We start from the raw sequence: 141,020 nt of genomic DNA on the forward strand, positions 1-141,020 counted from the left end.
CAACTGGGTTCCATCCCGGATGGCTCATGAGCCCCAAGCACACTGAGCATCTGCAGTTTTGCATTCTCGTCAAGAAGTCTAGTGGGCACAGAGGAGCCATCGCCGGCACGTTGGATTCAGAGATGGCGCTCTTCGAGCACCTTCTGTGGATGCTGGAGTATGCCAATTCTCGGCTCATTGGACAAGTTGGTTGAGTCCATCTTTTAGTGCTGACACATGAGGAGGATCAATGTGGAACTATCAGACATAAATGCAACATAGCCATGTTATCCTTCTTAACGTGGTCCAAAAATTAATACATCATGATGATTAACCTGTTCTAATTATCTTGAAGAGCGTGGTTGTGTGTGTCCATGTTTAATAATGTTGTATTACAATTCTGTATACTTCTACAATTCTGTATACAATTCTCGTACCTTTTACTGTGACATGGGAATGACATGCATGCAGAAATTTAGTATCATCCAGGATTATGTTTGTAATCTGCAAACCATCTAACCATAAACACTGCATGGGACTACATGCAAGATTTCACAGATGATGGCGTCTGATACTAGCAAGTGCTTGCCATTTCCTTTTTACCGTAGGACTATAACTGTTAAGAACAATGGGATGGTGGCTATTTCCACAGGTCAATTCACGGATGTGTCATGTTGACATCAGATTTGTGTACGATTGTCAAACTGAATTAGATTTCTAGTTTGTTTTCTTGATTACATGCAACTTAGAGCTCCATTGTAGCTGCTCGATTACATTTAAGAAAGCCCCCAATTCTTGCATCTTGCTATTTAGTTTTACAGGTCCTAAAAAAGGTTCTTATTCCTTGAGATGAATTGATTAATAGGCATCCATAGAACAAATGGGTGTTGGAACTATGAGAAAAGTGGGTGTTAATCCATAGAAATTTGTGGAATCTTGTGATCAAGTAGGCCATGGAAGTTCTTTGAAGTACACCGAGATGGGGCTGCTGAACCTCGCACCTACCAAAAGAAATCGAAAGCTATGACATTTCAACCTCCTCATGTGGAGCTTTTCTTATTTTCTCTTTGGAAGCATCGAACGACAACTCGGGCGGTAGTTCATCACGAAGACGAAAGACGAACAGACCTGCAAGGTGCCATTATGAAGGCCTTACAGGAAAGGGACTCCACTACGTACCAGTCAATGGAGCATTGCGACGGGCAGTCATTGATTTATAGACGGGACCTTTGTGTTGGTCCCCGTCGCTATAATCTAAGCAGAGCGGTGGAGTTCTGTCTCACGGTTCGTACGATCTCCATTGATTTATTTATGTGGGTACATATATACATTAAATTATACAAATGAACCTCAAACCTGATAGTTTCGGACTCCATCGTTTGCAATGTTAAATTTTATTATATATATATATATATATATATATCACTATAAAAATAAAAATATTAAATTTCTTATTAAAGCCCCGAGTTTTTTTTATTCTTTCTAGACCACATTATTTTCTAAAAGATGATATTATCTCAGTTTTCATCTCATCGATCACTTAGTCACTTTTATCTAAGTTGTGTGATATCCTTACGTATCCATTCGTAAAATGATCAACCTTTCCGAATCCTTTTACGGTCCCAAAGGATCTACAAAAGAAAAGACGGGTTAAAGAAAGTATTTAGCTCAAGATCCAATAAACATCTATTTTAGTAAACGATTGATAGAAAATATAAATTATAAATATAGACTTCGTAAGCTTTGAACGTTCATGTCACAAATAGTCCAAGGTGATCCGCTGTGATCAAAAGTCTCCATAAGTGCCCACATATTACTACTACGAAACAAGACAATGAACCAACCCTAAACATTACCCTAAATGTCCATCCAATCATATGCCACTCAGGTAGCTCCTATGTGTTATGTTGACTGACACTCCACACTACTTTATGGAGCTTGAAAACTCTTAATTGGTTGTCTGATGGCATATTTTTGGACAGTTTTACCTCTATGTGATGAGTGCATATAACTTGCATTTACAAGTCTAAAACAACCACAAAAGCTAATCAAAATAGGTTATCAAGCTTACTACAAGTTTTCTATATATTGTGCAAATCATGAATAAAATCAAAAGATGCATATATATAGAAGTATTACATAGAACACCATATTTACCGTGATATTTTCTCACACTTACTTCTTCAACATCCTTGTCATCTTTACAAACACTACATCTCCTCATCTTTGTTGAATCTTTAATTTTCTGTTCTAGTTGCAATGTGTCTCTTGGTTCCCAACTGCTCTTCATTGTTGTTATTGATTAATCGAATTTTGATCCGTCACTCTAATTCAACTCGCTAATGACTCTAACTTTAGTGTGGGGTCAATCGAGTTGTATTGATCTTTGTTGGTTCATATAGATCATTCAAATAAAGAAAAATATTTTTTTATTGTGTATCAGTCTCTCAAATATCTTACACCGTTTGAATTGGGTGGATGTCTGTTGGAGTTTTAACAAGTATCATCTCATAGACTTGGAAGTTTTTGGCGTCTTTCCTCGATAAAATTTGTCTATCGATTCCTCTTCTATTTAGTTGTCACCTCTAAGTAGATTCACATCACTTCTACTTTTGTTTAACATTTTATTGGGAATTAAAGAGAATAATCTACTCTCGGTGGAATAAATAATCATTGGTGAATAGTTGATAACTGTTGCCTTTCACTTTCTTCAAAGGGTCTTTAAATTATGTATAGAGCTTCTCTACTAGATAAATAAGATAACTAGGATACTCGACTTTGCTCATTCACTTAATAGTTGAGAAGGAAAATATTATTCAACTTCGCCTGCCTCCTTAAGAGTTATACTCAACGCATTGAGCTAGTTTCTAGCCTTTGTTTGCTCTTTGCTCATACTTCTAAAGCACCCAAAATATTTGCACTTCTTACATTGAGTTAGCTACTATGAATTGCCTTCTCATTGCTATTTTGAAATGTAAGAAGTTTTGCTCAAAAAGAGCAAACTTTTATCCAGACTTGGAGAAAGTCTCTAATAATTTTGGTTGTATATAAGATTATACTATCTTCTCCATCATTTATGTTGCATACTCCTCTGAGTATAAAAGGTCCAACACCATGTATTGTCCACTTCATTCCTTGGTCGAGGACTCCTACATCAATCTGAAGTCCCCTATTTTTGATTATTTTGATAAGAAGCTTGCTAAAATCGATCTTACAAAGTTCCTTGACTTTTGTCCTTTAGCCTTATCTCGATACTTGGTGTTTGCCTTTGCATTCTCCACCTCCTCGATCGCTTTTATAACTAAGTACTCTCCTTCCATAAGAGCAAGGGATTAATGATTTCGTAAAAGTCCTGCCTCTATGGTATTATAGCACTATCATGCCATGGCCCTATTATTTGTTGCTTTGCATCTGTGTCCCTTTATTTATGATCGATAGGTTCACCTCTATGGTACTATGACATTCCTCCGAGTCTACCTCTATTCTGACTAATGCTTGATTTTGGGTAGCAAAGACACTTTGGACATGTCGTCACTTTCTCACCCCTTTTGACCACCTATTTCAACACGTCTGTGTTATCTAAGTAGTTCCCCTTGGTCAATGAAAAAATAAACTATAACTCCCATGCATGGCCTCCACCATTATGTTGTACGACTCAAACTGATTCTACTTTCCTTTGCATCATTAGTAGTAAAGTTCGCTTACTCGACCTTGTCCTTTGACTTATCGAACTCCCTTAAGTGAATATAAGCTATAAAGAAGTCCAACTCTCTAATCGCTCTGATTATACCTCTATATGATCAAGTTCCCTCTATAGAACTCATTGGTACTTATATTCATAATTCTCCTTTGGTGGTACATAACCTTCATATGCTAATGACTAAAGCTTTTCTCTGTTGTAAAATTTGATATATGTACGAAAGTCTTGCCTTTGTGGCACTATGACATTCACTCATTGAATTTATAGCCCTTCTTGCTATCATATTGTTTATTAAAGTAGAGCTCTCATTAGCTCTCGATCATACATTTGTATGATCGAGTCCCTTATAGGACTTCTCCCATGTGTGTCATATTATCTCAAATTATTCCACCATAATCCGCTACACTATATCATCTTCTGATGATATCTTCGTTACTTTCTAATATTTTTATAGGATGAACATGAGCTATAATCTCTCTATATATGGTCTTTGCTAGCGCATTGCAAGGCCTCCACAATCTATGATTGTGTTCCCTCCTTTGGTAATTAGCTTTCGTCCATCTACTCTCAAGTCACACTCAAACAAAGTGCAACTCTAAGATAGTCTGTCGTATAACAGTTTTTGAAGTCCACCAACTTTGCTAAAATTGATATGTTATTGTCTAGATTCTAGGCCCTTGCCATAAGCATAATCTTCGCTATACATCGCGCTTCCTTCAGAGTAACTCGAACAATAACATAGTGACATATTCTTTAAGTGTATCTACCTCTATATTCTCTTGGCCTGTGCCAAGGCCTTCTGACCCTAACTTCACCTTTGCAAGTTGAGTCGTCTTAGTTTCTTCATCAAATGCTTTATTGAGATAAGGTGCATGTGCCTTGAAACCCTTGATGACTTTGGCACAATGTAAAACGAGTCTACTCCATCAGAAGAGGGACCCATGGAATGACATAATCTTACCTTTGCTTTTGTAAGAGTTTATGTCATTGACCTTTATCTAAGGAAAGCTTCATACCTTTGCTCTATATTCCATTCCATCTTCTATGTTGGCTCTCTTTATATGGCTTGGGTACTTCACTAAGTTCTACCAAAGTTGCTCCGTTCCCTAGTTTGCATTGAGTTGATGGTGGCCCTCAGTGCACCATTCCATACGTCAATCCTCCATTGAGTCCAATCTTCACATTGACTCTAAGTGTGCCTTCGTTTAGTGTTATCTTAGGTCACTCATTTACTTGATCTTGCAATGTGTGCATCAACGCATTATCTCATGCAAATTTTTATAATAACTCTTCATAGCTAGTTGGATCCGTTGAGCTTTATATAGTTGTTATCTTGAGGTATCCCTCTTTGTATGATATGTTGCGTATGATTCTTCCTCTAGAGAGGTGAGACTTATCCCTCTTGGATATCTATTCTATTGGAGTAACTTTTCTCTTCATATCATTCTCTCTGAAAGTTTTGAAGATCACCATTCTCTTGAACTACTTCGCCTTGCTAAACAAACTGTGTATTGTTTTACCCTCGTGATTGCATTTGCTAGATTATGACTATTCACTAATATACCCCCGATGCATCCCTTAAGGCCTAGTAATATGCTAAACTTGTTACATACTCTAAACTCCTATTGACGTATCCTTCTTATGTTGAAGAGAAAGTTTTGATCACTTTGGGATGGCTACAAATAATCCATCGTCCATATATAAGCCCTTGCTTGAGTATCGAATTCTTTGAGTTAATAATTCCCCTAACCTCTATGTGATTTGTACAACTCTTTTGGTCGCCAAGTAACCCATCCCCCATTGTACGGTCTCATCTTTTGTTAAGCACTCTGCTCGTCTTTAGCACCATTAAGTTTGATTGTCAATGTCTAAAATGGAAAGAGTGAAAACTTAAAATGTATTTTTTTATAAAAAAATTTGGCCATTAAATTCGTCATTTTTATTCTTTATATAACGCTCGAGTTCTATAACGGTGAAGATGCGAATCCAGGAAATCGAGCTCAACATACGTCACCTTCGAAAGTGAAGGCCACCATCGCGGGTCTCACCACCGTCGGGTTGACCTTATCCATTTGGCCTGTCGGCAATGTGGTGCAGCACGTGGGCCCGGTTCGGTCCTCCCGCCACGTCCGATGTGGCAGGCCCGCACGAGACGCCCTCTTCTCCGTTACAGGCCACTTGATCTCCTCAACCTCCGCTTCCCACCCCCCACCCCCCTTTCTCTCTCCTCAACCTCCTTCTCCCCCCCCCCCCCCCCTCTCTCTCTCTCTCTCTCTCTCTCTCTCTCTCTCTCCCCTCAACCTCCCCCTGTTGACTTCCAACAAATCGAAAAGCAGTCCTCCGTCTCGATCCTTCTACATATCGTTTGGCATTGTGGAGAATCCAACGAGTACGATCATGGAAGGCAGCGCCCTGGATGATCTGATCGAGGGGCTGCTGGAAGGCAAGAAGCACAAGGCCGGCGGCAAGAAGATTCAGCTCAGTGAGCTGGAGATCCGCAACCTCTGCGTCGCCGCGAAGGAGATCTTCCTCCGCCAGCCCGTCCTTCTCGAACTGGAGGCGCCGATCAACATCTGCGGTGAGAGACATGCTCATGTCTTTCCGTCCGCCCTATGATTCCATGCCGATAGATGAGACATGATATGATCGTTTACAGGCTCAATACATTCGTTGTTCCTTTAATGTCTCCCGATCAATATAGAAATGTCTGCAAAATTTGTCTTCCTAGGGAACAGATTGCAGGAAAAAGGAGAGTTTTGGGATAGATATGGGTACTGAATTAGGATCGATTGATTGATCTTTCAGATCATACCGCCAAATTCTGGCACAATGGGTTCAATTGGGTTCGGATAGCAAGAATTTTCTCTCTTGTTGTATATAGATTCACGTAGAACAATCTCTGCAATCTTATGGCTTTAAAAGATGATTTCTTTTCTCCGTGTTATCATGTCGATCAGGTGACGTGCATGGCCAGTTCTCTGACCTCCTCCGGTTATTCGAGTATGGCGGCTTCCCGCCGAGCTCCAACTACCTCTTCCTCGGCGACTACGTCGACCGAGGGAAGCAGAGCATCGAGACCATCTGCCTCTTGCTGGCATACAAGATCAAGTACGCCGACAACTTCTTCCTCCTCCGAGGCAATCACGAATGTGCCTCCATCAACCGCATCTACGGCTTCTACGACGAGTGCAAGCGCCGGTTCAGCGTCCGGCTGTGGAAGCTCTTCACCGACTGCTTCAACTGCCTGCCGGTGGCCGCCATCATCGACGACAAGATCTTCTGCATGCACGGCGGCCTCTCGCCCGAGCTGCAGAGCATGGATCAGATAAGGGAGATCGAGCGGCCGGTCGACGTGCCGGATCAGGGACTGTTGTGCGACCTCCTGTGGTCTGATCCCGACCGGGAGATCAGGGGCTGGGGGGAGAACGACCGAGGCGTTTCCTATACTTTCGGTGCGGATAGGGTGGCAGAGTTCTTGAGGAAGCATGACCTCGATCTCATCTGCCGAGCTCATCAAGTAAGTGCCTGTTACTCTTAGTACTATTATCCCTTGTAAAGAACTTGCCACAATTGAGGTGAAAGACATAGATCAAGAATGAAGATGACCAAATCTGAGATCCAGATCTATACCGGTATTGATAGTCAGGTTTATACCATCTCGTAGGTATACAGTACATTTGTATGTATCATAGTACCGAAAAAGTAGAGGTGGAGGAGGAGGAGGAGTCAGAGGATTGGGTAAGTGGATGGCACGAGAATTAGGCCGACACGGTTTAACCCTAGAAAAGTGCCTGAATCTCGGATCAGACCATTTGAAATGAACTGGTCCGATTGTTGGTTCATAATCAGATCAATAAATATCATTCGGTATATAGATCGATTCTCGGATCAAACCATTTGAAATGAACTGATCCGATTGTCGGTTCATAATCAGACCAATAAATATCATTTGGTATATAGATCGATTCGGATAGTGTTTAGAACCCTAATGATGACTAGTTTACTGGACTTCCAGTAAGAATCATGGCATAAAATATGGACTGATGGTGCAGGTTGTGGAGGATGGCTATGAATTCTTTGCAGACAGGCAGCTGGTGACCATCTTCTCAGCTCCAAACTACTGTGGGGAGTTCAACAACGCTGGTGCACTGATGAATGTGGATGCAAGCTTGCTCTGCTCATTCCAAATCCTCAAGCCTTACAGAGGAAAGGTAGGGGGAGAGTGAACGGCTGCCCAACAAAGAGCTTGAGTTTTGTGCAAGAGAAACAACAATGCGTTTCCTTACAGTTTGTATCTGAAAAGATTATTTTGCCTTCCCTTGTAGCAAATTATTGATGAGTTCAAATATATACTCAGTCTGTGTACATAAAAATTCCAAAGTAGATTCAATTTTTCTGTCATCTTCCCTGGCAACATCTTTTACATGTAATTCCAGTATCCATCTGGCTTTGTTAGATGTCACAGCTTATATAAACAGCTGATGCAAGCATCAAGATTGTTGGCACAGAAATTATACTTGAGATCAAGCAGGACTTGGATATTTGATCTTTATGATACTTCTTTCATCTCCAACACAAACCATGGGCTATAAATGAAAGATAATGGCCAAAATTATGCACCTCAGGTATGCCTACACCTTTTTTTTAAGGATGTATGCTTACACATATACTTGAAGGTGTCTTACTTTTTATTGAAGTGAAAATGTATGTAGTCCCATAAATTTATAAGTCATTCTGCTGATTAATTCACAGTTTACAGAATATCCTGAGGTAAAAAAGAATAAATAAAAATATAGTATCTTGGTAACGTAACATTCATTATGATTCATTAGATGCTTCTTTTTTTCACATTTTATATACTTCCAACTCTGCTATGGCATCAACAGCCAAAATAAAAAAGTGGTATATATACTTGTTGTGGGATCGTACTGTTGATCGTGGGTCGACCTAGTTCAATCAGGACCTAAAGTCACAAGGGCATTCGAAAAACCTGCATGGTAGTTCTATGAGGTGATTGATCGAGCCCTGAGACATGTGAGGTGGTACTAAGGTGATCTTTTGGATAGAGCCCAAGCGTCCAAGGTGGGCACAAAACTGGGTCGAGGTGGATCCCAGTTGAGTCCCTGCACAAAGGTCAATGTCATGAGTTGTTTCTCGACCTGACGCCGTTGACACTCAAGTTAGCTTTAGACAATTTATGGTGTAAAAAGGATTAGTTTTCGAGAGATCGTCCCATGAACTTGTACTAGGGGTCAGATTTTTTACTTGTCTGGTCAAGGGAATCACTTATAATGACCATAAGGCCTTCCCTCTAGCATTCGGGGGCGACAGACTTGTAATGGTTGTAATGCCTCTCTTCTAGCGTTTCATCCACGAGGACGATAGGCTTGTAGCGATCATAACGCGTTCCCCTTGATGTTTTATCTACTCAGGCCGATTGAGGGGGTTGACTCGAGCGATCACCCATAGACTACTGTTCGCGAAGGTCGACTAGGCTAGCCTGACGGTCAACTGATGAGATGAGATTGGTTGCCAGAATATTCTCTATCAACACTCATCTATTTTTATAATTTTATTATGGTGAGTATATCAAAATCCAACCTGTTAAAGAAAAAAAACTAAGAATTGACGAACAACTGCTTTGTGGAAAGAATCATATCAAACCAAACCGACCTATTAGTAGCAAGCTAAAAGAATAATATGATCCAAAAGCAGCTTTTTGTTTTTCTTTTCATTCTAAATCGACAATTCTTGGTGAAGGTATTGTTATTTTAGAATGTTGACACAAAAGAAAGGCCTTAATGTCTTTTTCTCTTAAAATCATAGTTTCTATGGAATTTAATTTTTTTATATTTGATATTTTCTATATTTTTATATAATGTTTAGAAAATAATCGATCCATTGGTAATCCAAGACTTTTTGAACTTATATTGAAATGATTCAATCGATTACTCATATTTTTTTCCTGCATATTTGTTGCTTTGTGAACTTTTTGGAAGTTCATATAGCATAGCATTTTGTTCATGAGCTTTGTCAAATCTGAACTGCTTGGTGCCAAACAGGCTCTTAACAGTGTGCTAACTCAGGCATTACCATCACTTGGAATGCATTAGACTTCTTTCAAAATCTTTCAAAGATGTTTCTAATTGATGTGCAATCCAAAGATTTATGTTCAAAACATGAATTAGACCACCCTTTTGTCTCTTCACCATTTATCTATCTACATGCATTTGCAAATCCAGGGAAGAAAATTACCTAATGCAAAGCTGCAGTGCTCACATGAACATTCATGAATCTAAATGAATACATCATGGCACCTTGTATGCAAGAGTGAACAAGAAAACCATTATTACAATCACAAACTTAAATATCACCATAACCATATAACACCATCTGCTTCAATAAAGTTCTTGTATTTAGTGATACATACCACTAGAGAGAGAAATGGAACAAAATTGCAGAATATTCTGAACCTAGATAGATGACCATTTTTATCTATTCTCTCTCTCTCTCCTGTGCTGTCCATGCAGCTGAAAATTACTAGGAAACATGTTCTTGTCCTTCCCTCTCCCAACTCATCTTTCTGTACAAGAATCAGTATTATTTTGAAGAATTGAAGATATCTTATGTATGTTGACCAGCTGCATGTATAAACTCCAGCGTGCTATCTTTGTAATGCACCAAAACTTTTTTGAAGCAAAACCTTCATCTTTCTAATTGTGGTCCAACAAGGACCACCTTGATGAAAGACAAGAGTAGTGGTGTTTCCCAAATAATGGCGACGCAGAGAGATTCATACAATGATAACAAACTCACAAAGCCCATGGCTCATCAGGCTGTTGGAGGCACTCTTGGGGATTGGTGTAGAAATAATCCTCTTCTTTTGGTCTGTCGGGTATGACCAGTCTCCTGGTGGGCCTTCCCATATGATCAGCATGAGCTGCCTTAACCAAGGAAGAGAAGTCATCCCATCCTAATGTTCCATTACTATACTGATCAATCAGATCAACCAGGAGCTTTCGATCTAATGTGATGGTCTTCTTGAAACCCATGTATCTGCAAGTTATACAGGGAACAGATGTATCCTCTGAGTCAAAGCTTCAGTTTAACCAAGAGAGAACAATAGCAAAAGGAGAAAGAAAGGGAAAGAACTTTTCCTAGCCTTGTGCTAAGACCTTTCGTAAATGGCAAAGGTTGGATCAAATCCACTATTTCACCATTTTGAAGAAAGAAAAGCAAAATAACATGCTTTGGATCTCAGCATATCCAACTAGTTGAGATCAGATATACAAGATCTTTACCACAACATTCTCCACAAAGAATCAAATCATACGGTAACAATTAATGGTAGCACTGATTTTTATTTCTTCTGATCTAGCTTTTCATTTTTGACATTAACTTCCATAAAACCCAGCATAATAATCTCAATTATTTTCCTTTTTTTGGCAACAAGTGCCTTAGCATGTTGACATTTGCAAATGACTTTTGTTGCCAGCATGATGAGGAATTTGTGGTGCATCAATACAATAGAAGTTCCATGGTCCTAAGAAAACGGTTTATCATGTGCATATCAACTAAATAAACTGGACGAATTAAAATTGGTCAACTAATTAGTCAACCTAAAAGTGAAACAGCAACATAAAAATCATGATTGACTAATTGATGTCAGTGAAGAGATGCAAAGAGTGGTACCTGCGATGGCCCTCAACAACCCTAGCCATGTTACCATCATATGTAGGCACAAAGATATCACTCTCCAGAGAAACAATGTAATCTAGTGCTGCCATTTGAGATGAGTGATTCTGGAAATATCTAAGATGGGAGGGTCCCAGTAATTTTTCCTTCCTTACCTGTTCAATGTTTAGAACATAAATTAGGCAAAATAAGTAAGGAAAGATAAAACAACTACTAATAAACTGCTGTAGCCACTCACCACATTTGGATAAGCATCAGAAAGGACTGCCATTCTCCTTTTTCCACCATATATTTCTCCTGCAGCAATATACACCTGAATACTGCCATCAATATCCAGTGCCCTTAATATCAAAGCAGTCTCTTCTGGTGTTAGGGGGCAGAGGCCATCTTTCCTTTTCAGGTCAGAATTGATAACCTTCTCTTTCCACCATGGATATGCATACCTGTGTCCAAACGGATTAGCTACTCAGAAGTCACAAATAGAACTAAACAAAACCCACCACTATGACTTTATACCTCATTCTTGTCAGCTCTTCTGCTTCTTCATTGGTGCAGCCATGAGTACATCCGGAGAAAGCCAACATATCCATTTCGTATCTTAGATGGAGAACCAGAAAAGGGCCAGTCTGTCGCAGTATTCTGACTGCCAGCCTACCCAACTCTTCGATCTGAGAAGTGAATCTCAAAGCAGAATAATTTACTCGGCAGCGCAGCTTCTGGATCTCCAAAGGCAGACCATTATTGGCAAGCCGTGCATCTGTCCTGTTGAAATGCACAATCTTGTGCTTCTTTATTAAGGGAAGAATCTGGTTACCAGACAAACATATTTATCAGCACAAGTGTAATATTATTGCCATTGTATACCTCTGCTAGTATAATGCTTCCAAAGGCTTACCAACCTGATTCTGGTAATAAGACAGATCTGACCAGCTAACAGGTGGCATAGAGTAGACCATGCCCAGCTCAACCCTCCTTTTCAGTCTAGGTGGTAACACTTTCAGTATTCGCACCTCAGCTCTCAATGAAGTGATAAAATGATCGACATCAAATATGTCTTGGAACTCACTGTTATATTAAGGAACACGGCTTTAGTTCTAGAAAGTACTATGGAAATTTATAAAAAAAATCAAGTCTGTAGCTCATCAAGTTACGAAAGACCAGCCGTGTGAGACATGAATTAGAAGTGCAGACACACCTAGGATCAGCCCAAAATGATGTTTTATCCAACTCCGGTACTATGAGTGTCACATTCAAATATCTTGCAATAGCAACCATGTCACAAATCTGAAGAAAAAAAAATTGTGCCATGAGTAATGTTGCAAAGATAAAGCAATAGCAGACTACAAGTGATAAAAGAGCCCAACAAATTTGAACTCAACCCCTAACAGTAAGATTGAATCCTTACCGCTGCTCGCATTTGGTTAAGTCCACCATTGCATGAAACCATGATATACCCATTATTTCTATAGATTCCTAGAGATAAATTCATCAAAAACTCCATATGAGAAACATAGATCCATAAACAAGCTTCATCATGTATTAGCCACTGAAAAAAGGTAAGGAAGCTACATAGCTGTATTGGATCTATAGTGCACATATTAAATTAACCTAGATGCAATAGCAAGAACAGTCAGTTTATTTTAGCAACATAAAATGAGAACAACTGACACAACATTGACATGGAAAATTCTGCAACTGGTAGAAATGACAAAAATTGTCATCAAGAATATGGTTCCAAAGGAAGAGTACCACCAAAAATGACTTGAATACATATAGCAGTCAATTGAAAGAACCAAGATTCACCGTACCAAGGTGTACCACTCGGTCCGGGTGGTATGTACCAGTCCAATAAGGGATTGGTATGGACAGTACCTACCAATCTTTTAATACATCTCACCATACCACGTGTTAGTACATCGACATATACTGTACCGACGATTAGTCATTAAGCATTAGGTACAATTAAAGACAATTAGCAAGAACAGACTAATTGTTCAAAGAAAATAACATCAATTAGCTGAACAACAAATTAGATTAACAACGAAGAACAAATTCAAAGAAAATAGATTTCACTAACTAGTCCATGACACCAAGCAATGGAAGCATAAATTGTTCAAAAGAAAAAAGAAAATATAAGACAATATGTAAACATAAATTTCTCGGTAATATGTAAACACAAATCGATCAAGAGAAATTAAAAGATTTTGTAAGCACTTATGGGATTTCATTTATATAGCAAGCAAAAACATAATATTAAACAGTAACAAATGTAGAAATTTTCTTTGTATATTGGATGATGAACACAAAGAACTCACTTTTTGGGGGAAGAACGATCTTCTTGACTACGGGAGCGGTTTCATTGGCCAGGAACGATGAATCTGAAGGGATCAAGCAAGACGGCCAACCTTTCAAGACACGCGGCCCCCATGTCTCCCCCAGCGCCGTGAGCTGGAGGACGCACGTCCAGAGAAGCACTGTGCTCGTCGTCCGAATCATCCATAGCTTCAACTTTGATCTATTCTTTAGCTTCTCCGCCTTCGCCTCACCACCGATCTTGTGCTTGCGATGCCTCTCTCCACCGAACTCAGATCCCATCGTCCTCTCGAGCCGGCACATCCTCTGAATCCAAAATGCACCGCCCCCCATAAACAATAACTCTAGAACAACTCCTCTCCCATTCTAATTATCGACAAACAGAATACACTTTTTTTTCCTTTCTTCACAACCAAAATCAAGAGAAAACCAAGACGAGTCTGCCTTTCCACTCAATGCAGCTCGACGCAGCAATTCAGGACCCCCGACGCACTTCATATACCGTCGAAGAAAACCATGCTTGCCATCTAAAACTCAAAATTTTGGACCCAACTGTCTTTCCAATCCCGAAACCACCCAGAAAAAAGAATCCAAAATTCCGATCTTTCGCCGCTTTAAGCCACCAAAATTCACCGTCAGCTCAGGTAGCGAGTATCAATCAAAACCGAAAACACGGTCACCTTCCACAAAAGGCCACGCGCCCCGTGGGAAGTTGCCAAAGAAAGGCCAAGAGGATTGTTTTTGACCCACACGCTGGATCTGGAGGGGCTCAGATGGCGATTTCGACTGCTGAACCGGCGCTAGGAGTCCGAAGATCGCAAGAGGGGGGGGGGGGGGGGAGAGCGCTAGCTCAGGCGTCTCCGATCCCCCTGCATTGCGATCCGAGACAGGGAATGTTGTCGCCTTCGGAAGGGGGCGTCGGTGGCGAACCGTTCTTATGCTACGGTCGGCGTGTTGTGTCCGAACTCGCCGCTCCGTATCACCTTTCACCGCGGTTAGATCACGATTAATAATACCCTTCTCGACTAACTGCGACGTTACCCACCACACATTACAACTGGGTCCCACAAACACTTCGCGCCAACGAACTACAGAAGTCAGAAGGGTAAACTGAGGGTAGATCCGATGGGTAATCTAGGTTTGGATTTTTAACCCTCGGTCTGCTGTCGCTGTAAATCGACGTCAAAAAAAAGTGCCACGTGGAAGCATCACACCGTACGTGGACAAGACGGCTAGCATTCATTTCATTTCTTTGGGAGATTTATGTCTCAAATCTTATCAACCTTTAAGATTCAAATATTTTACTAAAATGTAAATGATATTTTTCAATTCTACTGTCGCTTTAAAGTTGATTTGCTTCATAACAATAAGAGTATATAAGAAATTTAGGGAAAAAAAGGAGTATTGTGTGTCAAAAATTAACATCCTTTTTCATTGTTTTTGATAATAATTAGTTCCTTTTGTTGTTATTCTAATTTAATTTTTCAGTTGAGATTTGATACACTACAAATAATGTCTTTCATGACAGATTAGTGGCAATAAAAAAAATTCCATGTATTCAGACCATGGTGGATGCATTGAACAAAACTTAATGTGATTAGAAACGGATTTTCATAATAATATATTATGGGGATTTTTCTTATTTCTCAGAATAAAGAACAGCAAATAGCAAATTAAAATTCATATAAATTGAATTAGAAAAGAATTAGTGTTGTTTTCACCCCCAAATCTCAAGTGGTGAGGGCTTCATAGGTAGGGCTCTTATAAGGGGAAAAATAAAATAAAATAAAACAACCGTAAAGGTGATGAAATTAAACATTCACTGAGTAATTGAGACAGATATAGTGATTAATTAAAAGCTAAAATATTTAATCATGTTAAAACATAATTAAATAAATATCAAATGTGTGTTTAGAATTAACTTGGAACAATGATTAAATAAAATATTATTTTTCAGAGGTACTGATTTTGAGACAAAATTCTCAGGAGATGAACTATGGATTTTCCTATCAAAGTGCAAGAAATTCCCAATAAATAACAATTTATATTTTTTTTGTGAAATAAAAAATTTAAAAATAAATAAATTAAAAGCTTGCCATGTAAAGCCATGCCACACTTACTTAGGAGTAGAATGTGATCCATACGGAGGACCCAATACAGGCCCCATCCATATTCTTGTAGGTATGTGCCGACGCATTGCGGTTCGTCCCTCCACACCTACCCACGTCCCGAATCGAGAAGCGAGATGGGCCCTGTTGGGCCCCATCTAGCCCCGCTGGATCCCACCCCGGCGGGTAATGCGGGCGCCGTTGCCTCCGCTGGCCCCAGGTCGACACTCTGCTCCGTTTGAACCGCGACGCCACTGGCCTCGCCCGACACGTTGCGGCTCCGCCGGCGACCTCGGCCCTCTTCCTCCCCCCGGGTTGCGGACCCATCCCTCTTCCTTCCCTATAAAGCAAGGCCTCCTTCCCCGTTTCTTCCACCACACTGCCCCATTCACCTATCTCCGATCCTACAGCTTCGATTTCGCTGGAAAATGTATCGCGCCACCGCTCTCGTCGTCCTCTTCGTGGCCGCGGCCGGCTTCGCAGCCGCTGCCGACGCCCCGGCACCCGGACCCAACGCCAAGACTGAGCAAACGGCGCCGATCCATTCTCCAGCGAAATCCCCCACCACGGCTCCCACCCCCGCCAGCTCCCCGGCTACCTCCGCGGTCTCCGGCCCCGCCAACGCTCCCGCTCCCGCAACCGCGGCGCCCGCGAATGCTCCGGGTCCCGCTGCTGCGGCACCAACGACCACCACCTCGCCATCATCCTCACCCGCCGCGGCGCCGGGCCCCAATACCTTGGATGACGAAGATGACATCCCGACTGATGGCCCCATCCCCGGAAGCCCCCCAGAGCCGTCCGTCGCCGCTTCCCCTGAGGATGATCTGAGCCCGACGGCGACGACTAGCAGCGCGGGAGCTTCTTTGGCAGCCGGCACCGCCTTCGGCGCACTCTCCGCCGTTCTGGTGGCCGTCTTGGCTTTCTAAAGTTTCAATTGGATTTGTCCAAATTAATTTGGGAGCAATTCTCCGTCTTTTAATAAATGAATGGGGCATTTTTTTACATATATGTATCGCATTTTAATAAATAAATTTTAAATTATCACAAATCATATATATATATATATATATATATAGTAAACAAATGTTATCAATTTTTAAGCATTGACTAATATAAACTAAAAATACAATATATTTATGTAACAAATATAAATTAATTTTAATATATAATTACTCACTAAAACTAGTGATGATAATCACAACATCCACATGGCGCGTTCTTATCGGTTTAGCATCGATTGATGCTCCCAAGCATAAAAAGGAGCGTATAGGGGATGTCATCGGATCATTCATGTTTATCGCATCTATAGCAATGCCACGTATAAATTAGATGCCCATTTCGGATCTGATATAAAAGATTGGGCAGAGATCCTCATTTTGGATCCGATCCAAACCTCGTTTCATGACATCACCACAGTGCATGCATACATCGGATTTAACCGCGATTATTTTTATTTCCTTTTAGAATAAATACAACTTATTAGATACCAAATTAGCTTGGGATAAACTCGATTGGAATTCTCCTCCGTATCGCTCGGCCAATGGGTTAGCAAAAATATTTTGGAGATATTTTTGTTAACCCATTGGACTAAGTCATCAATGCAATAGATAATCATGGTTTAACAATTATAAATTCTCATCCGTTGTCAAACTACAAGTGATAGTTGACTTAGTCCAAGTGTAACTCATAATCAATAGTATAGTATACATGAAATTTAGTCTGATGGTTGGTTTCATAATGTCTAAAATCCTATCTATGAGTAGTAACAATTTTTAACTTTGATCCCTTTCGATGTTGAAATTGATCTTTTAATTTAGACAAAATTAACATCATTATGGTTGAGCCATCCAATCCAATCCCATGTGATTAAATGGGTTAATTATATATTATTCTTATTGTAGACTTAAAAAAATTATATTGAAATATCTAAAATTATAAAAGTGAAATATATAGTTTAATTTATCATAACGCTATCAATTTTATTGATGAAAGCACGAAAATAATGGGTAAAATTTTCTTTTCAATATTTCAGTTGATGGTGATAGACGACAACGTCATTGGGTATTGCGGATGACTATTGTTGATGAAGAAAAATGGTGACGAGATATGAGGACCACTCTGCATATACATCGATGCCGACGTCGTTGTCGAGCGACGAAATGGCCGCTCGACATCTACATGATCTTCTTCGAAATTGGCATAACGAGGTCGAGGAAGTAAGCATCACAGTCTCAAGCACATCGTCAACCTTGCGCCCTCCATGCCCTTCATCCTCCTCGGGTGGCGATCCGTCTGTTGCTCCTTAATTACCTTATATCCTCTTATGCCACGATCAAGAAAAGAAATGGAAGACGATGCACCCAAGGTTGAGAGTCTTGCTATGGTGGCTATGATGATGTTGTAGGAAACTGAGGCGGGGACGAGGATGCAGAATGTGAACCCATTGGAGAAGACGATTCACAATGATGATGAGAATGAATATAGTAGCTCCTCTTGCTTTGACGAGCCACGCTTATGATGAAAGGTGATGGCGGTCCAGAGGATAACTTGAGGTGGAGGAGTGAGCAGCAAAGAGAAGGATGCCCGTAAGATTTCACCTCTCTCTCTCTCACTCTCTCTCTCTATTGGAGGAGATCACGATGGATTTTGAAATGATCATAAGAAAGAGATCATTTTGTAGCTGCTCTTCTTATTCACAATAACTACTCGTGATCACCAACTAGAATGATGAAGTTATTTTTTTATCAATTATTTTTATGCTTCTATTAGTAAAACTAACGATAGTAGATAAATAGAACTAGAAATTTCACTTTGATGATTATAAGGATTTTAAATTTTTTAAATCTAAAAAATGAGATGTTAAAAACGATCTAACTATGAGAGATAATATATAATTGGCTCAGATTAATCTGAGGTGCTACGGAAAGTAAACACAACATCATTTTCAACAAATAAAAATTATCTAAATTTTGTTGAATTTTCTTTTTTCTTTTATTTTTTAAGACGTACATCGACAACTTCTTACGGTATTTTTATTTTTATGTTATTCTTATTTGTCAACGGTACGTTGCTGCGCATAAGTTTCACCTGCGGTACACTTTAATCATAAGCTTCGCCTCCTTCTCCGGTTTCAAAAACTTCAAATCCCTCCCCGACACCCCGAACCGTGTTGTCGTTCGCCCACTCGGGAAAATTAGGGTTCCGAAGCGCGCCCTTTTCGACCCAGATCGGGCCGACCCAGGGCGGCGATGACGACGATGGAGCACCTTTTCATGCAGATCTTCGACCGGAAGGCCTGGATCGAGGGCCAAATGCGGCAGCAGGCCGGGTCGTACGGCCAATCCCTCGCTTACAACCTTCTCGCCGACGGCGGAAGGCCTCCACCCTGGCTCTGGAACGCGGGGTTGGACGCGCCTGGCTGCGCTGCCCCGGGAGGTACCCTCTTTCCCTTCATCTCCGCACGGTTCTCCAATGTTTCGATTAGATTCAGTTTCTTTAATCTTTTGAGCTGTAGAATGCAACCAGGATTCTTATTTTTCGTATTGAATGCCGTCGAAGTGAGAAATTGGAGTTTCGGGTAGCGTTTTGAGGCCCTTACATTTTTTTTTCCTCGCATCATTGCTCTGCTGCTCTTCCTGTTTCCTTTTTCTTCTTGGCTTCGACGAAACGAAAGATTTTCTGTCAAAATCTTTGAATTATTTGGTTCTGTTTGTTGCTTGGAGTTTCCATGTTTTGTTATTAAGACGAACTGTCTGCCTCCTTTTTATTGGCTAAGTTGTCGATGCATTGCACTCAAGTCATCAAATCCTACAGTCACAAGTAACTTCCTGTATTCTGTTTTAATTGTCTTTTTAGATTGTTTTTGGCTTCGGTGGTTATCTGGATGCAATAGATTCATTATTGTGGAGCTGCCGTGGAAAAATCTAAGACATTGCATGCAAGATGAAATTGCCACTTTTCTTTTTCTTCTGTATGTTTATGGATCTTAGATTGATATATGATGTTTAGTTTCCTGAAGAGACACTCGTGCAAGATATTCTCAGAAACACTTCACCAAGACTGAACCTGGAAAGTCTGCACATTGCTGCATGCTAAGTTAATGCTGTTATATCATGCATTTTAACGAAGATGGAGAAAACAGTCATTTGGAAATCTCATGGTTACCTTCTGCTTAACAATATAATGGAGGCAGAAGCAAACTTTATGGATTTTACACGGGCAATTAAGAAGACATTATGATTTATTTTCCAAGAATCCTAAGAAAGTACGATTTTCTTAATTGTTGTGAATCTGCTGGTTGTGGAGATCGGTGTCTTTCAAAAGTTCACTTATAAATAAGAGCCACTCCAGATTTTATTTACCTCCATGGAAATTATGGAACTGCTTCATGTCTAACTGGCTATTGGTTTTGCAACATTTAGTTTGCTGCTTGCAGTTTTGTTTTTTAATTAGTATGTTTCTATGCAGAGTTGAGCAAGGAGCAGCTTATTGAAGAGATTTTATTCCCTGTTCCATGGGCTACAACTCCTTCGACAAATCACAACACTCTCTATACCCTTCCTGCTTTCAAGAGTACCAACATGTCCCAGTACAGTAGCTATATAAGTGACATTTGCATTCCTAGTGAACAAATTTATCCTGAGCACACTTGTGGAACAATAACTAATGGTCACCGCAAAGATGACAAAGGAGATTATGACATGATAAGCTCCAAAGTTGTCGAGGATTCAAGTGTTTTTGACCTGCTTGCAAATGCTCAATGCTACAGGTCAAGACAAAGGAACCTTGAGAATCATCCTAATGAAAAGTCAAATGCAGAAAACTTTAGGGATGGGAGTATTGCAGAACAATCATTGGCTTGTAATAAAGTTGGTGATGGAGCTGTTCCATCTAGAATGACTACTAAAAAAGTTGATTGCCTTGGCAACATATCAGAACCATCAAGTCATTCAGAGTTGATAAATAATAAAGCAACTGCAAATCGAGCAATTCTAAGGCTAACCATGTCACAGAAAGCAGACAATCTTGTTGTCAGCACTGCTCATGATGCTTCTGTCCTGGGATGTTATACTGGGGCTGTAGGAAAGGAGTGTGCTCCAGACGGTTCCAATTTCATTGATCCTGGATTAAGGACAACACCCTCTGCATCATCAAGGCTTTCTCACGACCAGTCTTTGGTTGTTATGAAGAAAATTAGTTTTGATGGTATTGAAGTTTGCAGTCCTGATGGAAATCCTTATGATTCATTTTCTCAAATAGAAAATCTTTGTTGTTCTTCAGAGGATGCCTTTAAGAAGTTTCAGTCAGTAAGATTGTCAATAGAGGATTCTCTTTGCAAAGATCCTGTGCCTAGCTCTGGCACAGTTCAACCCGAGGAAGACACCTTGCATGCTAAAGTTATAAAAAGTGCAGAGGCAGGTGTTAGTGATTCAACTGCAAAGGAAAGAATAGAATTTGAATGTTATCTGCCCTCTGCTTCATACAATATGCTTCATAAAAAACTTCGGAATGGGGAAACTAATAGTTCGAGCTTGAGCAGTGCACCAAGTCATACATCTTGTACCTCAATGTTAAGATCTTGTTTGTACTCTTCAGGTATTCAAGGAAGTCTATCAGGAAACCTGATAGAACAGTCAGAGAAGCAGCAAAGTGGTGAAACTAAGACAAGCAGACAGGCAAGCATTGCATCCACCAAGCGACCTCGGACAATTTCTTATGTCAAACCCATGCCTGATTTATCTGAGAACATTAAGCCTTGTGATATTACTAAGGATAGTATCACTTCAGAAAGAGAGACTACGGGCCATCATGCTGAGGTTTCTTTTTCAGAATCTCTTCAGTATACTAAAGATGAAGAATCACACAGAAATTCTAAAAGCATGCTTATTTCATCAGGGAAAAAGCAGCTTCAACTGGACAACATCGTGCCTGCTGCGGAAGTTATGAGAGAGGAATATACAAAGGATAGTGGTAAAAGTCATGTGGAGGGAAGATATGAGTTACTTAACATGGTGGAAACAGTGAAGTCTAAACTATGTGGAGAGATATCTTCACATGTTTCTGCCATGGAACCATTGGAGATGGAATTCACAACTGATTCTTGTAAGGAACAGCCATATGGAAGCTTAGCGGTGCACAAAATGAAAGGGATTTTTAAGGGGAAACTCATAGAAAGATCAGTTTGCAACCTAGATCAACTGACACATGATGTTCAAATTGGTATTTCTGTGTCACGGACAGGTAATATTTGCCTAGAAACTGAAGAAGCTGAATTTGTTACGGTTTCTGGGTCCACATTGAATGTAGACACTACTGAAAGTGATTCTGCAGGATTAGGGAGTCAACTTTTAAGAAGTTCAGCTGGAATTTTTGATGATTCTGGATCTGATGGTATGGAACCACTTTGTTCAGAAGATCATCACATGGCTTTGTCGGCTAAAGAAAGTGTTTTCTATACCACAAATAGAGATGTCTCTGAGGAGATCCTCATTGAGAAATCACCAGATGTTGCTGAAATGGAGAATAAGCTAACAAAGTCTATAAGGAGCTCTATTAGGACTATACAGGATGTCAATCTTTATGAGGAGAATGCTTATATTTCACCTTCTCTAGGGAAAACTCTGGTATCAGAAACCAAGAAGGATGAGAACTGTGAAAGTGTAATGGACACTAAAGAAAAAACCATCGATCAGCTACCATACAATGACAGTAATCAGAATCATTCATCGGGACCTCAATACCTAACAAGAAACTTGAAGAGGCATGGAAAGACTTTTTGTTATTCAGAACTAAATAGGACAAGTAATGAAACTAGTTCAAAACAATTAAGAAGATTAATGACTAATGCATGTGAAATATCATGGCCTAAAAGAAGAAAGTTGAATTGCTTCTCGGATAGAATCCTTACTACTCCAAGAATAAGGTTTCATCAGCTTCAATATACTCAGGAAGACACTTGCTGTAGTAGCAAGCGAAGTTCACAAATTACTCCATTCGAGGAAATGCAGATCTCACCATCTCCCTCTGGAACCTTGTTGAACAGTGATACAGCAGATGCTGACTGGAGGAGCCATTCAGAAGTTTATCATCAAAGCAAAAAACAATGTGTGAGAGAGGTACTAAAAGGGGTCCTTTTATCATGCATATACTACAGGAATTCACTTAGGACTAATATTCTTATAGTCTAGGTTGCTATCTGCAAATGTGCATGCGTGGACAGATACAGCTTGCTATTCTGATAGTCTAATGAATAAAGATATAGATACAGCTCCATGATTATGAGTTGATTCAGCATGCAATTCTATACCTCAAATCAAATCAGAGATATTGATAGTCACTTGGACAAGTGTGATCTTCTATGATTCAATTCCAACGGAATTGCTTTTTTAACTTATAAAATAATTGCATGCTTGAAACTCGCTCGCTCTCTCTCTCTCTCTCTCTCTCTCTCTCTCTCTCTCTCCACTTCCTCACTTCATTGTCCCATAATGAATTTCCTGAATCTTATGTGGGTGGATTGTGTCTAGTAGTCTGTAGAAGCATCATATGAGCATATAAGATCAATTTATCATGACTTTATTTCCATAATCTATAAGCCTATGCAATAGTTTTCTGTTTGCTCTTTTGGGTTCTATATATCTTGTTCTCGTGATGGTCCTTTAGAAGCAATTGAATTGAAGCAATTAATTATGGCTGTCTTTCTGTGGTGTACAAGCCTATCTGAAGGTTTTCTGTTTCACTTTTGCTTTTCATTTATCTTATTCTTTGACATAATTTGTAATTACTTGGCAGGATATCTTATGCTTGAAAAATAAAGACCAAATCATGGATGTTTCCTTGCCAATTCAACACACAAAAGGTGTGCATTCTTCCAATTTGGCAGATAGGAACTCTACGACCTGTGTATTGAATGAAATTGGTGGCTTTGAATTTACTCTTTCTCAATTAAAAGAACCTGGCACTTTTGGAGATGATTCTGATAAGAGATTGAATCATGTGGTATCTAAAGGTTATTGTTATGATATACAGTCTATAGAGGAGAAGGAAGTTTTTGATGCAGAGAAAAGTTTGAGCACATATGGTGCATCTTTATTGCCAAATTATCAGGATGATGTTGTGGATTGTGATGACTCCATGCCGGAGTTTGAGGGTTTTAGCGTTGGCGTATCTCCTATTAAGAGAAATGATATCTGCTATGATTCTAATTACCTATATTTTAGGGAGGAACATGTTTCTTTGGATTCAAAGCAAGGCTGTTCCACAGACTTGGTTACGCCCAAGACTCGTCCTTTCGAAAACTATAAAATCAACAAAATTGCTGATGTTTTTCAGTCATTACCTAATGGCCTCTTGGAGCAGATGAACTTAAATTATTCCCTCTCTGGTGATTATTCAGGACAATATAGGACAAGTGAACATGATAAAATGTCTGGTCTTTGCTGTAGCTTGGGATCTGTTTTTGACTGTTCGTTTGATGAAAGGTCTTATTCTCATAGCACACCTTCTGGTGCTAGATTTGGGTGGGCAGCTCATAAAGCTCCTTTGACTCCTCCAATAGAAAAGTCCAGCTTGAGAAAGATTTCAGGAAAAAGTGGTGCCAGTTCACAGACAGTGGGAACTAACCCTGAACTTGTGTGCTTCCGAATTGATGAAAATTCTAGCACCATGGAAGACATTCTTGATAAATCAGGCACCTCCAAAGAGGGTACTCGCTCAAGAGGTTTTAAAGTTCTGGATAATAGGGAACCACTTAAAGATGTCACTTCAAAATATGAAAATGCACCAACTTTGGTCCCTCCTACCAAGATGCTTCTTGATAGACGTGATCTAGAATTGGGATGTGCTTATACTGTCGATACAGATCAGATAGGAGATAAGGAGAACCAATGTCCTTCAATAAATGGAAACAAAGAAGGGAAAGCGGTTAAATTTTTATGTAGCAGGTCTAGTAAGCCAGAAATAAATGTGAAAACAGTTGATGGAAATAGAAGCCAAGCAAGCACCCGAAAAGGATGTAAGCCTAACAATATCATCTCCAACATATCTTCTTTCATCCCAATGGTCCGGAAAAAGCAGCAAGCAACAGCCACTAAAGGTGATCTTTTTCTTCTCCTTTCTTTATTTTGCTTTCTCTAGAATTTTGGGTTTTTCTAACCCTTTTATATTTTGCTTGCTATAGAATTTTTGCATTATTAACAGTAGGATGAACTTTACTTGTGTGCATGGTTAATAGTAGGTTGTGATTTGTTGAGTTCCTATTTAAATGTCTTCTATACTATATTTTGATGGGAGAAAATATGTGACACCCATCCAGAAGTCTCTTTAGACATCCTTTCTGGCCAAAATTTTCTTTTTACTATGAATTAACAAAACCAAATAGTTTAACAAAAATAATAAGAGAACATCCTCAAAATGTTGAGCTCCTCTCAAACTCTTGATCATTTTCTTCATTTGCCCATGCCTCAATTGTGCAAATCTGAATTCTGTCCCTTATGAAATAGTTTTAAATGTGGTTTATGTAGGTCCGTATTTAAAGGTGCATCTACTTCATTTAAATTAGGCAACTAAAACAGGATCGGCCTGTTACAAATTTCGCTTAAAAAAGGAGCAACACAAGTTAATATGTAAACCAATGAATTAGTGTAATTACACCATAGATTCAAACGGATAAAACCATTAGTAGAGTAACTAGAGTTATACTAGATATTGGTGGATGCTGATGAACATGTACTTTACTACCATGCTGCACTAGCCAGTGTGCTGGTATAATATCAGGAAACCTATGATGCCCGGTGCCTGCCAAGACCTACTTGGCAAAGAGTCCATTCTGGTTGGTGTGGAAACTAATGCTGATTGGCATTTATTCTGCTGGAATTATATATGTTCATCCCTGTGCAGTTAATAGCTTCTGCCCCGTACATACTAGAAGTGTGCCATAGTTAGATGTTATTATCTGATTTTTGTATAATCAGTCTTGAACTTTTATCCCATGGAGCAATCCAGATAGTCTAAAATGATTTGGATGATGTAGGAGTTAAAACTAATCTTATTAAATTTACCCATTAACTATATTCTTTAAATGTATAAGTGTGAGTTGTGATTGTGGAAGCTTATGATAGCCAATTTATTGATTATTCTCTTATACTTTTCTAAAGTTAATGAAACTGAACCTCAGAGAGATTTTACAATTTACACTATGCATATGGAGATCTCATCCTGCTAATGACACTTTTATACTACTTAACCATGTTTCATTGATCTAGTACTTGCTTTCTTGGTGCATATAAATCATGATTGCATTTGTATACTCTTTAGTCACTGCTTTTGGGGTTCTGGGCCATGCAGTCAATCTTACAAAGTTAGCTAAGTATTATGTCTTATTTTTCGATTTTACCTCAAAATTTCTATGTAGCTTCCTAATAACTATTATATTAATTTGAAAAATTGCTTTTGGTTTTTGGAGTATATGAAAGTAGCAATAGGTGAGCGCCCGAGTGCCTAGGCGAGTGCCCAAGCGCCTATTGTAATCACTGACTTGTATCTATGGTGGATTATGCAATATCATTCTGCAAAGCAAACATATTTGCACATGTATGTTCCATGTTTATTTAGATGTGCAGATATTAGTGGTCTTGTCCAGTTGTAGCTGTTATCTCACAAATTGTTGGTGACAATGGCTCACTGCTTGTTATAGCTTCAGTCCTTTACCACGATGATGCTGTTACCTGTAGGTAAGAAAGACATCAAAGTAAAAGCACTAGAGGCAGCTGAGGCTGCAAAACGTCTTGAAGAAAAGAAACAAAATGCACGTGAGATGCGGAAAGCAGCATCAAAGCTTGAGCGTGAAAGATTAGAGCAGGAGAAACAACTCAAGCAAAAACAGTTGGAGGAGGAAAAAAGAAGGAAGGCAGCAGATATTGCTGCTAGGAAGAGACAGAGAGAAGAAGAAGAAAGGAAAGAGAAAGAAAGAAAACGAAGATGCATTGAAGAAGCTCGGAAATTGCACAGAGAACAAGAGGAAAGGTTGCAAGCAAAAAAAGAGGATAAAGGGCTTCTATCCAAAGATGTTGTAAGTTCCTATTTGCAATATACATCAGTTATCCAGGTCTCTGGACATGTTCTTTTGTTGACATAAAATGATAATGGACATAGGATGATGATGGAAGGAAAAAAGGTCTTGTGCAAGAGGCAAAGCAGCAACTGAAACTAGAAAAAGGAGGGGTAGTTGCTGGGTCTAGAAAAGCAGAGGAAGTGGAACCAGGTGCCACCAAGGTAATGATGGGTGGAGACTTGCTGCCATTATCATGATTTATTAAATGACTTGTATGCCAAGATTAACGTGTTGCTAACCATTAATTCTTTTGAAGCTTTGCTAGCTACTACACTGTCTAGATAATGTTTACCTATTCTAGTGATTTTTGTGTAGTTTGCAACACTTTTGGATTACTTGCTTCTTCTTTTGAGAGGTCAAAGGTTTTTTAACATGATGGATCTGTTCTCAAGGTTTTATCAAAGTAAATGAGTACTAGTTGTTAGAACTATTTGCATATAATTTGGGTCAATAAGGCTGTGAAAATTGCTGTTTCACATCAACAATCACAGTGTTTCAGTGTTTTTTAGTATTTTGTGGCTTAGAAAAATTTGGCTACTTCGGCTACTTTGATTCATGGAAGTTTCTAGCACCTGATTGTATAATCTCTGGTTTCTTGAATTCTGGCATTAGACTTTGTACCATTAACGTTTCTAATATTTCTATTTCTTTTATTTAAATGGTGTTACTCTAGGTGGTAATCAGCTCAGATGGTATGAAAGGAATAGTTCAAGATAGGATGCCTACCACTAAAGACAATCAAGATTTTCAATCATATGAGATATCTCCATACAAAGACTCTGATGATGAGGATGGGGAGGATGAAAACATGCGCAGAAGAAAGTACATTCCTTCCTGGACTAGGTGAGTACCTTTTTTTATTGATATTCCTAGCAGAAGATAACTAAGTGTTTGGAAAATGGTCCACGCAGGCAGTTCCAAATCTCATTATCAATTTTCAGAAATTTCATGTATAATATATACATATATTTTTGTTTGATTGGCTTTGCTGATGTTATGACAAACTGAGTCACAGAAGAGAGTGCTTGGACCAACTTCTGCTATCACAGCAACATCAAGATCCATCAGAGATTTTTTGCCGTAAGAGTTCATTCAACCTAAGTGACGGTAATGATACAGACCTTGTGCAACAAGAGCATTCTTTCTGAACCAATGCTTGGTATATGTCAACCGTATCTAACTGGTGCCATCTTATTCTTTTCTTTTTGCAGTTCTATACCTTTCTGTTCTACGGCGGCAGCCATTGTGACATTGTATGATCTCGCTTGATTCAGACAGTGTTGGATATGAAGCAGTTCCTCGATGGTTTGCTTGTTCTACCATTATGTACTCATTCATGTAAGCTTCACAAAGAAGTATTGGATTCTTTCCCCCTCCACATTGTAGTAGGATGTTGTTCCTAAATTTCAAGTATAAGAAGGGAACATTATACAAAATCAAAGAACATGTTTTTTGTGGTATATAATCCAAATTGGAGTTGCACTGTTGTTTCATGATCTGGGAATTTAAAGTAGAGAAGGCTAAAGATTATATGGAGTTGCCCAATTTATCATGTCAATCTAATTTTTTGGATCATGGCTAAGCATAGAGATCTTGTCATGCAACAAACTAATCTAATTTTTAGATCATGATTTCGACACCAGCAGCAGAAGAGAAGAAATAGAAGGGAGTCGGCCAACGGTGTTTTCTGAACAACTTGTAGATTCGTGCATGACTTGATCTGAAAGGATTCTTCCACGTGTTATAGCAGCCTCCATCTTTGACTGTTATCTTAAATGCGCTTCCCGACCGTTGGAAACCCTACCGGCTTTCTATTATTATTACTTAAACTGTCCCCCGCGCCCATTCCCAATCTCCATAACGTTACATCTCCATCTCTATCTCTCTGTGTACTTTGTACTATTCATGTCGGCTTCTTTGTCTCGAACACTTCATCTGCAATATCTCTCCGCTCCTCCCTTTCTTCCATTCGTTGGTACATCTCTCTCTTCTTGAGATCGTTGGCAGTCTTCGACACCATTCCTCGCTCGGTTTCGATGGCCATTGCGTTTGTTGCCCTCCTCGCGCCTCTGCTGTTGCTGCTACCACCATCAGCCTCTTGCGTGGATGTGAGATTCGACTTCGCCTCCTTCTCCTTCCTCAATCTCACCCTCCTCGGCGACTCCTACCTCAGGAACGGCACCATTGGCCTCACCAGGGAGACCGATGTGCCCTCCTCTAGCGCCGGTGCCGCTATCTGCACTCTCCCCATCCGGTTCCTCGACCCGGGGACCGACGCCGCCGCCGCCTCCTTCGCCACCAAGTTCTCCTTCTCCGTCACGAATCCTAATCCCGACTCCTACGGGGATGGGCTCACGTTCTTCGTCTCCCCCGGCAACGCCACCATCGGGAGCACCGGAGGCTACTTGGGCTTGTTCAACCCGTCCGGGAACGGCAGCGGCGGCGGCAACGGGTCGATCATCGCGATCGAATTCGATGCTCGATTGGATGTGGGGTTGGGTGATCCAAGCGGCAATCATGTTGGTCTTGATGTCGACAGCCCCATTTCCAAGGCCTCGGTCGATCTGACTCCGTATGGCATCGATCTCAAGAGTGGGAAGCTAATCACCGCTTGGGTCGACTACCACCAAAACGTGACTATGCTCAAGGTTTGGCTGGGATACACCGACGTGAAGCCCAAAGATCCAGTTTTGATCACCACAATCGATCTCTCCAAGCATTTCGCGGAGTACATGTACGTTGGTTTCTCGGCGTCCACCGAGGGTAGCACGGAGGTGCACACAATCGAGGGTTGGATCTTCCAGGCCTTCAGTTCCCCCGCCGTCGCAAACACCACCCCCAGTGTTCCTCGCAATGCTTCTGGTGGTTCGTGGAGCGCGATTCCGGCAATACCCATCGCCGATGCTCGCGACAGTCCTCACAGGATGCTCGGCCTAGGACTAGCAATCATTGGCCCCGCGACATTTGCTGTGGCCTTTGCTGTGCTTGTTTGGGTCTCAGCCAAGAAGTGGCTAGAGAAGAAGGCAAGCAAGGAGGTATTCAAGTCCGAGTTCTTGAAAGGCCCAAGGAAGTTCTCTTACAAGGAGCTGAGCTCAGCTACCCGAGGATTCCACAGCAGCAGAATCGTCGGGAACGGAGCCTTCGGGACAGTCTACAAAGCAACCCTTCCTGGATCAGGTTTAACGTATGCGGTGAAGCGGTCCAAGCAAGCCCACCAGAGCAAGAAGGAATTCATGGGCGAGCTATCCATCATAGCTCGCCTGAGACACAAGAATCTAGTTCAGCTTGAAGGTTGGTGTACAGAGAAGAATGAGTTGCTGCTGGTATACGAGTTCATGACCAACGGCAGCCTCGACAAGATCCTTTACCGAGGACAAGAATCAGGGACCAGCTCGATGTTCAAATGGTCCCAGAGGTACAATGCGGCGATCGGGATTGCCTCGGTTCTGACATACTTGCATCAAGAATGTGAACAGCAAGTGATTCATAGAGACATAAAAACCAGCAACATAATGCTGGATGCTAACTTCAATCCGAGACTGGGAGATTTTGGCCTGGCAAGGTTGATGGATCACAATGAGAGCCCTGTGTCGACTCTAACCGCTGGAACGATGGGCTACCTTGCACCTGAATACCTCCAGTATGGAAAAGCTACTGAGAAGACTGATGTGTTTAGTTATGGAGTTGTGATACTAGAGATCTGTTGTGGCAGGAGGCCAATTGATTCTAAAGACAACAAAGAACACAAGTTGGTCAATTTGGTGGATTGGGTTTGGAGATTGTACTCTGAGGATAGGCTTATTGAAGCTGCAGACAGTAAATTGAATGGGGAGTTCGACGAGGGAGAAATGCTGGGACTTCTGCTCGTGGGTTTGAGCTGTGCAAACCCAAACTGTGCCGAAAGGCCTACCATGAGGAGGGTACTTCAGATTCTCAACCGTGAGGCAGAGCCCATGGCTGTGCCTAAGAAGAAACCACTCCTCATGTTTACTTCAGCTGCCTCTTTCAGCATGAAAGAGATTGTCTCTGACATTGAAGGAAGCACAGTGATCACAATCTCGACCCAAATTTAGTTGAGGTTATTTGTTTATTCTTATTGAGTCGGTTGTTTTTATCATGCCTATATGTTGTATAATCATTCTATTTCCATTGGTTAGATAGAGTTCTCCATTCTGTATTTGGTGAATCATGGTCAACTTTCAGAATTGGTAGGAACACTTTTGATAATAAACATAGCAGCGGTATAGGTACTAAGCCTTTTAATCAAACTAGATCATCAGATGTAAACATAGGATTTGTGTTTACTCTAGCAATCTATTTTCGAGTTGTAAATTATGGCCTAGAAGACCGTTATTTTTGTCCTTCAGTGATATTGCATTCTGCTTTACTTTGTTGTGAAGATGAGATATGTAGACTTAATCATCAGTAATTGCACTAGCTTCTAGTCTTACAAGATGATCTGATTCACACATATATATGTTCTGCTTGTTCAAAGAACGTAAAACTCATCCACTTGAAGGGCCGTTATTGGATGTGACATGAGGCATAATTCAACAATGTCATCTTTCATTTTACTGTCAAAGTTGATATTGACTTGATTAATTGTCTCTCTCATTCCTGTTATTTGTCTAGCTATGTTTGTTCAACTCATTGCTTGCTTGTTTCATCAGTTCATTAACCTGCAAAAAATTGCAGAGCCTGCTTGCCTATGCACAGGAACTAATCTTTTTTCATCTTGTGAAAAATGTTATTATGTTACTATTATGGAAATGAATAATTCTGCTAACATGTGCCGTGATGTAGTTTCTGAATAATATATGTGCCACTAATGTCTTCTAGTTATGTTTTTTTTTACTTCTGACACTCTCATTTGAGAATCACTTGCTGTCACTTTAGGGCAGTTACTATTACATTAGAATTATCAACTATCATTTCTTCCTGCCTAATGCTTTTTTGCTATATTCCATGGATCTTAATAGTTTATATCACTGTTAAAGGTGCCGAAATAGTTTTTATCTGCCTGTCCTTTATATTTCTATACATGCAAAGTTTTCTCTAAGTTTCAATTGAACAAGTCTAAAGATATTGAGCTTATCATTTGCACAAAAATTGGTTACATGATGGTGGTGTTAACTTGCCTGGGTAGACAGTATCACACTGTTACACTGTCTACTTGTAAGAGTGAGTCCCTGCACTTCATCTATTCTGCCAAACTGCTATTGTCAAAGAGGAAGCACAATATTCAGCAATTAGTAGGATATATATGCATATATGTATATGTATATACCTCAGAGGTTCCAGATGTAACCACAAAACTGAAAGTGACAATTGCAATTATATTTTTATGAGGTTGCTTAGTTGCAATGACAGATTAAGTCTTGTTTTTCATGGAGGATTGACAAAATGCTTCGTTTATGACATGCATGTTGTATCTGACAATGGAGATCATTCTCTCTTGTTTGACAAGTGAACTTGCTATTAAGTATGAATCACAATTGACACAAGTGTTTGTTTTAGATCTTTTTTCAGAATTGAGTGATTGGTTGTAGCCAAAGGTTTGCCATACTATTATGAAGCACAATTGTTCTAAATATACATTCTGCTAAGGTTGCAAATCCTTAATCATGTCATCTACAATTGTTCTAAATATACAGTAATTGATCTAAATCTTATTTTTCAGTCAGGAATGTCCAAATCCTTAATCATGTCATCTGCTAGCTATATATTGGAGAATTAATATGCCAAAATTGTGTTGCAGTGTGTCATATTTTGTTAAAGAGCCTGTTGGTGATGAAGTTTCATTCCATAAGCAATGAGCAATGATGTAGAGGTAATTATAGAGGTACAAAAAGATGAGGTAATTATGGTGAGAAATGAGATAAACAAATCTTTTTGTAAAGAAATTGAAGTATTGAAACATGAAAATAACTTTGAAGCATTTATATTGACCAACAAAATATTCTATATCTGTTTTAGAATTTATGAACTCTGAAAGGAATAATAATAATAATAATAACTATTCATGATAATAATATTTTCTAATTCTCTTCCACTTAAATAGATCTTTCCGTGCTACTAAAGTATAAAAGGTCTCTAAGCTTTACAACACTAATCTCTCTCACACAAACACAAATTGCACTCCATATAGATCGATCATGCCGACTTAAGCTTTACAACACTTGGTTGGATGTGACATGAAAACGAGCCTCTCCTCCATAATATTGAATTAACAATAATAATTATTAATCTTAATTTTAAAAATATTTTAAAATTAACTAAAAAATATTAATATTGTTATCACTAATTATATTTAATATTTCCTTTTTCTCTTGACCTTCAAGAGCCGCTTGCATTTTTCATGTGCCCTAAATCTTTCTACTCTGCAGAAAAATTTCCGCTTTTATCTCGCCATGAGTTCGAGGATTCGATTCGTCGAAATCGCGGACGCTAACCCTAACCCTAGCGGTAGCAGAGATAAGCAAGTGATCGATCTCGGCGACGGCAGCGAGGTCGTCTACATACCTCGATTTATTTCCCGCGATCAGGCGTGGGAATGGTGCGAGTATCTCGACAAAGAGATCCCGTGGACGAGACCCTCGATCCACGTCTTTGGGAGGTCTTGCCTCCAGGTATACCCGCTCCATATTTTTTTTTTCTCTTTCAATCTCTAGAAAAATTCGATTCTTTTACCGATTGGGTTACTTAATCTCTGATCTTTTGTTATCTGACGTGTTCTTGTTTATAAAGTTTTGATTTTTTAGCACTTCAACTTCTTCAGTGTTGCCGGTTGGCTCTCTTGTCGTTGATTTGTTTATCCTTAAATTAGGTGTTATAATTGAGAATGAGCGAGTGTGTGGTGACAACATTTAAGAATCGTTGTAATTTCTTGTCTTAGACAATTTAAACTGGAATATTCTGTGGAGGGACCCTTGAGTACAACATTATTTATAGGTGTAATCCCAAAGCTTTTCGTGTTGGTAAAATTTATTGTGGCCTAGGCATCCGTGTTGGTTGTTCTAAGTCGCTCTGTTTGTTGCTTTAATCTATATATTATGTAATTGGAAGCATGGATCTGAATTCTAGTTGAAGAAACCTCTATTTATGATCCTCCAAAACCAAGAAGTCACATTTCAAAAATTGTCTTAGTGTTCTTGTTTCAATATGATTGATCAAGTTAGTTATCTGTTGAATATACAGATGATCTGTGTCATCTTCTCATGGTTCTTTGCCTATTTAAGATCCACAAAATGACTAACTCAACCTTTTCTCTAAGCCTGAAAGGATTAAATAAATCTACTTTGCTTCTGCAACCTTGTATCCAACGTGTTTTGACCTACACAGCCTAGGTTTAACCTTTCTAAAATTTAAGCTCGTATTACCTTATTACAATGATGTTATTTTCCATAATGATGTTAAATGTGTTTTTGAAATATACCTGAAAAATCTACATTGGGTTTGTATGAAATTATATCATAGTATGGGATTATGTTTATTGGCTCGTTGGCTTGTTGGTGTCTTTGATATTCTAAAAATCTTGTCGTATCACTTTTTTATATTTGAAACATGTTCAGGTCAAGCTTGAAGGATTAACTCCCTGATCACAAGAGCTAAACTCTAATAGGGTTTATTTATCTATTGCCTGAATTTTCCTCGAGGACTCTGGAACCACCTTTTGTTGGTTAGTGTCAAACTACCACAAAACTCCATTGAAGTTCTCGTTTTTCAATTGGTTCTTTGTTGCTGATATGTCAACTGCTACTTCCGGAGCAACATAGATGTAACTAGCTAGGATCTTATGCTGAAAGGCACTGTCTATCAAATGGTTAACAGTGAGTGTGGCATTTTTCTTTTTAAGTAATGGAGTGGGGTCAAAAGAATGAGTTGATTTGAACATGTGATTGCTTCCTTTCTTTTTAAGCATAAATCACCTAGGATGAGAACTTGGCAAGTCAGAAATATTTGAGGATCCCGCCTGAGGCCTTAATTCTTCCATAGTTACTACCTCTTGAAAAGGATCTTCCAACTAATTCTAGGTCATCCACGGATAAAATCTTTGTTCACCAGATGGACCTTTGTATTCTGATTTCGGACCTAAATTCCTCTGTGAATTAGAGAGTAATTTTTAGAAGTACCATGGTTCATGTCTAGGGTCACTTATTTATTAGATATATAAGCACCTTTGCAAAAGGCCATGGGGTTGTGGTTAGTTGTAGCCTCAGAAGCATATCCCTGGGCTTTTACCATACCCTTGGTGACTCTATGATCGTGAGATTCTGACATTCTTAATGCGATGTGGTAGTAGCGAGCACTGTTTCACTTGATTTGTAAAAGCTAGATGACAAGTGCTGTTGGTGTGTCCATTTTTCATTAATGTAATGTACTAGTATTCCAAATATTCATCATTTTGTAATATTTCAATGTTTTTCATAAAACTGGATAGGAGAACATGGTTGATACATTTCAAGATATATGGGGATTGGGGTTGCTTCCTATTGTACAGTTAATACCTACTAACTCTTTTAAGGTTTCAAATGAGGAAGTGATGTATGATGATCTGCTTTAGCAATGCAACTAGGCAAGAAAGTTGAAGTAGAATCACCCCTTCATCTAAGCTATTGAACAAGTAAATAATTTTTAGAATTTATACATGCACAATATGTTGCTACCTCAAAGGTTTACTTATGGATAAAGCTAATAGAAGAATGTGATATCTTAATTTTAATATTACTCTTTTCTGCAGCCAAGGGAGACATGCTATATTGCAGATGAAGGGCTAGCAGCTATGCGGTACAGTGGGTATCAGCCAAATGCATATTCTTGGGATGATTACCCTATCCTCAAAGACATCTTGAAGGCAGTAAGAACCATACACATGCAGGTTTACATGTATATTCTTGGGATGATTACCTTATCATCAAAGACATCTTGAAGGCAGTAAGAACCATACACATGCAGGTTTACATGTACTGAAAACGTCCTCCGTATAAAGGATTTTTTGCATTTATACCCTTGCAATGTTGCTTTTTTACCTTTTATCCAGTGTATATGTGATAAAGTTATATATCAAAAGTATGGCATGGTAGTTCCTACTTCCAATGTGGTATGATAGTCAGCCCATGCTAAAATAAAATGGGTTTCATTATCATCATATTAAGGATATGCATCTTCTAATTTTCTTGTGTTGCATAATGCTGATTTATCATTCCACATGGTTAAATGTTGATTTATATTTGCTTTAGGTTTATGAAGCACTTCCTGGGAGTAAATTTAATACTGTGCTGTTGAATAGATATAAAAGCGGCTCAGACTATGTGGCATGGCACTCGGATGAGGATAAGTTGTATGGCTCAACTCCAGAGATAGCTTCTGTATCATTTGGATGTGAACGGGAATTCTTGCTGCGAAAGAAACCTTCAAAAAAACCAGGTATTCAGCAGCTGAGAATCAAAGAAACAATTTAGCTGTTTCCAGAATTCATTTTTTTTAAAAATTATATCCTGATTGACTGCAGCTACCATTTCACTTTGTTGTAATGCATGTGCCAGCCTCCAGAGGTGCACATCAATCAAATGGGAAACAACACAAGGGCAATACAGAACAGCATGCTTTTGTTCTAAAGCATGGATCTTTGTTACTGATGAAAGGCTACACCCAACGAGATTGGGTTCATTCGGTGCCCAAGCGCATGAAAGCAGATTCTGTTAGAATCAATCTTACTTTCAGGTGCATTCTCACTTGAGAACACACAAGGTGATTTTGACGAAGAGTTGAAGTGGAGATCGAGGAGTTCCCCACCGGCCTCTTTTTGTTGTTTCGAACTTGTGCCAGGCAATTCAAAGCCGGCATTTTGAGCCAGACAGCATAATTGACATTGCCCAGCATTAAGCTGAACATTCAATCAATATTTGGGAATGACTTTTATGTAACTATACATATTTCCTAGAGAGAATCTGATGAAATACCTGCTTTGGATCTCATGTAAATCCTTTTCTCAGTGCTTGTTGGTGACTACACATTTAAAGATGTGGTTAATTACATATTATTTCTAGAACATGTTTGTGTTGACTTGTGGAATATACCATATTTTAGTATGTTATTATATAATTTATTTACATCGAGTTATGTTTTTTTTTTCAGAACAAAAATATATCAATAATTTATACAAAATATGCCAAATGAATTGTTTTCTCTAACACATCTAAAAACTAAGAGACAAACTAAAGAAAGTGGAGGGAAATGATAGATTGAAAAAAGGGGAATGAACGAATAATATATCTTTCTCTTTGGTGATATTTTAGAAAAGAGGCTTTAAATCGGAAGAGACATATTTTCTGCAAAATAATTATAAATAAATAAATAAGAGACTTTTCCATCAAAATCGTTCTATTTGGCATATAAATTTTTGTCAAACCTAAAAATGCACATATGCCATTGTTAATATGTAACTTGGACTTTATTAGATCATTAAAGCAAACTTAGGAATTTTGAGACTTTTCTTTGTATTTTTTGATCCAATTCTCAATTTAAACTATATTTAATAGTAATTATGTCACATCTCTCTTATTTTTTTGTTTACAACGCAACACAATGCAAATATAAGAATTAACATATTTTATTTAATCATTAAAACTTCATATTTCTTTTATTTATTAATTAAAACTCCAAATCAGAATGAAACCGCCTAACGTGACTAAGTAGCAATAAAGAAATGTTTTTTCCATGCAAGAATAGATTTAACGCTGCAAGAAAAATGACAAACGTATCAACAAAACATACTGAGTAGAAATCTCAAATCCGATTGAACATAAGTATGTATCAGTCGAATCATACTATATATGACTATCATGGTTATCTTAACCCTTGGCATAGGTCAAATCGATGGTGTACTAACCCAATGACAAATTGGAGAAATATTATTTATTTATTTAAAAAATAAATAAAGAGAACTTAATATCAGATCAAAATACATTATTCCTAATAACTAATACAAAAACTGGCTAATCATCGTATTCGATAGTTCGTTAACCTTCGAATAAAATCACCTTATCGATATTTGTCTACTCATCGCTGATAGGAAAACAAAATCATCGTACATTATCTTATCATCATGCTATTTATTTTAGTCATATAAACTATCGAAACTTAAAATTTTATTAATTTCATACAAAAGTCACTCCAAATGTGTCATGTAAGTCTTTTAAATTCATAAAATCTTAAAATCATGTGGTGTAAATATCACTATCACTCATAATTGACTCGGAGTTGAGTTAGTTTATTTAACCTTAATCAATTAGACATTCAACTACAACCCACTTGAAACAAATTCAAATTGTCTTAGTTTTTAATACTAGAAATCATACAAATTTAATCCTAGAAATTTAATATTCAAAATCATGCATGAATAACATAGTTTTTAATACTAGAAATCATACACCAATTATAAATAATTATGAGACCGCGAGACTATAAAACTATTATTCAAAAAATAATAAATAAAATAACAAGGAAAAAAAAGGGAGAACCAATCACCTTCCAAGAGGGGTCTGCTCAGCATGAAACAGGAAAGCAGAGAGAGAGAGAGAGAGAGAGAGAGAGGTTTCCTTCAAAGGAAGGAAATAATTTTAATTTGTATTTATTTTATTCCTAGCTTACCTACACATACCAGGTAATATATTTTGGTTACTAGTTAATTCTCCTGATTAGGTTGCACATGCAATGGTATCAGTTCAATCTATGATGGTCAAATTCTAACTATAGAAATTTAATTTCAGGAAATAGATAAAATTAAATTAAATACTTGGGAATTACAAGTTAACCTGAGTTATTTCTTCTTTTTCTTTTTTCTTGAAATATTTTGTGGGTGTCAAAAGAAGTAGAATTATGGAGGATGAGGCACAAATGAGGAAATGGATCTTGACATGAGGGGTACTATAGATTCTTATTATGTGAAGAGAGAAGACAATTTAGCAAGTGAAGCTATTAAATGAAATTGTAGAACAAATACACTGGAATCTGATGCTGTAATTTAGCTGCTCTTTCCCACAATAACATACAATCCTATAGCAATCCATTCATTCATGTGATTGATTTCAAGCTTGTTTGTTTTATAATCATAAAATCTACCTGTGTAAAAATAATTTTGTTGCCATATGTAAAACAGGCTATTACTTTTTTTTTTTTTATGCTTTTGATTAGTATACATTTATTGAAGTAATATATACTTTTTATAGGGTATATTTCTCAAAAAAAAATCTTTGTTTTTATTTTTATCACATACCGTCCTTTTCTATTTTATTCTCCTAAAATATCTCTAATTTTTTTCAAAGCACCTTGATGAAAAAAGAAAGAAAGATGAAGATAAAAATAACGATGAACTCGAATATGGCATCATTTACTTGAACTCGAATATCAAATTTAGAACATAAGGTGTGTGTTCTACGAGAATAAATAAGAAAGGCAGCATTTTACTATAAATAATAAAAAATAATTTGGAAAAATCATATATATATATATATATATTTGTATATTTGTAAAAGAACAAATATTTGGCAAAGACATAAACGTAATTTTCGAATGTTATAATGATAAATATGTAAAAGTATAAGAAGAGCAGTGCGTAAAACTCCAACGCTTCTACGTCTCTATCGACCTCCGCTTTCTTCGTGCGCGCGCGCGCTCTTCCTCCCTCCCAATCCCATCGCAAAGATTCTACTCTGATTCGGGTCCAGATTCCTCCACTGGTTTCCTTATCTCTAGGGTTCTGCTCCCCCTCTCCGCCTTAGTAAGTGAATCTTCTCCGCTTCGCCGCCACCGGCTTCCAAGACGAGAGCGGCAGTGGGAGAGCCGGGGGGACGTGTTGGATCCCACGACGACTGGTGGGAGTAGAACATCATCTGCCGCTTCCAGCTACATACGCAAGTCGAGTCAGATATGGAAAAAGCTGGAGACTTGGAAGGAGTTCGTGTTTGGTAGAAGCCTCCGAGCGCGCTGATCGAGATTAATCCGTCTCCTATTTAGTCATCGGCCTTAAATAAATACCCATCCCAGAGCAGATTACGCCGCGAACACAGATTCCTCTGCCTCTTTGTCGCCCCTCTCCCGTGTCTTTAGGTCCTAGCGAGGATGTCGTACGACTACCTCTTCAAGTACATCATCATCGGTGACACATGTAAGTCTCCACCGTCTTTGGATCTGCTTCCCGTCTCCCTAGGGCTTGATTGCTAGCAAAACGTTCCGAGCGTCGATGATCTGTTCGATGTTTTGTTTGTGGCATTCAAGTTAAAAGTTTGCTCCTCGTTCGAGCATACTGCACCCGTGAAGCTTTGCAAGCTATTTCTGGAGTAATTTTAATGCCACATGCTGTCGACTACATCGAACCTGGATAGATTTCTGAACGCTATTTTCGCTCGATATTACTTGAACATTGATGCTTGGAGAGTCTTATATTTCCTTTGGTAGTATGATCTCCTCTGAGTACTTTCGGTAACTTGATGAACACCAAAGCATTAGTTCTTGCCATTGTTTGTTTTGATGATGAAGATGTATGTATGCATCACTAAATTTGGTTTGTTCTATTGATGCTGGTGATGGATGGCGCCACCAAAAATGATGCTTTGATCCTGAGAAGGTGTGGGGAAGTCATGCATTCTTTTGCAGTTCACTGACAAGCGTTTCCAAGCTATCCATGACCTGACTATTGGTGTGGATTATGGAGCTAAAATGATAAGCATCGAGGACAAGCCTATCAAGCTGTGCATATGGGACACTGTGAGTCTTCTTTGTGTTTTCTCTCACCAATATTGTGGTTTTCCACATGAAATGTGTACAACTAATGCATAAATCTTGTTTTGCATGTCATGTCTAGTAACTGATGCAATCCTACTAGCCAAATGAAAGGTCATAGAGCTCAATGGTTAAGCTCCCTTTGGCACTAGTGACAGCAGGCATCTCTTTGGGAACTAGGTCAACCTGCATTTAGCATTGTCTGTAGAATGGGTGCTGAGGTTGACATCCTGGGCAGACATGAGTGTGCACAAGATGAATGTGTAGTTTCAACAATCCAATTAATTCTTGGATTGGTGCCATCATCCTTGTAAATAAATGGAACAGGATAGATTTATAGTATGGACAGAAATCCAAGAAGGGTTCTGTTTAAGTTGCCCCCTTTTCATGTTCGAGTGCAATGCCACTCACGATGACAATGCATCTGATGCAAAGCTTTTTGGAACATCTCAGGCTGGCCAAGAAACTTTCAGGTCGATTACGAGATCCTACTACAGAGGTGCTGTTGCTGCCCTGCTTGTTTATGACATCACAAGGTACTGATTCGAACTTTTGATGTCCTAATCTATGATAGGGATTTTAGGTGCTTAGATCATTTGTGGGTTCATCAGGAGGAGGACATTTGACCATCTCGCGGACTGGCTGGAAGATGCAAGGCGACATGCCAATGCTGATATGACAATTGTGCTGATTGGCAACAAAAGTGACCTGGCTCGAAAAAGAGCAGTCAGCACTGAGGAAGGAGAACAGTTTGCCAAAGATCATGGCTTGATGTTCATGGAAGCCTCTGCAAGGAGTGGAGAGAATGTTGAGGAGGTGAGTGAGTGCGGCGTTGTTGTTCTTCTGCTAATTGTTTTGAGTTCTATGTTCTGCTTATACTATTTTCTATTTATGTCAGGCATTTCTTAGCACTGCAGAAATAATATACAAGAGAATCCGGGATGGACAATATGATGTTTCAAATGAGGTATTTGCTGTTGATTTGAATCTAAGCTCCATGGAAGAAGATAGATATATATATATACATGAAAACTAATCTGAAAAGAGAAGAAAGCATACTTCCATCAACAGATACTCTCGGATTTCTTGCTGTCACAAGATATGATGTCTTATATCTCTTATATTTTACCAACTATTTGGGGTCAACTAACTTCATGAATAGTCATTAAGCTCTTTCTAGGACAACATTCCCAGTCAAATTTAGCGCTTGTCCCTCATAAATTCCAATTGATGAAACCGCTCCTCATTAAGTTTCTTTACCAGGAAAGAGTGGTTTCTGACATTGTCTGGTTCCTTTCATGGTTCTTGCAGTCTTGTGGAATCAAAATTGGCGAGGGAGGAACACAACATCCATGTGGGGAAAGGAGTCTCTCTTCTTCTAGATATGATTCTTGCTGTAGCTGAGCTACAACCACAGAAGAGCCTTCTGCTACTGTTCCCTAATTCTCATTCCCAGTGTTAATCTCATCATGTCATCTAACATCCAGTTCCTAGGTGTAGAATTACGGCATGCACAAAAGTAGATACAATGTATAGTCTTTTAAATACATTTGTACATACTTTTGTACATCCTCCGGGGTAGCACTTAAATTCTGCTCATTTATTCTCATTGAGATATTTGAACTGTTGCCTTGATTTCATTGCTCCACTCTTTCATCAGTTTGGTGACTATCATTTTGATTAGTTTTGGTGGTATTTATATCAATCTATTATTACTTGTGCACCCATTCTAAGACACAAATATGCTTTAGCATTCATTGGTGGCTTGTAGTTGGATTTCTATCAACGAAAAGCATATAATTGACCCATTATTCTCTGTTCGATGTTCATTGTATCCATTATATGCTGTTTAAAGAGGTGACTGGTTTGATTCCTTCTAACTTTTTCTGTGTTAAGATGCTCTTCGACCAATGGGAGGAGGCTAAAATGCTCCCACAAGAACCCAACATTAGTTATTTATAAACCACCAAAAGCAGCTTAATAACAACGCTGGATTAGTTAATTTTCCTAAAGAATTTCCTCATTTCATTCAGATGTTACATAACAAACAGAATTCCTAACATTTAATGTGGATATAATGTACCTCAAGTTCCAAAATGCCTTCTGGAATGCAAAAGACACCACACCACACAACCTAAAACTTCAGAGGAGAGGAACCTCTCGATTCTTGTATGCAAGGTGGGCATCACTAAGGAGGGGAGGGTTCCAAGCGCAAGGTGTCCTTGAGCTTGTGGAAGCCATGGGTGAAGATGCCAAAACCGAAGATGAACCCGACGGCAATCACCGCCGCGAGCAGCAGGAGGCACAGGCAGCACAACCGCGTAGGGCAGCACATCACCTGCGGCTGCCTGCAGATAGATGGATGAGAAGTCTTTGGATCTTGTAGTCAAGTAACAGAGGGGGAAGGAAGAAGAAAGTAAGAAACATAATGCAGAGGGGAAGAATGGAAGCATGTATGGTTTATAGAATTGGGCTGGATGTTGGTCTCATAAGGGAAGCACGTGACACGCAGATGCACATCCTGGGCATGTTTTATGTGAATTATACTGAGTTGGCTTTTGTTTTGTTCCTTCTCATCTTCTTCAATCTTGAAGGAGAAGTTTGGAGAGAAAGGAATAAGATATGGTCTTTTGGTTAGCATTGCAAGGATTGGTTGGCGTCCTACTCCAATGACACTTCTCGTTAGTAATGCAGGGCGAGGGATTAAAGGCAGCATAAGTGCCCCGTACCCATTAGTTTGGACCCTCCGATATAACACATGAAGGATGGCTATCCCTGTGCGCCAAACACCTGCACACCAATTATTGCCACTCTTCCAAGCATAAAGTCATTGAAGGACAGTTTTATTGACAACAAAAGGACATGATCGTGTAACAAAGAACCAAAGACGAGGCATAAACTTGAGATTGTGCATGTATTCATTAATACAACGTTCTTATTGGCAAACAAAAATGACATTTTGCTGTTTAGATGAATGCACAACACGAAAACATCAAGATTATTATTAAAAAATGTTGCTACGGGATCTATTAGGGACAGAAGAACGAGGTTCTAGTTCTAAAGGTGTGCATACTTCGTCATCATGGCTCTCTGTTTTCATTTTAGGCATGTGATTTTGTCTAAATTACAAACACTATTGTCTAGAATGACTTCTAGAATTTTAGAAGATGGACAAAATTTGAGTGAAGAAAAATTGAAGCAAAAAGAGAAATCTCAGTTTATCAACAACCTAGATGAACTAAAGAAGCAGGAATAGAAGTAATTCTAATGCAGGCCCCCCACTAGACAACACTCAGACAACAACAAGAAATGATAACATAAGCCAGTATTTCTTTTAGTTGCTTCTAAAGCTTCATCGCAGATGATAACACTTATGCTATTTAAGCTAAAAACAGATAGTCCTGCTTGCTGTTTTGAGAAGACAAGCTTTCAAACGAAACTACTCAAGAGTAAGAGCAGGCTATTTGTACAGAAACAGATGATGCAAAAATTACCATGAGCATGACATTGTCAACGGCCCCGACCTCGTCCACGACCACGGCCGCGTCCACGACCACGTCCCACTGGTCTCCCTGTTTGAGATCAACAAAGCACATTAAAATAAAAGTTTGACCATGGATTTGATGACAGATTGATTATGCAGGTAACAGGTAAAGATTATACCATACCTGCAGTAGGCTTTTTGGGCTTTACCCGAGGTGTTTCCTCGACCAATAATGTCTCAAGGTTCAAGCTGTCTGGCAAGATGTAATACCGTATATTGTTACCTCTCACGCTTAGGTGATCAAGGGTAACTGGATTTTTCCCTTTCACGGTAAGTTTCACGGTCTTCAAGTGTGTGTTCATGCTAATATCCACACCTATTAAGAACCACCAAGGCATTAGGTAGGCTGGATCGCAAAAATAAAATCAACAATCAAGACAGCAAAGCAACCAGATTAGGAATTTGCATCTATCAGTCATACGATTAACCATCTGCTATACCTAAAATATCTTAATTCAAGTAATAAATAGCTTTCTAGAAGTAAAGGATACGATCATGCTACAGTAATCATATCAACCACATAGTTCAAGGCATTGTCTGTGACAAAAATGTAACATCTCGTGAAGTCAACTTTGTGCCTCAGGATAGGAATTAATCCTTGCATGTACAGTCATAAGATTCGAAAAATATACAAAACTTAAACAATACCTCTCAGAAAATTATTCTCACAGAAAATGGAAAAACGTGGCATACAAGTATCAAACATCTACATAAAAGAATCAACAGAAGCAATACTTGGACCACTGGTGCCAATGTATTAGAACATAAAATTCACTTTTGAATACTATATTTGAACCGAAAACAATTAACTTTGATTTTGTTGCCAACAATTAAATGCTTTACCATTTTTTTTATGTTCCCTACCAACCTTTCGTAAAGGAGTCTTCGAGTCAACCAAACAACCTAAAATGTACATTTCCTCCTCAGGTTTATTTGTCTTTGGTGTTTATTCTTTAACTTTGGGACAACAAGGTAGTAAACTAATAACAAGAATGACAAACATAAAAAAACATATGCACCAGATACACTACCCAGTAGTCTATTTAAGCATTCATTAAATCTATCAAGCGCAATACAAATTCTTGCTCCAATTAGATGTCCCCGTTAAAGAGCAACAAGGCACATAGCCGAAGTCAAAGTGGGGGACCATGACACTTTCAGATGAGTATAGTTAAGAGACCGTAGAGAGTTAAGAGGAAAGACTGAATACATGAAATTAGAAGTGACAAGGCTATTAACATTAGACAAGCTTTAAAAGGACAGCAAACTCCCACAAAAGTGTAATAACATGCAAAATACTCACCCATATGTAGCCCCGATAACAAAAATGAACAAGTTTGGAAGTGGTAATAAGTTTTATATTTCTATATTTTAGACTTGTGAAGTGGTCTTAAGCACTTCAGCAGCTTTAAGAATATGCAGAATGGTTACAAAACAACAACTGCACAGATGCCAAAAAGATAAGGCAGCAAAAAATGGATAGGATTGGGCAGCATTTTATGTACTCCAGCAGTTAATTCACTTACTATTTCAACAATAATGACAAATTGCCTCCAAATTCCAGTGTATCCAATTTTCTTACTTCATATACCCCCAACAACCATTAAATTGGTACACTTCCAATCTTCAATGAAATTGTGATTTCTCGACTGTCTTTCCATAAATCACAATGCAAATTCAAAGGGAAGAATAGCAGATGTTATCAATCTAAGGAAAAAAAGATCATAAGTCAACTGGGAAAGAATCTTCTTGTCAAGAACCAACTCAACATGGTAGTCATGAGACCAACATATTACAGGCTTCCCGTGCCAGGTGGTCACATAACTCACAAGGTTGACTAACCACTAATGATACAATTATTCTCCAAAAATACATAACTAGGATAGGAACTGCTAAGTGAATGTAAACTAAAAAGTCAAACTCGACCTCCTAAGGTTCATAATCCAATCTAAGAAACTACCTCTTGTAGCCTCCAGAATTGTTCCCAGAAAACCTTATAGGTTGACTTGCCGTATGCCAACTCCAATTTTAGTTCCTAAATTTATCTTTAAGAAAAGGGACAGAAGCAGCAAAATCCAAGTTGAAATTAACTGAATCTTGAATAATAACAATATACTTGTAATTGATGCCTACTCATAAACCGGGAAAATCCACAATTGTGGCACCTGAATCAAGATTCTTTCCATGGGCTACCACCCAATGCATTCATATGACAAGAATTAAAAAAAAACGACTAGATTCTTCGCCCTCTGGGGAGAAGAGGAAGATCAGTTTCTGATGACAATCAGAAGAATGTCCAAGTCAAAACATAACTGCTTACACTTCAGTATCACCCGTTTTCAGAAGGAAAAGCCACAAGCATCATGAGCATAGATCAGTGATCATTTATCCCATGTGAATTCCAAATCAGCCATCCACAATGTGTATATATGAATTCCTCCGTAATCATGCAGATAACAACAAGATTTGGACCCATTGAACCACCACAGCAAAAACTGAACACGCCAGTCTTAAGCATCCCAGATCCAAAGTCACAAGAGAAACTCGTATGACTCATAAATCCCCCTCTCCCTACCGGAGGAGAAAACTACAAGATCACATGATATAAAAACCCTAAACCGAAGGCAGAACATCCACGCACAGCTTGGATTTCACCAAAACCCTGGTTCAAACCAGAACGGGAGAGGCATACCTGTGATGGTTCCATGGACGACGGTGCCGTTCTTGAGCTCGATCGAGACGGTCTCGTTGTTAAGCTTCATCAAGAACCTAGAAGAAGAGTTTTCACAAGCAGATGCGTCAGCATCAGATAAGCAACAGCGACGAGAAAGAGGAAGCGGAATGGAGGGGGATAGATCGATCACCTGACGAGCTTCATCCTGGATCGAGGAGATGGCGATGTCACAGAGCGGAAGAGAACAGCGAGTTAGGGCTCCAAAAGAAGCGAATGGCCAAGCTCGTGGAAGCGGGTGTTCAAACCCTCGAGCGTGGGTACAAGCAAGCAACGCTTCAGTTCCTCCTCTCCTCCACCGTCCGATTTTGGCGGATTGGATGATAGGTGAAGAAATCAGAGAATCCGAACCGTTGATTAATTTGTGTGGAATTCTTCTGAGCTGTTTTAATATATTTATCCGTTATTTTTTTTACCCTTATATATATATATATATATATATATATATATATATATATATATATATATATATATATGACTTCAAATATTAATAATTTTCACATATATTTCCTATTTTTAACATCCATAAAAATATAAAAAAATCAGATTTAACATGTCTAGCTATATTGAATGATTAATTTGAATTAAAATTAGTTAAATACCTAAAATAGTTTCTAATGTTTTTAAAATCATAATGGTTTTTTACGTTATATTAATGTTATTTAGGGTCTCAATTAAAAGTCAAATTGTATGGTGTATATATCCAGGATTTTAGATTTTGCAAGGATATGTGTGGTACATAAAAATTTAGAGGAATATATGCAAAAATCACTTGTTTCAGGAGATGTATTTGTAATTTTCCCTTTTTTTATTTGGTTAATCTCCACAATGTGATATTATATATTCTTTACCCAAAATTTTATTTTATGATTTACCATGGTTTTTAATTTTCTAAATATGTCTTTGTATCTAATATATATATATATATATATATATATATATGGTTGATTATGGGCTTTGATTGCTCTGAACTGTGCTGAGGTTGAATAATTTCAATTTAATTGCATTCTTCAAAAATCATAAACTGAATGTAGCAGGCATAAAATATTAATCTAAACTAAAAACATGCATAGCATAATTCATGTAATGATGTTATGCATCTGTGGAACCTTCCATTTGTTGAACAATGGTGTTCATGATTAAATGGTCAAAACAATATGGACCCCAATGGGCATCAGATTCCTGCAAACATACACTACATGTTTATGACAATGATCTCTAACACTTGGGCAAATAATCAAATGAAACAAACTTTTTTTGTTTTTTAGAGAGAGATTCTTAATGTGGACTTGCTCTATCTATCGATGATAGATCAAGCCAACATAGTATTGAATATTATATATTCAAACTAAGGCAAGTTTTCCACCAAAATAATATATAATGTCATCACCAGAGTCCTAAATAGAATAAAATCCAAGCATACAGAATACTACAAGAGTATCTTTCTGAAACACCCCTTAATTATTGAAGAACAGCAGAAAAACACATGCTCATACCCTAGTTCTCCAGCTTGTTAAGAGACATGATCTCGCATTAGGAATTTGCATAACATCACCATATCCACTGATTCAAGAAAAGTACACCGACAAAGTGAAATGGGACTGTTGTTGGTGCCAGCACTCCCATTGTGATGCATTGGCTGCTGGCAAGCAATTCCAATGTATATGTAGCTGCCACAGGCAGATCAAGTGTCGGCTTTGATGGCGGGCCTATTAAACCGGCAAACACTTCACTCCCTTGTCTTGGCTCTCTTCATACTGAGACTATTATGGAAGGGGGAGACAGAACCGGACATATGTGCCCCATCCTCACGGAGTGTGCCATTGATCATGGCAAGCTCTCGAAGCTGCTGCTTCTTAAAGAAATCTTGTGATTCCTCCTGAATGAACGAAAGGATGAGAGACATGAACTTAGAATGTCAAAAAACTTGGGATTTGAAAGGGGAACAAGATACCACAGGTTTGAGCATATCTTCAAGGATCTCACGAACTTGCATCAGACGAGCATCAACAATTTCAACTGGCAGTTCAGCCTCTACCAGTATATGAAGTGGTTCATTCAAGTGTTCGTACCCTGGTTTCCCTCTCATCATCTCCTCCTGCAAAAGGTACACAGAAAGCTGCACAGTCAAGTTTTGCAAATTCCAGATTCAAGGAGACATTCAACTATCCTTATGCTGTTTTCCTGCTCTTCACCTTCTCTTACAGAAAATCATCACCAGAAGAGTAGAAAAAAAAAAAAAACTTGACAGTCGTGTCAAAATTCAAGTTGCTTCAAATTTGCAAGGACATGACCTTGACCATACAGGAGATACTGAGTCCAAGGTAATTGGTATAGCCAGAATAAAAGAGTATACAGACAAACTTGAAATTGATATTAGAGCAGATTAAGAGGATGCAGAATGTGGTGTAGCAATTCAATCTCTGTGACAAACAGCGGCAAAAGATAATGAATAAAAGGTCACCAGATAAAGCTGCAAATGTGCAATTAACCTCTGGAAGTTAAATCATATGGAATCTAATTTTAGTATTCACCGCATATGATGAGTGAATCAGCCAGAGCTCTGAAATAACCAATACTACATAAACTTGTTTGGAGACAATAATTACACGAATAATCTGAAAGAATAATTAAACATGATCTCCAAGTCAAAACTGACTAGGGAAATCTTTTTCATACATGGATTTTCCCTTTTCATATGGTTGGACTTTGATAAGTTGATGAGGTATACCCATAAATTTTTGTACACATGGATTATTGCAAGATCAGCAAAGCATGAAGTTTACCTTGGCTGAATCTTTGATGCTTCCCCTCCCTCTTATTAGTATGTGGCAGTCGGTATTTGCCTCCACTCGCTTTAGGGAGTTTCCTCGAGGACCAAGAAGCCGGCCAACAAAATTATACTGTATCAACAGAAGAATTAAATAAAACTACCTTGTGAGTCTGAGTAGTAATAAAGCTCAGACTTAAACAAAGAGCAAGAACTTACATTAGGGAATTTGTCTATAGGAATATCAACCCTGATAGTTTTTTTAACAATGAGACCTGAAGAGCTACTTTGAGAGCCAAGCCAACCATGCGTAGATGAAGGCTGCATTGATCCCAACCTCTGCATATAACAGCTAATTGTTTTAGTGAAAGAAATTATAATAAACATGAAATAACAGATTTGGAGATGCATTGTGTATTTAGAAATTTTATTTTACATTGAAAGATTTTGAGATGGACAGGCATGAAGATCAAAGTTACAGATAAAAAGATGTTCAAATTCAAATGGAAACTTCTACTTTTATAAGGTCTAGCATAAAACAAACAAATGCAGATTAGAGTTCCTCCCTGTTGAAAATTTTTTCTACTAAATGCAGTTTAGGAAGTATGAAACTAACATAAATGTAAAATTATGAACCATGCAATTGCCATTGACGTAAAATAAAAAAGCCTTAAGCATACTATGGAGATTATCGATCAGGAGCATCCATTATGCATTATGAAAACTCAGGATGCTTAAGAGTATAGGCTATTGATCAATTCTAGCATCATTAAGTAAATGACAATCCAAAGCAACATTAGGCAAACAAATTCAACTTGCTTCCGAATTAGCAATCCTAAAGTGAGAAAGCATCAAGACACATAATGTGGTGGGGTCATGGTAGTCACACAAGTTTGCAACAGTCAAACACAAAAAATGTAAATATGGCTCTGGAAGAGACAAAGAACCAAAAACAGGCATTAAATTTTAGCATAAATTGCTAGAACAGATCAGAATGTAAAAGTCAAACTAGAAGTCAGGATTTAAAAGTCAAACTATAAGTTCAAGTTAGCATGAAACATTAAAAATGCTTCTTTGAACAGTAAATTTAGTCAAAAGGAGGAATTATGTTAATGGTTAGTATCCATACTTCAGATTGAGACGCCAATGCCCAACCATTCATGTCAATTGCTCCTCCATTCGGAAATATTCCTCCAGTAGTCATCGGGCTACCATGTTCACTTTGATCTAAAAGAGATGCATTTCCCAAGAGCATTGTAACACGTATTATCTCTGTTTCAAATTTCAATTTCAAACATAAAAAGTACAGGTTAGCATTCATTAAGAAATTAGCAATCAGTAAAACACAGATATGGGTCAAACCAACAATCAGTTTCAATCAGTATGTCATTGGAACAATAAAATCAGTTTCATGTAACAAATTCTTAGTATTAGACAAGTACAAGTTACTACACGTAAGTTACCATAAGTTTTTGTTAAAAGGCTCCATAAGACAAGCCAACATGTAGTGTCAATTACAGAAACATTAAGAAGAATTACAAAATACAATTAGTAAAGGAATCCAATAGTTGGAACAAAGGATTGATGGTTAAGCTAGTCTTTTATTTTTCCTCCTTTTATTTTTGTCAACAAACTGAGATGATTAAAGCCATCTCATTTATTTGAATAAAGGGTCGATACTTAAGCTGGTCTTCTTTTATGCTTCCACCTTTTATTTTTGTCAAATGACATGAGTTATGCATGCAGAGTTAGAGTAAAGCAAAGCAGGTTTTGAATGTCAAGAAATTTTTTTTTCTTTTATTGTTGTATCACAACTACTATTCCTAATTTTTTCTCAAAAGTGAAGGTTTTGGATGTCGAGAATTTCACCATTCTTGATTTTTATCTCAAAAGTGAATGCCTGACCTTCGGATCTTTGCATGCCCGGAAATACTTAGGCTGAAACTTGTCTGCTGGCCGCTTAAAGTTGCATGTTTATTTGCTAAGATAAAGATCAATGCAAAATATGTCTCGTTTAATACCACAAACTCAAATGACATAATGAACCAAACCCAGAAAAGGAGAAATCTCTAGGAAGTATATTTGCCACAGAGCTTTCACCAAACAGTAGATGTACGTGTTTCAAGGGTTTTACCATGGCTTGTAAAGAACAACAATGATCAATATGACAATAGAAAATAGAGGGCAAGAAAAGCTCATGCTCTCCTTGAATCAGGGCAAGAAAATAGAGAGACCTAAGCATTTGTGCATAGGAGAGACATCATCCTCAATAAGAATATTAGGTTAGAATCCTTTTAGTAACACAAAGCAAGGCACTATTGAAATAAGTATGGAAGGTCTCTCAATGGACAAATCCAACATGATAATGCATCAGAATTAACTCAATTACAAGTACATCCGAATCTCACCCTGGTTCAGTAGACGATAACAATGTGGAAGGACGGGCATAAAAGGACTCAGCTTGTGACGCTCAGCCAGTAACTCCGAGAGATACCTGCAAAACAATTATCCTTTATGACAATCTTGGAGTTCCAATACTCCAAGTTTCGCAGACAGAACAACCCACGTACTGATGGTCACAACAATAACTCTAGGAAAATAGAACAGGTCACATATCAGATTTGACACTAATCCCAAATCCATCCAACAAGCAGAGGACGAAAAGATCCGAAAAATCTAAACTTTACATCGAAGAAACCTGGAAAACAGTCGACATATAGGAGTAACACACAAACCGAACCAGCATCCAATCGTCCAGAAGAATAAGTACAGTCAAAAAGAGCGCAAGTTCGAGACTTTAGATCGATATTCAAATGAAACAAAGAGAAGTAAGACGGTCGGAGATCCAAGAACGCCAGAATCAACCATTTCCTACAAAAGTCGGGTTTTGATAGGAAAGCGAGGCGTCTTAGATCGATATTCAAACGAAACAAAGAGAAGCAAGACGGTCGGAGATCGAAGAACGCCAGAATCAATCATTTCCAACAAAAGTCGGGTTTTTGAGAGGGAAACGAGGCGTCTTACTTCTCCTGCTCAGCGAGGGCGCCGAGGGCGGAGCGGATGCCAGGGATGTGAGGGGAGTGCGGGGCGGTGGAGGGGGAAGGGGAGTAGGCCATGTATCTGCCGGAAGCCATGGTTCCGGCGCGATCGGCAGCGGATTCCGGCCAGGTTCGGGTCTTCGGCGACAGGGATCCCGGCGCGATCTCGATGCCCTGCGGCGGTCCAGGATCGGCTGGTAGAGTGGGCGAGGAGGGGAGAGAGAGCACAGTGACAACAACACAAGGCGAAGTATTTATAGGAAGCCGTAATAAAAGAGAGTCCAAGACACAGAAATCACAGTTCACTCTGCCAGGCTACCTTTAATGGCTCTTCTGCAGTGTCCTCTGTAGAGGTGAACGGTGAAGCTTCTTGTTGTGGCTCAACCACATTGCTTTGGGTTGAGATTCATGTGATTGCACATTAAATTGCTTAGGCTTCATCTTTTTTGGAGTCTAATTATGATCCAGAAATAAGATCTATCATTTTCTCATATTGTGTCCAGATGAAAACTCCTATCTTGATGAATTCAAGGAATTCGCCTTAGAAATAAGATGGATTCTTGTCTCTATAGACACAGATAGCTAAGACATTAAATTTCAACTATCACCAAACTCAAATGCCAAACTTGTTGTACATTTTTATTTTTCTTATTGATATTACATTAAATGACAACGGAGAGGAGCATGATTTGATCTGGTCCGGTTCGATTGCAGACCGGATTGGTTTCATTTTCCTACCAATTATACTCGGTTGTATCGCAACCATGTAGTATGCACGACGGGCGAAGCTAAGCCACGGTAGTCGACGAGTTCACTCGATTCGCCGCACAAGTTTGGAGGGAACATCGACTCGTAGGTTAAAATTGCTTCGTTTTCCGTCTAATTGCGAACGATTTTGCTTTTGTTCCATAGGACTCTGATTTGCGTACCCGATCGTGCTTGCCTCGGGCCTTCCTGGAGAATTTGGCCCTTCTTAGGGCAAGAAGACGGTAAATTATCCAAGTTTTGACCTTTGTTTCTTCTTCGTGGGTAGGGAAAGTGTCACGCAATCTTGAGTTTGATTATTAGCGTGTTGTAGGAATCATTTGTTGAAGTCGATTAGGATTCTTTTGTACTGTTGTTTCTCTATCGAAAGGAAACCTATTTTTGGTTTATTGGAGAGGACGACATGCTTTATTCGACCTTTTCTCCTATGAAAGAAGATGCTAAACTTCCCTTTGGAAGCATTATAATTATTTCTATTTTCTTTAGGTTATCGTGATCTTCATAGAATGTTCAAAGGTGCTAATTTGATTGTGTTGTTGTGGTTTATGCTCTTCCGTGCTTCGGTCACTATACTTGTTTTACAAGGACTCTGTCCTTCTGAAGAAACTTGTCTATTGCAAGCACTAGTTTTTTGTTCATTGCCTTAATGACTTTGTTTTTCCTTTTCAGAAATATGTTCTTCTTCTCAAAAGTTAGCTCTTTAGAAATATGACTTTGTCTTTCTTTGCCGTGTCTGATATCAGAATTACTATGTGTTTTTGTTGTCAGCTAGAGCTCTTTCTTTGTTTCTGGATAAAGATTAGCTTTGTTAGAATTCACAAGATGGAGAAATGAACAAACGGCTACTACAGGCCTGAAAAGACTGCCTCAGGTTCATCACATTCAGAATGTGCTTACCACAAAAGAAGACAGATCTGGCAAGCATTTTAACATGTCATTGAATTATAAAAGCCACTTTGTCTTCATATAAGATGACACTATGTAAGAAGACAACATAAGACAACAAGCTCTAGCTGTGTTATTAAATGCTCATCGATACTTGGAGAATGATTAGTGAGATGAGCTAAATAAGAGAAGGTTATGGCTAAAACCTTGACCTTGTGGTTTTTATTTAGAGTAAATCTTTTCATATTACGAGGAACATATAAATCCATTGTTGTGTCAGGATTTATTATAAAGGAATTGAGTGATAAATAGATAGTTCTGAACATATATAGACTTAGTTTGACTCATTTGCAATTGGACTTTGAGCTAGCTGCTATATTTTCTAACCCGAATAGTCCTTTATCCGTTGCTTTTGACATAATAAATGAAGATTAGATTTGCGCTAAGTTTGGCATGTCTACCAAGTATTGTCATGTTGTGGCATGAGGGTGTGCCAATTAGTTTCTGGCACTATATGATCTCATGTCAAACTACTAGTTGGCAGAGACAAAAAAATTGTCCTAACCATATGTTGAGGTTGCCAGCATGAGTCCACATATTACCTTATGCTATGCTACCTTTTGATTCGTGTTGGCAGAGTGTATGATAATTCTTGATGTCTACTTTATATATTAATCAATCAAGTTCTGCCAAATTTACGTTTTGTCTTTTTGCTGATGATGCTTTGCGAACAATCATTTTCTTGTCATTTCGGTTCAGTTAGCACTGGGGGCTTTACATGCTTAAAATTCAGCGATGTTCGTGGGAGTCTCAGGACAGACATTTTAAAGGTTTCATCAAGGTTATCAGGCCTGTTGTTTGGTCAAGCTGATGTGTTTGGTTCTTTCTTTCTTGTACTCTTTTTATGCCTTTTTTTTGCTAGTATTAAGGAAATTCTATATTTAAGCAACCCCTTTGAATTTTTTCTTGGCACACTTCAAGTACAAATAAGTGTGCAAGATTTTGAACTTGTTTTATGTTCCTGTGTGGGATACTGAGGTGACAACCAAGCATTGAAAAATCTTTAGAGAAAATTACATTTGTAATCTTCCACTGTTGTTATCATGAAATGCTCCTTCCTTTTCCGAGACTATACATTTTGATCTATCTTTTACTAGATTATGTAAAGGCTGACTGTTGTATCTGTAGACCATTCTAGTCGAAAGCAGATCCCGAGTAAACAAAATAAGAATTGTTATTATGGGTCATTTTTGTGTTACCCCTCTTGTTTTCCTGAGTTGAGAGTAGAATAGTTCATGAACAACAGTAGGGAGGAATAAGGGCAGGAAAAATGATGACATTGTAAACAAAACAAAAGATAAAAAGAAAATTATTCATAGGCAATAAATAGGATGGTGGAATTGAAGCACCGAAACAAGAAGCCAGATTGGATTAATGATCGAGATGGAATTAAGTCTTTCATTGAGCTGACCATGTTTTGTTTTGCTTTGGTATCTAATTTAATCTCTGTACTTTTTCCCTTCTCTCATGTGGATGAAACAAGGATAGAAGGAGCCTTCATTTCTGTGGTAAACTACTTTCCTCATACCTTAAGCCCTCTCAACTGTGCAGTTGGAACTGGCACTCACTCCATGATCAATTTGACCATCTGGAGTCTCTAAATTGGATGCCAACTATTTTGTTAAACAGTCATATTCATCTAGAAGAGAAATCAATCAATATATATATATATATATATATATATTTCAACATTTAGCTTTGCATGTCAAACAAAACTAAAAATGTTTTTCCATTTTGCTTATTCTTCTCATGATGACACTGTCACTGTTATGCATCTTCTCTCCAAATTCTTGCAAGAAAATAGAGCTGGGCCATAAGAAACTTCCCACAGGTACATCCTGCTTGTTAAACAGTCATATTCATCTAGAAGAGACCTTAGTCAATATATATATATTTCAACATTTAGCTTTGCATGTCAAACAAAACTAAAAATGTTTTTCCATTTTGCTTATTCTTCTCATGATGACACTTTGTCACTGTTATGCATCTTCTCCCCAAATTCTTGCAAGAAAATAGAGCTGGCCATAAGAAACTGCCCACAGGTACATCCTGCTTGTTAAACAGTCATATTCATCTAGAAGAGAACTTAGTCAATATATATATTTTTCAACATTTAGCTTTGCATGTCAAACAAAACTAAAAATGTTTTTCCATTTTGCTTATTCTTCTCATGATGACACTGTCACTGTTATGCATCTTCTCTCCAAATTCTTGCAAGAAAATAGAGCTGGCCATAAGAAACTGCCAATAGGTACATCCTGCAACTCATAGTTGGGTAAGCAACACTACTTTTCTACACCAAGATATTTTCCATTAACATGTATTTAGATTTCTTGTCCATAAAATCACCAGAACGAACTTAATGTATACTAATTGTAATTAGTTTTTTACATTTTTACGATATAAATAGGTCAACAAAGTTTTGGAGGGAAAATATTTTAAGTTTAAATTGACTGACACTGATCCTGAGATGATAGTCACTCTATCTGCTATGGTTCTCTAGAACATTTAGTTTAGCATCAACTATATGTACATTTTAGATTAAAATATACTGTCATTAATCATTTGAGTGGAGAATATAAATGCATAATGGACATGTTTCATCTCAGACCTACCTAATCTCTGCAGGTGTGTCAATACTGGATGTCACTTAAGCTCTGAACACAATGAGGTGGTTGTCCAAAGGTACACACTATGATCCCAACCATCATGATAATGTTGCCTTTGCCTTCTCTGCAATATCCATCAGTCAAAGATACAAGTCATATTCATAATAATTACATGTCATTCCGACACCACATTCCTGGTAATCAGCAAGTTATAATTCCCCCAACCCTATAGAAGAACAAACCCACTGTTTTCCTTTGTCCCATGAATTTTATTTTTATTCTCTCTCTCTCTCTCTCTCTCTCCACCTGTTTATACAGGTAGGGGCCTTTCTATAACTTGTCACATCAAGTGGGTAAATTGTGCAAGCACAAGCCTGCTACTCACACTTCCCAAGAGTCCTTGTTACCAAATGTTGGCACTGGCACCCATGTGCCACAAAGTACTACAAAATTTCTCCAATCCCAACAAATCTTTAGAGGAGCTTTGACCCTTTCAAGAAGCAGATATACTATTCTACCCGAGACAAGCATTTAAAGTTTTCTGTCTCATGCGGGACATTACTTCTTAAAGGAGAAGGGATGAAACACATGATGGAGGCAATCTACATCCTCTTCATGCTCTCACAGTGTTGTAGTTACTGTTGTTCTGTCCCCACCTCTCAGGGGTTCACAGGAAAAGTTTGAGTTAGGCAAGAAGCTTGAGTTGGCCAACATACAATTAATGAAGCTTGACAAGAGGCCATTGGGCTCTCTCCACTTTGAACTGAAAGCATTACACACAATAAATAAAAGAGTGACAAGGTGCCATTGTGCTCTCCCCATGTGGAATTAAAAAGCACTGCATACAACAAATGAAGTGTGGCACTCTCTCTCTCTCTCTCTATCTATCTATCTATGTGGAATTGCAAGCACCTCAACAATCTGACCTTCCTAAATGGTGGTTGTAGGTGCAGGGGGGGCATACATGTGAGCCCTCATGTTCCTAGGGGCCAAATGTGAGACAAATAGTATCTCACATACTTTATTGATTCATGTGGTGCCAAAGAGCCAAGGGAAGTTTATATTTTGTTCAACAGATGTGAGTCATTTGTTTATAGGACCGTATGGTAAGTGTCAATTTCCATCTTTCCATGTACCCTACACTGTTTACATACTAGCTCATGCCACCTGCTTTTTACTGCACCCCAATGTACCCTCTGTTGCAACCTCTGTGCCCCTTCTCAATGGCCATTTCCCATCTCTTTCCCACTTCCCAACACCTTTAAAAGCCAGGCTAAAGGTAAAAAAAAGGTAACCTACTGACCATTTGGGTCTGTGACATGAATCACCTTTTGATGGAGCAGGAGGCCTCTCTCCCTTCATATTGTCTTCTCTGGCTTTTCATCATGGATAGAAGAATTAATAATGTATGGAATATGGACATTGGACATGACAGCTAGTATTTGTTGAGCAATGTGCTCTGAACATGGTTTTGTACCCAAAAGTAAGTCATGTCTGAGTGACAAATTTCACATTCTACTATCTGATTTCTCTATGAATTTAAGAATTCATAATGTACAGACAGTATGGGCAGTGGAAATGACATAATAGCATTTGTTCCATCAACCATCTGTCTCCGGGATCCCTCTGGTGGAGCAATGAGCTGTTGACATGGTTTTGTGCCCTAAAGTAACCCCCTGCTGAGTGACAAGCTCTCATCCATCCCCTTTGATGATTGTCCACTTGAGGAATGTTGGGGACTCTGCACCAAGAATATCAGAGCTGGCCTGTATGGTTTGTACCTGTAAGTGCCTGAACGGAACTGATGAGTAAGTACACTGACCATTTATTATGATAAGGATGGACTGCTCACCGCATGATTAACTTTGTTTTGTAAGCTTGCTGAAGGTGTCTCCCTCACCCCTTTTCTTGGCTCCACCTCTCAATTATGTAGTGAGATGCAGATGAAATCTCTTTATCAGTATGCTCTCTTTGATCATTCCCACTGTTTTCAGGCACCAAACTTCATCTGAATCAAGAAAATTTAAACTACGCTCGTCTTATTTATTTTTCTTGGAAATCTAAATCTTCTCATTGCCAGAATGAAAAGGAAGAAAACTCTTCTTATAGCTCTAACTCTTTCATCCTCTCCACATATTTGTTCTATTCTTATCATTCTCTTTCACTATGAATATAACCATTATTCTTACAATGTTATTTATATGCTTTTTTGAACTTTATTAAAGTCTTGCAAGGACTTCTTGGCAGTCGCTAAGGCTAGAGAGCGGACGATCCGTACTTACCCCTACATCTTCCAGGTAATCACAATTTTACCACGGGCACCTTCCTATTATCGCAAACCTTTTGGAAATTACGTGGTTGCCCTTCTACATCTTAATAACCCATATGTAGTCGAAAAAGCTGTTGCTGTCGCCACGTCATCAGAGCTCTGAGTCATAACGCAGACGGAAGCTGAAGTGGACTCCAAATCCTCTACGGCACGAATCTTGGCGGCCGCGATCAAGGATCTACGTGCATCCCAAAGCATTCGGCCCCGCGAAGGAATCGGTGAAGCCCTAAGATGTTACGATGGCTCCGAGGTCGACACGTAGCGGGTAGTATGTGGGTTTGCGAGGGCGGCGCCAAATAGGCGGCGCGACTATTAACGCGCTCGGTGAGGGCAACTAACTTGCGCCCCCGCCCGCAGCCGTAGGATCGATAGACCGCCTCGTGAGCACCGTCCAATCTGTGCGGCCCCCGTTCTCAAATCACGTGACGTCCGCCCGTCTTTGAAAAAGAGAACGTATTAATGTTTTGTGAACACTTGTATTTTTAGAGACCTTGAAACAGTAAATATTATTATTTCTATATCTACACATAAAATACTCACAAATCAAGTAAAATTAAATGCATATCCCTCCAAATTGTGTAAGTATTTATTCATCTAAATTTAAATTGTTCGACCAACCTGACTTTTATTTGACCGTTACTTGCAGCTTTAATTAACATTAATTTTATTATAACCATTTATGAAGGTAGGATTATTAATAATATTTTAGGCATTTTAAAATTCTATATTCTTTTAAAACTCAACTAATTTATCTTAATTTCTAAAATTATATGTATATTCCTTTAAAATTATGATTTTTGCAGTTGTTATATATGCATAACTTACAAATATGACAATGGTCATTAATTTTTTAATTAATTTAATACACTAATTATAGTGCATATATATACCCCTAAAATAATAATTCTTAGGCTTAGGAAATAAAAAATCTAATAATGAATTAAATTAATATGAGACATTTTAGGTATTTAAAATTCATTGGTAGCTACACTTATTAGTGATGAATTTTATCAGATGGATGCTTACAGCATTATAATTTATGAAGGGTTTAAATATAATAATTCAAAGATATATATATGTTATATTAAAATATAGAACCTTCAAAGAATATATAACTCCTTTTTAAGGGATATATATATATATATATAGTATATATATATAAATCCTTTAAAAAGGTGTGTGTATATATATATATATATATACATATGTATATAGCCACCCAAAATATTAAGAGAGGGAAAAAAAGAATACGTAGAGGAGGAGAAGTAGCAGTGCAGTGAAGAAAGCGTGAAAGAGAGAGGCGAGCGTCGCAGCGCTCGACTTCTCTACCTTCCTCGAATCCTCTGATTTCCATCTTCCCTATCTTCGAAGCAAAAAGAAGGACACCACAGAAGACGAAACCCATTATAAACAGCAAAACGAAGAACGGAAGAGAAGGAGACGCCGAAGAATCGATCCGAAATATTCGTCATTCGTCGCTGTTGACGGTAACACGCAGGGTTCCTCACGCTTTCTCCCGGCGTTGGCTCCCGGATCGCGGCTTGTTGAGGGGTTGGACGAGGTAGATGCTGGATTTCGCCGTGTTGCCCTCGTTGGTTTGGTGATTTGAGCTGCGGTCTCGGTTTCGCGGAGTTGGTTCCCTTCTGTTTCCTGGTGTTCCGGTTTTGATTGCTTCGTTCGGGTTTGGGCTTTGCAGGATTGGATTTTGAAGTCCTCGCTTTTATTGGATGGGTCTCTCGAAAAGAATGTTGTTTATTTTTTTTGGGAAGATTTGTTCTCGAAAATAGAGGGGTGACCAATAATCGATCTTTGATGACGGATTTCGTTTGGAGTGGGGAATTTTATCGATGGGATTCGATAAATGTTGAACCATCTGTTGGTTCGAGGCATAACCTCTTTTCATCAAAAGGAAACCAACTGAACCAATGCAGGTCCTGGAAGTCCTATCTTAGCAAATATTACGTTTTTTTCGTGTGTATTGCGATCTTAGATTCTATGTTTTTTTTTCCCTTTTTCTTGGATATATTATATTTAAAAGTTAGCCGCGATGGTTTTGGGGTTAGACTGTTGAGCTGAAAAGAGGACGACTCAGAAAAGACAACTTGTTTTTAGCTGTAAAGAAGATGATTCAAAGAGAAAAACTTGATGTTTAAAAATTCCTCTTTGGCCTTCATCAGTTTGCTGGAATCTCCTTCGGTTGTTGAGTTCTGTGGATCTTTGCTGCTGCATTCCGGGATCGCTCGTTCAGGTGAGTTTAGTCTCTCTTGTGTCTTTCTTCTGGATATCGAGAATGTAGATGGGTAGATGAATTTATCTGGTTTCTTATTGCTGGTGCCGGTCGCAGCTTGTCGCTTTTGACACCCGAGGTCCTGGCAAAAGTTCTTCTTGTGCCTTGGAAGAAAAATGTCAGGTAGTTGTATACTAATATGCTTGATTCTCACAAGACCAACAAAACGAAAATGTGGCATTGATTGTTTTTTCTTTCTAACTTCCGTAATGATGCAACGCGTCATAGCAGTGTTCCATGGAGAAGGTCTTGAAGGGTCATTCAATTATGAGGAGAGAAAGGAAAGGAGATCTGAAGTGGAGAACTCTGAGGACGAGCGAAGAAGAACAAGAATCGGATCTCTCAAGAAAAAAGCGTTGAATGCTTCCACTAGATTTACCCACTCTTTAAGGAAACGAGGAAGTAGGGTAGATTTCAGGGTTCCTCCTCTTTCAATAGAGGATGTCAGGGATGCTGACGAGGAGCGAGCAGTCTATTCATTTCGGCAACAGCTCATTGCAAAGAAATTGTTGCCTAACAAACATGATGACTATCACACGTTGCTCAGGTTAGAATGAAATGGAAATTTGCTCTTATTTTGATCCAATAGCTTCGGCATTCCTGTACGAGCATTGACTTCACATTCTTATCATTGGGCTAGATGGGATTTGCTAAACTTTGTTTACTTCAATCAGATTCCTCAAGGCTAGAAAGTTCGACTTCGAGAGAGCAACCCAGATGTGGGCTGAGATGCTTCAGTGGAGAAAAGAATTTGGGACAGATACAATTATGGAGGTAAGTTCATTGTTAAATTTCATGCTGCAATCCGACACATGGAAAAGCAATACCTAGGATCAGGTCACCTGGTGTACCTTGAATAACCAGAGAAATAGATGGAGACTTTAGTTAGTTTTTGTCCTGAAGCCTTTATGGAAGACAAACATGGTACTTTAACTAGTTGTATCGGTCAATATGTGGCCAATTTTGGTTTTAACACCCTGCAGTTTGAGAAGTCAAACTTTTATAAAGATTAATCAAAACCTCAATGCTCAATATTTACTGCACTTTGAGTCTAATTGCGCTAGTTCCCTTTTGATATTGTTTCACTTACACTTCAAGCTTCCTACATTATATTATCTTTGCATTTATTATTCATCTCATAAATTTTTTTTTTTACTATTTTCCATTCACAAGTAACACTCAAACATTAGCTTTATGTTGTCTATATAATCCTAGTCATCATCCAAGTAATCAGTAGAAAGCAATTACTTTAATACCTAACTGAAATGCCGCATACCCTATCTGCCCACAAAGTAAATCAGTGTTCTAAATTTGCAGTGGATATGAAAGATATAATGTCAGACCATCTATCAAATGCCTTTTCCTATCATTGAAAATGCAATCTACCATTCAACTTGACTTAATTGCTATATTTCAATTCTTTCAATCAATTTGTTTTTCAGTAAGAATGATTATGTCAAAATCTTTGAATTATTGAATCATATGTAGCATGTCATGGATTTCAATGGTGTTCCATGTAGAATTCCATGATCTGTGTACTTCTCCATGTAATCTACGGAGACAGACTGATTAGTTGTGAATGTCTATTGTCAGCTGTTGTCATGGTCGGATATCAAAGAATTGTTATTTTCTTTAATTCAAATACATTTTTAATGGATGGTATATGACATACCATGACGATATAATCCATTGACTGTAGGACTTTGAATTCGATGAACTGGAGGATGTTGTGCACTATTATCCCCAAGGTTACCATGGAGTTGACAAGGAGGGAAGGCCAGTCTACATCGAGAGGCTTGGGAAAGCTGAGCCAAATAAGCTTATGAACATAACTACGATAGAGCGCTATTTGAAGTACCATGTACAAGAATTTGAGAGAGCCCTGAATGAGAAATTTCCTGCATGCTCCATTGCTTCCAAAAGACATATTGGTTCATCCACTACAATATTGGACGTACAAGGCGTGGTATTTTGCTTGCTTCTGTCACATTGACACATTATGATGCACATAGAAGCACAATTTATAATTTCTTATTAACCCTGCTATATTCTGGGTTTGATATTTTTTCGCAAATTGTCAGTAGCATGCATTGAAGGTTGACATCATCATCTCAAATGCAGGGCTTGAAGAATTTCGGCAAGACAGCAAGGGACCTGTTGCTCAATATGCAGAAAATAGATGGTGATTATTACCCCGAGGTACAATTGTCTAAGATATTTCTCGTGTGGCTCTTGGTGCTCAGATTTTTTTTGAACTTTTTTTTGTTTGGACAGACACTACATCAATTGTTTATAGTTAATGCTGGCCATGGTTTTAAGCTTCTCTGGAACACTGTAAAAGGATTTCTGGATCCCAAAACTACTTCAAAGATACATGTAAGTAAGATAGCCATACAAGAAATACCATTATTTTTTGTTTCTTGATTCCCAACTATGGACGATGTCATGAAGTTTTGTGCAGGTTCTTGGAACAAAATATCAGAGTAGACTTCTGGAGGCAATAGACTCAAGGTTTGTGTGTATTCCTTTATCCGGCATACAATGTCTTATATTTTCTTCCTCTACTTTATATGGGTTCATTCCTCATCTTAGTAATATGCATTTGTCCACATCCACAGCCAACTACCAGATTTCCTTGGTGGTTCATGTGCATGCTATCATGAGGGAGGTTGTCTTAGATCTAATAAAGGACCTTGGAATGACCCAGTCATCATGAAGGTATACATCTCATGTCTAATTGGGCAAGATCTATTAAAACTTACTCAAGCTATGGTCAACTAATGGCAATGTCTTTATCAATTGAGGAAGATATAGTGATTAATGATGTCATTTTGACCTACAGCTAGTACAAGGTGTTGATGCAGCATTCCTAGGGGAGAGTGGGTATGTAATAGATGGAGAAAAAAGAGGTCACTCTTGTGCTAGACTGTACTTGTCGAAGGCAAGATTCTTAACACTCAAACCTTTTGACCTAGTTGATTACAAATGTTCTCTCCCTAATTTTCATTTTACTTTGCGTCTTTCGATGGCAGGGAAGAAGTTGTGACACATCTGCAGCTGAATCAGTATCAGATGCTGATGACCTTTATTCTCCCGAGCCGTCTATTGCTGAGTATGCTCCTCTGTCTCCAATACATAAAGAAGTAAGTTCCTAATACCTGAATACAGTTGATAAAACCCTAGGGTTTTATCTAAGAAAGTAGATAGGGATTTGATCGTTTTGAGGGGATCAACTTCTTTTTGTTTGTTCCGAGGAGATCAACCTCCAAGTTGGCCAAAGGCTTTGAATTGTATTTGATTGTTTGAGAAAAGTAACCAAAGGCATTACATATATATTGAGTTAATAATTATTAGCCAACTAATACTAGGATTTCTAACAAAAATAAAAATATTAATTCCTAATTTGCTATATCAAAGGACCCCTAAAACTCAAAAACTCCTACCATAACTAGGAAAAACTAAATAGGAAAATAAAGATTAATATCAAATCCCTAAAATTAAGGAATCCTAACATTTCTCGCCTCTGTAAAATAGCCTTGTCCTCAAAGCTGAGCAACAATGAATTCTGGAAACTTCTCCTTCAATGTTTTGCAAGAATCCCAGGTGGCATCTTTAATTAGTAAGTTGGCCCGTTGAACAAGCACCTTAGTGATAGGATATCTATGATGCATCACAACACGTCGATCAAGTATGGCTTGAGGTAGGATTTGAACCTCAACACTAAAAGAAATATCTAGCTGGTGTTACACCACATCATCCTCACCTAATTTCTTTGTAAGGCAAGAAACATGAAAAATTGGATGTATCTTAGAGCTTGTCGGCAAGTCTAAGCGATAAGCAACTGGGCCAATACATTCCAACACCTTATAAGGCCCAAAGAATTGAGGAGATAGCTTCATAGAAGATTGAACCTTTATACAAGTTTGCTTATAAGGCTGAAGTTCAAGAAAAACCCAATCATCCATTGCAAATTCTCGCTCACTACGATGCTTATCTGTTTGTTGCTTCATTCTAGCTTGTGAGACTGCAAGATTATCTCTTAGAAGTTAAATAATCTTATTCCTGTTAAGCAATTTCTTATCTACTTGATCAATCTTAGAAGAACCAAGCATGCATTTTGTAATCATGGGAGGAGGTTGACCATGAATCGCTTCAAAAGGAGTCATTTTAGTAGAAGAGTGATAAGTGGCACTGTACCACCATTCTGCTGCCCAAGGAAGCCATTTCATCCACTCCTTTGGTTTATCACTGGTAAAATATCTGAGATAGTTTTCTAGACATCTGTTCACCACTTCAGTTTGCCCATCTGTTTGCAGGTGATAAGCAGTACTTATATTTAATTAGATACACTGCAAGCAAAATAGCTACTTTCAAAAGGTGCTAGTAAAAACTTTATCTCGATCACTAACAATGGAACGTGGAATTCCATGCAACTTCACTATATTCTTAACAAAAGTGCGAGCAACACTTGTAGCAATATAAGGATGTCGTACAACATAAAAAAATGAGCATATTTTGTAAGGCGATCCACAACCACAAAGATGGTGGTTTTACCTGAAGATGGTGGAAGTCCGTCAATAAAATCCATGGATATATCGGTCCAAGCATCATCAGGAATAGGAAGAGGCTGAAGCAAACTAGGGGTAGCAATTGTCTTACCTTTGTGGCATTGGCAAACATCACGTTCTGTAACAAACTTCTTGATGGCTTTCTTCATATCCTTCTAATAAAAAAGTTGACAAATGCATTTATATGTACGAAGAAATCCAGAATGACCCGTAGTTGGTGATGAATGAAACTCCTTCAAAATTATATTCTGGCAAAAAGAATTTGGTGCCAAGATAATTTTGCTCTTGTAGCGCAAATCTATGAGATCCCAACTATAATTAGGAATAGAAGTTGGATCTTCTTTTAGCTTTTTAATAACAACTTGAATTTCAGGATGATATAACCATTCACTCCTAATAAGTTTAACTTGTTTTAAAAGGTGAGAAAAATAATCTCACAGTCAAAACCCAATAGCTTAGTGACTCATTTTTGTTGTTCTAAAGAAGAAACTCTTTGCACAAAAAAATATTTCAAGCTTTTGTGATCGGTGCATATTTGAAACCGTCGACCAATTCAACGAGGTCTCCGTTGAGTAAATGCATGAACAATGGCCAACATCTCCTTGTCATAAACAGATAAACTTGAATGAGATGGGAAAAATGTCTTACTAGTATAAGCAATTAGACGGTCTTCTTGCATTAGTACAACTCCAATACCCGCTCCAAAAGCATCAGATTTAATCACGAATAACTAGTTAAAATCTGGTAAAACGAGAACTAGCATAGTAGTTATTGCATACTTTAGAGAAATAAAAGCTTGAGTAGCTTTTTCTGTTCACTTAAATGTATTTTTCTTTAAAAGTGATGTCAAAGGAGCATTGATTTTGCCATAGTTCTTCACAAACTTTCGAGTTTCAACAGTAATTAATGAATCCCAAGAATTCTCACAGAGCCTTAATTGATTTTGGAATTGGTCAATCTTTCATTGTCTGGATTTTGGAAAGATCAATTGCAACGCCCTCTCGAGAAACAACATGGCCAAGATACTCTATCTATGAGTAAGCAAAACTGCATTTCGATTTCTTAACAAAAAGACAATGCTCATGAAGAAGGGTAAAAACAACCCGCAAATATAATAAATGACTTTCTGAAGATGGACTATATATCAGAATATCATCAAATAAAATCAAAACAAACTTACGAAGATGAACTCGAACGATATCATTCATTAGACTCTGAAAAGTAGACAACGCATTGATTAATCCAAAATGCATTACCAGAAATTCATAGTGACCATCATGCTTTCTAAAAGCGGTTTTTTGAATATCATCTTCATCCACATAAATTTGGTGATAGCCCGATCGTAAATCCAGTTTAGTGAAAACTTGTGCACCTCCCAATTGGTTAACCCAAAATGCATTACTAAAAATTCATAGTGATCATCATGCTTTCTAAAGCGGTTTTTTGAATATCATCTTCATCCACACGAATTTGGTGATAGCTCAACCGTAAATCCAGTTCAGTGAAAACTTGTGCACCTCCCAATTCGTCAAGTAACTCATCCACCACTGGAATAGGATACTTGTCTTTCACTGTAATATTATCGAGTGCTCAATAATCTACACACATATATCAAGAACCATCTTTCTTTCTTACTAATAAGATTGGAGAGGAGTATGGACTAACACTAGCCTTTATGACCCTTGCTTCAAGCATCTCTTTAACGATTTTCTTTATCTTTGTCTTTTGAAAGTGTGGATATCAATAGGGCCGAACATTAGTTAGTGCACTCCCAAGCAGTAAAGAAATTTGGTGATCATGTGATCGAAGAGGTGGAAGTTCTTGTGGTTCTGCAAATATATTCATAAATTCTTCGAGTAATGAGTGAACATTTTCATCTTGTTCAGGTACTGCAGCTTCCTCTTTAATGCTCCGTAATTATACCAAAAATCCATGGTGTGCCTTTCGAAGAACCATTTCCATTCTATGGCTAGTAACGGTTGTGACCCTACTACCATGCTTTCCCTTTAGGATCACTTGCTTTCCATTGATAAAAAATTCATAATTAATTTAGAAAAAATTCAAGAGATATCGCCCAGAGTTAATAACCACTTAATTCCAAGCATAATCTCATAGTCCTCCAATGGTAGTAAGAAAAAATCTACGAACAATTCTTGACCTTGCATAACAAGCTTTACTTTGGAACACTTACTATCGCAAATTAAAATTCGCCTATCAGCAACCTTTACCTCGAACTTATCATAATGTTCAATGCGATAGGTCAATCGTGCAGCAACCTTGTTATCCATAAAATTGTTGGTGCTACCAATATCAATTAAAATAGTAATAGACTGATGTTTCAAAAGCCCTTCAACTTACATAGTTTAAGGATTAGAGTAGCCAACTAATGCATGAATAGTATCTGTGACAAGTTTAATAATCTCATCATTATCAGTACCTTCATGATCAGAGTCTATAGCCTTATCCTCTGGTTCCTCCTCAATTGATTCAATCATCAAAAGTTTTCCTTGCTTGTATCGATGCTCCCTACTCCACATTTCATCACAATGCCAGCACAAACCCTTTGTTATTCGTTCTTTGAGTTTCTCTTGGGTCAGTCTTCTAATATTAGGATTTCAATTAGGAATAGTTGGAGTAGTTGACCTGCTAGTCACCTGTTTATTAACACTCTTGGTTCAGTGATTTTCCATATTAATTTTTTCTTCATGTAATCGAGCAAAAGAAATTGCAGTTGTCATAGTGCGAGGTTGGCGAGCCTTAACTTCACAACGAATGTCTGGATTAAGACCTTTAATGAATGTTACCACCCATTGTCTTTTAGATCAATCTTGAGCTTGATTTGATAGTCGTTCAAATCGACTTTGATACTTTAGCACAGTAGAAGTCTGGCAAGCTGCTTATCAACATTCTTATATTCGGATGATCCAAAACGAACAAGAAACCATTTTTTGAACTGCTCCCATGAGAAAACTCCATGGCAGGTTTCATATCAATCATACGATTGAATAGCATCCCCATCTAGTTAAATGGAAGCTTTTTCACTTTAGAATCTTCTTGAGTTTTATGAAAGCGAAAACATTTTCTGCTCTAAAAATCCAGCTGGTCAGATCTTCATCTTCCCATCTAGGAAATTCTACTTTCATGCAAGAGTAGCCATTATCATGCTCTTGGTAACCTCTTCCTGTGAATTCAGATCGATGTTTGTTTACTTGTAGAAGTCGAACTTCCATCTTGTTGAATTTTGCTAAAACTCTCAAACAAACTCATTTTGAAATCATTGAGAGTTTCTTCTAACCTGCTCTTAATTTTTGCTTCCAATGCTTCAAATTTGGCTTTTATAGAATTGTTAGTAGTCATTGCGTATGATTGTAGATATGTAATTCCTAAGTTTTGTTTTTTATTTCGGGTCAAGGGCATGAGCACTGCTTACTTGGCGTTGAAGGTGAAGTTGCTGTTGGCGATGTGGACGTCAGGGCTTGTGGCAGCATCGGAGAGGAGATTGAGGGAACGCTGAAGAAGCACCGCAAGAACTTTAGGAACACCAAGGAAACGCCAAGGACACACCGCGATAACTTTAGGAAGGCCAAGGACTTGCTACTCTGATACTAGATAATAAAACCCTAGGATTTTATCTAAGAAAGTAGATAGCGATTTGATCGCTTCAAGGGGATCAATCTCTTTTTGATCGCTTCGAGACGATCAACCTCCAAGTTGGCCAAAGGCTTTGAGTTATATTTGATTGCTTAAGAAAAGTAGCCAACTAGGCCTAGGATTTCTAACAAAAATAAAAATAACAATTCCCAATTTGCTATATCAAAGGATTCCTACCATAACTAAGAAAAACTAAATAAAAAAATAAAGATTAATATCAAATCCTTAAAATTAAGGAATCCTAACAACAGTACCTCATATTATTATTTTTCAAATTTTCTTAGCTTATGTTCTTGAGTATTAGGGGTTATGCTTTAGTGATGCTCACAGATGTATGGTGCTAAGTATAATTATTTTAATTTTAATTGGATAGCAGAAAACAGAATATGTAGAAAGCTATATCATAACATGGTATCAATCCCATCTACAGGGCACCACATTACTTTGTAGATCATTTTCTTATAGTGTGGTATTATCATTTAATTCGTAACTAATGAAATGAATAAGCTCACAAAAAAATGATATATTCTCAGATATTGAGTGCTCGTAAGTTTTCTGGTTGCCATATCGGTTATTATCAGTATAACAAAGAGACCGGAGCTCATTGTCTGAAAATCCACAATATATCATTGAACTGTCGAGAATAATAAAAAGCCAATGAATAATTTTAAAAAAACCTATGAATCCGACCACTAAGTTCCACATCTAATTGCAAAATAAATGAAAAATGTCTGGCCTACATCAATAGTATACTGTCTATGCTTATTACAAAAATTTCTTTACTTATGCTTTAGTTCTATCTGCCGGTTTGGATCATTCCATTGTCAGAACTTTCATAATTCCTTTGTGATGATGTATCTTGATGGTTGAAAGTTGTTAATAACAACAATCGAACTGTAAAGTGCAAGTAAACCCTTACTAGAAAAACTTTCTGCAACTCATTCTACATCATCAAATTGGCAGGTCGGAGCAGCAGATTTTACACCGCATGATGACCATTTTGTAATGGTTGATAAAGATGTTGATATTGGCAGAAGAGGATCCAGGTTTTCTGTTAGGACAACCGAAGAACTAAAAGATCCTGACCTTGCCTCCTCAACTGCAGCATTGCATTCGCTTGGTATGACATTTAATATACTCAACTGCAGCATTACAGGCCTCTTAATTGATGAGTCTTTCTGGTTGTGGTACTTGTCATGAAAAGGGAATCATGTGTACTGCTGGTGAAATCCTGATGAGCTGTTGTGCTTTTAGGGCAATCTTTCTTCTAATCACCTGGATATGCTCTTGTTGATAAATCAGAAATTCTTGGCACTTATACATGGCATTTATCATGATCTGTGTTTTGTGAGCTTTGTAGTCTGGTAGAACTACAGACATATCACTATGCAAATAAGAGCACAAAAGACAGAATAGTTCAATGGTTAATTAACTTGTCACTGGTAATAGACAGGACAATGACGACTTTGATGTGATACATCTTAAGAACCAGAACCATGGTTTCAACTCTTCTGCATTGTTTTGCTAAACTTTATTGGAATCCTTTCGTACTTCAATAAGTTGCAATTTTGTTTTGCTACATCCAAGGGCAATTTCTTTTACTTTCGAACTCCATGGTGAATTAAGCTAGCGTTATTTCTCTTTATTCGCTTATATATGTTTGAACTTCGAACTGTTAAAGACAACATCAAAAGTTTGCTACCTTAGTCTTCTTTTTAGCTTTTGTCCACTTGGATCAAATACACAGCGGTTGTGGCCATTTCTTCAGTCTCATATAAATTAATTTCTCATTCTTCAATTCCCAATGCAAATTCTCCTTGAATAATAGAATTATCCAGTTAGTTGCTCCATAATTTCTTCATTTGCCATTTCAATTTTCAATCCATGCAGGCTGTAGCCTAGGCACTCCTTGTTGAAAATTTTAAGGCTAAAATTACAGGAAAAAAATGGTTTATCTCTGTATTAGGTTCTCCTGGTAAGGAAAGAGTAGTTTACCATGGTGACACTAAGAAGAGCAAAGATCTCTCTGTGACGGTTCCATTTTGGTCATGCTGCAGACTCTGTTGGCATTCAAGCTCCCAAAAAAAGGAAAAGTTGGCTGTTTTTGAATATGGTTGTTTTCCCCTCAAACTACAATTTCAGGAGCATTGCCTTATATTGAAGAAATAAATGTGCTACTTGTTTGCCAAGGATTTAGTGATAACTTGCACCAAAATGTGTATCAGATGTTTCTTTTATGATCAAGATAGTCCTATTTGTTTGTGCTTTGTAATATTTTATAATGGTCACAATTTGTTTCACCTTGATGGTTTCAGGTTACCCTGTTGCTGATAGGCACAGTAACATTGGAAAAGATGCAGGAGAAGGAAAGTTGCGTTCTTTTGCAAGAGCATTGGTATCGTTCCTTGTAAAAATGCTATCCTTCTTGCGTATCTTACGGTCTAGACAAGATAGGAGGTTAGAGAATGTTCATCCATCAGATGCATTGGACTTGACATACAATAATAATTCAACTATGGAAACCATCAATGAAAACTGCATCACTTCTTACATGGAACGTCTTCAAAAGCTTGAGTTGATCATGAATGAGCTTAGCAACAAGCCTGCAGAGATTCCTCAAGAAAAAGAACACATGATCCTGGATTCAATAGACAGGATAAAGTGTGTAGAGTATGATCTTCACAAGACAAATAAAGTAAGTCCTCTCATGTCAGATGATGACCACAGATAATACTATATGGTAATTCCATCAGAATGTTTTGGTTATGTGAGATAACCACATATGTTGTCTGGTGATTCAATCGGATATAGTTTGGTTTTGCACATTACTCTAAGCATTTTGGATAAGTGCTTGTAATTTTCTGAAAATCTTGATTCATGAAGTTCACTAGATGCTCTCAATGCTATAGTGCAAGTACTAGGCCGGTCAAAGGCACATAATCTATCTGCTGTTAAAACATTATGTCGAGTCACAGATGGCATAATCAATCAGGCCTGGGAGAGTGACCTTCATTTCTATAAAATCTTTATTAGGTTTGGGTTGTTAAAACTGATTTGTTTCCCTTATCAAACAATACTTTTTATGCCTTTCTTTGTTATCTTTTTGTAGATTGTCCTGTTGCTAATCTTTAAATACGTAAATGCTATTTTAGTTTTAGGGAAAAATCAGCTATGGCTGCTAACAGACTTTGATCAACCCAGCAACATTTTTTTTTCTAGTCAATATATATCTGGATCACATGCAAGCATTGCCTGCTCTACCACGCAATATCTAAACTTTCTGTTTCCTTATGCTTGTATTTCCAAATGAACTTGATTTCTTGTGTCGTTTACACTTTGTTTTAATATCATTTTCATCATCAGGTACTGCAAGCGGCTGTGATGAAGCAAACAGAGATCGAAGCAACCATGGAAGCCCTAAAAGACTCCAATATTAGGGTAAGCTAAAAGCAGACTAGAGGAAATAATTCATATGAAGTTTGTGCTAAAAATACTTTATGCAGTTGGCAAAATTCCTAACTTTTTGTTAATACCTCAAATCCATTTTTCTTTAGAAAAACTTAGATGATTTTAATTTTTTTTTCAGAAAGTGAATCTCATTATTGCTTGTGAGTTTGCATGGCTTCTTTCTGCTAAATGCTTCAGCTTTAATACTTAGATCTAAGTTCCTTTTTTCATTTAGTGAAAACAGCTTACAAGACATCAAATTTGGAGTTTCTTAGATATGTAGTACAGTTCAAATTATTCAACTGTCAATTTAATTTTCTAGTTTTGCTTAGATCATCGTGCCAGAATTCTTCTCTTATTTCTTGAGAGTACTTTGAGCGTATGAATGCTGGTCTTGTTGGTAAAGCAAACTATTGGTAAGATAAGTACACACAATGAATCATTATGCTTGGAGCTCACAAGTAAAGCATCTTAATATATTTTTGGATTTCTCAGAAACTTGACATCCTGTTCGTCTGTCAAGTTAAAATTGCTGGAGTCTCCTTGCTTCCAAGTTCCAATATACTTGCATCGATATTTGACAGTTTTTGTTATCATTAATTCATCATTTTAGTGAAATTATGATGAGCAGTGGAGATATTTAAAACATTTTATCAGAAAGTACTAAAAGATTAAATCAAGGGCATATTAGATTTGTTAGTCTAAGAGATGTTTCTTATGAATAAGGGGCGAGATGGTTAAAACAGCAAGTGTATTTGGTGTTCTGTGTGAAATCTGAACAGTGCTGTTCCTTGTGTAGAATTCTGATGATACGTAATGGATCATGATGCTATATTTAAGATTAACATATTCAAGAAATGACTGCAATTGGGATAAGAAGAATGGGACAGATAAGTGACACTGTCAGAAGAGAAAAACAAGAGAAATGATTTCTTTCGTGCAGTTGGAAGTCATGCCAATTCTGGTAAGATCAGAGAAGTTGTAAGATGTTCAATTGGTATTGAAAGAAGAGCTACAACTGCGTTGATACCTGAAAAGGAAGAATCCACAAGCTTGGAAGGAGACTATTTGATCATATGGTGGGACAGAACATGATGATCCTGCAGTGACCTGATGTGTTGTGGTTATGACTAGGATTCATCCGGCAAGCTCCATATTTGAGAAAACAGATATTCTCTTTTGATTTTTCATTATTATAATCTTAGCTACTTGGTCAAACTTTATTCTTAGTCATTTTTATAATAGAGAAATATCCTTGATTGAAACTGATCGATTTCCGTGGAGTAAGATATGCATTACCTTTATAAGTTGTCATTCAACTTTGCTCTTTGGTATAGGCATAATACTCTATTTACTACAACGGGATTTCAATATCCATCACTTCGAATACTTTGTCAGTCTGTGTGTTTTGCAGTTAAAATTTTGTTACTAGTGAAATTGCAGTTCTGGTATTGGCTATTTGGCAGAAAACTAAAACTAATCCTAACGAGCTTGACTTTCTATTTCTCTGCAGGGGAAATTTTGTTGATATCTGAAGAAGAATAGCTGTACATCGATGAAACATTTATAAGGTCTGCAGCAAAGAGAATGATTTCTACCATTCTTTACGTTTTCTTTTCTTTTACTTTGACTAAACTGCATGCGAATTGTTATGAGCAGATTGTTTATGGCATCAAATCAGGGGAAGAGGGTGTAGAAAGAGGAAAGGGAAAAAAGGAAGCATATCACAGATAACATATATTCTGAAAAAATTTTGGGTTTCATATTGTCTCTTTCCACCTGTTATTACTATGTATAAATTTAGACGCAATGCGAGAATATTATGCCTCTTCTTTTACACTTGAAGGGGGACCCATTGGTTCCTTCAAATTCTGGCCTACTTCAATACGATTTCTTCGTTGAGGAGCATTGGAAACAAAAATATGATGTTTGGTTTTCAAAATTAGATTTTATCTGTAACACATGTCGAATCCAACATTAGAAGGCAGGCTCTCTGTTGTTTTTGGCATAGTTGGAACAAACACTTGTACAAGTCTGTCATACACATTGTTGTTTATGATCCATATCCGACCTTTATATCTTGATAAAAAAAATCAGCTTATGCTGTGCACAGATGCTTTGCTAGTGACGAAATCTAACATAGTTGAGAAAGAGTTGCTGATAATTTGTTCAGTGCTGTAAGAATCTGTGACAAAGACCGATCTCTCTCATAATCTTTGCATGTAAATTCTCATAATCTTTGCATGTAAGCAAATCATGCCCTCTTATTGTCAGTGACAGGTAAGCTAATATTTGTGTTGAAGAGAAAAATTGATGTTGATTCACATTCCTTTCAGATGCAATAAGGTATTATTCTCCAACCAGTTTATTTTAAAGCTCATTCTTCTCTCGACTAAATCCTGATGAGTCCAATCTTTGTTGATTTGGTTGCTCCTTTTAAACCCTATAATCTTGATTTTACTAATTGAAGCCAGCAGCAGTTCGCTGTAATTCCAGGTCACTTTATTCTTCCACATGGGGAAGAAGGCCATGATATCAAAAGAATAGTCACCAGAATCAATAAGAACAATTCACAAACCCAAAAAGTCCGCCCAAGATTTACATGATAGTTCGATTCCCTTTATCTATATCCATAAAGAAAAGTCCAGATTATTCATGTGAGAAAAATAAACTACAATGAAGAGAAATCTCTTAAAGTATCCTAAATCCAAGTCCGAAACATCTCAAGTAAAACCTAACTGATAAAAATTTAGACTTGGGACATGAGGAACATTGAGATACTAACTACATGTCTATTTAATTGGTTTCTGTCCCTCTGGCTCCTGCTTCCATAGTGGCAAAAACATACCAATTTGTGACAAGATCATTTTCTGGACCATAGTAGAATTGTAACCAAGTGGCAATTTTTGAAGTCACGAAGACGAACATTTCGGCCTCCAGGTTGTTGCTAACCCTCATGGACCATATGAAGCTGGTTGATTCCTAATCCAGAAGACATTTTTGATTGAGCGTGCTGCAGAATACTACCAGTGCAATTAAATGCAGTGGCTCTACCATTCTCAGACTTTCTCTCAGTTCCTTGCAATCATTTGCAAGGAATGCAATTGAAGGAATCATCCTGTAAGGAGAATTTTGAGAAGTCACCTTCTGTAAGATACACCATCTGGTTAATTAACTGAATGACACTCATGAATTTCTTTCAGCAACTGGATGCACAAATCTTGCTATTTAATCTGTTCAACAGCGAACCTCTCCGTTTCATCTCAAGGCCTGTGAAATAGAACAGATGGCAGTGAGGGGTGATAAAGAGAAATAAAAGGTTTTGTAAACCACAAAAGCAGCAACAAGAACTAAATCCTGAAAACAGTGTGATAGAAGAGGCATTTTTCTTATTATACCATAATGTTTCATCCAGAGCATATTAGAATTAGATGATATTACAAAACAGTAAGTCTTGCATAAATCAGAGAGCAACGGAAGCTAAATACCACAGGGGCTATGGAAATTGAAGGACCTTGAACCTGATCCTATTAATTAGGCATCCAAAATAGGTTAAAAATACATGTGGTATGAGTCTATGAGATGACTTGGAAAAAGATACCTACTCTTTGGAGATAAATTGCCAAGTAGACAATCGAGTGGTATCATAAGCAGCAGAAGTACAAATATCCATGTGCAGTAACAAGTGCAAGGCAGACACAAATGGTTGCATAGACACGTACAAGCTAATCATAAAAAAAGATTTTGGGTACTCGATTATGAAATTATTTCAAAATAATAACTCGATCCTTCTAGTATTGGTGGAATTACATATCAATATCTATATCTATACACTAGAAACTGTGGTGGTGGTAGTGACAAAAGAAATTGACGAGCAATTATGCTTGATACAAATGCACAACATATACCTCAACAGAGATGCAAAACTAACATCATCAGTATCATAAAAGAAGCGAACAGAGACCATTTTATAAACTAGTACATGAAAGTTATAGTCCAACAAAGACATTCATCTCGCATCTAATGCAACTCGTGTAATTTATGTGTGGTCATCTTTTTCTTGGAAGAATATTCTTATCTTAAAGTTCATGCACTTCAAGTCCAAACATCATTTCCAAAGCCAAGACTTTGCTAAAGAGTCACCTAGTTTTTAAGATTAATAACATAGGATGAAGGTTTACATATTGTAAATTTGTAACATAACACCTTTCAGCATAAGATAACCTAATTTATTAAACAAGAATCTATTGCTTGTAAATGCTCCAAGAACCTCTCATAAATTCAAAAGCACATCTGATCCATATATTTGCATGTAAATTGTCTTAAACTGTTGCCCGTACCTATTATATGTGTGAATTTAAGAATTAGTTACTTAAAGAGACACTTTACACAGAAAATAACATGAATGTGTCCCTTCATGTAAATGATCAAGATTGTGGTAGGTGAAAGGCTAAACGTATTAGTTAAACAAAGCAATTCTTGAACTGCTCAACATTGGCCCACATGGCATCAATTTAGTCATACTCATTGCAATAAGACATACTTTCATGAATTGCCTAAATATATAGCACCTTAAATTGCAGAACTAACTTTGAAAAGGACATGGTGCAGCTTCTCAATTTCATATAACAAGATTCAACTACTCAATTTTATAACCAAAGAATCATTGTCATGAAGAATATTATGAAAGTACTGCCTACTTGAAGTACTTAAGTAAAAAATCTCACTTTTAAAAAATGCATTTTGTGGATCTTTGAATCATGTGGTATCAAGAAAGAGAAATGCTAGATACCATGACTTAGTGCCTGACTTAGGAATGAGCTGTGAATGTGGCATGCAACCATGCACCCAGTGGCGAGAGGCAGCAGGATCAGGGACAATGTGCTTTAGATGCAGCGACATCTACTACTTGTGCCTTCCGCCAGGTAATGAATCCTAGAATGCTACATTCTTAATCCGGAAAATAGTCATGCAATTTTTCAATAATTCTTCCTTGTTTTTAAAAATGATCTATTGGAGGTCTATTTCAATCAATGGATGGTGAGATGACTATGAACCCTTATCTGCATTTCAATAGAACCCAATTGTATGACCATAAGTAGTGAACCAGCCTCAGTTGGCTACCAACAAAAGTATTTATAGGTTGCAGTTGCACTAGGTCTCTTTGAAGTGATACAACCCCACCATGCTGGTAAGATATTTCTCCCGATCATTGAATAAGAATTATGGTAAAAGATTCTTGACAACATGCTACACATCAGACCCTGTCAAACAACTCTGTCAAGAAGAGAGACCTATTTGATCCAATTACCTGAAGTAACTAAAAACCTGTTCCTGACCATTCAGGTCACCTGAATAACCATGTTAACTCAAGCTACGAGTTAAGGATCATGATAATGATTTATATAAGGAACAACAATTTCAACTCACCTTAATGTGCCCATAAAGCTACAAACAGACGACCTTAGCTAAGCAGATTATATCAGCATTATCTACTTAACTCAGGCCAAACTTGCAAGCATTGGAAAATGAAAGAAGCCTACTGGAGAATTTTCACAATTGCCACCTTGAGAGTGTAAAACGAGTCTAATAATATATTTGACCAACAAAAAATAACAAATAAAAAGAAACCAACAAGAAATCATACAGGAAAATGATTCTTCCACCATCATATCACAGAATGAACTTTCCATTTTTAATTAAAAAATTGCTTGTGTGACAAACTGAAAGATTCTTATGTGGGCAGACTTTATGGGGCAGCTACAACATTTTAATAAAACTCAAGTAAGATGCATAATACAAGATTTTTTAATTTTAAAATATTGCACATCTGTGACCATTTTTCAGCAGAAGTGATCTCATGTAAGATGCTTTTCTCATTTTTTATCACTTTTTGCCAAAAATTCTTCTTTACTCTTGCTGCATGATATATTGACATGTATGCATAAGTATAAGCTGTCCGGTTTTTATTTTTCTACTTGAGTCTGAAGTTTCCTGTGCTTCTTGAGGAAGTCATGGATCTTGTGACATGGAAACCACACTTGATTCCATTCGTATCATGATCCAAGCTCAACTGACAATATTTTGTGATGAGAATCTTGCATTGACTCACCAAATTAGTAGATTGTGACAAATAACCTATTAACACAAATTTAGAGTAGATGAAATTATTTGCCCTATTCACAGACTCAAACTGATATGTTGAATGTTTAAAGGGACCACAAAACAAAGAATACATTAATGAAGTATACTACTCCCTATTTGCTCCTAAGTTGCTGAAACAAAGAAAACATTGCAGATCTTCCGAGAATAATCAGAAGTCAAGAACAACAAATTTCAAAATTTATCCATGGGACTAGAATGTAAAAAAAAATCAGTCAGTAATGAAAGTAACAACAAGAAAGATTTACTTCCATTAACCTGTTGTGCCAAGTAACAAATTTTTAAATGAAAAATACAAATAATTCATGAGAAAGTTCATTATAACTAGCAGTAACCTGAAATTCAACCATCTGGCGTTCTCACAATCAGATGATTCTGACACTGAACCCAAAGAGCCCAAGCCTCAGCAGCCAATCCAGGATGATTTCTGCTGTCCAGTTATAAATTAAATAAATAGGTTGAAAAGAAACCATGGTCTTCTAACCAACGTGTGACATCAACATTTTCCAAATCTTCATTGGCTTGTTACCTACTTTGATACAATATGCCTTGAAAATTTTTAATTTCATTAATTGAATATGAAGGTATTCTTGCCTTAACCAACTTCATGATTTCCCTGGCATTTCGGTCTTTTGAGGTACTCATAAGGCCTTTTAGCAGCTTATCAATGGTGCCAACACTTGGAAACCAATTCTTTTTCATGCTATCCTTACACAACCTGAATGCCAAATCAAAGTTCCGTCCTTCACAGAGGTAATGAACCATGGTTTGATAAATTTTACTGTTTGGTTTGCATCCTCTTCCATGCATAGCATAGAAAACCCGCTTGGCCATCTCAAGCTCACCAATCATGCAAAAACCTTTGATGATCAAGTTATATGTCATTTCATCTGGTTGTATACCAGCATTACACATTAAGTGTGTTAAGTCATTGCCTTTCCAAGCCCTCCTTCGGTTGATCAAGAACTGTATTCTAACATTAAAAGTAGCTAAATTAGGTGAACAACCCCGAAGCACCATGAGATTCCATAACCCATCACCAATCTCACGACGTCCATGCTTGTAGAATGCAGACATCAGCGTCGTGTATGTGACAACATCTGGTTTCAGCCCAGCCTTCTCCATCTCCACCATTACCAAGTAAGCAGAATCCAAACGACCCATTTCACACATTGACTTGATGACAATATTATATGAAATCTCATCGAGCACAATCCCATACTTGTTAGCACACTGAATGAAAAACGTATGGACATCGTCAAATCTGCGGGCTTGTGACAGGACCTGAAGTGTGGCATTGAATGATTTGACGGTGCGGGGGCATCCAAATAGATGCATTTGATGGAATGTCTGCAAGGCGTGATCAGGCATACCAGCTTTCCCATATAGCATTATGATCCGAACATTGAATCCTTCGCGAAGACCCTGGGGAAGAGTCTTCTGGTGCTCGAGCAAGTGTTCGATGAGGTCATATCGACGAGCTCCAGCAAGGCGGGATACTGTGTCCTCAAATGCAAAACGATTTTCGACTACAAGGCGGTTATGTGCATTTGATTTGAAGAGGTGGAAGAGCTTCTCTGGATCCTTCTCTGCCTTAAGCTTCACGATGGCAGGCTCACTGATGGGTAAGGGATCAGAAACAGTGTTGGTCGACGAGGACTCTATCTCGACTTGAGGCTTCAGCTTGTGATGCTTATTCAAAACGGCAGCTTTGCAAGCAGCGATAGTAGGGAAATTTTCAGGATTGTTAGACTCGTTAGCCAAAACTGAAAGATCGGTTTTCTTTCTTGACCTCGAGAGAGTGGCAGCTATAAAAGTCACACTAAAGGCATCAATCGCAGCACAAATTCGACGAATGGTATGAACAGATAGCATGATCCCTTCCTATCTTCCTATCCCCTTGAAAAGGAATCCTATATTTCGTTGCAGGCAGAAGTCAAAGCTGAATCACAAAACTCATCAGACCATCATGTGTCCATAGAACAAAACAACAAACAGATTGCGGGCAGGCATAGAAAACAACCTTTTCCAGATTTATTGACCTTGCACGCGCAAATCAAGCAAGAAAGACAGAACCTTTGTCTTCCCCTAACGAATCGTACAATCAAATCGCCATCTTCAACCGAGAAACAGGCGATAAACAGGCAAAAATAGAATTTGTGAATCCGAAAAGACTGCAACTTTTGAGAACCAGACTATATCTAATGCAAGGATTAAATTATAAATCTAACGGCAAAGCAAACTTAGGGTTTCGCAAGAGTTAGTTTTTCGGGCAGGAGAGCGGCGACAGAGAGACGGAGTGAGAGAGAATAGGAGGGAACGATAGGCTGCGAGTCGTCCGCAGAGATGGCCTGCGTGGAGTCTTTAAACACCAGCGCCCACAAGTAACCGGTCCGGCCCGCTCTATTTCCGGTTTGGTCCGATTGGACTATGAATCGGTCCATATCGAACCGGATTCGGTCGAATTGAGTTGGAACAAGAATCGAATATTTTGGCTCGATCTTATGCTTTTTTTCTTATTTTGAATATTTACCTTAAAGAATTTCTGTAACATCACATTCTAAGTAGTATGTAATCATTTGAGTTGATACATAAACGTTTAAGTGAGAAAGAGTGTAATAAAATGGATTTATCAATAATAAAGTGATATGTGAGACGAGGATAGTGATAAATTAATTTTTTTTGAAAAAATATATATGAGAATATACTACGGATGAAAACTATTTTTTTTTCAAAAATTTATCTTAATAATAATAATATTATTATTACCATTATTGTCCTGTTGTTATCGAACTCCGTTGTAAAAGGTTCCACATCATCATCGACGCCAGCTCTGTTCTTTAACTTCCTTTGGTGGTCAATTAACTTTAAGAAGGAACAGTTTAACTAAAACCCCGACCGCGGTTCAAAGAACGACACGGTTGAAGAGAACCTCATGTTCCATCTCTCCACCTCTCGTTCGTGAACCCTAGTCCTGCCCGCGAGATCTCATCGCTCGGGTCCCCGGACCCGAACCTTCTTCCTTGTTCCATCGAGATCTGAATCGAGGGCGGGAGGGTCCTGAATCTTCTCGTCCACGATCGGCGGTGGCCGCCGAGATCCCGTCGTGGCAATGCAGGCCCAGGGGAGTGCTGCCCCCCTGCCGGAGGCGATCCTGGAGTGGCTCCAGAAGGAGATGGGCTACCCTTCGCCGCCGCCGTCCCCCGACCAGCTTCGCAAGATCTGCCGCGGGAACATGTTGCCCGTGTGGAGCTTCCTCCTGCAGAGGGTGCGGTCGGAGCGGACGGTGGCGACGGTCCGGAGGAATATGATGGTCCACGGAGTGGCGGCGGGGGAAGTGGGGAGGGGTAGGCGGAGGGAGGAGGAGAAGGGGCGGGCGGCGTTTAAGGATGGTTCCTCGGCGGAGGCTAGGGAGGTCGCTGTTCGGGAGAGGGAATTAGCCGAGGAGGAGGCTGATAGATTGAGGAACGTGGTGAGGCGGCAGCGGAAGGAGTTGAAGGCTCGGATGGTCGAGGTCGCTCGGGAGGAATCGGAGCGGAAGAGAATGCTCGATGAGAGGTCGAATGCAAGGTGAAAGTCGTCTTTGGTTCAGTGTTTCTTGTCCTTCCTTCTTACATTCTTATCTTACTAGCAAACGACTTTAATTGGAATCGAGAAATTAACAAATCAGATGTACTACTGGAATTTTGCATCTTGGCTTTCTGTTTCTAAACAAGAAGATTTCCAACGAGTCAGAGATTTGGAAAGACTGGAAAGAATTAATGGCAATTCTTTCTTATTTAATTTTTTCCATAAGATAACTGTGGAAATTGAAGCAAAGAAGGGGTCAGATTGCTGAAACCCCTCTTTTGGTTATTGTTCTTCTTCTTTTTTTAAATTCATCTATATATTGAAACACATACTTCTCTTAGCTGTTTGTGTATTCTCACAGAATAGTAGCTTTAACGATTTATAATTTGACCAAATTCTTCATTTATCTTGTCAATTTTCCATGTTCCAATATGTTAGGCACAAGCAGGTGATTTTGGAGGCATATGATCAACAATGTGATGAGGCAGCAAAGATATTTGCCGAGTACCAAAGACGAATTCATCAGTATGTTGATCAAGCAAGGGACATCCGCATGTTGATAACTGGTAGTGCTAATGATGTAGTTGATGATCTCCATGCTCCTGGTGAGAAAGCTGTTTATTCAGCTATAAAGGGCCTCAGATCATCAGATGATAGTGTTCTCATTGAAATGTCAAGAGAGAAAAATACTCGGAAGGCTTGTGAAACTCTTGCTGCTCATATGACTGAAAAGATCCGAACTACTTTTCCAGCATATGAAGGAAGTGGTATCAGCATGAATTCCCAGATAGATGCTGCCAAATTAAGCCTTGATTTAGACGGCGAGATACCAGAAGATATTAAAGTAATCATAAGGGATGCACTTAAAAATCCTCCCCTTCTGCTTCAGTCAATTACTACATATGCTTTGCGGAGCAGTGCACTCATTCATAGAGAAACCGAGAAGATTGAAATTAGAGCTGTTGCAGAATCCTTGAGGTGCTTTAGTGAACTTTCAGTTTGTTTAGTTGCATTGAGTTCTTTTTTTCTTTTAATTTTTTTCATTGGATCACTATGTTGACTTAGTTTAGCTATCAAATTATTGGCACCACAATCATGAAAGAGTTTAATTTTTCATCATTTCATGATACCTGTCTGTGATGGTAGATGTGATACTTTCTGGCCGCTGTATACTGCTTCAGTGTATGCCATGTATATGCTTTTGATTGATTATGTCATTATGTTTAATGATTCATGCTTTCTACAAATATAGACTTTTATTTGCTCCATGCCTGATATCTTTTGGTGTCATATCATATTGATAAATTTTGGAAGCCTTGTACTTCAATCACTTTCACTTCCATTGTTATGCTTTCGTCTATACATTGCCAGCTTAACTAAGTCACCTGATTTTTCATTTAGATACAAGTATGAGAATGACAAAGTATCAGATGCTGCTTCTCCTGATTCAGGCTCACCCTTTCCATATCAAGCATATGGTAATGGTAAGACCGGAACAGAATTATCCAGCAATGGAAATTATGATCAACTTCTTGAAAGACAGGTACTCCTCATGATCCAAATATATACTGTGGATGTCTTTTGTTCCCATAATGTACTGATATCTACTTGGAAACCAAAAGCAGAAACAATTTATATTATGGTATGTGTTCATCCATATGCAGCACATTAGCGATGTTATTGTGCTCATGACGTTCTAAAGTGCTGATTTGGGTGGGCAGAAAATTGTAGTATATATCTTGAGATACACTGTGCCTTAAACGGAGGGGAGCTTGTTGATAAATAATTATGATACACAAATCTGCACTAGCTTCAGATGAATACACAGAACTAAAATCTTGATAGGACTTGGTGATGGTGAGGGAGAAATACTAGCAATGCCATTCTTTCAGAGAAATTGCATTAGTTCTATGATTTTGTAAAAGATGTATTTTTATATTAATCACAAGTTTAATGAAGAGCGAGACCAGATCCTTCCCCTACATGATATACTGTTATGAAAATTTCAGTGGTAGTCCTTTTCATTTCTTGAAATTACCTGACAGCTCTCTTGCCTTGCAGAAAGCACATGTACAACAATTTGTGGCCACTGAAGATGCATTGAACAAGGCTGCAGAAGCTAAAGCCTTATCTCATAAGCTTCTAATACGATTACCTGGGAGCAGTGATGTGGGTGCATTACAGATGCTTCCTACTGGAGATACCTCACAGAATGTAGCAAGCACACGGCATTTTGAGGTTCTTGAATTGTTTATGAATTATAATTATGATATCATATTGAATATTGTTACTATTCTTGCTTTTCCATTTATCTGTTTGTTAAGTTTTTAGCAGACAGAATTGGATGGCCTTGTGACCGGTGGAGTTACTGTATTGTTTTACCATATGCGAAGGTTTTATTTGTTATATATATCAGTTATGGTATATAATTGTTTTATATTTTAAAGCATTGTGACCAGTGACCACCATGTTTTATATGTTTGTCTTGCTGTTGTCACATGTATGATATATTCTATATATGCAAAGTGCGTTATGCCTTTAGAGAATGCTTATTTTCAAAAACTAGATATGTAAGGTTCTAGGAAGCATCTCATGTATATTACTTCTATTACTTCTGTATGCCAGCAGCCAGTACGCATCTGGTTCAGGTTCATATCGGAGTGCTGACACCGATGGTGGGAGAGGAGGAGGAAATGATGGTGGGTAGGTGGGTGTTGGGCAGCTACTGAACATCAGAGAGAGGTTTTTTAACCCTAAAGCAAGAAAAAAAGAAGAATAAAGGTTTAACCAGACTGTACTGCCTGTAAAAGGCTATGCCTGTGTGCCATCATACTGGTAAACACCACCTGGTATGGACCGGTTCGGGTGGTATTTAGAACCATGGTTTTAGGACTATAAGAAGAGTGTCTATCGAGTTTCTTATAGCTATAGGTTTAGCTCAAAGGTCTGCTGGGTCCTTGATTAATTTAGTTATAAATGAACTTTCTAGTAATCTACGAAAAATTTATTTTGATTCACAAGATTTTGGTTAGAACTAATTTGAAGCTAAGGGTTTGATTGAGCAATGGAGACAAATGCTAGAAACTAAGGTTTATATACTAAGTAGTATAAAGCCAAATGCAAAGTATAATTTAAGCAGTGCCGAGAAAAATTGAGAATGTATTTTAGATTTTTAGGCAAAAAGTTCCTAGAAGCAAACTTTTTAAAGTACTGTAGATATTAACGAAGACAATATTTATTAAGTTAATGTGTAATGGTCAAGGTGGAGAGAAACATCAGGAGTTCTTTATGATCATAGCATGCCCCTTAGATTAACAGGGAAATTGTATGAGACCGCTGTAAATGTAGTACTTTTCTACTGGTGGATCATTGTGTGCCCCAAATTGCTCAATATTCTTTTAACATCCAGCATCAATTTTGAGCTATCTTGGTTTATCTTCTCTTCTGCTCCACATTAATTTTTACAAATGTCATTCACATATAGATACTGGATTATGCTTTTCAATTAATTTTGTTATTATCTCATCATTGTGTTTTTTTGGTTCACTACGCAGTTAGAAGTCTTAGCCAGAGAAAGAGAAGTTGCTGGACTTCGAGCAAGCTTGAGTACGTTGACGTCTGAGGTGCAACGTTTAAACAAGTTGTGTGCAGAGTGGAAAGAAGCAGAAGTTTCTTTGAAGAAGAAATGGAAAAAGATAGAAGGGTTTGACACCCGTAGATCAGAACTAGAGACAATTTATACTGCTCTTCTCAGGGCTAACTTGGTTAGAAAAGCATTTTAATCATCATCTCCTTGCATCTTTTACAGCAATTATTTTGTGGGATCATTGTAAACTATTTCAAGTTTTAATTGGTAATACGAAGACATATTCCATATGCAAATTAGGTTGAGAAATGTACAGTGAAAGATGCATATTGTTTGTCATTAAAAGGTATAACTTAATATTCAAACAAACAACAGTAGTATATTAATATTTTATGTTGCTGACATGCCATTGCTTTGAAGTTCCAACTGTTAATTAGTTGGAAATGATTATCTGGTGAATCTCAATTTAAGCGGTCAACAGTCTTATTTCCAGTTCTTTCAATACATCAAATTTGCTTAATCTATTTTACACTCCTGAATATATTAGTCATCCATAAACAGAATTTCTTGTGCAAGCTATTTGGTTGTATTTGTGAATTTTAGTTATGACTAATTCTTACACTGAACATGCAGGCATTCTATGGATGCTTGAGAATCTTGATATATTACTTGTATGCACATTTTCTTCCGAAGACATTTTTTTGCTTGGTACCGAGTCTCAGTAATAAACTATGTACCTGACCAAAAACTCATTTTTAATTTTGTTCTTTCGAACATTTAGTGAAGTAAACTGAATTATTGTATGTTTACATCATTCAGAAAAAAAGTACAATGACATCATTAAATTGCTGCACCTTTTTAATACCATGCTACAATTGTACACCAGATGATTTCTGATATTTTCTGATAATAAACGCTAGATGGTTATTTGTTGATGTATGACAGCTTATTACATTTTTTGGTAAACCCTCATGGAAGTTGTGGTTCTTTGGTCTTAAATAAGTGCATATATACCAGTATAAAGAATTAATTTGTTTTTATCTCTGCTATGCATTAGGAAGCATCAGCATTCTGGGAACAACAACCATTGGCTGCTCGAGAACATGCAGCAAGGACAATTATTCCAGCATGCACTACTGTAGTGAACATTTCAAACAGTGCGAAGGATCTCATAGAGAGAGAGTTGTCTTGCTTCTATCAAAGTTTGGACAATACCATCTACATGCTTCCTGCAACCCCACAGGTTGGTGATCTTGAAGATTTTCATTGCTGTGATAATGAGTTCAGGTTGATATATGTTTTCTTATTGTGAAGTCTTCTGTGTTGTTTATGGTGCATTAATTATTGTTAAGTGATGAATGTTTCATCTAGATTTTACTTTACATAGAATCAGATAATAGAAATATGTGGTTTTTGAAAATGTGGTATGCTTTTTTCTATCCCTAGAATTAGATGATAAAGCTAATTCTATTAAATTTTTTAACCATTACGGTCATTGTGATATTTATGTATTTTGGCATAAATCTGTTGCGAAAAAAAAGAGATATACTGTTTGTGTGTTTAGTCTTTTGTTCCTCATTTTTGTTGAAGTTTTCTCTTCTCTTTGATCAGGCTCTTGTGGAGTGCTTCAGTGCCCCTGGTGCAATAGGTCCAGAAGCACTTGCAGCTGCAGAAAAAAATGCTGCTATGTTAACAGCAAGAGCTGGTGCTAGAGATCCATCTGCAATTCCATCCATATGTCGTGTCTCTGCTGCTCTCCAGTATCGTTCTGGTAAGCTTTAATAAAGACATCTTCCCTGACAGCTTTATGCAAATACTGCACACTGACATAAATTGTGGATTTCTATGAATTATATTATGCATAGTTTAAATATCTTCTTCCAAAGGAATATAACATTTTCCATAGGACTGCAATTTATCCACATTATATTGTATGGCCTTTCTAATGCCATCTTATTCTTTTATCGTCAGTAAAGTTTTCCAATTTTGTCCTCCCAGTTTATCACCCTGTTCTCAACATTTTGGAAACAAGCTCGGTTTTACAAAATGGAATATTGATTTGTATGCTATAATGTTGTAATAATTGCAGAATGGTTCATTTTTCACTTTTAGTTATGCAGTTGGACAATAAACCAAGGATTGAAATTTTGTATCGTACCGAGTAGTGGTACGCCAGCGCATATTGAGCAGTACTAAATATATAAAAAATATAAAAATATATACAAATTAATATATAAAATATATATCTTTTTTTATATAAAAAGATATAAAAATAAAAAATCAATATATAAAGATATAAAGAAGATGGCGTACCGAGCGGTCGTCTCGTCGCCTCGTTCTTCTTCTCATCGTCTCCTCGTCTGCGGCCTTCGACGTCAAGGAGGTGGGGAGAAGAAAGACGACATCGACATTGGAAGGTTCTTCATGCGGCAACAGTGGACGAAGGAGACCGTTTGGAGATTAAGAAGGCCGGGGTCTTTGCTGCCTTCCTCACAACTGCCTCTTTCGTTGCTCTCACTGTCGCCTCCCTTGATCCCTGCACCTCCAGCTCCCCCTCCAAAGAGGTATGACTCTTCTCATCGTTACCTACTAGATCGAGATCATCGAGGGAGGGCGGCACCAGATCAGGGTCAAGAAAGGGCGTGGAAGACAAGTTTGCGTCGACGGGCTCAGGTTCATCGAGATGTCGGGGACGGTGCATCGGTGCCTCTGCGACACTCTTTCTCAACGCTTCTCCCTCTTTCTTGATGCTTCTCCTTCTTCTTTGATGCTTCTCCCTCTTCTTCAAACGCCCTCTTCTTCCTCGCCTTGTCACAGCTAAGCCGTTACCGCCCGATAGCGGGCGGTCCGCTTGCTGGTCAGCTGACAGACCAATACATACCGCCCATACTAGGCGGTACAGAACGGTATTAAAAACCCTGCAATAAACAAACACTGTTTTTTTGTCAGTTAAGTTTTCCAATTTTGTCCTCCTAGTTTATTGCCTGTTCTCAACAATTTTGGAAAGAAGCATTGTTTTACAAATTGGACTGTTGATTTGTATGCTATAATGTTGTAAATTGTAATAATTGCAGAGTGGTTCATTTTTCACTTTTAGTGGACTCGAGCCAGCTTATGTTAGACACCTCTCCAACAATGCAATTGTCATTAAAAATAATCATTTACTTTAGTGCATTTAAATTTATGACAGTTGTTTCCCAAGGTCTATATAGTTGTGGAGTTGTGGTTACTTAGACCATGCTCTATCTTGGACTATCATAGAACAATTAGTTGTAAGGCCAGCTCTACTTTTTAAATAGAATGTTAGGTAGATTGGAAATTACATATACGCAGTAAAGAAAAGTTCTGCTGCGATGCTGAGTCTGAGATGAATGTGTGTGGTTATTAGAAAAGATTAAGAAGTATTCACATTTATGAACTGTGGGTTAGTCTCAATCGGGGATAAAATACACAAATCATTTAAGTAGCATGTAATCAAATGAGAGTTATAGATTGTTGGATGCAGTGACAGATGATGTATTAGGACTAGTGATGTGAGAAAAGCGAGAAGAATTTGTTTGAAAAAATAAGATGGTTGATGGCTCTGATTTTGGCTGATGATACTATCCTCAATGAAACTCAGTGGCAGAAAAGACTCATGTAGCTGGCCTCAATAGATTGGCCCTTACAGCTTCTTGCTTTTTCTACATCTTGGACTATCATACAGCCTAAGGTGAAGTATTCATTAAAATTAGAACCACTAAAATGCATTTCAATTTAGAGATGACAGCGTTACAAATTTGCTTGATGTTTCATAAGAATGTGATGGTGAAGTATATATCTTTTTTTACACCCTGTCACATCTTGGTCTATTGCTTGTCCTATGGTAAGGTTTTTAATGGGTCGAACCAAGCATGATTGCCACTAAGCCTGGGTTGACCTCACTAGCTTTAAGGCTCATCTTAGCTTGATCTTAAAATCTCCAGGTATCTAGCTTTGCAGCTTGACCCAAATAGAAGAAGTCCCTGGCCCAGTCTGACTTCTGTACATCATTGTGGTTGTTTTCAAGTACCTCAACTGTTAATAGGAGTACAGATAAGATACAGTAAATAGACAGACCCTCAAGGCTACCATTGCGTGGGGGACAGCAACGCTGACGATGCTGGCAAGTTGGTTTAAAGGAAACTTGCTGACTTTGAAAGGACTCTGGCTGTTTTGAGATCAGTCAAATAGAAGCCAAGAAGGGCTGAGACTGAAAGGCTGGTCATTTAAGTTCATTTTAGTCAGCCAGTGCAAGGCTTGGAGGCTAATGATACTAAGCCTTGTCCTGGCTCAGATATCAGAATGTGACCTTACTGTCATGCAGTTTTTGTTTAAAACACATTTACTTATTTAGTGCATGTCAATTTGGAGACAGAAGTTGCATTGTTAGAGTTTCATTCATTTTTGAGGCATGGTTATTTACACCATTTTACATCTTGGTCTACATAGTAACCACTGGCTTCATGCTGTCTCATACATGAGAATAAGCTTTAAGCATACATGAGAATAAGCTTTAAGCTCCTTGCCTAGATCTTCTGTTTTTTCCTATGTCTCACTGTTAGCTTGGGAAATTACAGGACAATTATAGTTATTTATCAATTTTTTTTCTCAATTAATGCTCACACTTGGAGAGAAACCACAACACACATGTAGTAATGTATCAATATATTACTCAATCAATCAATGTATGTTTCACGTTTAGAGCATTCCTATTATGACTTGCAGGTTTCTTTGTGTAACAAAGATAATTATTTTTTGTTGTTACAACCTTTGTGTTTCTTGGTCCTGTCGTTCTGAGTTTGTAATATGCAATCAGAACCATGGACTGCCGTTTTGCCTGGATTGGTATGAAACAGGCATTACATACCAGTCTGGTGTTGAACTGATACACGGACTGCCCCCGTTTCGGGTGGTAGCTCCGACCCATGAAAAGAAAGATCTTTTTAATTAATACTCTTTAGCTGCCACCGGTCACCTAAACGTGAGCCCTCGACACGCTTGCCTCTTGCTACTGTCCGTTGCTGTCCACCACCTGTCCGGTATGGTTCCTCCTCCTCTTCTCCTCCATCTCTTCCTCCACCACCTCCTCTTCTTCCTCCTTTTTCTCCACTCGTTTCCTTCTTCATCTTCCTCCTCTTCCTCCACTTCCTCCACTGCCTCCTCTTCTTCCTTTCTCTATCTCCTTTTTCTTCCTCCTTCTGCCCCTTCCTCCTCTTGTCTTACTTCTTCTTTCCTCTTCCTCCTTCCTCCACAGCCCCATCCTCTTCTCCTCATCCTTCCTCTTCGAGTCATCGGAATGTACCATGTGTCAATTCACCGGTACCGAATGATACGTACCAGTTCAACCTGGGAACAATATGGGTCTGGTACTCTTGATTAGAACTATATGTTTCTCTTGTTGTTCAACCTATGTGCTTCTTTATTGGAGTAGATTTGTATGCTATAGCTTTTTCATAACTTCAATTTTATTTGCCCTTATCATATTCATCTTGTTTTTGACTTGAAATTACAATTTATTGGTTTGATGACTTCTATTTGTAAATAGGTGTGGAAAATTTAGATGCTGGCTTAGCATCTGTTTTGGAGTCATTGGAGTTCTGTCTAAAGCTCCGGGGTTCTGAAGCTAGCATATTGGAGGATTTGTCCAAGGCAATTAATTTGGTTCATACTAGGCGGAACCTCGTTGAGAATGATCGCATTTTACTAAATCACGCGCATCGTGTACAACGAGATTATGAAAGGTAAAGTTCTGCTGATTTATTATTTTAATCCTTAAAGGTCGTAAACATTAGTGGAACGATGGAATATGCTAGATGATGTCAAATTATAACTCTCTTTTTGTTCCACTGATTTGGGTTATCACCTTAATTCGGGTATTTACAAGAAATTTGGTTTGTTTGTGGTGGATCAGACATTTATTCTGCACTCTTAGATCTTATCTTCTCACTAATTTTTGACTTTTTTTGGTGGATCAGTGATGATCATAACTAACCAACAAGACATATCATTAAATATTGGAAAGCAAGTAGTTTGTTTGTCGAGTCAACTCTGCGACAATCTATCCAATGAATGACTAATTGAAAATCACTTTACATGTCAGGATATAGATTAGAAGGATGGAACATGCATGAGTACCTGAGACTTTGGAAGATCTGCCATACAAAGGAATGTTTCCAAGTGTATCAATTAACTTCGAAAAAAGAAAGTTTATCAATTAACAACAGCCTTACTAGAACAATGTTCTTCTGTTATATTTTTGCTAGATAGAAGCTTCCATGATATAAGCTCTCTGCTAGTCAAAGCATGAATTATAGTGTTCTTTGTTTTTGTTTCAATTTTTGAAGTTACAAGAGTACTTCTTTAGGGCTTTATGCTATTTAGAGTAAGTTTTATGCGCATTGAGCATGTGGATGATGCAGAACTGCTATTTCTTGGTCGAGAACTTGCAGGATGGCTAATTATTGCTTAAAGTTGGCTGGTGAACACGAAAAAATTGTTGCAGAGAGATGGTTGTCGGAACTCAGAAAAGCTGTCTTGGATGGACAAAGATGCTTGGATAGTTGCCAACATGTCAGAGGCTTGGTAAGAAACTACTTCCTATCAGTGTTTAGTTATTAGCTAGATCATAATTTGAATTGGAATTATTTGGCTTTGTTTTCAATATGTTAATGGACTTGACATCTATGAAGCACTGACACGCCGATCTTGCGAGCACATTGTGTTGGACATGTGTCGGACAAGGATACGTTGTTGACATGGCCAGACAAGGATACGTTGTTGACACGGCCGGACACGTGTCCAATTCTCTTATTTATTTATTTTTATCTATTTTGGTGGACTCGGCATCGCACGCATGAAATCTCTTTGTTGACGGATTCTTTGAGGAGTTCTTGCTTGTTACGTTATGAATAGTATTGTCGGTCGGCGTTAAATCTCGACCACCTGCCTCCACCACCTGTGTCCTGAAGCCTTCTTCCTCACCGGCATGGACTGTGGAAGAGGCTCTGCTCTCGCCTCAACCTACCTGCATCCATCAGACCACCACGACATGGCCCTCACAACCTCATCGGCGCCCAACGAAGCCTTCTTCCTCACCTTCTACCGCTACATCGCAACGGACCATGCTGACCCATCCTTTACGGTTCACCTGCTTCTACTGTACCAAACCCTGTGCGATCCTCTCTTTCTGCTTCCTAGGACCCAGATTTCCCATTTCTGGTTTGATCTTTGGGTTTGGTTCCAGATTTCCCGCCCTTCTCCTTTCTGGATCTTTATTTATTGCAGGGCTTCTTTCGTAAGCCCTCTTGGTCACCTTGGAATTTGAATCTAGAAAGTAACACCATCTGGTTTGAGATCGGGTGTCACTTTTTTTTGCTTTCCCTGCATGAATTTGGGTGCACAGAAGAACAAAGATGGTCTCAAATTATTTCATAAGAAAAAGTCTTCCGGTTCAACTGTCAAAAATCATCGGTATGGTTCACATGGAATAGTGCTAAATTTGAGAAGCAAGATGCTTAGAATCTGTTCCTCTCATAAATAAGAAGTTAGAGGGCACTGATTCTTTGGTTTCTGCAGATTCTTTGATTGTGGTTTAACTATTGTCCGAGCTCTTTGCTTTCTGCAAATTCTTAACTAAAACAAGATTCTGGTTTATTTTTCACACAGACGAATGCCTAAAGGTTTTGTGGATTCTGTTCCACACTAGTATCTTGGTATATTGATATCAATGGTATCTGACTTCTTATTAACATACTAATCCACCTAAAGAACTGTTAGTTCTACTTAGACTTCCACTACAGTTTAACACATTGTTCAGATTTTATGAGCATATATTTTGAAATTGTATTTTGTTGTTATCAAGAAACCACATACCATATGCTTTACTTGATGTTATATGTTTTCATATGGTAGAGATCATTTCCTTGTCCAATTTTTCCTGAGCTCATATTTTATGGTTTGATTTCTGATTTTTCTATTGTGTTCTTTTATTATATTCTTTTTCTGTTCCAGAGATGTTAGGCTCGGATGGAATTCTTGAACTTTATAATGAGGAATGTTATTAGTTTTAGTACTAAAAAACTTATATTAACTTATATATATATATATATATATATATATATATATATATATGTGTGTATGTATGTATGTATGTATGTATGTATGTATGTATGTATAATACACATATCCTCACCGTGTCCATGCCCTAATTTTTTTAAAAATGATGTATCGCCGTGTCCATGCTTCTTAGCTTGACATTAGCAGACACATGATATCTTCTTTTTTGGTTGTTCCTTGATGTTTTCACGACCTCAACTGTCGTATTCATCTACTTGCTGTGTGCTATTGTGTCTATAGAAAGTAGTAAATCTTTGTTAGTGATCGTACTTTGAAATTTGTTATTTTACTCCTGTGTTTGTAGCATATATTTTTAAGATATTTAATCCCATATGGTGATATCACATTACACTGGAAAAATTTTCATGTTGCACATTTAGATTGCTTTCAACATTTCAACTATGCACTGCTTGAACTATGTGAGTTCAGTGTATTGATCTTGATCTATGCATGGATTCATTGCACAAGTGTTCATAAAGGACTCTTTTTGCAGGTCGACGAATGGTGGGAACAACCAGCAGCAACAGCTGTTGACTGGGTTACCATTGACGGGCAGAACATCGGTGCTTGGCTCAACTTGGTAAAGCAGCTTCAGATGGCGTTATATGACCATAAGCTCTTGTGAAATTAGAACCTGGATTGGATCAGACTAAGTTGTCATGAACACGCAACCTGTTCTTGTGTTTGGATCGACCTCCGTGCATTCCTGGCATAAGTTCATATGACTCTGTGCTTGTTTTCTGCATCGGGATGCCTCAGTCCCTTGGTGATATGTTTGAAGGATACTTCTGATTGATGATGTATTGGTCTAAATGTACGATGTGTTATAATTTTTATTTCCAATTAGAACACAAGTGAGTGATTTGCAATGCGTTGCTGCCCTTTGTAATATTTTCTTGTATACTTGTAAGTAGAAATGACTTTCCATCACACTAACACTTTGTGCTGTTGCTTTCCTCCCAAGATGTGTGTTGCAGCCGTTGCCAGGGGAGAACATCAACAGGAAGTCTGGTCTTGAGAATTCCACCTAAATAGAGTTTCAATTTTCAGAAGGTAAAAAAGAGAAGTTGCTCAAGTTCATTTTTGATACATTTGCTAAATGATTTGGTTTCCTTTTTTTTTTCTTTTTTTTTATCAGCCAAGCAAATAGTTGATTGATAGAGATCCCATGAAAAATGTTATGTAAAGTGCTTAAAAAAAAAATCAGATTCAGTATAAGATCACTAAACTTGCACAAAATGCACTATCAACTGTAAACTTCTAGCATGGGTTGGAGTAATTTGTTCTCATATGATGAGTTCAGGCAGCTCAGAATTGAGTTGCCTCGTTCTTCAACTTCAGCCCACTTGTATGCGACTTGTATCTTACAATTTGTATTTCATTGAACTTGAGTTGGCATATCCTAACAAATTTTCTGGTGTGGTATGCTATGTGATTGGGAAAAACACTTCAATTCTTTTTGGTAGAAATGCATAATTGTTCCATTTGTCTACAGCAGCAGAATTCCAGCATTGGTAAGGTATTTCATTCTCTATATGTTTGTGGCACCTTCTATTTGCTTCCTTAAAGATGAATTGATCTAGGAACTCAATGATCATGTTTCATTTGCATATTGTCATGTTTCTCAACCTCAGTTTCTGGTCTTACCCATGTCCTTAAAAGTTACCCTTTGCCAACTAACTGAAAACATGAAAACCAGGTTTAGTTCCCTCGATTTCTTCCCCTTTTCTTTCTATTCAGAGGATTTGAGTACATAATTACTCTAATACAATTGTGTCTGAGGTAACCATTAACCATTAGTGCATGATCATGTGAATGTGGCATTTCATTAGCATCCAAGTCTTTTTAGTTCGTTGGGTTTAAATTGGAATCAGAGTGGACAAAAGCTCAACCAAGAGTCCATTAGCTTGAAGTTTTTGCTCAACACAATGGATAAGAGAGCAAAGCTAATTCATGAGCCAAATACCGGTTGGATCAGAAAGATCATCTGAACCAGTGAATTTTCCTTCGGTCTGACTTTAAACCTATTTTGATTTTGTTAATATCTTCTTCTTTTCGATTGGTACATCATTAGTACTTAGACTCAACATCAAGATTTATGAACTTTCTCTAACAGGCACAAGAAGCTCAAAGACTTGTGCTTCCATGCAATGCTCAAAGACCTCTGCAGATTAATTGCACAAACACAAAGTGTTTCCAGGGGTGATCTGGCCCATGTCTCGCACATCATCAGCTTGGGGAAGTTTCAGGGGTGATTCAGTCAAACCGAAATAGCATTTTTATCGCCACGCATGCCCTCGCCCAGCCACCAAGGCCACACACACAAAACCCCTCGCAGAAAAATAACACAAATATCCTGCAACACTTCTCCCACCCCGTCGATTCTACATAGATAGCTTATCCCACAGTTCAGTGGCGACAGTATTCGGGTCCCGTCGGGTCCGCCTGTGGGGCCATAACTTGGCTCAGTCATGTGGTGGGTTTCGTCTGTAACAACTTATATTATTGCGAATTTGGAAAGCCACTCGCTGTTTGCCGAGAATAAAAAAAGAGGGCTAAACTCCGAAACCGTCCAAAGGTAGAGGAAGGCCTCTCCAATCATCGTCTCTCACTCGGGCGCCGCCGCTTCTTCCTCCCCGTCCCTTTTTCTCCCATTCCTTCGTCCTTCTGATCGCCGCCTCCTCGGGTTTCTGGTAATCCTCTCGCTCCCCTTGGCGCCTCTCTCTTCTCGAGGAGGTTCCCTCGCCGATCGTTCTCTTGGTAGCTCAATCGGAAGAGTTCCGATTTCCGTAAGGTCTTTCTATATGCTTTTGCGAATTGGTAGCCGGATTGTGCTCTTGTTATTTGCTAATTTCTTATCTTTCCTTTCTTCGTGTCGTTTGTGAAGGGGTGTTGTGATTGCCAAACGGTTGTTTCTGTTGATGAAATCTCGATCAAGAACGCTTTTGGCCTCTGTTTTCTTTCTTCTTCTTTTTTTTGTGTGAAAGCGTCTTCTGCTGTGTTATCTTCTCTCTTGTTTCGATCTATTTGTTGTTGCTTCGGCATGCTGAAATATGACCGATGGTAGTACTGTCGCCATTACCTTCATATGGATGCAGAAGTTGTCGTGAATTCTTTCCTTTCCTTTTTCGTTAATTTTTATTATAGTTTTATTTTCTCATTCTGTTTAAAACTCTTTGAATGAGTTGCATTGAACTTTTATTTTCATGGCAAAGCTTTTTATTGCCTTTTTGTCCTATAAAGAGTCACAATGGAGTGGGAGTTTTAGTGCTTGAACTAGTGTATATTCTTTAAATGACATTATCTTTAACAGATGGGTGGAAAATCTAAGGGAAAGAACAAGTGGAGAGCATTGAATTCCACTCCTGTTACTTCCTCAGAATCACAATCAAAGCCTCTTGATCCATTGACATCACCCAACGATGGTTCTGAAGCTGCAAAAGTATCTAATGGTAATGCCAATGGAGTTGAAGAGGCAAGGAATAAATCTCCTGCAGCGGATGGGAGTGCTGGTGACAAGGCACAGAATTCAGATGCTCCAGCAACAACCACCGATCAGGCAGAAGGTGCACTTCTTGTCCTTCATTTGATGTTGTACTTTCCATCATGCTTTGTTTGCCTCTTTTGGAATCAAATGAGTTTTTGCCCCAAAATAACAATTTATGCATGTTCATTTTTTTGCTCATCGATGTTGGACATCTCGTGACTTATTACAAGCTAATAAGTGTAGTTGGTTCAATAAAAACTAATTGCCGTCTCCACAAAAAAGTTATATAATCAAAATCCTCAATTGATTTTGTTGCACGTAACACTCCAATCATTTATCCTTGGACCTTTTATCAGATATCCTGCTTTATTGTTCTCTTGTTGTTGTATTAATTTTCCTTTTTTTTCTCATTTCTGTTTCTTGAATGGATTTGTGTTTCGATTGGCTTCTTTATGTCCTTTGTGAAGAGAAGTGTTCTAATTGCCAAACATTGTAGTTTGGATTAAAGTTTATGATTGTATAAGAATTTAATTTGCAACTGTCCTGGTCGTTATGGATCAGTGTGTGCCAGTCTGATGGCTAACTAGTACGCGAACTAGACAATTTCACTTGGTTCTATCCAAAGTAAAGCTGTTTACCTTGTAAGCTTACTGCACTGACTTTCTGGGTGATAAGCTGACCATCATTGAACTGTATTTATCATCTGGTACCAGTACCTATTATACTTTTTTGAAATCTATTTTTTCCTCTTGTTCTTCTCTTCTCCCATTGCTATTTATTCTCTTTCTGCATTGTCTTCTCCACATTAATGTCATTGCTCCTCGTCCTCCTCCCTCTCCTCGTGTGGTTGGGTTGCCGTCTCTCCTCCATTCTACAGTATCATACCCTCCTCCTCTTCCTGTTGCTCACTCTCTGCTTTCTCTACTTGTAGCAGATTCTTTGGTACCAAGCAGTATCAACTTGTACCAACTCTCAGTACACTATATATTGCCAATACTTTACCACGGCTGATATTGTACAAGAGCAAGATTTTGATCCTTGCTATACTCCTTGTTATTGAGCTTGTTTGTAATATTCATAACATGTATTGTATATGTCTTTTAAGGTATCTAAATGCTACTGCAATTAATTTCTTGTTGGAGCTTTGCAACTAAAGCTAGCAAACATTATCTTCCTTTTCTCTTTGCTGCTAAGCAGGTGAGCTTCATCTCTACCCTGTCCCAGTCAAGACACTTTCTGGTGAGAAACTGGAGTTACAGGTTAGTTGCTCAAATATAGATGCTGGTGACACCTTTTTTCTGTGGCTATATAATCACATTTTTGGAATGGCATGGAATTAGTGAAGGGAACTTTTAATCTACTATACAACTTCACTTCTTTTTGCTGCCTTTGGATTCTAATTGACACTTGTAGTTACTTTACATATACAATCATATGAACATTCATGTTCTCAGTCTTGTACGTGCATGGTTGGATTTCTCATTGCCTTTGGGCATGGACATGTGTACATTATGATAAATAGCTTGTGGAGGCTTTGCTCTTGCTATAACAAGTGAGACCCCTTTTTCATTTTTCCCATGTCAGTTTCAATTGAATTTAACTTTGAACTTCGAGACACATGAAGTTCTTGTGGTGTTATCTTTTGCATGTTTACATGAACTCACAACTGCTACAATGATGTTAGATTGTACTACTTTCAAACTAGTCGTACAGGTGATATGGCAAGCTCCTTTCTGTACTCGGTTTTGGTAAGGATTTGGAACCTATTAGAGGCTTGACATCACTAGTTGTGAGATTATGCTAAATCTTTATTGTCTTGTGTAGTTGATTTAACCTGTCTTAAAACTCACTTGCCCTTGGTCTAGTTGGTTCCCCTCTACCTCTGTTTGTTGAATCTCTATAGGGTGTTGCTCAGTTTTTTGACTTGTGTAGTTGTCTATGTGGGATATTTCTCTCCTCTGTTACAGAAATTGATAGAAGATGTAAAGTGGCCTGTGGCTCAGCCATTTAGCTTTTCCACTGTGTCTTTACATCAGAATGATTGTAGCAACAAGAGTAGGTTATTGTTTCTCGGTCTTGTGTTTTCCTTGCTGATGTCATTTAATCTCTTAAGTTTCTTTCCATGATAAAGTTCAAGTTATTGATAAGCCTTTTCGATTGCATAACAAATTAATTTTTGTTTGTAATCAAGTAATCATGTGTCAGTTTTGGTTTTGAATTTCAGCTAAGCCCAGGGGATTCTGTGATGGATATCAGACAGTTCCTTCTTGATGCTCCAGAGACATGTTTCTTTACATGCTATGATTTGAGGCTGCATACTAAAGATGGTTCTGTTTATCATTTAGAAGACTACAATGAAATTTCTGAAGTTGCAGATATTACTATTAGAGGTTGCTCCTTAGAGATGGTTGCAGGTGTGTAGACTTAGTTACTGCTGATTTTTATCTATTGGTTTTTGTGAATTTTATCAGCCTAATTAGCAACATTTGACTTTATTTTGCAGCACTATATGATGACAGATCTATCAGGTCTCATATTCGCCGTGGCCGGGAATTACTATCCCTCTCAAATATGCAAACATCCTTGTCAACATTTCTGGCTTTGCAGCATGAAAGTGCACAGCGTAAAACTGCAGGTCTCTCTATGCTACATGCTGTCCAGCAGTTGTTTTTTCACTACATGTCTGGTCATCATGTTTAACTACTATACTAAGAAGTCCATAGTTGTTTCTGTCATAATTAGTTTTGTTTGATGTTTTTACATTTTAGTATCTGTTTTATGCTTGTTACTTTTTAGCATATCTTATGTGCAAATGATGTCTTTTGCAATGCAATCATGCTTCATTTTCTTCATTACTCGTGCATTCTGATTATGAATTCTCCACTATACAGATGCTGTAAAAGTGGATTCTGCAGAGCATGATGGATTAGGTTTCATGGAGGATATTACTGGCACCCTTTCTGATTTAGTGACATCACCTTCATCTCAGGAAATTAAATGTGTTGAAAGCATTGTTTATTCCACTTTTAACCCACCTCCAAGTTACAGGAGGTAAATTATGTTTTTGTATAAATTTCTTTGTTCTATTTCAGTATTTCTGATATTTGTTTTTAAGCTCCCCGTATTAATTGTTCATTGATCTTTACTTAGTTGTTAATTTAACTCATGATAATTGCTTCTTAAGATGTAATTTCATGCTGTCTCATGAACTTCCCATCTAAAAGGAATTAAAAGACAAAAGACCAAAATTTTCATTCTTACCCCCGGAAAAATTCCAGAATTGCATTATACTTCCTGCAAAACGTGAGGTTACCTAGATGCAAATCCTTCGTAAAGTTGAACTCTATCTCATATGCTTTCTCAGGGCATACATACAAACTTCAAAAATTTTATTTCTAAATGTATACTCATGATGGGATTATAAGTTAAGCTCATAGTTCAAGGGTACATATGCTATTTCATGCTTCTCAGGCACAGATAAGAAAGACAGATCTAAATAAAAATAAGTGGACTCATTTTACTACCTAGCTTCTATGTATTATTTCAGATTTGTTGGGCTATATTCTGGTGATTTATGCATTAGTTGTGTGCCAAGATATGTTTTATTCTCTGGTGCAAGATGGGAATGTTCTATCATTTCAATAATAAGAAAAAACTTCCCATTCTTGGTTGTGTGCTGTTGCCTTTCACTTTGATATACTCTAGCTATTGATAGTAATTGCACCCTGCTATTTGCTTCTGTTGATCCATTTTCATCTTGTATACATATTTCTCACCAACTAACCAAAAAGAGCAGATGAGAGATAATTGATTTGTTCTGTTGGCTATCTTTGAGAAGAGAAAATGGATTTATTCTGTTGGCTCTCTTTAGGAATAGTATCCCAAGATACGTAGGTCTATTGTATTTAATATGACAGGCCTGTTGTCTGTTGCACAAACTATCGTTTTCATACATCTGCGGTGTCGATCGTGTAAAGAATTGTGTGCTTGTTTTTGCTTTTATGCAATATGGAAATCTTGTTTTAAGCATATCTATTAGATATTCAGTATGTATCTGTCGCCACTTATAACCTCGATCCATTTTGCTACGTTTTGTAGATTGGTTGGAGATCTGATTTATATGGATGTAGTGTCACTAGAAGGAAAAAAGTATTGCATCACAGGAACCACTAGAGGCTTTTATGTGAATTGTAGCACAAGAAGTAGTCTGGATCCAAGCCCATCTAAACCTGCCCGTGAGGCAAGCACCCTAATTGGTTTGTTGCAAAAGATTAGCCCCAAGTTCAAGCAAGGTAGCTCAAGTTTTTGTATTTTTGTTAACTTGTTTGTGTTGAAGCATTAAAATAATATTCTGTCATTGTTCTCAATTCTCAACTGAACTAGATTGTTGCAGGTTTTCATGAAATTTTAGAACAGAAAGCATCTGCACACCCTTTTGAAAGTGTCCAGTCTCTTTTGCCACCAAATACATGGCTGGGATTATATCCTGTTCCAGGTATTAATAATGTGTTATGTTACTGAGTGTTTAAATTCCTATTCATTTTACAGCTTTTCTCTATCATTGGCTGCATTAATTTTTATGTCTATATTTACCATATATATATACATATATTGTTCGGTATTTCTTCCAGATATTTAATTTTACAGTCATTGTTACACCTGGTTAATTAGCTTACATATCAGCAGACAACTAAGGGTTTGTGTTTTACAGTTCTCATGAGCTTAAGGGAGACCAGTCGCTTTCTGATGTCTAGATGAGGACAATTATTAATTTGTTCTCATTTTCCATATATTTTTATATAACCTGGTCACCATGTGTCCTAATACATGATCGTCAGCTATTGTGCAGTTTTCTTTTTCCCTATATGTTAAATTGTTTTCTCAAAGAAATTCTGGTGCTATTGCTTTCTTGGCACCTTGTTCTGACCACCCTTAGGATAATCTCGAATCTTTAGTAATTAGTCTGACTCCTTGAGTTGTTTCCCAATGCAACTGCTAGCAACTTGCTTATTTAGATATAATAAAGCTAGGATACACTCATTTTATTGAACCATAGGTCAAAAGGAAATTTAGGAACTTTTTAAAGACTCTGGTAAAAGATAGGAAAATAAAGCAAGTTCTCAGTTGCTGAAGCAGTGAAGCTACTGCTAAAATATGGTCAATTTGTTGAGAGATACATCCTTTAGGCCCCTAATCATATACAACTTTATTTGAAACTTTGTAGTTGTATATAACATGCACAACTTTGTTCTTAGCTTCATTTTCACTCTCAATCGGTCAAACTTATGTCCTCTTTGTCGGACTTCATACTTTCATATGTCACGGTTTCATAAGGGAATCAGAAATTGTTTTAACTTTTGGTGCCTCTATCTTCCAAAATGCTCAGCTGTCTATATTCAGTCAGTAGATTAAATTTTACCCTTTATTTTTTTTTATGAACTCAATAATTTTTTTGCAGATCATAAGAGAGACCCAGCTAGATCAGAGGATGCTCTTGCTCTTTCATTTGGAACTGAGCTTATTGGTATGCAGAGAGATTGGAATGAAGAATTACAATCATGTCGAGAGTTTCCTCATAAGACTCTCCAAGAAAGGTTTGTTTTTATAATTGTATATGTGATTAGGTTTGAACTCTTTCCTGATTTCTTCGTCACTTTCCGCTGCCTAACTTCTTTTGTCGGTCTTCTGCTGAGAACTGTTTTTCCAAGGAGTCGTATAACAAGTTCAGTTTTCTGACTTAAAGTTACTATTTTGTTTCAGGATATTGCGAGGAAGGGCTCTTTATAAAGTGACATGTGATTTTATTGATGCAGCAATTAAAGGTGCAATAGGAGTCATTAGCAGATGTATTCCCCCTATTAATCCAACTGATCCAGAGTGTTTTCATATGTAAGTTAAACTAGAGAAGTATGTATTGCTAATGTGTTTTGTAAGTTTGTGAATGTGTGTCGTTGATCAATAAGTACTTGGTAGTATTAGTAATATCTCTATGGAAAAAAATATATCTGTAGATGAAACAGCACCATGATGCACTTGCATTGTGGATCAAATGCAGTTTGATTGAAGATAAACTCGATGACATGAAGATGAAGTTTTACATTTTTGCACAAATATGTTCACTTTATTATATTTAAAATATTTTCTGATTCAAACGTTGTGTTTCAGATGTTGTTTGTTCCTCTACCAAATCTGAGCATGTAATGTGATGTGGAGTAATGATGCAGTTATTTTACAGTAGATAAGCAATATAACTAGTAGATAGATGATGGACAAACAACTAATATAATATAACATGGAGGAATTATGCAGTAATTTATATAATCCTTGTATATAGAAAGATGGATGGAGAGACAACTATATATAGATGGCCTTTAGATCGACATGGAAGATGGAGAAATCTTTGTTTGGGCTATAATTAACCCAAGGATCATAGATTGGCTATCTAACCTGATTTTGAAGGTTAATGTGAATTTGCCACCATTTGATTTCCTTTAGATATATTGTGATATTTTCTGCTATTATGTGATAGCATGTCTTAGAACTTCTGTTGTATTGGCAAGTAGTCAGCAGGTTTGGAGCTGATTCACTTGGTGAGAGAAACTTTATACTTGTCCCATTCTTATTGTTCATTTAGTTAATATATCAGATTGTGTTGGTTGTCAACCTTCAGTGTTTTGTGTAACTGGGTTATACCATGGAGGTTTTTGGTACTGACCTACCATTTTCTGGGAAGTTAGGGATCATGACTCAGTGTTATTAACTTATTATTACTATTATTATTATTATAAATTCTCAAGTTCAAATGTTTTGTTATGTCTATGCCAGCATATGTTCAAAAAGGGTCTGCATGACTTCTTTTCCTCAACCTTGGTGGTGCCTGAATGAATAAAATATTTTTTAAATATCATTTGCTAGTCTTCCTTCTGATGAATGCCGTCTTTTGCTGCAAAGTGTGCCATTTAGCATTTGCTCCTTGTATCACACACATCCTCCAGTTCTCCTTTATTTTTACATATTTACATGGAATTGTATATTTGTGCTATGTCCCATGTAAAATCTTCTTGTACATGTGTCTACACAACACTAGGTCTTTCTTAACAAACTCATCTGCTCTGTCTTTTATAGGTACGTGCATAATAACATATTCTTTAGTTTTGCTGTGGATGCGGACCTTGAATATATATCCAAAACTCTAGAACCAAATCTTCTGGCTAACTCTCGAGATGCTGCTGGGAACTGTGAAGACAAAGTTCTATGTAATTCTTTAAGAAGTACCTCTAGCAATAAGTTGCCTGGGGCCACTGGAAACTCTGGTTTGTGTACGTCGACAAACTCAGACAAGGAACAAAAACAAGATGTTCCAGATCTTACAACTGATGCATCTGCTGAGGTACAGATTACTGATAGTGAGCAGGCCACATATGCTTCAGCAAATAATGATCTGAAAGGAACCAAAGCCTACCAGGAAGCTGATGTCCCTGGACTTTATAATCTTGCAATGGCTATCATCGATTACAGAGGTCATAGGGTGGTAGCACAGGTGATCTTGGAGACCCTTCTTTTTTATTAGTCACCTTTTGCTCCTCCTTTTTGTCTTGGGAGCTCTTTATCTTAAAATCATTATTTAATATTCTCTTTTTTGTTTTATTTGAAAGTTAATTCTCAATGGACTGTAATGCATATGATGGCTTTACTCACCATCTTAGTTTTAGCTATATTTGTAGTTCACTGCTGAAAAATATTTGTGTATTGCATGTCCAAATTGCTTGTGATGTTTATCCGTTCATTGTTTGTTAATTTATCAGTTCATTGCTCATGATAGTAGAATAGACAGGTATTCTGGGAAAATCATTGATACGAGTTTTCTTTTGCTTTTCTTTCTGGGTGGTTGGCTCATACGTCTGAAAGTTTCCAAAGCACTATTTTGCTAGTTTTGAACTTGTTTGTCGTGTGTCCATCTAGTAATTCATCCCTTAAGAGCCTTTTACTTCACCATTTAATTAAAGAAAAATATCAAGCAAAGGATGTCTATATCTAAGAAAGAAGAGCCACAGGCTAACAAAGTGTATAAAAGGCACTACATCATAATATAATGCTGTGCCTTCTGAAAGTTCAAAGGGAATTGAGAGTTATTGATCTTATAATCTTCATATTTTCCATGTTTTACTGTACATCTAGGTTCATTGGAAAGTCTTGGCATGCCAACAAATGTAGTTTCTCCCATAGATAGCATGAAGGTGGAGGTTTTTTATTCTGATTCTCAGTGGTATAATTGACGACAGTGTTTGCCTGAGATGCTTTTGTGTATTGTCATCAATGTTTTATCACTCTTAACAGCACCCAAGTTTTGAATCTTTTTTAATGGAAATTGGGTAAGTCTCAGTGTTTTCTGGATCTTATATACACTCTTATTCCAGAGCATCATTCCTGGTATCCTTCAAGGAGATAAATCAAATTCGCTACTGTATGGTTCCGTTGATAACGGCAAGAAGATCTGTTGGAACGAGTCATTTCATTCCAAGGTGAGTCACTTGTAATAGCTTCTTAGAATAATAGTATTTCTTTGCTTTTTGGCCTATTTTTTGTTTTTTATTGAATTTGTGATAAATATGTTGTTATTTGTATCATTGGATTTTGAAACTTTTTGGACTGTCTTGTTGACTCCATGTGGAAGTCACCGGCAACCATCATATATTTTTTTATTTTTTTTATGAACTTGATTACTCAAATTAGTCTCTTTTATAATTTGCAATTTGCTTGCCAACAAATTAATAAAAATTCAAAATCTGGCCTTTTGCTTAGAGAATTTTGTGGCAACTAGAAAAACAATGCCCAGCAATTATGGCTTCTATAATGATAGCTTATTACCTGCATTTAGTTTCTAAAGCAACCACATGATGCTAAGGTCACTCTGTAATTACATTTTCCTGCACTTTTAGATATCAAATTGCTTAGCTATCTAGTTTAGCTCCCCTGAGATAGTGACAGGTGAGGTTGGTTTGATAAAATAGAGGACCTCCTGGTTCAAGATAAGTGCACGTTCCTGATGGAGGGATGGACTTTTGCAATTCATTATAGTATTCTTGAATAATAAGGATCTATCATCTATAGATATTTTCATCAGTCTACCTCATTCTTCTCACAACATAAGCATATCTTAAAGATATAACGTTGTTGATGCCGCTGATCTAATGGTTACATATACAGGATTTTGGCATAGTTTGTGTATTCTTGTGGTCTGCTCAAACTACTAGTTTCTTTTAGTATTTCCATCTCTTAATTTAACTTCACTTGACACCATTGTTCCATGAAGGCATGAACAATCTTGTGACTTATCATTTAATGATGTTTTGTAGGTTGTAGAGGCGGCTAAACGGCTCCACTTGAAGGAACACACAGTCTTAGATGGTTCTGGCAATGCTGTCAAATTAGCTGCTCCAATAGAATGCAAGGGTATTGTAGGTAGTGATGACAGGTAACAAATATTGGCCTCTTGCTTAGCTTATCTCAATGAAGTTAGTTACTCTGGCAGTATTATTTACCATACTGGTTTTGATACAAGCACACCTTATTTTATAATATATATATATATATATATATATATATATATATATATATATATTTCAAAACTGAGAAAATGAGTGCTTTTTGATCATTTCCTTCCAAAACTGGATGGCAGATATCAATTTCTTTCTTTTTACGAGTTTTATAAAAATTGAGTATAAATTGGACCCTCTTATCTTTTCTGTGTGTATACATTTCTAGAGACACTCATGCATAGAACAAACACAAACACAGGCACAAAGCAAATACATACATTCAGTGTACACCTTATAGATGCATTTGATGCATGTAAATAGTTATATACATTTGAAAAAAAATGAGTGAATTTTCAAGTATTTGATAAGATATGCCCTTGTGCTTTGCATTATGTGTGCATGCTGGGGCTTTCTAATTCTATGCCTTTATTTCTGGAACTTTGTTACATTTTAATCATGCAACGTTGCAAACTTTTATATTAAGATACATGGGATACACAATTTTTTAAATCCCCTGGTTCACCAAATCAGTGTGATTGTTTTGTTGGACTACATGGTTTTTAACAGTGATTGGTCTAGTTTCATTTTATTTTCTGATTGAAGTTTTTCAAGACACACTAGATCTAACATGATTTTTTTCTTTTTGCATCATTGCATTCTTTTGTCTTTTGTGGGCCGAGCAGTACTTCTAAAACAACCTACTAGGATTTTGCAATAATCTTAGGAAAGACAAGCTAGAAGATGTTTTTCTTTTACTCTACTTTTTTTCTTTTAACGAGTCTTAGGGTGTTTCTTGAGTTGTGAAAATGGGTTCATTTATTTTTTTTAGCTAGTTAACTTCTTAGTTCACCAAAAAAAATTCAATTGTATGTTCTTGGAAGGCCTTAAATATGAAAAGGTAGGTCTTCTAGGTGAAATTGGAAGGCTTTTGCCACTATCATATGCTTCATTATTGATGTGTATTATATGTTTTATATTTATGAAAGGCTGATTTATTTTGTATTCTTTGAATTGTTTTGAAGGTTTATGGTTACATAGACTAAATGTTATAGAGATAAAACACACTGATCAATTCGCATAGTCATATGAATTGATCAGCGGAGTTCAGACTAGACTAGCATAGTTAAAATTTAAAATTTCATGTTGTTTCTATGATATTTTGCTATATCCTTAGGCACTATCTTTTGGATTTGATGAGAGTGACTCCTCGTGATGTAAATTATATTGGCCCTGTGCACCGGTTTTGTGTCTTGAGGCCGGAGCTTGTTGCTTCATTTTGTGAGGTAAAATCATCTTCGTTAAGAAAAAAAATTTTCATGATTGGAAGCAGAGATTCATTATCAAGTCTATCATCACTTACATTATCCAGGCTGAAGTAGCAGAGATGTCACAGTCTAGTGCTAGAACCACAGAAAAGGTCCCAGAAGCACCAAATCAAGATTCTACTGGTGCTGATGTAACAGTTAGTGCTATCAGACCTTTTTTTCCCTGTGGTGACAAATTATTTGTGTTGAGTAAATTTTTCATGTTGAATATATTCTGTGCATGGCATTTATTTTTGTTAGCATGAGAATGCATTCACTAGTATTGCCCTGTGGGACCATTTACTTGTAAAATTGTGTTTATGGTAAAAACCACTTCACTTTTAGAATTACAGTATAGTAAAAAGTTAAGAAAGGGGTAGGGTGCTTTCTCTTCTGAGAGAAGTGCCACTGTTTTTATTGTGGTACTTCTCCTATTGTTTGCTCAAAAATATTTGCCTAAATTTGGTTGAGATAACTGTTGTAAGGTCATAAAAATGTCCACTTCAATGATCCTTGCACCACAAGTACTATATGTACAAACAAAGCATGGATTGATCATACTGGCTATGCCACCACATGCTATTATTCCAGATAAATATTAGGTGTATCATGCCAAGTTCTTGATTGTGTGCGCATAGGACTAACATACAATGTTGGGTGCACATACCCCATGACATGCGCCTGTGGCAAGGCATGTTGTCTGTGCTATTTTGACAGGTCATCAGCACTGCAGTTGTCCTGACAAGGAAAATCATTTTTATTATTGCAAGGAAAACATTTCTATTAATTTTTTATGTGAAAACGATGAAAAAGATCTTGTTATGGTTCTAAATCCGGAAAATTATATCTTTGTAGGATAGTACAGATGTCCACATCAAAGCAGATGAAGAATGTGCCTCTGCACCTTCTGTGCATAGTATTTCATCTGAGGAAATACTTTTGAATCCGAATGTATTTACTGAATTTAAACTGGCAGGCAATCCAGAGGTAATCTAGCTTAACTGATAGTTTACTGTAGGTCTTATCATACTTATCTTTTCTTGGCATAAACTATATCTTGCTTTTTTTTTTTCCTTTCTATTATTAGGAAATTGCTGCAGATGAAGCAATTGTTAGAAAAGCTGGCTCTCATCTTGTGGATGTGGTTCTCCCAAAATTTGTTCAAGATCTTTGCTCTCTTGAGGTCTCACCCATGGATGGCAAAACTTTAGCAGATGCATTTCATGCTCACGGAATAAATATTCGCTATCTCGGAAAAGTATGCTTCGTTGTATAGTTTGTGTCTGTCACAAGCTTTTCATGTGCTAAATCCCACCGTTTTGGTGACCAGGTAGCTAATATGGTAAAGCATTTGCCTCATCTATGGGATATGTGTTCCACTGAGATTGTTGTTAGGTCAACAAAGCACATCCTAAAGGTACTTTCTTTTGTGCCATCTAATTTCTTTCTGTATATCTTGATTCATAAGCTACATGGATGCATAGAAGTTCTAAAGGATGGTGTAGTCAAAACCAAGATCTTCAATTTCGAATAATATCACTTGGTACGGGTGGTACGTATCGGTCCGTCAGCAAACCGGTACATAGACCGCCCATTACCGGGCGGTATATATATATATATATATATATACCGCTTGATATGCAGTACCATACCATACCGAACGAATGTCGAAACTTTGGTATGGTACGATATTTCAATCCTTGATCAAAACTTTTGAGAAGATGCTGCATTCCTTGTGTTATCAGTTACGAGTAATATGTTAAGAGTACAATCTAATATTTTCAAATATGATTCAGCAGTTAAGCGATGTTGCACATATCTGATTTTGATTTATTAATTGTGCCAAAGAAAATTATGTTCTTATTCTGTTTTGCTTATTTTAAGAAATAGGGCAATCAACAACATATCTTATTGAAATTAGTTCCTAGTCCTGGCCCTCATAAGAGGAATCTGGAAAGTCAGAATTTGTGCTGGTCATACTTAAATATGCACATGTTAATGTACAAATTCTGTGTATATTTTATCTTTATGTGTATTAATGTGTTTATGTCTATTTTATTGGAGATTACCAGTGTAGTTGCAGTTATGGCTTTCAGGATACTTTGTATTCATATTCCCCTACTTTTGCAAGCATTTTGATATTCGTTTGATGCTCTCCAGTTCAATTAGCTCGATAGTTTGTTGACTGTAGATACCTGTAGTGGTGATATTAGATGTTAGTCATATGTTTTGTCTAATAAAGAACAATATCCTGTTTTCAAGTACTTGAGTTATGATAGGCATTAGATACCTATCATTTCTTTAGCTGATTCCTCGTTTGCTAATAGGTGTTGATGTAATGAGCCTCCCATGCTACTTGCATAGGAATGATGCTAATAAATAAAGTTTCTTATTCTAAAATACTTTTCTATGTTTCCTCATTATATATTGCTAATTCACTCATTTGTTCACTGGATTAATTATTATTTCTTTTGTTTGTAGGATTTGCTAAGGGAGTCTGAGGATCATGATCTTGGACCAGCCATCACACATTTCTTTAATTGTTTTACTGGGCATGTTTCACCTGTTGGTGCAGAAGATAGTTCAGACAATATTCAGTCAAAAGCCCAAAAGAAGGTACAAATATCCCACCTCCTCTTGTTTGCATCTATTGCAAAATTCTGTTGAAATTGTACTTCTCATACATGATATATTTTTATTTTTTCCTTCATTTTATTATGCCTATTCTTATTGATCTCTTAAGCACTGGGATGTCTATATACTGTCATCATATTGAAGTAAAGTAATAGGTTTCAATATGTAGACACAAAATTATATCATATATATTTCATTAACAAATGATTGAAATAATAGGAACTTGTTGTATGGATACTTGAGCTATGTGATAGTAAGGTGCACCAATGGGGCCCATTGTAAGCAACTTTGTTTTTGTCATTTTTCATCCATGATGTTGTGGTCAATTTCTTTTTCAGTAGTATTTGAGTTGAAAATATAATGAGGTTCAAGCCAAGCAAGGAAATATGTTTTGCCTGGATTGGTACGAACTTGTTGTATGGATACTTGAGCTATGTGATAGTAAGGTGCACCAATGGGCCCATTGTAAGCAACTTTGTTTTTGTCATTTTTCATCCATGATGTTGTGATCAATTTCTTTTTCAGTATTGTTCGAGTTGAAAATATAATGAGGTTCAAGCCAAGCAAGGAAATCTATTTTGCCTGGATCGATACGAAATGGGCGGTATGTACCAATCTGAGTGTAAATCAGTGCGATGATTGTGCCATTTCTAGTGGTCCCGTCCAACTCAGTCTTGCGAAGCTGATTCCTCTTCTCGCGAGGCATGTGAAACTGATGCCATCGCTGTCGTCGCCATTGTCATTCGATGCCACCTATCTCTCTTCTATGCTCGCTCCTCTTCTTCCTTCTCCTCCACTGCTTTTTTTCCCTCATTCTTCCTCTTCTACCACCTCCTCCCCTTTTCCCTTCTCTTGCTCCACGGCCACCTTCCTCTTTTGCTTCTTTTTTTCTCCACCTTCCTCCTCCCCCATTGTGCATTCCTCTTCTCCTTCGTCTTTGAAACACTGGTATGTCCCGGTGTGTCATGTGTCAGTACATACTGGTCCGGCCAACAACCATTATGGGTCTGATACATGATATGACAATCCTTGAAACCAAACATCAAATCTCATAAGCATTCCCCATGATGATCATCTGTTAGCATACTTTGTGTCAGCAATCTCTATATCAATTGACTGATCCAATGTAGATATTTCTAAAGAAAAAATATATTATTTGAAAGCTCCTCTTTCTGATTTCTTTCAGTCCACTGAATATTCCTGTGCCTCTTGGAGGGTTTAATGTCTTTTGGATTGTAAATTTGAGGTATGGTAGATAAATGTTAAGAGGACATTTAGATAATTAGCTAATACACACCACTACGTGTGCACTTATCTCTCTTCTAGATATTATAAATTTGATTCTTTGTGCACTAATGTGTTTCACAAACAAAGTGAAACTTGAACATGAAGATGTTTTAAGGTGTCTAGGTTGCTTTGGCTGTAACGCAGGCTTCTCCACGATCCAGCTTGAAACCTGTTAAAGTGTGAACCATTTGTACAACATTTAATCTTCCACTTTTCAGCCTTTGCATGAGTTTAAATCTCGAAATAAATAATTTGATACCTGTAATTTCCTTATCGAGCTTGTTTCTTGCCTCTGTAAATGTTATCATGAGTCGTGGCGGCTTTTCCTGATGGAAAAAGTTCCAACAATTGGGGAAAGCGAGAACCATTCTTGCCTAATGGTGTAGGGTCAGTCCACCTTACAGTTCATGTGCTTTGAGGTTTATTGGATATCTTAATTATTATAAAAGGCTCTATAGTTATACTTGGTTTCGGTTATGCTAATTAAAAAAAAAAACTTGTCATTCTTGGTTTCGGTTATGGTTCTAAGATTTTCAGAAAACTGCCTTTGTTTATGCAACTTGTCATGATATTGTTTCCATGCCTATTACAAACAAAAGGAAATGCACCCTTGGGATTGTATTTTAGTATTCCTTTCTGATACTAGAATGTTTTGTTTATGATTAAATTCCATTATCCTTCTACATAATCTCCATCAGGCCGAAGAAAACCACCAATCTCCTCGTAAGCTCATAAAGGGTCAAATGAGTTGGAGCCATGGAGAATTTTCTATAAAGGATCACTTAGCACATATGCGTTTAACCTCTGAAGGACTATGGTCCCGCATTCAGGAATTTGCAAGATTTAAATATCAGGTATCATCAATCACTCACCATTTCTATTCACAATTAAAATTGTCGATCTAATAGTTTTGACTTGTCCTTTTTGAAGTTTGAATTACCAGATGATGCAAGGACCCGGGTAAAAACTATTGCAGTTATTCGCAATCTGTGCCTAAAGGTTATACATCTTTTCTCCTGTTATTAACAGATATTTTTCTGTATACCTGCTCAATAAGAATTTTTTTTATATTTTTGTTGTCCGATTGGGATGGCAATATACATTCTGGTTCTTTATTGATTGATCTTTTGCCTATTTCATGAATTGTTATGGTTTTATTTATTTGTACAATTTTCTTAAGCATACAATTAGAATAATCTCTATTTTTTCTTAGTTGTCTACTATGAGGTATATGTTTATAAAAGCAACTAAGTTTAGTTATTCATGATAAACCTTGGTGTTTGTGTGGTGGTTCTTTACTAGTCGCAGACTAGTGTTATTGAATTGTCTATGCTTGCTATTGCCTATGGTAATAGGATGTCAAGATTATTTATCAGATTTTTGTGCTTGCAACAGGTAGGGATAACGATTGCAGCACGAAAGTATGATCTTGATGCTTCACTTCCATTTCAAACCTCAGATATATTGAATCTTCAACCCGTTGTAAAGCATTCTGTTCCAATATGTTCAGAAGCAGAGAATCTCATGGAATCAGGGAAAGCTAGGTTAGCTGAGGTACATACCATGAGGCACTAATAAAAAGAACTTTTTTCTGTGTGTTTGCTTGCATTTATGATGTACTACTGTCATTGTTAAACTAACAAATGATGCTATTTTGTTTCAGGGACTGCTTAGTGAGGCCTACACCCTTTTTTCTGAAGCCTTTTCCATACTTCAGCAGGTAGGCCCTTTTCTTTCATGTTTCTTACCTGTACTATCATTCGGAGTTCTAAATTTTAGTTACATGTTACAGATTACAGGTCCTTTGCACCAAGATGTGGCTAGCTGTTGCCGGTATGATCCGATATTTTACCATGTATTCTCTGTTAGTCATTGATCCTGAAATTAAACCGCATTTGTGTTTGTTATTTTTTATGTATGTTAATTTTTATGGCATGCTCTTCTTGATGATGCTTGTTTCTTTTTTTCTCAGGTATCTTGCAATGGTTCTATATCATGCAGGTGATGTGCCAGCAGCAATTGTGCAGCAGCATAAGGAACTGATCATAAATGAGCGATGTCTTGGTCTAGATCACCCTGATACTGCTCATAGGTATTGACTTGTCTTCTTTGGTGTTTTATTTGATATATTAATGTCCTTCACCATTGCTCCCAATTTGAAACTGATAGTTTGGTGTTTGGTAATTTCAGCTATGGTAACATGGCCCTTTTCTACCATGGTCTAAATCAGACAGAACTTGCTCTGCGACATATGTCTCGAACACTGCTTCTACTTAGTTTATCATCTGGTCCTGATCATCCTGATGTTGCTGCAACCTTCATAAATGTTGCTATGATGTACCAGGATATTGGAAATACAAAAACCGCTCTCCGTTACTTACAAGAAGCTCTTAAAAAGAATGAACGGCTTCTCGGTCCTGAACATATTCAAACTGCAGTGTGTTATCATGCTCTTGCTATTGCATTTAACTCTATGGGTGCCTACAAGCTTTCTGTTCAGGCATGTATCTTGAGAAATACTCGTTGATTTAGCTTAAAAGATGATGTTAGTATTTGCTGCTAACTGGTTTTTCTGATGGCAGCATGAAAAGAAAACTCATGGTATACTTGTTAAGCAGCTTGGAGAGGAAGACTCAAGAACACAAGACTCAGAAAATTGGATAAAGACATTTAAATTGCGTCAGCGACAGGTAAATGCAAGTTTCAATGCATTGGTGATACTGTAATGATTATTTTCTTGTCTGCTTCATGGGTAAAAAAATACTGCTGCTGCTAGTGGTCGGCATCAGAATACTATACAACTGAGAGAATACTAATTAGGATCTATATATTTAGATAGTATTGGCTAGAAGGTTTACCTTTTCTTTTGCACAATTCAATGAAAAATTGCTTTTGATGTGGGCCTCAAGTTAGCATACTATTTGACTGGCACTAACTTAGCATGCCAAAGAGGGAGTAGAAGAGAGGTTACCTCTCTGTGTTGTTGAAACTTTACAATAACAAAGACATGAGAGGTGGTTCTAGCCCCTTCTATTAGTGAAGCAAATCCTTGTGACACTTAGCAAGTAGGGAAATTAGAAGCAAACCCTTATAAGACCTAGCAAATAGGGAAATTAGCAGTGATCAAGGTAAATCTCCTTTCTTTTTCTAATAGTATAAATGAACATTTAAAGTTTATGTAACAGTTCAGATCAGTTAAGTGTTCTTAGACCTATATTTTGTTAAATATCACCATCAGTTCTTTCAAAGATTATGGTAGGTTTTGATCGGCATGTGAACCCACTCAGTGTTTACTTTACATTCTGTTGCATTTTCACTCTCATGTTTAGATGATTTGATTGTAACACTTTTTTTGAGCCAGGTGAATGCACAAAAGCAAAAAAGACAAGCTCTGGATTCAGCTTCTGCCCTAATGGCTTTTAATATTTTAAAGGTCCATATAATTTTAATCTCCTATATTAGAGTTTCTTTATAAACATTATGCTTATGCTGAGTTATTTCACCATTCGATATGTTCTCTGATATGGAGAAGTGCAGACAATATCATCTGCCACCAAGACTTTATGCTCTGCAGTGCTAAAAATGCGTCAGAATACTTGGCTTTTTTGCTCAGATTTGTTCGATAAATCTCTAGTCAGTCATTTGAGTTAGAGCAATATGATTTTGCAGTGTTCTTTTTATATGTTTCATTTTAGTTACAGACGACTATCTTAAGTACGCCTGTCTTCATAATGTGTATGCCAAGTTTATAAATAGGCGGAAATATGGATAAGGCGACTGCCCAAATGTCAAACTAGCCCTTTCCTATTGAATGACATGTTTACTCTTGTTTTGCTTTAATGTCCTGATAGTAATGCAGGTACTTTGGGCTTCATGCCTGTGTTATTGATTGATGCATTAGTTTCCTTGAAAGTAATGCTATAAATATATAGGTTAAAAGACTAGCGCCGTTAGTGCACAACCTATGGCAATATTGTAATTGCCTAAGTGCATCTTTTCATAGCATGCTGCAATTTAGGAATTAAACCAATTATCTCCTTATATATTTATGCAGTCTTTACAAACAGTTTTAAAGTTTAATAACAACAATTGGGAAATATTAGCTCATTCTGTTTTATGATTCTAAGAGTAGGTAGGTTCATAATGGCTCATCGTCTACATTTGCACCATTCCGCACCTACACTGTTGTTGAGTCAGTAGAAGACGATGCCTTTTTCGGATCAATTGAGATCCATGGATGACCATCGGTATGCTGTTGGTTAGTTGCTTGTAAACGATGAAGTGATAGATGCATGCCTAAATGACAGTAATTTGCATTTCTCGAAGCTTCTTCCTACTGGTTTTCTTTAAGCTATAAAACATGAGCTAGAACCTTCTCTTTTTTTCCTGCAGTTCATGCATTTCCTAGTCTCAATATCCAGCCCCCACATACCTTTTCTTTTGCTTCAACAGGCATATCCTGAACTGCTACAAGCTTTCCAAGTTGCAGCCAGATCTGGGAATGCGAGCACAACGATAAATAAATCTGTTGCTGGTGAGGCTCTTCCTCGTGGAAGGAGAGTTGATGAGAGAGCAGCTCGAGCAGCAGCAGAAGTGCGTAAGAAAGCTGTGGCCAGAGGCATTCTTGTACGCCAGAATGTAAATCCTGTCCAACGGCTGCCCCCACTGTCACAACTTCTCAACATCATCAATTCAGGTTCTACACCTGAGGCTCCGACCAGTGATCAAGCACATGATCCCAAGACGGAACCCAGCAGTGGGCCCGTGTCTGATGGCTCTGCTGGAGCCAGTGTTGTCAATGGATCAAATCACGAAGATCAAGCTCCTGTTGGATTGGGGACATCTTTGGCTTCTTTGGATTTAAAGAAACAGAAGTCCAAATTAAAGGCCACACTATGAGAGGAAGGCAGAAAATTAGTTTTCTTTATCAAGGCTAGACAACGGATCGTCACAAAACTGATTTAATCAGGTTCTTAGTTCATTGAGGAATGGCCAATTGGTCGACACTTTAGTCGGCATCCAAATTTCTTAATATGGTGACATCAGGCTGAAGCCTGATCAGCAGAAGAGACGCTAAAGTTCGCCAGTTGATTTTTCTTTTTTCCTCCTCGATGATTTCCATTTATAAATCTCGTTGTGTTAGATTCTAAATAAAACCATTATTGCAGTTTCTTTTTAGGTTTCATTAGAGATAAGTGGTTGTTCAGCCTGTGACATCTTTAAGAGGTTACATCCGATCTTGTTCCCTTGATACAGGTCGTTTTTGAGATGTTGTCGACGAGTTGAGCATATCCTTAAAACCCTTTAGTTTTTTTGTGGTATTACATCGATCAATTATTCGTAGACCGTCCAAGAATCTCTCGTGCATGCGCGTCATGAACAGAAATGCTTGTCTGAAATGTTTTCTGGTTCTGCTGTTCACTAATGGCCGAGAATTTGATTCACATGGTGTCAAGAAACACTTTTTTCTCTGATCGAGAACATTTTCCTTGTATATGTATATATAAGTCTTCGCAAAGGATTTATATCTGTAAAGTTTTCGATAAGGTAATCTTTAACAATAAAATAATAATAAATTGTTCCATAAATAACCTAAACGGTACTGAAACATGCTTTTCTCCATTTAATGTAGAGGGATTGTAGTCGAAGAATTATTCGTGGGAAATATTCTTCATAAGATTTGCAAGAATATATACCAAATGATTTGGATTTAGATTTCTAAAGAAAGAACCACTAGATTAATGTTATGTATAAAGATATGCTGTTAATTTATAAATTTCCTTCTTTTTTTTTTTTCTCTTTTCGTAATATGAGACTAATTTTTGCCTTCTTCCCATATTATTATTGTTGTTGTTGTTGTTGTTATTATTATTATTATTAGTATTATTATTATTATTATTATTTCCTAAGAAAAGTAAGATAGCTGGGAGAGACGAGTGTGATGAGCATTCAAAAGGGTTACTTCTGAACCATTAATTGTCTTTCTTTCTTTTATGCGCAATCTTATATATATATATATATATATATGATGGATTAAGAAAGAATTCAAATTAGAAAATACATATGTTTATGTTATAAAGGGAAGAAATACCTTAAATTTTTATTATAAAATGCTTTTTCATTGTATTCCAAAGGTTTTGGGTTTAATTCTTGTGCATATTTCTTTTAACTTTATATAATATTTAATTTATTTTTTGACAATGTATTATTAGATCTTCTTACTTATATTGAGGGTTCGAAGTCTCATCTGCTGATTAGCTTAGTTGGTAAATATTTATTTTCAGTAAAAAAAATTCATCCTATATTTTTTATTTTATAAAATTTTATTTTAGAAAACACATCACTTATTTATAACTTCTTTTTAACCCTCCATTAAGATTTAGAGGTGAAGGGTCAAGTCGAGTTCATTCATCATCATCCTCCTCCTCCGGAGCTGCAACATGTCGATCAACTTGAGGACACTGCTGCTCCGGATCTACAATTATGGCGTGCACCCATCGATCATCCTCGTCTTCTTCCTCGTTCTCATTCTTCGACCGCACCACGTCGGTCCCATAAGTGTTCAGCTGCAACTTGAGATCAGCCTCCACTTCCTTCTCCGCCGGCCAGCTACGTTTTCCCTCAACCTTTGCCGCATGCACGTTAATGATGGTCCACGCGTCTAGGGTTTCAGAATGGTGGAACTGACGAGGGAGGAAGATGACTTCTGCAGCGGGTGGACTGTCCCTGTTGGTCGGCGGCCCATCGTTTGCCATGCCGAGCAGAAGCTTCAGCTTGCGGTGGCGTTGCGATGCCCTCCGAGAGCTTGGAACGACCGGAACTCCTCGCCGCAGCGGTTGCATCGACAGACTTGGGCCTTCTTGCTCTCAAGAGCGTCGTCGGCTGTGGCAGTAGGGCCTTTGCGCTTGGCATCGGCCCTGGCGATCTCAGCTTGTCGAATTTGGCGTAGGCGCGGGCTTTGGTTCTCGCCAACATCGAGAGAGAGAGAGAGAGGGGGTGTTAACTTGTTTTGGTGCACTGGCAATGGGGCTGTGGCGAGTTCTTATAGAATGGAAAGCAGGAAAGGAAGAAGATGACGAGGGGTGAAGTGTTGGGTGTTCAGGTCTGACAAAAGAGGCAGCAGAGTTGGAATATATATATATATATATATATATATATATATATATATATATATATAATACGTGCAAAAAAGTGGGGAGAGAAACTTGAAACAAGTGTGAGAGTTGCACTACCCAAAATTCAGATGCATTTATTCTGGAATTGCAGGTATGATTTTATGAGTGCGTATGTTGGAATTGATTTGATTTTACATAATTAATCTTTGGTTTTATGTTGTGGTTCTTCGTATACCAACTGTTGATATAAACAACTTTAAGCCGTGGCCTTGGGGTCAACGTGGCTCGATTCGGGTCCGGACGACAGGGACCTCCCCGGGGTGTTCCTCGAGCCCGCTGAGGCGGTCGGGTGTGGTGTCCGATCGGAATGACGTAGTCGTCTCCTCCGGGCAGGAACTCCTCGCCTGCGCGTCCGGAGGGGTCATTCGGCTTCGCACCTACACAAAGGTAGGGCCGAGCGCCTCGGCCCGACCCCTCCGACGATCAAGTTAGCATATGTGGAGGGGGTTTCAGATGAAGAAGTGTTTTTGTGTGTCTGTTTCTCCTCCCCTCTCTCTGATGAACGAGAGAGTATTTATAGGGAAGCTTACTGCTTCCTGACCTACCCGCTTGCAGGGGCAGGCTGGTAGCGTCTGACTTTGTGTTGGCGTGGTGTGAAAAATTAAGCTTTGGTAGGATGTTAATGCGCCTCGGTCGACGTTCCGATCTGCATTGACCAGGTGCTGTTGCGTGAGGCGTCATCTAACGTCAGTCGAGTCTTATCATAATTACTATCCTCGTCACCAACCAATGCATGGAGCCTTCATTTTTATGTTCTAATCATCACAGCCTTCGTATTTTACGAACTTAAGTACATGCCCCGATGCAAACCATTACATGCTCAAATGATGCCAAGCATGATGGCAATACATTAAGTTTATGTTTATTGTTGTTTAGTAAACAGGTTCTCTAGTGTTGTCTTCAATATAAAAAGGAACATAAAACTGTATCCTATGCCACAGATCCTATAAATGACCCAATTCTTTGATCTCGATGTGTGGAAATGACATTCTTAATCTGATACACAGTAACTATCCAGGAGACTGCAATGGAGATTGCCCGACTAGAGGTTGAACACTGAGAGGGCTTGGTGTACTGTACTTGTTCTCCTCTCCATCGACGTCCTCATGGCTGTCTCCATCTTGGCTTCCCCCTCCCTCGTTCTCCTCCAAAGACCTCATCTTCGTTTCCGGCGTGAAGAGATAGGTGTGTACTGCTCCTATCATGCAAACACCAGCCAAGATTATCAAGGCATTCATCATTCCAATTCCCGGCTTCCACCCGCTGGCCACGTCCTCTTTGTTCCTCGCCTGAGAGGCCCAGAGGAATCCGATTGCTCCGATGATGGCGCCCACCTTGCCGGCGGCCCCGGAGATGCCGTGGCACGTGGAGCGGAACCGCGCCGGGAACAGCTCGGCGGGCACGATGAAGGTCGTGGTGTTGGGTCCGAAGTTTGAGAAGAAGAAGGTCAGGGCGTAGAGGACGATGTAGCCGGCGTTGGTGTGGTGGTTCCAGTAATTGTCGTAGGGGCCTGCCAAGGCGAAGAGGAAGAGGCCCATGAAGAAGAACCCCATCATCTGAATCCTGCGCCTGCCGACGCGTTCGATGAAGTAGACGGTGGCGAAGTAGCCGGGGATGGTGGAGGCCGCGGCGATGATGGCCTGGAACTTGGCCACGTTGTAGGCGTCCTGGAAGGCGTTCACGTGTTCGGGGCGGGGGAAGAAGGGCTGGTAGATCTGGGACTGGAAGAGGGTGCTGCTGTAGTAGGGGATGTCGACGAGGAACCACGCCATGGCGCAGGCGAAGAGGTTCCAGCCGTGCCGGCGCAGGAACTGCCGCGAGAGGAGGCCGTAGGAGGGAGGACGAGGCTGGGGTGACCTGCGCAGGGCTTCGGCGTCTTCCGCGAAGTTGTGCACGTCCAAGCCCCCCAACACCTTCCCCATGTCGGCGGTCGCCTTCATCACGTCCTGTTCTACCAGTGCTGTGAATCTGCAGCGGAAGAGTCGATGTGATCGTATGATTTCCATGGTGACCACGGAGGGAGGGTGTTCATACCTGGCCGTCTCTGGCATCGCTATCCTCCAGTAGAACGTCAACCCTGCCGGAATGGCGCCCACCATCAGTATGATCCGCCACGCCAAGTCGGCCGACTCCGGCGTCTGCAGCGGCCCGGCGTCGCCCCTCTCCGTCGCCCTGTTGAACGCCGCCGTTATCGCCATGGTCACCGCAGAGCTCGCGAGGATCCCGAACCCCTGCATCGAGAACACGGCGGCGATGAACGACCCCCTCGTCCGCTTGTTGGCGAACTCCGACATGATGGTGGCCGACAGTGGGTAGTCGCCCCCGATGCCGATGCCCAGCAGGAAGCGGAAGAGGCAGAGGCTGGTCAGCACGCAGCCGCGGGTGCGGCAGATGGAGAATCCGCTGGCGAAGGAGCTGGCCACCATCAGGAGCAGCGAAAGGCCGTACATGCGCCGCCGGCCGATGCGGTCGCCGAGGAAGCCGAAGACGAGCTGACCGATCACGGTGCCCGCCAGCGCCACCGCCACCATCGCAGAGGCCACCGCCGGCGGCGTCACGCCGGGCTTGTCTGCCCGCGCGTCGCCGTAGTAGATCCGACCGATCAGCTTCATCACGGGGGCGATGCAGAAGAGGTCGTAGGAATCGGTGAACAGCCCCATGCCGGCGATAATGATGGCCTTGAAGTGGTAGTACTGCGTCCTCGCGTGATCCAGCGCGGTGAGCACCTTCAAGGCCATCTTGCTCGATCCCAAGAACACGACACCAGCTTCGGGATCGGTCAGAGTGGCACGACAGCAGCAGAAGAGAAGCAGTTATGACAGCCCACCGTTGACATGATCGTACACGAAGCGAGGAACTCGAAACCAAGATTCCGAGGTAGATGCCGAAGATCTCCAATATCTAAATAAATACGTACTGACATGATCCGGGGGAAGGGCACGAACAACAGACATGGACTCGCCCACTAATCATCGAGCACGTACCCGAGTAGCGCACGTGTGGGGTGTTCGAATGCGTCCCACCAAGACGTCGCTGCGCGGGGCATCTGACGTGATCGGATCCACGGTCCAACCAATGGGAGAAGGGCCGTCGTCTTCGCTGCCGAAGATTGATAACTTGGCTTTTTCTTCTCCGGTTCGTTCCTGGAACAAGCAGGCAGAGAAATTTAAGCTTAGTTACCTGCAGTTGAGTAGAACTTATCTTCAGCCGATGGCTGCCAAACTCATCGGTGGTTCTTCTTTCTTGGATGGATCAGCTACGAGTCAGTGCAATAGATGAAGAATGGTCAGCGCCAGCAAACGATTAGAGGAGCCAAATGTGTCTAGCTTACAAGACCTTTCTTATCAACTGTTATGGAAACCTAAATAGTCCATGTCTGATGTGAGATGTTCTTGCCTGTGCAATAAACACAATTGAGAAGAACATAGATGAATTGTCTGATTTATCTTACCTAAACATTGTGCTTCATAGCTTCTAATCAGTTTCGTATTATCTTAAATCCAAATAACAATTACTTCTATACCTATCTAGAATCCATCTCAACCCATATCCATGACAAATTTGGTTTGTATCTATACCCCTCTTAAAATATTCATAATATGAAGATTATTAATCTTTTGGCATCCATGATCACCCTACAAAGCATGATATGGAACTTTTCTCTGCTGCCACTCCTGGAGGCTTGGGAGATTGCCTGGGGACAACACTGCAAGATATCACCTTGTCTGGATGAGATCAGCACTCGATAGACTATGTACATATACATAAGCAGTCATGCAAGTGCAAGTTTCCAGCATTAAGAAGCAGCTTTAATTAACAATAAGATAGTGACACTCTGCTCAGAGGAGAAAGAAAAAAAAATCTACTTGTTGGGCACAATAAATGAACACAGCTGTCACTGAATTTGATATTCCATCTGTTGACTATTTGATCCAGTAAGATTACATAACACATCATTTCTTTAGACTCGTAGATGAATATTGGTAGATTGCTTGTTGTAGAAGTAAAAGACCATGATTTGTTTAAGCTGAATTCCACACACACACACACACACACACAAATATCACTTCAAAACTAATGATTTTAATATTTAACCCCTTCAATATAAGTTCTGTATATATCTCCATAACATTCAACATTTTACTCTCATATTATGGTAATTAAATTTTGCCAATTGACTATTAGCATTTCTAAACTTGGATATGATATATATACATATAAAGACCATTTGTTTATTACCCTTCAAAGACTCTGCAATCATTAAAGCACCAATTATTCAAAATCATCAATCATACTAGAGGAAAGACACAATAAAATTTACTAAAATAAAGAGAAATACCTCCTTGAACTTGCATAAAGGTTGGCCTGGTGGATATCAGAGTCAAATTCCCTTATTTCAGTTGATCCTACCAAATGAGAATTCGACAACATGAGCAACAGAACCTTAGATGGCAGCAGAAAGCTTGTCAGCCTCCCGCCGTCGCCATTCCCTCCTTTGAACCAACCATCTTACTCCTACATGGAGGTACATGGACTTCTTAGATGAGAATGTGTCAGTAATGCTGGTAATAAGGGGATACAGGAGGGATGTCTACACCTTTTTCTCACAGATGTGGTATTTTTTCTGGACATTGACTTCTGGCTTTCAACAGGTGTTGTTTAGTTTGCTGAAATAGATAGTTCAGCCAACAACTTATTCATTCTTGCCACCCACTGCAGAGTACATGTTATCTATGAATTGCAGCCTGCTTGATATGAGAGGATCTTACAGAGCAATGGCCACAAATTTTCCAACTCCAAAGTATGATTTTATTTTTCCTTTTCTTCAACATGGATGATTGATCATCTTTGCTGCATTGTGGCGATACATCCATTTAAAATCTTTGGATAAGAATGAAATTGAAAAGTTGTTGAGACAACTCATACCAGGGGAATAGTAATTGAGATGCTAGTGTGCCTCTGCAGACAACTCATACCAGGTGTATAGTAATTGAGCTCCTTTTGTTTTGAATATGCTAAACTCAACATGCCCACTCGCAAGGGTTTGGGGTTTGGCAAAGAATGTACGATCATGTGATAATTCTCTCGTGCAGATGATCAGAAACCTCTGATCTTGAAATGCTTGCTTTTACTTAAGATATGATATTTGCAGATTAGAAATGAGTCTGAACATAGATAGGTCTCCATGCCTCTGCATACTGTTTGATATCATTAGATCCACCTGATGGACTCTGTCAGAAACTGATGTGGTGAATCTGCATATCCACTGTTGTATTGACGATGAACTTTCCATAGGAATGCCAGAATATATCCATCTCATTTGAATCCCATCTTGCAACTAAGTGTTGGGAAGAAACATGTTAAAGCGGAATAATTCTTTCCCCCTCTTTGTGTATCAAAATGGGTTCCTCATCAAAATACTAACTTGATATCCAAATGAAAATATCAACCAGCACAGCATAAACAATAGAGCAAAAATCAATCACACGGTGAGACCAAATCTTTTAACGTGAAAAACCCAATGTGGGAAAAACCACGGGACCGTAGTTCACCTCTGACTTCCACTATCAATAATAATGATAACAGGTTTACAATAAGTCTTCTCTAGAATAACTAGAGGATCAGAATAACATCAAGATCATAGATCTTGGCTCAAGAATAGCATACCTTCATCGTGTAGGATGAATCTCCTCAAAAGAGAATTATAGGTCTCACAAAATGAATATCGCGGGAAAGTACCTTAGAGAGGGTAAACTGCAGATCAACACCGTTAGGATTGTAGAGTTTGCTGCAAGGATTCTCCACATAAAATTTGGGTCGAAACTGATAATGTTTGGCCACCGATCGTCAAGCAGAAATCTCAGAAACCTAATCTTTCTCTCTCTATTTTTCTCTCATCATCTTTTCTTTTCTCTGCACGTCGCCGCACGCTACAATCTGCACACTCACTGCGCACGCTGCCCTCTCACTCAATTTTGCCATTTCTCTCTTGATTTCTTTGATTTGGGCTGATGGCCCAAATTTGTCCAAGCCCACATATGAGCTGGACCCAACAATTCTCCCCCTCCAGCTCATATGGTGGGTTGTACCAAGCCCGCTCTTCGCTTACATGCTTCAAGCTTCTCCTTAGGCAAAGACTTTGTCAACATATTTGAACCATTCTCATTGGTATGCACCTTTTCCAACTGTAATTCTTTCATCTCAAGCACATCACGAATCCAGTGATATCTCACATCAATATGCTTGGATCTAGAATGGTATGTTGAATTCTTGGAGAGGTGAATGACGCTCTGACTGTCACAGTAAACAGTATATCCTTCCTGTTTCAAGCCCAATTCCTATAGAAACTTTTTCATCCATAAAGCTTCCTTGCAGGCTTCAGTAACTGCTATGTATTCTGCTTCTGTGGTTGATAGAGCAACACACTTTTGTAACTTAGACTGCCAAGAGACTGCTCCTCCTGCAAATGTCATCAAGAATCCTGAAGTGGACGTCCTGGAATCAGTATCACCTGTCATGTCTGCATCTGTGTAGCCTTCTAACACAGGTTCATCACTGCCAAAACATAAACACAACCTGGAAGTACCTCTTAGATATCTTAATATCCATTTCACTACTGCCCAATGTTCCTTTCCAGGATTAGAGAGAAATCGGCTGACAACTCCAACTGCATGAGCTATATCTGGCCTAGTACAAACCATAGCATACATCAAACTGCCTACTGCAGATGAGTAAGGCACTCTGGACATTTCTTCTTTTTCTTTCTCACTTGTAGGACATTGTTTCGAACTAAGCTTGAAATGACCTGCAAGTGGGGAACAAACTGCTTTGGCTTTACTCATGTTGAATCTTTTAAGAACATTTTCAATGTAAGTCTCCTGAGATAGCCAAATCTTCCTTTTCTTCCTATCACGAAGAATCTTCATGCCAAGTATTTGTTTCACTGATCCTAAGTCTTTTATGGCAAAAGACTTACTTAGCTCTCTTTTAAGCTTTCCAATTTTTTCAACATCATGGCCAACAATCAGCATATCATCAACATATAGCAGTAAAATAATAAAATCATCATCTGAAAATTTCTTCATAAACACACAATGATCAGATGTGGTTCTATCATACCCTTGGATCATCATAAAGGAATCAAACTTCTTGTACCACTATCTAGGTGCCTGTTTGAGTCCATATAAGCTTTTCTTAAGCTTACATACCAGATTTTCTTTTCCCTTGACTTTAAAACCTTCTGATTGCTCCATGTAAATTTCTTCTTCTAAATCACCATGAAAAAATGCTGTTTTTACATCAAGTTGCTCAACTTCTAAATTCAAGCGGGCAGCCAAACCAAGAACAACTCGGATATAGGACATTTTTACAACCGGAGAAAATATTTCTTCAAAGTCAATACCTTTCTTCTGACTGAATCCTTTCACAACTAGTTGTGTCTTGTATCTCTGTTGTGAGCTATTGCTTTCAGTCTTCAATTTGTAAACCCACTTATTCTTGAGAACTTTCTTCTCTTTAGGCAACTTTACCAAGTCATAGGTATGGTTCTCAAGCAGGGATCTTATCTCTTCTTGCTTGGCTTTAACCCACTCATTCTTATTCTCATGTAGAATAGCTTCTTGGTAAGTTTCTGGCTCTCCCCCGTCAGTAAGCATAACATACTCATGTGAAGGATATCTGGTAGAGGGTTGTCGCTCTCTAGTGGATCTTCTCAATGGAATCTCAACTGGTGGTGGAGGTGCTTGTTCAGTTGGTTCAGCATCATCAACTGTAGGTGTATCATCACTTACATTCTCACCATGATCTTCTTGTTCATCTCCCCCATGATCATCATTAACTACAGGTGAAGGAACTGGACCCAAACTCCAAGGAATATAAATAGAGGTTTCTGGCTTCTCAATATTATCACCATCATCAAACAATTGGTCTTCAAGAAACACAACATCTCTGCTTCTAATAATCTTCTTGTTCACTGGATCCCATAATCTGTACCCAAATTCTTCATGACCATATCCCAAGAAGATACATGCTTTTGCCTTATTATCAAGCTTAGACCTCTCATCTTTGGGAATATGAACAAATGCTTTACACCCAAAGACTCTCAAATGATTATAAGATATATCTTTTCCTCTCCATACTCTCTCTGGAACATCACATTGCAGAGGAACTGATGGAGAAAGATTTATCAGGTCAACTATAGTTCTCATAGCCTCCCCCAAAATGACTTCGGTAACTTGGCGTGAGAAAGCATACACCTAATCCTTTCTTCAATGGTTCTGTTCATCCTTTCTGCTACACCATTCTGCTGAGGAGTTTTAGGAACTATTTTCTCAAGCCTGATACCATGAAACCTGCAATAATTCTCAAAAGGACCCCTGTACTCGCCACTATTATCTGATCGAATACACTTTAGTTTTCTGCCAGTTTCTCTTTCAACACTGACATGAAACTCCTTGAAAGCATCGAGTACCTGGTCTTTAGATTTCAAAGCAAAAGCCCAAACTTTTCTAGAATGGTCATCTTTGAGTATTAATTTGCTCCCAATACTAGTCTCCAAGCAAATATCTCCAATACCCATAATCTTAGATGTACCACTGTTTCCCATTCTGACATTACCAAAATCACCAGCAGTGTAAGATCTAAAGAAATCACCATGAGAAGTGACATGAAATGAAGCACCAGAGTCAATTACCCAATTATTGTCCTGAGCTACAAGGCTAACACAACCTTCATCACAGACAATAGTGATATTACCTTCAGCAGCAACTGTATTTGTCTCTTTCTCATTTTTCTTCATTTCATTATGTTCTCGCTTCCAAAACATACACTCTTTCTTCATGTGACCTGGCCTGTTACAGTGAAAACATTTGATATCTCTTCTAGACTTAGATCTTCCTCTATATCCATGTGGATTTCTGCTATGACTTCTTCCACGTCTTTCTTGTTTTTCAGTAACAAATGCCCCAGAAGAAGATTCACCCTGTTCTTTCCTTCTAGCATCTTCATTTAGCAAACTGTCTTTAACCATATCTATAGTTAGAGTCCCCTCTAGCGTGGAGTTACAAATAGTCACCACATACGTTTCCCAACTTTCTGGTAAAGAGCTGAGAAGTAATAATCTCTGCATCTCATCATCTATATTCATTTTCATAGCAACCAACTTGTTTGCAAGACTCTGAAATAGGCTTATGTGCTCAATAATGTTACCACCATCTTTATACTTCAAATTTACAAGCCTTCTGAGGAGAGAAATTCTATTTCCCACCGTCTTTTTCCGCAAAGAGATTTTCTAACCTTTGCCAAACAACATCAGCTCTGGTTTCATCTGAAATATGCTCATGCAAGTTTATATCGATCCATCTTCTAATATAGACAATAGCTTTTCTATGTTGAACTTCCCATTCTTCATCGTCCATAGTAGAAGGTTTATCTTTAACCTTGATGGGCTTATACAAATCTTTGCAATAAAGTAAATCTTCCATCAGACGCTTCCAAGTGGAATAATTTGATGAGTTCAATTTAATCATACCATCTGATAGCTTCATTTCAATCACACAAGAAAACTAGCACCAAACAACCTGTTGCTCTAATACCACTTGTTGGGAAGAAACCTGTTAAAGCGGAATAATTCTTTCCCCTCTTTGTGTATCAAAATGGGTTCCTTATCAAAATACTAACTTGATATCCAAATGAAAATATCAACCAGCACAGCATAAACAATAGAGCAAAAATCAATCACACAGTGAGACCAAATCTTTTAACGTGGAAAACCCAATGTGGGAAAAACCACGGGACCGTAGTCCACCTCTGACTTCCACTATCAATAATAATGATAACAGGTTTACAATAGGTCTTCTCTAGAATAACTAGAGGATCAGAATAAAATCAAGATCATAGATCTTGGCTCAAGAACAACATATCTTCATCGTGTAGGATGGATCTCTTCAAAAGAGAATTATAGGTCTCACAAAGTGGATATCACGGGAAAGTACCTTAGAGAGGGTAAACTGCAAATCAACACCGTTAGGATTGTAGAGTTTGCTGCAAGGATTCTCCACATAAAATTTGGATCGAAACTGATAACGTTTGGCCACCGATCGTCAAGTAGAAATCTCAGAAACCTAATCTTTCTCTCTCTATTTTTCTCTCCTCTTTTCTTTTCTCTGCACGTGGCCGCACGCTACAATCTGCACACTCACTGCGCACGCTGCCCTCTCACTCAATTTTGCCCTTTCTCTCTTCTTTGATTTGGGCTGATGGCCCAAATTTGTCCAAGCCCACATATGGGCTGGACCCAACACCCAAGTTGTCGGACTCCAATGCTGACATCCATAATCTATCCTACAGATTGTTGGACATGATTTGGGATTACCATCTGTTCTTGTTCCACAAGCACCTGCAGATTCCAGCAGGGCAACAGAATTTATAGACCACACTGCGACAAAGAGTGATCCAAGCTCTTGTGCTTTCAGCTCACTCCATGGGAGAAACAGAATTTATAGACCACAACCAGAACAAGCTGCAAAATAGGATCCATCTCTTAATCCGATATCCTATTATCATGAACAACAAAAAGAACAGCAATATGGCATCTGTAATACCAGATCTTCTTACATTAAAACAAAGCATAGAAAGAAACAACATGAGTATGCTTGATTTATATAGAATATCCTATTCGGAGTGAAAATGCAGTCTTGCTAATACAAGAACAAGTCCTGATGTTGATACAAACAAACATAAACAGGGAACCCTCAAGATCCCTTGTGTAAAGCACAGAATACATTAAGTACACTTTCAGGAACTTAAGATATGAGTTTTAGATGCATGAACACCAAAAACTGGCATGAAAGCAAGACCAAGGGGATTATGAAGTAGGAATCACTTTTGCTTCAATGACTTGATCAAGAACTTGAAGTAGGAACCCCAAAAATGACCCTGCTTCCTCGTACTTGCCATATTACAAATAATCAATTCTGCAATATCTGGAGGGAATCTCCAAACAAAATAGTGAACCATCCTTTAAAAGCTTCTAAATATTTTTGACTTGTACGAAAGATAATTATCATTCCACAAAGATCATGGTTTGAATGTATTTTAGGACTGGAAACAAAAAGAGACAAAAAAGTTTCAACTCTTATATAGACGTGAGCAAGAAGATCAAACTGAGAATTCAAAGATCAAAGAACAGTTCAGAACGGGACAAAATGGTTGAAGGATTTTAAAATAACAAATAACTAAAACATCATAAAACTTTAAAAGCTTGGTTTACTTCAAAGAACTAATGATTGTATGTAAGATACATCAGCATGTAGAAGAGACATGCATAGCAGCTAAATCAAACACATCAATGCATGCCAACATGTTTCTTCCTCCTTATTAACTGCTTGGCATAGGAACAGTAAATAACAACCAAATCCTTGAGTGCACATGCATATAGAATTAAAATCCAAAACTACTCAATTAGGATAAGCTACATGGATATACCCTTTTCGTCAACTACTCAATGCTCACTAAGAATAAAACATCATAAGTAAGAAATTCATTAAGAGCATCGCATATATAATTGGATATTAAGTAGAACTAACCACTAGAATGTGTAGATGATAACTTTCAGGGCAAGAATGTGTGCCAAAAATATGGAAACACTGTGGTTCTTAGTCCTGCTGCAAGTTGAGGGTATCAATTGAAAATACAAATTCCAATCAAAGTTAGTTCAGAAAGGCATCAAGAATCATGGAGTAAGACCTATAATGGACTTAGCTTGTATTACCTAAGTTGTGTGACTCCCTTGCATGTCCGTCTACAAGGGGTCAACCTCTTTGAAACCTCTTATGGTTCATAAGGACTTTGTCCTCTGACTTGTCGAGCTCCCTCAAACGAATATGAGCTCTGGAGAAGTCTAACTCTCCAGCCACTCCGATCATATTTTTGTATGATCGAGTCTCCTCCATGTGATTCATTGGTACTTACATTCGAAATCCCTCTCAGTGGTACACAACCCTCATATACTTATGACTAAGGCTTTCATCCAATATAAAACTTGGTGCATGCATGGAAGATTCACCTCTATGGTACCATGGCATTCACTCCTTGAAACCATAGCCCTTCTTGTCATTATGATTTTCACTGAAGTGGAACTACCAGTAGTTCCTGATCATACCTCTGTATAATCAAGTCCCTTACAGGACTTTCCTCGTGTGTTTCACATCACCTCGAACTATTCTACCATAATCCACTGTACTATATCACCTCTTGGTGACATCTCTATTATATTATGATATTTGTGGGATGAACTCAGACTACGATCTCTCTATGTGTGACCCTCGCCAGCATATTATAGTACCTCCGTCATCTTTGATTGTGTTTGCTCCTTTAGCAATTAACATTCGTCCATCCACTCTCGGGTCACACACAGACGAAACGTAGCTCTAGGACAACCCGTATCATCATACACACTTCAAAAAACCTAAAAAATATAAAACTTTCTTTCTTTCTAAACGAGTATGCCAAAATCTTAAGTTAGAATGTAAATCAGAAGAGAACTCCCACTGATGGATTTCTTCTAAAAGGTTAGGGCTTTATGATCATATCATTTAAGATACAAAACTACAAATAGACAACAAGATCAGAAATTTTTTTCTGTTCCACAATTCTTAGTTCCAGTGCTTCTTGCGCTCATTCATCCAAGTGATTAGTTCCCCAGATACAGAAATCAACTTAGGTATATGATAACAGTTGTAGATACCCAATCCAAGGTTCAGTACTCTGTTTCTTTAACAAAAAACAACTACTGTTCAAAAAAAACACAAAGGAGATAAACTAACCTATATGGCAGATATGGTAACCCTTCACGGTAGCTGAATGGAACTGACTGTTGAGGAGCAGCGCTTCCAACATATGAACCGCGTGGAAGTGAGACAGCTCCAATGTAGAGGTCTCACCTTGGGCGCACTAAAATAGAGATCCAACAAACAAAACAATGTTTATGTTAAAAAGTGTCTAACATGTTATGCATATATGACTAAGGAAGAAGAGTGAAAACATAAAGAATGATGTAATTCATTTTTGAAACATAATTCAGCATTTCCCATAGCATAGTTTTGAACCATCATTCAGCATTTCCCAGATCATAAGCTAGTCAACCTACTATCATATTTACCTGTGCGAAAGCAACATGTATATTAATGAACTCAAGAATTGCACCCTCAAGAGTATTGAATACAGTAATATCTTCCATGAGCCGCTTGATTGGACTGGTCAAGGACCTCTTCCAAATGGAATAGATGAGCCTGGTGATGATGATTGAAAAAGAAAAAAATTTATGAGTCCAGTTTGCTTGATATACTTACCATAATGCACTATGAGACTATGAGACTATCACTAAAGGAGTGACCTAGGGCAAAGGAACTTTAGGACCACGGAAAGGTCACAGAAGATAGAGGTGAAATTAGCAGACAGCACACTCCAATGTAACTTGAAAAAAGATTGTGGCACACAAAAATAAATTAAATGCCACCTTAATATAAAAGATGTGCCCTCTAGAGCCAATGACTTTATGATTGACTTAATTAGCACAATTAAGTGACTTGGTGTACTCAACATATATTATATGAGCAGGAGGTACCACTTTTGTAAGACAAAATATGTTGACACCTCCACATTAATGAAATTATCCAATAATAAACAGCCAAATGCGAAAAGAAAACAATGCATTGGGTCATGGCTACTATATCATCATAACCAGGGCCAGAGTCTTGTTACTGCCGTTAAGGGCAGCAACAAGTAGTGATGAGAAACAATAAATTGGATAACTTATATGGAGCAATTCAACAGATTTTGAGATGCAACTTATCAATCTCAAGGAAAGATTGAAATGCAGCTTTCAGAAATACTACCATAATCAGAGATTCGGAGTTATACCACCAAATGTTGGAAAAGTGCCAAGCCGCCCAAGTGAAGCCAAGTTACAATTTGCCCGTCTGCCATCGATTACTGGGCTTGGGTCTGCACATGCTCTTCTTGCAGATTCCGGATCTCGAAAAGTTACCTAATTCCTCCATGCAAATAAATAAACATCGTCACATCCAATGTAGAAGTCGGCCATAACAGAGAAAAGCACTGACAAGTCAAATCTCTCCTCAAAATCTCCATCCTACCAAAGAACCCGCAAGAAGCGCTAAGGTGAGCAATACTCACGAAACGATAACCCTTCCACCTCCCGGCCTTCTTGTCGGCGATCACGACGGCCTCAAGGATCTCGCCGAACTGCTCGAAGTAGCGGCGCAGCGTCTCGCTCTTCGTCTCCCACGCGAGGCCCCCCACGAAGACCTTCCTATAATACGTCTGTGTCCCCAAAAGGGGAACTCAGGTGGTGGGGCCCGGAGCTGGAGCTCGACGCCAATCCGGACGCCGAGCCCGGCAGCGGGTGGTGGAAAGACATCGAACGGTCCCACAAGAACCAAAATTCCAGGCCGGAAAAAAAGCGGTTTGGAAGGGGAGGACCGGACCACCCGCCGAATCCCTAGATTAGGGGTTTAAAACAGAGAAGAGAAGAAGAGAACTTTCTTGGAGATGGGAAGGAATCCAACAGAGGGATCGAAGAAATAGAAAGAGGAGGGATGGGATCGAGCTCGAAAATGCAACGAATCGATCGCTTTCACGGAAGAATATCTATTTGCGTTATCGCAAACTCTTACTATAACGAAGAAGAATGGACGGGTGAATTCGTATCGCTCTTGCGTCGCTAGTTCCACAATCGATAGATCCGTAGTACCTCTTCGAGTTCAATGTTTGATTTTGGATAGTTGAGTTCCTTTCAATCATCTATCTACTTCAGTACTTTCATGTTATTCTAACAGTTTTCATGTTATAACTCACTCGGCCATCGCTATTTATATTATAGGATTCACGTTGATTTGCTTTGCAGTGGTAATAGCATCGGTTTACTGTCTCCTCTAACTTAACTTGTGCGGACTTTTTAAAATAAATATAAGATTCTTCGTTGGTATTTACATTCGAAATTTTTCCTTAGTGGTATACATCTCTCATATGCTGATGATTAAAACTTTCATCTGATATAAAATTTGATGCACCCACGGAAGCCCACCTCTATAATATCATGATATTTACTCATTGAATCTATAACTCTTCTTATCATAGTGTTGTTTATCTAAGTAGAGCCCTCAGTAACTTCCAATCATACATTTGTATGATCAAGTCCCTTATGAGATTTCTCCCGTGTGTATCGTGTTATCTCGAACTATTCCACCACGATTCGCTGCATTATATTGTCTCCTAGTGACATCTTTATTGTATTTTGATATTTGTAGAATGAATTCGGATTATGATCTTTTAATGTGTGGCCTTTACTAGCACATTGCAAGACATCTGCCACCTACTCTTGTGTTCACTTTTTTGACAATTGACTTTTGTCCACTCGCTGTCGAGTCACACCCGAACAAAGCACAACTCTATAATAGTTTATCGTCTAATAGCTCTCAAAATCTATTGACTTCGTTGAAATTGGTATGCAATTGTTTGAATCTTAAACCTTTGCCCCTTGGCACAATCTCCATTGCGCATTACTTCCTTCGTGGCAACTCGAATGACAGCACTACAATATAATTTTCAAGAGTATTAGCTTTCACATCATCTTGGCCCATGTTAAGGCATTATAACCGTAACTTTGCCTTCGCAAGTTGAGTCATCTTAGTTCTTCTATCAAATGCCTTTGCTCCATGTTCCTTCTTTTATGTTGACTCCCTTCATACAGTTTGTGTACTTCATCAAATTTCATCGAAGTTACTCCACTCCTCGGTTTGCATTCAGTTAGTTGATGGTGTCTTTCGCACTCACCATTCTATGTGTCAGTCCTCCGTTAAGCCTGATCTCAATATCGACTATAAGTATGGCTTCATTTAGTATTACATTGGGTCGCTTCCCTACTTGATCTAATGATGTATCTATTATCACATTATCTCATATGAGATTATGCGATGACCCCTCGTCACTCGTTCAATTCTGAGCCTTATAGAATTATTATCTTAAGGTATTCTTCCTCAACATATGTAGTCAATTACACATGATTCTTCCTCTAGAGAAATAGGACTTATCCCTCCTAGATATCTATCCCATTGGAACAACTTTTCTTTTCACATCCTTCCCTCTAGAAGTTTCAAAGACCATCATCCCCTTAGACTATTTTGTCTTGTTGAACAAACTGTGTATTATTCTATTCTCATGAACGCATTTGTTAGATTACAACTCTTCATCAATATAGCAATCTCGTTGCACCTCTCAAAGCTTAATGTTATACTAAAATTGCTATACACTTCAGCCTCATACGGATCTAACCTTTTCATACTAAAGAAAAAAGTTTTAATGCTTAAAGGCGTCGAGTTTTGATCGCTTTGGATAGTCTATTGTCCACATATAAGCCATTACATTAGTATCATATTCTTTAAATTAGCAATTTCCCTCACGTTTGTGAGTTTTATACAACTCTATTGATCGTTGAGTAACTCATCTCATATTGTACGGTCTCATCCTTTGCCAAACACCCCGCTTGTCTTGAGCACCATCAAATTTGGTTGTTAACTTCAAATCATAACTCAAACTCAACCATCTCAACATTTTATGCATTGTGTTCTTCCCAATTCATTTGTCCTCGTAGTGTCTCTCACACTAAGGGTTGACCATTCTTCTGAATATCAATTTCGGATGTTTGCTTCTCTGAGTAACTCCTTTCTCTATGTTTCTACGTTTGTTTCCTCCAAACGATCGTGTGTGCTGACTACCCTCAACATAGTCCACTAGGTCCTTAAGTTTACATGTTAAGTGTTTCTAAGTATGTCATGCTCATTTGGGATATTTACCAAAGAATATTTATTATATTTTTTATATAAGATTTAATACGATATATATATATATATATATATATAATGTGAATTATTTTTATACATATTTTTTTATAAAAGATAAGTAGCAATTCGAACTTCTGATAATTTATCAAATTCTTTATCAACTCAAACTTGACCTTATCATAATAGGTCTTGAGTAGCTAAGGCTAGTCAGCATCTTAAAAATATGTCAGATTAAGTTTTGAACCCTTAACATTTGGTCAATGAATTTGGTACATCACTATTAAACTAATATTTTAAGTACAAAAATATCTTAGATAAGATTTTAAATTCATAATGAATCTGATACCAATATTTAAAATATAAAATATATAAAAATATCACATTATGAATATTGTAAAAAAGTGAAACAAAAAAATTAAGAATACTTTTAAAAAATAAAATACCTTAGCGTAACGCATAAGACTCTCATAATATGTTGTACAATGATGTTATGTAATATGGAGGAGACCTTCAGATGATAGGAAAAAAAAAAGTGAGATTAGTGTCTCTAACATCATTTTTGTCTTCTATAAAAACAAGATCTATTCCATCATCAACAAATCATTAACGAAAAACAAATAAATAGAGAGAAAATTATGTATCGTGTTGCTTTCATGGCTCTCTTATTGTGTCAATTTTAGAACAGGGCCAACTTGTCCTTGTTTGAATTAACAAGTGTAAAGCTTTGTTTGATATATACTGCGCTTTTCTACATTCATCAATCTCAATAGTTTGCTGGTAGCTCAAGTTTTTTCTTGGATGTGGATTCCAAACTCAAAGTGGATAAGATCAACCACATACCTTTGGATGATAGCGAGAAAGTGACTCGAACTTCATGTCCAGCGTCGATTTCATTGAAAACAAAGGAAGTAGTAGCACATTTTGATAGGGTTTTCTTCATGTTTTTAAGGAGAGTTTAATGGATGCCGTCAAGGTTTGTGACATCATCATCTTATGAATATACACGCTCATGATCATCCACAGACAAAGCAAGCAAAATGTACTACCACTAGTGAGACTTGGAATCTAAATCCAAGTCTTGATTTTGACTATCTCTTAAGTCAAAGTCATCGTTTAGTTGAAATGGAGTAATCAATCTTTTCTGATTGTTTCTTTTTCTATATCTGAAGCCAATATAATTTCCATTGATGAAGTTGTTCAACACTGGTTTGTGATCGACGAGTTTCCAAAATAATTCTCTGAACTTTCACCGATGAGAATCAAACAAGTTTTCACTTGTAGAATCACAGCAAGCTAAAACTGCTGCAGCTCCTTGAAAGAAGAAGATACACTGCATCATCATCTCATATCTGCAACTCGTGACTTGAGATCTATAGAGGACGAGAAATATTTTTAGGGTTCTCAAAGAACTCTGTACTCGATTGAGGATCAACTCAAGCATATTTATTACTTGATCTCGAGTCATGAAGAATTTAATTCGTCATCCATTTTTTTCTCGCTTCAATAGGATTGAGGTTGAAGATACAAACCTCGTCGCTCTCTTAGGCCACACCTCTTGCATCTTCCTGGCGTGCAAGCGAACGCGTTTTCCGATTAGGGTTAGGAGAGACGTCTGGTTCTGCACGGTAGACATCGATGCATGCTTCGTTGCTATACCAGTCCGCTGTTCACGAATGGGTTTCTTTCTCATGCGCTTGATTGATCTCTTTGACGAAACATGCAGCATGTAATATGTATGATCGATTGTACATCAGCAGTGAACTTATGCATGCAAATACATACATAATAATGGAAGAAGATATGTAAGGCCTTTGCAGCCACATCTGTGTACGGAGGCCTTTGCAGCCACATCTGTGTTCGGAGGCCTTTGCAGCCAAGCTTGTGGAACAAGTCATCGAGCTCGTCAACATGCTTTACACGCTCTCTCGTTACTATATGGTTGGATGCGTCTTCACGTATGCCAAGTCAAGAGGAGTTCATTTCGAAGACGACAGAGCGACTTCCACTCCCCTCCATGGGGCGTCGCTTTACGCGACGTGATATGCATGGAAGAACAGACAATTAAAACATGAAATAGGAAAAGGAATTATAATCTATAAATTGAATTTGAGATTCGAAAAATTAAACAATCAATCTACTTATGTATCTTTGTGAATGGGATCGCAGCATTATGTATCTTTTCCTTTGATCCTTCTAACTTTGATATTGTATTTACAAATTCAATAAATAAAGTATAATATTGAATATATCTATCTATATATCAAAAGCACAATAGTAAGATGTCTAAAATGTAATAGTTAATTTATCCAGTAATTAATTAAGATTTGAAAAGGAGAGAAAAAGGAAATTTGTAGAAACTGAGGACAAATTTCAACTTTATAAATTTATCTTAAAGTAAGGAAAAAGGCATTTTTCATGAAATAATAAACTCTAAAAATAAGGAAGGGGGGGGGGGGGAGAATGTAAGTTTCCACATGCTGCGATCGCAGTGCTATCCCCTTCTTTGAACTCCCGCGTCCTTTTAAGAGCGAGCGCGGCGCGGCACGGCACGGCACGGCAGTGGACTCACCTTCCCTCTCGGCTCCTCACCGTTGCCTCCTCCGCCAGCGAGCATGGACGTCCGCCGAAGGTCCCTCCAGCGGCTCTCCTCGGCCGCCGCTGCTCCCTCTGTGGCGGGAGGAGCTCGTCGCCCCGCCGATGCTTTGGTTCAGGCGTCCGACGTCCTCCCGCTCCCGATCCGGTACACCAACCTCCTCTTCTCCGGCGTCTTTATCGCCTCCCTCGTCTTTCTCATGCGGCGGTGGCGCGAGAAGGTCCGCTCCTCCGTCCCGCTCCACCTCCTCGGCCTCTCTGAAATCCTCGCCGTCGTCGGCGTCATCGCTTCGCTCGTCTACCTCATCAGCTTCTTTGGCATCGCCTTCGTCCAATCCATCGTCTCTTGCCACGACGAGGAGGACGAATTCCTTCTTTCCGCCCCTGTCCCCGGCCCCGCGGCCGCTGCTTGCGCTATTTCGCTCGCTACCGACCCCATTTGTCCGCTCCTCTACACCGACAATGCCGCCCCCCGGAAGGACCCGGAGGTCACTGCCGAGGACGAAGAGATCATCTCCTCCGTGGTCGCAGGTAGGACCCCATCTTATGTTCTCGAAGCCAGGCTAGGGGATTGCAGGAGGGCGGCCGGGATCCGGCGGGAGGCCCTGAGGAGGATCACCGGAAGGGCGTTGGAGGGGTTGCCGCTCGATGGATTCGACTACGCGTCTATCATGGGGCAATGCTGCGAGCTCCCAGTGGGGTACGTTCAGCTTCCGGTGGGTGTCGCTGGACCTCTGGTGCTCGACGGAAGGGAGCACTACGTGCCGATGGCGACCACAGAGGGGTGCCTGGTGGCCAGCACCAGTAGGGGTTGCAAGGCTATCGCGCAATCCGGAGGGGCCACGAGCGTGGTGCTCAGGGACGGCATGACGCGGGCGCCAGTCGTGAGGCTGCCCTCCGCAAGGAGGGCTGCTGAGCTCAAGGCATTCTTAGAGGAGCCGAACAATTTCGAGACCATTGCCTTGGTGTTCAACAGGTGTTCGACTATTTGATGCCTTATGTTTCATCTACATCAGGGAAGATGGTGATTGGGGTTCGCACTGTTCTGCTTTAGGATATAGATATTTAGACATCTTCTGCTAAATTTCGTAACTCGATTCTTCCTTTAATTGTTGCTAGTTTTGGCCTTGATTACATTTCTCTTTCAGCTGCCTGGCTCCTACTTGGTGATCTAATGAGCTTGTTCTTAGGAAAAAGTTTGACCTTGTTATGGTATTCCTTAGCCTCTTGCATTTGTGATGTCAAAACTCTTGTCAGGTTTCTATTAGCTTCTATCTTCCTATGCCAAAGTTTTCAGCTTTGCTTTTGTTTTTCT

At 38.4% G+C, this 141,020-nt stretch overlaps 15 protein-coding genes and 1 long non-coding RNA gene across 26 annotated transcripts in view; 11 read left to right on the plus strand and 5 right to left on the minus strand.

Moving 5' to 3' along the window:
• Positions 1-5,945: 5,945 nt before the first annotated feature.
• LOC135637097 (serine/threonine-protein phosphatase PP1 isozyme 2-like) lies at positions 5,946-8,080 on the plus strand. The gene is made up of 3 exons (XM_065149492.1): positions 5,946-6,257; positions 6,637-7,196; positions 7,732-8,080. Exons 1-3 carry the CDS (start codon positions 6,077-6,079, stop codon positions 7,903-7,905), a joined length of 915 nt encoding a protein of 304 aa, XP_065005564.1. The 5' UTR covers positions 5,946-6,076; the 3' UTR covers positions 7,906-8,080.
• Positions 8,081-10,047: 1,967 nt separating this feature from the next.
• LOC135637096 (rhamnogalacturonan I rhamnosyltransferase 1-like) lies at positions 10,048-14,604 on the minus strand. Its single transcript, XM_065149491.1, has 8 exons — positions 13,690-14,604; positions 12,780-12,847; positions 12,570-12,658; positions 12,274-12,439; positions 11,891-12,180; positions 11,613-11,817; positions 11,372-11,529; positions 10,048-10,735 (listed from the first exon to the last, which is right to left on the minus strand). The coding sequence occupies exons 1-8, from the start codon at positions 14,018-14,020 to the stop codon at positions 10,492-10,494; spliced, it is 1,551 nt and encodes a 516-aa protein (XP_065005563.1). The 5' UTR covers positions 14,021-14,604; the 3' UTR covers positions 10,048-10,491.
• A 1,619-nt stretch (positions 14,605-16,223) lies between these two features.
• On the plus strand, positions 16,224-16,721 carry LOC103981641 (uncharacterized). Its single transcript, XM_009398387.2, has one exon. The coding sequence runs from the start codon at positions 16,224-16,226 to the stop codon at positions 16,719-16,721; it is 498 nt and encodes a 165-aa protein (XP_009396662.2).
• Positions 16,722-18,911: 2,190 nt separating this feature from the next.
• Positions 18,912-28,399, plus strand: LOC135634538 (uncharacterized). The gene is made up of 8 exons (XM_065144903.1): positions 18,912-19,230; positions 20,263-22,910; positions 23,587-24,889; positions 26,526-26,863; positions 26,947-27,066; positions 27,579-27,748; positions 27,921-28,012; positions 28,117-28,399. Exons 1-8 carry the CDS (start codon positions 19,044-19,046, stop codon positions 28,152-28,154), a joined length of 4,896 nt encoding a protein of 1,631 aa, XP_065000975.1. The 5' UTR covers positions 18,912-19,043; the 3' UTR covers positions 28,155-28,399.
• A 192-nt stretch (positions 28,400-28,591) lies between these two features.
• LOC135634539 (probable L-type lectin-domain containing receptor kinase S.7) lies at positions 28,592-31,262 on the plus strand. The gene has a single exon (XM_065144904.1). The coding sequence runs from the start codon at positions 28,681-28,683 to the stop codon at positions 30,976-30,978; it is 2,298 nt and encodes a 765-aa protein (XP_065000976.1). The 5' UTR covers positions 28,592-28,680; the 3' UTR covers positions 30,979-31,262.
• A 1,964-nt stretch (positions 31,263-33,226) lies between these two features.
• LOC135634540 (DNA oxidative demethylase ALKBH2-like) lies at positions 33,227-36,970 on the plus strand. 2 transcript variants are annotated; one of them, XM_065144906.1, is made up of 4 exons: positions 33,227-33,534; positions 35,646-35,762; positions 36,145-36,331; positions 36,417-36,970. In XM_065144906.1, exons 1-4 carry the CDS (start codon positions 33,316-33,318, stop codon positions 36,608-36,610), a joined length of 717 nt encoding a protein of 238 aa, XP_065000978.1. In that variant the 5' UTR covers positions 33,227-33,315; the 3' UTR covers positions 36,611-36,970. The 2 variants fall into 2 exon arrangements, with proteins under 2 accessions (XP_065000978.1, XP_065000977.1); XM_065144905.1 differs by having other exon boundaries at positions 33,236-33,534; positions 36,451-36,970.
• Positions 36,971-39,879: 2,909 nt separating this feature from the next.
• On the plus strand, positions 39,880-42,296 carry LOC135635411 (ras-related protein RABB1c-like). The gene is made up of 6 exons (XM_065146453.1): positions 39,880-40,073; positions 40,533-40,672; positions 41,141-41,223; positions 41,299-41,503; positions 41,586-41,654; positions 41,999-42,296. Exons 1-6 carry the CDS (start codon positions 40,028-40,030, stop codon positions 42,089-42,091), a joined length of 636 nt encoding a protein of 211 aa, XP_065002525.1. The 5' UTR covers positions 39,880-40,027; the 3' UTR covers positions 42,092-42,296.
• A 427-nt stretch (positions 42,297-42,723) lies between these two features.
• LOC135635772 (small nuclear ribonucleoprotein SmD1a) lies at positions 42,724-47,242 on the minus strand. Of its 2 annotated transcripts, XM_065147083.1 has the most exons (5): positions 47,096-47,242; positions 46,924-47,000; positions 44,356-44,547; positions 44,182-44,259; positions 42,724-43,035 (listed from the first exon to the last, which is right to left on the minus strand). In XM_065147083.1, exons 1-4 carry the CDS (start codon positions 47,107-47,109, stop codon positions 44,198-44,200), a joined length of 345 nt encoding a protein of 114 aa, XP_065003155.1. In that variant the 5' UTR covers positions 47,110-47,242; the 3' UTR covers positions 42,724-43,035; positions 44,182-44,197. The 2 variants fall into 2 exon arrangements, with proteins under 2 accessions (XP_065003155.1, XP_065003154.1); XM_065147082.1 differs by lacking the exon at positions 42,724-43,035 and having other exon boundaries at positions 43,998-44,259.
• A 1,091-nt stretch (positions 47,243-48,333) lies between these two features.
• On the minus strand, positions 48,334-53,014 carry LOC135635163 (KH domain-containing protein At5g56140-like). The gene is made up of 7 exons (XM_065146049.1): positions 52,757-53,014; positions 52,141-52,226; positions 50,862-51,004; positions 49,952-50,071; positions 49,749-49,865; positions 48,917-49,060; positions 48,334-48,841 (listed from the first exon to the last, which is right to left on the minus strand). Exons 1-7 carry the CDS (start codon positions 52,864-52,866, stop codon positions 48,692-48,694), a joined length of 870 nt encoding a protein of 289 aa, XP_065002121.1. The 5' UTR covers positions 52,867-53,014; the 3' UTR covers positions 48,334-48,691.
• Positions 53,015-53,503: 489 nt separating this feature from the next.
• On the plus strand, positions 53,504-59,371 carry LOC135636299 (uncharacterized). The gene is made up of 3 exons (XR_010495865.1): positions 53,504-53,759; positions 55,180-57,165; positions 58,037-59,371. It is a non-coding gene; the product is annotated as an uncharacterized LOC135636299 (long non-coding RNA).
• Positions 59,372-60,659: 1,288 nt separating this feature from the next.
• Positions 60,660-75,484, plus strand: LOC135636841 (phosphatidylinositol/phosphatidylcholine transfer protein SFH6-like). Of its 4 annotated transcripts, none has more exons than XM_065148925.1 (17): positions 60,660-60,979; positions 61,596-61,666; positions 61,763-61,831; positions 61,937-62,252; positions 62,380-62,479; positions 63,405-63,671; positions 63,827-63,904; positions 63,980-64,081; positions 64,167-64,216; positions 64,324-64,423; positions 64,548-64,646; positions 64,738-64,848; positions 70,888-71,044; positions 72,240-72,619; positions 73,288-73,362; positions 74,885-74,942; positions 75,031-75,484. In XM_065148925.1, the coding sequence occupies exons 3-16, from the start codon at positions 61,822-61,824 to the stop codon at positions 74,897-74,899; spliced, it is 1,860 nt and encodes a 619-aa protein (XP_065004997.1). In that variant the 5' UTR covers positions 60,660-60,979; positions 61,596-61,666; positions 61,763-61,821; the 3' UTR covers positions 74,900-74,942; positions 75,031-75,484. The 4 variants fall into 4 exon arrangements, with proteins under 4 accessions (XP_065004997.1, XP_065005000.1, XP_065004998.1 ...); XM_065148928.1 differs by having other exon boundaries at positions 72,240-72,319; XM_065148926.1 differs by having other exon boundaries at positions 61,763-61,828; positions 61,934-62,252.
• A 473-nt stretch (positions 75,485-75,957) lies between these two features.
• On the minus strand, positions 75,958-81,855 carry LOC135636842 (pentatricopeptide repeat-containing protein At1g80150, mitochondrial-like). Of its 2 annotated transcripts, XM_065148930.1 has the most exons (3): positions 81,557-81,855; positions 79,869-81,475; positions 75,958-76,641 (listed from the first exon to the last, which is right to left on the minus strand). In XM_065148930.1, the coding sequence occupies exon 2, from the start codon at positions 81,406-81,408 to the stop codon at positions 80,059-80,061; it is 1,350 nt and encodes a 449-aa protein (XP_065005002.1). In that variant the 5' UTR covers positions 81,409-81,475; positions 81,557-81,855; the 3' UTR covers positions 75,958-76,641; positions 79,869-80,058. The 2 variants fall into 2 exon arrangements, with proteins under 2 accessions (XP_065005002.1, XP_065005001.1); XM_065148929.1 differs by having other exon boundaries at positions 79,869-81,855.
• A 622-nt stretch (positions 81,856-82,477) lies between these two features.
• On the plus strand, positions 82,478-95,761 carry LOC135637320 (AUGMIN subunit 5-like). Its single transcript, XM_065149995.1, has 10 exons — positions 82,478-83,103; positions 83,542-84,081; positions 84,505-84,646; positions 85,165-85,341; positions 86,658-86,867; positions 87,747-87,932; positions 88,301-88,460; positions 92,256-92,451; positions 93,160-93,292; positions 95,319-95,761. Exons 1-10 carry the CDS (start codon positions 82,646-82,648, stop codon positions 95,448-95,450), a joined length of 2,334 nt encoding a protein of 777 aa, XP_065006067.1. The 5' UTR covers positions 82,478-82,645; the 3' UTR covers positions 95,451-95,761.
• A 1,606-nt stretch (positions 95,762-97,367) lies between these two features.
• Positions 97,368-118,327, plus strand: LOC103981045 (clustered mitochondria protein). 5 transcript variants are annotated; one of them, XM_009397630.3, is made up of 29 exons: positions 97,368-97,518; positions 98,139-98,391; positions 99,510-99,571; positions 100,537-100,726; positions 100,816-100,947; positions 101,204-101,363; positions 102,411-102,604; positions 102,706-102,807; positions 103,771-103,906; positions 104,073-104,201; positions 105,438-105,852; positions 106,730-106,834; positions 107,669-107,787; positions 109,026-109,134; positions 109,221-109,313; positions 110,011-110,142; positions 110,243-110,413; positions 110,486-110,572; positions 111,637-111,771; positions 113,775-113,930; positions 114,007-114,075; positions 114,472-114,630; positions 114,740-114,796; positions 114,869-114,909; positions 115,049-115,168; positions 115,267-115,576; positions 115,659-115,766; positions 116,438-116,509; positions 117,529-118,327. In XM_009397630.3, the coding sequence occupies exons 2-29, from the start codon at positions 98,139-98,141 to the stop codon at positions 117,973-117,975; spliced, it is 4,263 nt and encodes a 1,420-aa protein (XP_009395905.2). In that variant the 5' UTR covers positions 97,368-97,518; the 3' UTR covers positions 117,976-118,327. The 5 variants fall into 5 exon arrangements, with proteins under 5 accessions (XP_009395905.2, XP_009395902.2, XP_065003313.1 ...); XM_009397627.3 differs by having other exon boundaries at positions 114,740-114,909; XM_065147241.1 differs by lacking the exon at positions 116,438-116,509.
• A 2,742-nt stretch (positions 118,328-121,069) lies between these two features.
• Positions 121,070-123,558, minus strand: LOC135635225 (probable inorganic phosphate transporter 1-10). The gene is made up of 3 exons (XM_065146171.1): positions 123,236-123,558; positions 122,286-123,152; positions 121,070-122,219 (listed from the first exon to the last, which is right to left on the minus strand). The coding sequence occupies exons 2-3, from the start codon at positions 122,987-122,989 to the stop codon at positions 121,262-121,264; spliced, it is 1,662 nt and encodes a 553-aa protein (XP_065002243.1). The 5' UTR covers positions 122,990-123,152; positions 123,236-123,558; the 3' UTR covers positions 121,070-121,261.
• Positions 123,559-139,629: 16,071 nt separating this feature from the next.
• LOC135635945 (3-hydroxy-3-methylglutaryl-coenzyme A reductase 3-like) overlaps positions 139,630-141,020 on the plus strand; it is a 4,695-nt gene continuing 3,304 nt past the window's right edge. The window contains exon 1 of the mRNA XM_065147424.1: positions 139,630-140,681. Coding sequence (XP_065003496.1) covers positions 139,726-140,681 — 956 coding nt within the window. The 5' untranslated portion in view covers positions 139,630-139,725. The remainder of the gene's footprint in view (positions 140,682-141,020) is intronic.

This window comes from Musa acuminata, chromosome BXJ3-4, assembly GCF_036884655.1.
Source record: "Musa acuminata AAA Group cultivar baxijiao chromosome BXJ3-4, Cavendish_Baxijiao_AAA, whole genome shotgun sequence".
NCBI lineage: Eukaryota > Viridiplantae > Streptophyta > Magnoliopsida > Zingiberales > Musaceae > Musa > Musa acuminata.

Coding starts and splice junctions, on each gene's coding strand:
- LOC103981045 (XM_009397627.3), top strand. CDS start 98,139: ATGGGTGGAAAATCTAAGGGAAAGAACAAGTGGAGAGCATTGAATTCC. Junction 99,572..100,536: donor GTGAGAAACTGGAGTTACAG/GTTAGTTGCTCA, acceptor TTTGAATTTCAG/CTAAGCCCAGGGGATTCTGT. Junction 115,767..116,437: donor TTAAATTGCGTCAGCGACAG/GTAAATGCAAGT, acceptor TTTTTGAGCCAG/GTGAATGCACAAAAGCAAAA.
- LOC135635411 (XM_065146453.1), top strand. CDS start 40,028: ATGTCGTACGACTACCTCTTCAAGTACATCATCATCGGTGACACAT. Junction 40,673..41,140: donor AGCTGTGCATATGGGACACT/GTGAGTCTTCTT, acceptor GGAACATCTCAG/GCTGGCCAAGAAACTTTCAG. Junction 41,504..41,585: donor GTGGAGAGAATGTTGAGGAG/GTGAGTGAGTGC, acceptor TATTTATGTCAG/GCATTTCTTAGCACTGCAGA.
- LOC103981641 (XM_009398387.2), top strand. CDS start 16,224: ATGTATCGCGCCACCGCTCTCGTCGTCCTCTTCGTGGCCGCGGCCGGC.
- LOC135634538 (XM_065144903.1), top strand. CDS start 19,044: ATGACGACGATGGAGCACCTTTTCATGCAGATCTTCGACCGGAAGGCC. Junction 26,864..26,946: donor GGCTTCTATCCAAAGATGTT/GTAAGTTCCTAT, acceptor TAATGGACATAG/GATGATGATGGAAGGAAAAA. Junction 27,749..27,920: donor TACATTCCTTCCTGGACTAG/GTGAGTACCTTT, acceptor ACTGAGTCACAG/AAGAGAGTGCTTGGACCAAC.
- LOC135635163 (XM_065146049.1), bottom strand. CDS start 52,866: ATGGCTTCCGGCAGATACATGGCCTACTCCCCTTCCCCCTCCACCGCC. Junction 52,227..52,756: donor GCCCTCGCTGAGCAGGAGAA/GTAAGACGCCTC, acceptor ATTGTTTTGCAG/GTATCTCTCGGAGTTACTGG. Junction 48,842..48,916: donor AAGATATGCTCAAACCTGTG/GTATCTTGTTCC, acceptor TCGTTCATTCAG/GAGGAATCACAAGATTTCTT.
- LOC135635225 (XM_065146171.1), bottom strand. CDS start 122,989: ATGGCCTTGAAGGTGCTCACCGCGCTGGATCACGCGAGGACGCAGTAC. Junction 122,220..122,285: donor GCGATGCCAGAGACGGCCAG/GTATGAACACCC, acceptor CTTCCGCTGCAG/ATTCACAGCACTGGTAGAAC.
- LOC135637320 (XM_065149995.1), top strand. CDS start 82,646: ATGCAGGCCCAGGGGAGTGCTGCCCCCCTGCCGGAGGCGATCCTGGAG. Junction 84,082..84,504: donor GCTGTTGCAGAATCCTTGAG/GTGCTTTAGTGA, acceptor TTTTTCATTTAG/ATACAAGTATGAGAATGACA. Junction 85,342..86,657: donor CAAGCACACGGCATTTTGAG/GTTCTTGAATTG, acceptor TTCACTACGCAG/TTAGAAGTCTTAGCCAGAGA.
- LOC135636842 (XM_065148930.1), bottom strand. CDS start 81,408: ATGCTATCTGTTCATACCATTCGTCGAATTTGTGCTGCGATTGATGCC.
- LOC135637096 (XM_065149491.1), bottom strand. CDS start 14,020: ATGGGGGGCGGTGCATTTTGGATTCAGAGGATGTGCCGGCTCGAGAGG. Junction 11,818..11,890: donor GAAGAGCTGACAAGAATGAG/GTATAAAGTCAT, acceptor GTTTGGACACAG/GTATGCATATCCATGGTGGA. Junction 11,530..11,612: donor CTGATGCTTATCCAAATGTG/GTGAGTGGCTAC, acceptor AACATTGAACAG/GTAAGGAAGGAAAAATTACT.
- LOC135634539 (XM_065144904.1), top strand. CDS start 28,681: ATGCGCTTCCCGACCGTTGGAAACCCTACCGGCTTTCTATTATTATTA.
- LOC135634540 (XM_065144906.1), top strand. CDS start 33,316: ATGAGTTCGAGGATTCGATTCGTCGAAATCGCGGACGCTAACCCTAAC. Junction 33,535..35,645: donor TTGGGAGGTCTTGCCTCCAG/GTATACCCGCTC, acceptor TCTTTTCTGCAG/CCAAGGGAGACATGCTATAT. Junction 35,763..36,144: donor TCAAAGACATCTTGAAGGCA/GTAAGAACCATA, acceptor TATTTGCTTTAG/GTTTATGAAGCACTTCCTGG.
- LOC135637097 (XM_065149492.1), top strand. CDS start 6,077: ATGGAAGGCAGCGCCCTGGATGATCTGATCGAGGGGCTGCTGGAAGGC. Junction 6,258..6,636: donor GGCGCCGATCAACATCTGCG/GTGAGAGACATG, acceptor CATGTCGATCAG/GTGACGTGCATGGCCAGTTC. Junction 7,197..7,731: donor TCATCTGCCGAGCTCATCAA/GTAAGTGCCTGT, acceptor CTGATGGTGCAG/GTTGTGGAGGATGGCTATGA.
- LOC135635772 (XM_065147083.1), bottom strand. Junction 44,548..46,923: donor CGTCCATGGAACCATCACAG/GTATGCCTCTCC, acceptor GGTTCTTAATAG/GTGTGGATATTAGCATGAAC. Junction 44,260..44,355: donor GCCCAAAAAGCCTACTGCAG/GTATGGTATAAT, acceptor GATCTCAAACAG/GGAGACCAGTGGGACGTGGT.
- LOC135636841 (XM_065148925.1), top strand. Junction 62,253..62,379: donor GACTATCACACGTTGCTCAG/GTTAGAATGAAA, acceptor TACTTCAATCAG/ATTCCTCAAGGCTAGAAAGT. Junction 64,082..64,166: donor AAACTACTTCAAAGATACAT/GTAAGTAAGATA, acceptor AGTTTTGTGCAG/GTTCTTGGAACAAAATATCA.